Raw genomic sequence first — 134,395 nt, 5'->3', positions numbered from 1 at the left:
CTATGATGTTGGAGGTTTTGCAGATTCCTCGGCTCTTCCGTCTCACCCTGTCTGAGTGTTGATCGAGCATGCCGCCTTCATGTGAACAACCAGAACTAATTTTTTTCATCTATCATTCAGCAAAGATTACAATCCCAGCCTGCAGTTTAATCTTAGAATTCTTCTGATGAGCAAACTTTGCCGGAAAAGTAGTCTTGCACCGTTTGGAGTAGCACCACAGAAAGCACATCAAAACATGTCTGAGTTTGGGATTGGTGTGCTGTGACTTTTCTCAGCGTTCCGGCAAAGGAATATCTGAGAAAACTGCAAAAAACTGGGAATGTTTTCCCATGTGTTCTGGAAGACAGTCGCTCAAAAAACACAGAAATTCATCCCCGAACGAGTCCATCGTGTCTCGCCATACTTTGTCGTAGAGTCATTAAAATATCAAAATGTTGAATTTTTTGTCCTATCCAGATGTGAACACATCATTTCAATATTTTCTACAAATTTTAAACTGTGAGCTTTAAAGTGTGGTGAGAATTTCATCCGTTTTTGGAGTTTATGGTGGGTGTGTAATGGAGAGGCTAGAGTGGGAGAGGATCTCGAATTTTACCCCCAAAAATTCTCTCTCTTCTCCCTAAGGCCACATTTTTGGCTCAATTTTAACAAATTATACCTAAAAAATTTAGGTGTTTTCCTTGTGATTCTTAATAGGCTTTCATTTTGTATCTGTCTGAAACGGTTCTCTCTCCAGGTGCGTTTGTTTGAGGAGAGCGAAGAATTTTCTCCCATCTGCTCCAATACATTTTGGAGAGAGATTTTCTCGCTCAGGCTCAAAACTGGACAGTTTTACAAACTCGCTGTGGCTACATGGATGATCCTACAGACAGGAAAATTACAGGATAATTCCATGAAAGGCTTCTGACGCTTACAGTAAAAAAAAAATTTAAAAAAAGTTACATTTCAACTCTCGGTTCTCAAGAAACATTTCTTCAACCATAGAAACTGGATGAAAAACTGCTGATTCACTGTCATGGCTGCTGGGTGCAGCTGGTCTCCATGGCAACACACACACCTGCTGACTGTCATGGCTGATCTCAGCTCGGACCTCACAGTGAACATGGAGGAGTTACTCAAACACACACACACAATGCTGTCGGCAGTAAAATTTCCTCTGGAATCTTGTAGTTTATTCTTTAATTTATCTGTCTGTGGATAAAGTTTTTTTTCTGATTCATTCAGCTGATAGCTGATAGCCCCCCCCCCCCTCTCAGCCAATCACCTGTACTTACTGTACAGTTGCATTCAGGTAAGCCTGAAAGGGTAGGAAACTGCAGAACATCGTCCAAAATTAACAACGTTAAAGTAACAGCAGAGACGTGAAGAGTTCTGTATGGCTGTGCCCACATGCTTGTTATTCTCCAGTTATGTACGTATTACAAGTCAACCACATTAAGCAGGATAACATGTTACTTATCTTCCAATATGATTGACAGCTGGCCAGGGGACAGTTATGGTTGCCTAGCAACAGCACACGTGAGGTTCCATTTTTTTCTCTTGGCGATGACATCACAGTTGGTCACATGATCACATCAAAGCTGTCCAAGATGAAAGGAAGAGAGGTCGCCTCTGCAACTCGGCTGCTGGCTTCTCAGTCCTCACTCAGACTCGGTTTGGACTGCCACGAGAGACGAGACTGACACAGCCACACAGCGTCAACACGACTCAAGTGAAATATTGTATTGACGACATGACGAGCACAGTGAATCCAGAGATGAGCGCTACTTCCCCCTCTGTTCAGGAGCTGCAGGAAGCATTACGGCACTATCGTAAATTTAGCATGGAGGAGTCCATGCGGTGCTGTGAACTCGACCATCGCTTCACCAGTTTGGAGGAGGAGATGGCGAAACTCAAGGAGGAGAAGGACCTGCTGACCAACCGGGTCAACAGTTTGGAAGACGAGAAGGAGATTCTGACCAACCGGGTCAACACTTTACAGAAGGAGAAGGAGGTACTGACCGGCCGTGTCAGCACAATGAAGCAGGTCAAGGAAGCGTTGCGTTATTATCATAACGTTGCCATGGAGGAGTCTCGGCGGGGCAATCAACTCCATAATTGTATCAGCAGTTTAGAGAAGGAGAAGGAGGTCCTGACCAATCAGGTAAGTACTTTCCAGAAGGAGAAGGAGGTCCTGACCAATCAGGTAAGTACTTTCCAGAAGGAGAAGGAGGTGCTGACCAGTCAGGTCAACACTTTACAGTCCAGACAAAACCAACTGGACTCTGACCTCCAGGGAAAGGTCCAACTTCTGAATGAGATGCTGGAGGAGGTCCAGACCTTGAAGAACAGTGTCCAGGAGCCCAAGGAGGACTCTGGAGCTGCTGGCCGCTCCTTCAGGGAGCTGATGGAGCAGTTTCACAAACTGGCCGATGCTCTGAACCTCAAAAGCACCGAGTGCGCAGACCTCCAGGTGCAGCTCGGTGAGAAGAACAAGGAGGTGGAAACCATGAAGGCCTGTCTGGAGAAGGCCAAGGCAGACATGGAGAAGAAGAACGCTGTCTGTCACAAGCACCAGAGCACAATCTCCCGTCTCAGGTGGGAAATCACAGACCGGGAAAGAAATGGGATCAAATCCATCCAGTGGTTGGAACAATGCTGGCAAGACCGAGAATACAACGTGGCTTCACAGATGTCAGCGGTATTAAAATGTGCTGAAGACTCCACCGAAGAGTGGAAAGACTACTGGGAAATGCGAGAGAATGAGGTGGCCGCAAAAATCTCAGCTCTGAAGCAAGAGCACATGAACGAGCTGAGACGTCTCGAAAACAGCAGAAAAAGAGCCGAACGCAGCTGCCGGGTAGAGAAGTTACAGCTGATAGATCTGGGCCTGAACGGTATGGCTAAGCTGCAGGCCGAGATGGACGCTACGGAGGCTGACTGGAAAAAGAAATATGAGACTCTACAACAGCAGCTCCAAGATGAGACGGAGGCGAAGGAGGAGCTGATGAAACGATCTCAGGAGGCAGACGACGCCTGGATCGCCAAGGAGAAAGCCTGGACAGAGAGCGAGGCCAGAACCAGACTGGACACGCAGGTTCTCATCGACCAGGTCATCAAGCTGCACAACCTGGCCGCCATGAGCGACCGGGAAAAGGCCAAGGCGAAAAAGGCGAAGGAGAAAGAGCAGAAAAAAAAGGCCGCCAAGGCTCGTGAGGAAGAGACAAGAGAGAGAGGGCTCGACTCTCAGGGCGAACTGGCAGCTGGAATCACTGGACTGACCAGACGACCCAACCCATCTCAAGCTCACCTTTTTCTTCTAGATATTCTCCAGGTATTCTCGTTCTCCCTTTAAAAATAAGAAGTACAAGTCAAAGAAAGAGTGAAGGAAGACCAGGGCGACAGGACAGCAGAGAGCCCCAGAGTGCCAGCGTTCCACAGGAATCAGGGACGCCTCGAACATCGGCACAGTGGTTTCCATCGAAAGCTCAAAAAAAGTAGCTGCTGTGACAGCAAAAGGCTCACATGCTGTGTGTGCGCGCATGAGAAAAAGGCATCATGTTAAAACAATGAAGAAAGAGAAAAAAGAAACCCAGCTGCACTGGTAAAAATGGATTTCATCTCAATAAAAAGAAATTTAACTAACTCCAATGTTCTTCTGACAGCAAACAATTCCAGTTAAAGTTCCGCATCAACCCGAGCGGCGTTACACTGCTTTATGAGCGCATTAAAACGATCCAGTGGTGTGAAAAGCGCCTCCCTCCTTTGCCATGGTGATTCGTCACACCGGGGCTCCGTCGATGCCGTCTTCTTGCAGTTGTGGCGCCCGAGTTGAAAAAAACTAACTCAGATCAGCTGTTCTGTTTCATCTGTCAAATAAGCTTCCAGTAATAAAAGTGATAATGAAACTCAAAATGGATCTGTGCTCATATATTAGAGACGATATATCAAATCACCGTGTTTCCCAGACCTTCAGTCACACTGGCTGGATCTGTTTACACAGCAGAAACCGATTTTTCAGTGTGTTGGATCCTTTTGTTCCCCATATGACCACCAGATGTCACTGCAGATGTGAATAAACAAAAATCATTACTTTTCTGTTGATGGCCAACAAGTTTAGAGCGATGTCGATGTAAAAATCAACACTTGTACTTTACTCTGGTCTGACTGTCTGTGTGACTGGATCCCCGCGGCTGCTGGAGGTTCCTCTGCCGGAGTTTTGTGTTTTAGGGAGATTTTAGAGGCCCAGAGGAGATGAAATCCAAAGATTCAGGCCATTTTGATTTAGTTGCAGCATTTCTCGCTCACTGAGTCACCTTTTTTTTAGCTGCACATTATTTGTAATTTTAAAATCTCATTTAAAATGGGATTTTCTGTTTGCTGAACTTAGATTAGTTGATATATTTGACTTAAGAGGCTGGAAATTAAACCAAAAGTAGTTTGACGTCCTCGAAGTGAAAGAAACGAAAGACCTTTCAGTAAAAACAATCTCAAAATGTGCTTTTCATGACTTCATTTGAAATTGAAAGTACTTTAAGTAGATCTGTTCAGTGAACGTTTAACCTTTATTGCTCATTTACACATTCAGAATTTATGTTTCTTATTTTTTTATTCAATTTTGAGGGAAAGTTCCATCATTTCCAGAAGCTTGGCTTCTCGCTTTCCCTCACAGAAGTCTGGTTTTCATCACATCTCCTTCTCCATTGTTTCATATCAGCTTCCTAGTTTCCTTCCCTTTATTAAAAACTCAGATATATCTTTCTTCCCTTCATAATGATACAATCTCATCTCAGCCGGCAGAAAAAATAAAACAGCAAAGCCGTTTAACCGAATCAGAAAGCGTCAAACACAAAACAGACTCATAAAAAAGCTTCATCGCAGCGTTTAGTCCTTCACGTAGGAGCAGCAATGACACCTGGGAGGAAACGAAACACTTGATAAACAGATCGCTTCCACTTCTAATTCAGTTTCAGGACCGACCAGCTCGTCGTCTCGTGACGTCTGTCCTCCTTTCAAGAAGGAGAAACGAGAGAATGAAGGGAAAGTCGGTCGTCCTCGATGCTGTAAACCTCATGTTTTAACTCATCGTCTGCCTGTTTGAAGTCCGTCCGTCTTTTACTGTATTTCCAAAGATAATCCAGACCTTTTCCAGCAGTTTGGCAGCTCATCTCAGTGAATTATATCAGGATAAACATAAACCATCTGTCACCACTAGGTGTCACTGTATGACGGCAGAACGCCGCTGTGGGAAAGCCCTCAAAAGCTCAGGATCAAAAGCTCAGGATTACTTGGCACACGGCGGCGGTTTGGCGGTTAGTTTCTGCCCTCCGGACCTTCTTTCTTCTCACCCTGGGTTTTCCTGAGAGCGTCGCAGTGGAGGCTCAGAGCAGCGCTGAGGAGGAAAGGTCAATGGCACAATGAGGAAATCGATGCAGTGAATCATTAAACTTGTGCCAGCACACACACACACACACACACACACACACACACAGGCCCGGTGTGAGCCGAGCACTGCAGCACAATACCCAGTAAACTCCATTAGAAGCTGGTTCTATATGGACTCACTCAGAAATTCTATATGAGGATGTTTCGATGCAGCGGCTGCACAGATTTTCCCCCGAGAGGCCGAGCAGAGAGCGAGAGCAGCGTTTTCAGAGAGCGTGGAGACGTGGAGACGTGATGGTGCTCGCTCTGCTCCACCCTCCTCCACCCTGCTCCCGGTTCCTCCTGATGGAGCTGCTGACATGATCACACTCCGCCTCCGGGACGGGGCGGCGCTTTTTCAGCGGTGGAGAGTTTTTCCTCCTCCATCTGACAGAAGTATGTTTTCATCACAACCATTTTCTTTAATATATTATATATTAATATTTAATTCATACAATCTGTATGTATTCAATAAATTATCTATTATTTCTCTCACTGCGCTCAAAGCTGCTCCTCATTCTAACAGCCTCTGAAGCCTGCAGAATGCACTTCCAGTCTTCCTCCACCGGGCGGCGCTGTTGTCCCTGAGTTGCTCACAGTCTCTTTCACCTCATTTACCTCTGCCTCAGAGCCGGCGAGGCGTTCATCGACTGCAGGAAAACCCGGCGCCCCCCCCGGATGCAGCTGTGCGGCACAGCTGGATCTCCATCCTCCACATCAGAGAGGACCAGCAGGAAATCACCACCTGAACCCGAGGAGGGGTAATTACCTGAGCGGGGGCCCAGCGGGGGGCAGGAAGGCAGAGATTTACCGACGGAGCAGGAAGATTTTTTAAAGAAATTCACTTCGGGGCACATTCAGACTTATTTCCTTCGACTGAGTTCTGTCTTTCTGTCCCGGCCAATCACAGAGCTCCGATCTGCTCAGCTTGTAAAAAAAAAAGGAAAGGAAATAAGTCTTCCCCCAGTGGAAGTGAATCCAGGTTGTTTTCGGCGACTGTTTGCAGGATAATGAAGCTCAGCGCAGTTCAATGAGTCATGGTCCCCAAAGTGGGTCTTTTCGAAAATGCGTCTCCATGGAAACGGGGAACTGCAACTTTTTAAAAACAGTGAAGTTTTCATTAGAAAAACCAACCAGCAGCTCCCTCTGGTGGCCCGACACGCGAACTGCACCTTATTCTTCCTTTCTCGTGTTTCCATGGAAACGTTTTCACGTCTGAACGGCCAAAACTTTTCTGAAACGAAAACTTAAAAATCTCTTCAAATTTGGAAAAGTTCCGTCTGCTTCAGGTCTCCGTTTTCTCTTGAAGCTGCTGGAGGTTCAGCTGAGCGTCGTTTCCTCCTCGGCTGTTTTTCCCTCTGGGACGAAGACAGCGGTTCTCTCCATCCTCATCCTCCGTCTCCGCCCTGTTTTCGGGCTTCAGCCTCACTTTGAACCTGCTGAGGAGCTTCTGCTGAGGTTCTCTCTGCGGCGCTGTGGAGTTTCAGTGCGGACGTCTGAGCTGGACTGTGAACCAAACCTGTCGAGAAGGACCTTTACTTTTTGGAGGCACTGACTGTTTATATGAGACAAAACATAGAAGATTTGAATACTATAACTTCAACACGTCAACCAGGACGTAAATAACGTCATTCCTGAGGCGTCCGAGACGCTGCTCAGTGTGTGAGGTGTGAAGAACACACAGATGAGCCGGGTTGAATCAACATGTTCAGAACTGTTTAAACATGTGGAGAAGCAGAATATGTGGAAGCAGTGAAGAGGAAAATGAAAAGTCCAGCCTGCGTCACAGTCCGTCTCTCTCAACACGTTTTTACTTCTGAAGTTTGTTAAACACCAGAAATGTGAAACTTTGACGCCAGTTTGACGTCTTTCTGCCAAATAGCATCGGCTTCAAGCCTCAACACTGAATCTTTCTAACAAAGAAAACACGTCTGAACACTGGACATTTTTTAAAAGTAGTGCTTTTAGTGGTTTCATCTTTCTATTTTTTTGTTCATTTTAATTTTTTTTGCTGTTTTTCATTATTTTGAGTCTTTCTCTCATTTTACTTATTTTTGTCTCATTGCCTTCTTAAGTGATTTATTCTATCGAGCCTTTTAAAGCAATTTTATCCATTTTAAATGTTTTGACCCTTGAATTTGACCTTTTAAGGTCATTTTTCTTTTAGTGTTTTTTTTTCTATTTGAAGTGTGAATTTTTGGATTTTTGTTCTTTTAGCCACTTTGACATCTTTATATATTTTTTGTGTTTTTCATTTTTTGGTATTGATTTGAGACACTTTAGAGCGTCTTGTTTTTACTGCTTTGTCCATTTCAGCTGTTTTATATCAGTTAATTTCTTGCGTTTTCATTTTTGAGCCAGTTTATCTGCTCTACTTGTATTTTTTAAATCTTTCTAAAAACAGTCATGCAAACTGCAAATCAAACCTTTTTTAACAGAGAAAAGAAGAAAAACGTCAAATCTTCCACAGTTTTCTGGAATCACGTCCTGACTTCCTGTTGTGTACTTCGTGCTGCTCACCAGCAGGGGGCGGACTGATCCAGGGCTTCTCTGCTGGGGTCAAACCAAAGCGGCTCAGAGAAGAAGGGAGTGAATCCATCCGAGTCTGCTGCTGATGAGAACACATCCTGACTTCAATCTGAAGAATCAAGGGTCAGTCTGATCAGTGTGATGGAGCGCTTGTGTTCCTGACGTTTCCATGGAAACGCCAAACGACTCAAACAGGACGGATGTGAGAGCCGCTCCGGACGCTTCCGTACTGCGAGCCAGAGGTCAGAGGTCACAACGCAGCTGTAGCTTAGCAGGCGACCTGCTTCACTCTCAGATTAATTCTGCTCCGTGTGTGTGTGTTTAAGTGTGTGTGTGTGTCCAGTCATCACGGTGACAGAGCTGTTGCCATGGCGATAATCTCCCTCATCTCTTTTGGAGGAGAGCGGGAAAGAGACGGACTGAGGGGCAAACTTATCAATAAAAACAGGAAATAAATCTCATCATCTGTGTTAAACAAGACAAACGAGCTACATTTACATTCAGAATTAATTTAGGAACAGGAGAAAGAAAAAGGTCCTTTCAAAATAAGAGTAAATCTTGGTTGAATTTCAGATTTTTGAAATTTTTTTTTGTTGTGTGTCAATAAGTTTAACACTATGGAAATGTTTACATCATTGTGCCGTAGCAGTGTTTCAAAAAGTTGCTGCCTCCTGGTTTCCATGGCAACGGAGTGTTCTCCTGAACTCCCGCCCTGGTCAGATGCCAACCGCCGTTTTCCTGTTTTCACCCAAAACGCCGTCGTCTGAACATTTATGGCTATGTCACGGTAGGCGCCGTCTACATGACAACGGTAAACGTCGGCCGCCCTGATCTCCTCTTACGTAACGGACATGGATCAGCGATGGAAGGGTCCGAACGACAGATGGACACACGTGTTTAAAAAACAGAAGAAGAAGAAGAGAAGCTCTCAGGATGAGCCGCTGAGCTCTGTGTGTGTGTGTGTGCGTGCGTGCGTGCGTGCGTGCGTGCGTCCGTCCGTCCGTCCAGAACTGGAGGAGTTCCTCAAAGCTCGCTTCATAAAGTCCCTTTAAAAAAAACAAAAGAAAAACGTCTCAGTTCTATGGAAGGCAGGCAGATCTTTATTAAAACCCGCTCCAGGCTGACGGCTGTGATCTTCTCTTCTCTCAAATCTAAATTTAAATTCTCGACGATTTAAACGGTTGAAATGAAGAATCCTGCTGTGATCTTCATGCAGGTCCGTTACACCAACAGCACCACCGGGACTCCCGCGGAGCCCGATTCCGCAGCTCCGTTTCTCCTCGCTCCCCTGCCAGCGCCGGTGTAAAAATAACCCGACGATCAGCGACACCTCACAGAACAAGGCCGAGCTTTTATCTTCACGTCTTCTGTCGCTTCGCCTCGTCCTCTTCAAGACTCCGTGAGCGAAAAACTGCCAAAACCACTTCCAATGGTTCAAAAAAAAAAAAGATAAACTGTCCAAAAAAAGAAAAAGTAGTGTTTCCTGTTCGGCACTGGGTCACAGTTTAGCCTTAAAGATACTACAGAAAGCTTACATTCAGTGTTGAAAATGCGGATTAGAAAACATGAGCTTTAAAATTCAGATTTTATTATTCAGAATTATACAATTAAAGTGTTTAGTTATTGTCTATATGGAAATAATTCTAACCTTAGGTTCACATGGAGAAAGAACACGTTTATACACCTTTGTTCGAGCCTCCTGAAGAGCTGGGTTCTGATTGGACGGGACAGACATGACGTCATTACGTCTGTCGGAAGTAAACAAATCAAGTCCTTCACGTTTCGCACAGCAGTTTGTTTTGGTTTTGTTTTGTTTTAGAGTGCACACTTAAAGCTATAGTGCGTAACTTTAAAATGTCTATGAATGTCCGTTTTAGCCAAGCCACTACTAGTGGAGATGATAAAGTGCAGATTAAGCCGATCGGCTCTTCTAACATGTCGTGGGATTTTTCAATATATATAATTCTTGCTTTGCATGTCGACCGGCGACATTCCCGCGCTGGCGCAGGAAATTACGCATTTTACGTCACAACAAGAAGGGAGGGGGAGGACGCGCGGAGGGTGTCATAGCAACAGGCAGAGCGCAGGCAGAACGAGGAAGCGGCATGGTGGATAATCCAAAGAAACGGCCGAGAAAAAGTCCTGAAGTGGATCCTACCACCAAAAAAAAAAAAAGCCTGGACAGTTGGGAGAAGGAAAGTGACCGACGGAGAAGGCAAACCTGTCAGGTGCCTAGCAGGCACCTTGTCTCCCGTTTGTAATAAGCTATTTGCGTTTCTGTGGCAAAAAAAAGAAAACAATAATTACCTCTTCGGAAGAGTCCATCTTTTTTTTCACCAGCTGTCCTTATTCACACAGAATAATAGATAGATAGAGATAGATAGATAGATAAAACTTTATTAATCTCCCAAAGGGAGAAATTCAGGTGTCCAGCAGCACACAAAAATCATTTGCATGCAAATAAATAAACAATAAAATAAAATACCGTATATAATACAGAATAAAAACTGTTTCCAATGATGATTCGCGCTGTGGAAACGCTTATCACCGTGGCAGTGGTTGGGGGGGAGGGGACACCGGGGTGTAGTCATGTGGAAGCGCCGGCTTTATTGTTGTAAGAACACAGAATTCCGCTAGAGGGTGATCGAAGTTACGCACTATAGCTTTAAAGTCTTTGTGGAAGGCAACGGCGCCCTCAAGCGGTCGCTCGGTCCAACAGTCTGGGCCCATACGGCAGGGCTAAACCATAGGTGTACGTCACCCTGGGTTGCGACAGTGCTCCGCAGCGGCAGACAAAGAGCCAATAGGAAGTGGGAGAGGAATGCAAAAATCCAGGGAGGAGTGCCAAATCAGGGGAGAAGAGGAGGCCCGTTCGGAAATCAAGGCGGTGCTCTGAACCAGGAGCAGCAGGAGGAAAACAAACCTCGCACTCAGCTGTAAGTCAATAAAGCGTTTCACGCAAGAATAGAGAGCGAGGAAATACAAGGCAGCCCACACATACGAGACCGGAGACCACGAAGCTCGCGAACGGCTGCAAGGTCACCAAGCCTGAGCTAGGAATCTGTGACCAGCTCTTTTAGCGTTAAAAAGAAATGTTGGTGTCTCCGGAATCAGCTGCATGGAGTGTGGACGCCAGAGGAGAGGAGACGCACAGGTGAGGCGAGTTACCCTAATCACACCTCCGCCGCAGCGAGATAGGTTACTAGGTGGGCGCGCTGGAGACAAGTGCGTGCATACCACTACATTCTGCCCCCCCAGCCTGGATCGTCGACCCGATGATCGACGAATTCCAATTGGATTAGACCTATTTGGTGTTCAATACTGAACGAGGCAAGTTGTGAGGATTAGGATGGCAGCCAGCAGTGGAGCGTTCCGACCTTCTCACAGTTGTACTGATCGATTCGACCGGTAATTCTGCAACTGACTCCTCCAACTCCCGCACAAGTGCAGGAGTCGATTGCGAAGGCTCAAAACCACTGGGTGCAACAGGTATGCGCCCTACAGCAGATGGCTGCTCAGACGCCATGTACCACAAGTCGTCATCGCTAGAAGAACCACTATGTGAGTGATGACCGTGAACCTCAGATATATTGTTATTTGGGGCAACATCCAAGGGATTCACCCCAAACCATGCCTTAGTCAATGAACGGTGAACTCTTTTTACCCTTGTCTGGTCCCCAACGGGCGCAGTGGTGTACACCGCTCCACCATCCCTTGGTGCTTGCAGGACAATGTGTTGAACGGAAGACCAGAGGTCCTGGGTTTTGCACTGACCCCTCACACTGGTGTTGCGCACCAAAACAATTTGTCCTTCCCTCAAGAGGTCACCATGCACAGACCAATCATGTTGAGCCTTTCGGTGCTCTGCCGACAATCTCAAACGTTCCCTTGCCTCCTCAAACACAAGACGCAGTCGGGTTTGATGTTCCAGGATCCACTCGTGGGGATCACCATCAAGAGGATCCTCAGCTCGCCCCAATAAAAAGTCAACTGGTAGTCTAGGTTCTCGACCAAACATCAAATAGAACGGAGACTCTCCAGTTGATTGATGGGGTGTGGTGTTATAGGCGTACAAGAGCTGAGGCAGACAAGTGCACCAATCTCGCTTCCTGGACACTGGTAATGCCCTCAGTAAGTTGTGGAGCGTTCGATTGAATCGCTCACACTGCCCATTCCCAGCCGGGTGGTAAGGTGTGGTACGTGATTTTGAGATTCCATAAAGACGGCAAAGTTGCTGCATCACCTGACTTTCAAAGCAACGTCCCTGATCTGAATGAATTCGAATTGGAACACCAAATTTGGAGATCCAGTCAGACACCAGAACTGCGGCAACAGTCACCGCTTGTTGGTCGCGGATTGGGATGGCTAAGGTGTATTTACTGAACACGTCAGTAATAACAAGCACATTCTCAAACCCACGTTGAGATTGTTCAAGAAGGGTAAAGTCAAGTGCGATGATTTCATTTGGCCTGGAAGCCAAAATATAACCCATGGAAGCTCGAGCAGGGGGCTGCGAGTCCTTCGCGATCTGACAACGCTCACATCGCCTGCACCACTGACTCACTGCCTTTGACATCCCCGGCCAGTAACAACGTGACCGCAGTAGTGCTAAGGTCCTCTCAGTCCCTTGATGACCATGCTCTTGGTGGACTTGAGTCAACACCTCATCAACCATCGATGCTGGCAAGAGCAACTGGAGCACATCTTCGCCACCATCCGGGCGACGAATCTTACGGTAAAGCAAACGATTTTTCTCAACCAAGCGATTCCATTGCCGGCACAAAACCAAAGCAGAAGGAGAGAGAGCGTTCCTGTCATCTGCACTGGACACTTTACCGCCGCGCACGTTCCGGATGTTGTTTGGGCTGTTCACCGGTATTGCGGTATATGAAAAATTCATGTAACGAAAATAAAGACCGGTATTTGGTACAAACCGGTATACCGCACAGGCCTATTTTAATGTTTCTTTAATGGTGCCAGAGCATTTGAGCCGTGTCAAATCGATCTAGATAAATGTGGACTAGATATGTCAGTGTGCTGAGTCTACAGTGATTTGAGGGCATCTAGTGGTGATGCTGTGGACTGATTGTCTCCTTCCATTTGGGTTTCTGAATGCATTCAAATGAGAATGTGGCCGTGTGGATTGACACCATTTTGATAAAACAGCTAATCAAGTCTTAACTAAAATTTAAACTAATAAAGTTTAAACTAAAATTGACTGCAGTCATGCTAGTTTTGAAATTGATCCCGCTAGCTAAATTTCAAGGTTTAGCTTTCTTAATGACGACAGCAGCTCAGATGGTAGAGCGGATCGTCTCCACCACCCAGTATGGTGAGAATGAATAATGCAATGTAAAGTGTCTTTGAGTGTCCTGAAAAGCGCTATATAAAACCAATGCATTATTATTATTATCATAATGAAGCTGACAGTCACTGTACCAAAAGCGGTGCTGTCTGTGTGAGATGAGGTTACTTTTCTTTTTGATATGCTGATTTATGATTGGCTCAGATTGTATGAAAAAGCATGAATGGCCGTACGAAGGTTGTCCAGAAGGCGGTAAACGCAGCGTGCCAGAATCAAACCGTTCCATAAAACACCACAGAAGAAGTCATGACCCAGATTATCCACCCATGGTGGAATTTTATTTGAATAATTAAATAAATATAATGGTAATAATAAACATTTTCAGCCTACTAACAATAAAAGGTAAGAAGGCTTCGTGTTGTGTTTTGTTGTTCTGCTCATTCACCGAGTTGAAACTGAGCTGAGGCAGTTTTTTGTGCATTGGCTAGCTTTGTTTTACTCCTTCAGTTGCTTTGTGTTGAAATTGTTTGATTTGAGAGGAAAATGGCTGCTTCGTCAACGGATGCACTATACGCTTTGTATGGGTTGCCGTGGTAACAGCATGTTCTGCGACATTACTCCAGCTTTGGTCAGGTTCATTCTTCTATATCGGAAATGACTTCTTTGTGATGAATAGAGTTGAGTCTTTGTTTATGTGCTGCTGAGATGTAGCCGATATGTTTGACTTGCTGATTTCAACATGAAGTTCAACGTTGTTGGGAGTTAGTAATGCTTGCGAAAGGGTCGGCCCAGCTCGAAGGTTCTTTTTTATTCAAAGCATAACGCACTTAAACATAAAATAAGTCTGTCGACACATTTTGTAGTAGCCATACCAAAGTAAATTCAATTACTATAGTCATCGTCCCAAGCACTTCTCAAAAGTCATTTTGTAGCTCCTCTTTGTTGTATTTTATCTTAATTTGGGAACACCTGTGGCATTGCTACTTAGTTGTTGAGGAAATAAACTGTCACTGTTCAACTTGACGTCTGCTGTCTCCTCGTCAGTCCAGAGAGTCTCCTTCCTGAACAGGTTCAGGTTTTTCGTTGGTGTCCAGCACGTCCATTTCAGTTTGGTATATCAGAATCAGCTTTCAGATGTCAGTTTTGTCGAGTGATGGTGCAGTGATGAGTGCGCTTGCCTCACAGCAATGTTGTCCCGGGTTCGAATCCCTTTCTGCGTGGAGTTTTCATGTTCTCCGTGTGTGTGTGTTCGTTCCTCCACCATCCAGACACTTGCATGTAGCGCCCATTACAACACTTTCACTTCTGGACAGCGTTCCAGAGAAAACCCAACATGAGCGAGCATCACGCCTGTGAGACAAGAAACTCCCTTCAAAATGATGAAATTATACGATTTTACATTTTTTTCAGAAGGTTAACAAATGGAACATTTAAAAATGAGTTCTCGTGTCTCCAGACAGCTGCTGGATCGGATTTCCCTTCGATCCGGTTCTCCAGTCATAAACATCTCAGAGAATTAACTCTTCCACTCATCGTCCTCCGTGTGCAGATGTTGCTGTTGAGTTTGATTTGTGTTTTGCTGAGACGTCCTGACAGATGATACATCGAAAACCTCGCCATTTTTCTGCTTCCAGCTTCAGTCCTGAAGCGCCTGCGTCCGTCTGATTGGTCTGATCTGCAGACCTGAGAGCAGCTCTGCTCAGAACCCCGTCCAGCCCGGACCGGAGAGGATTCAGTCTGTGAGGCGGCGTCTGAGCAGGAGCGACGAGGCCGAGCTCAGCAGGAGGAGATGAGGAACAAAGAGGCGTTACTGGCAGACGGGTGGAGAGAACACATCGGCTCCAAATGTACAAATCTAAATGGAGGTTTAGTTTGTCGTTTAGCGTTGGGGCTTAATTTTAGTTCTTCAGTTCCAGACGTTTCCCAGAGTGCCAGATTCCTGTTTAATGTCCTTTATCGCTTCAGAAAGGTTTCCTATTTACATGTCTACATTTTCAAGACTTTATCTGTTTCCATGGAAACAACAGAAATGCTAAAAACGAAGAAGTTTCATTTGCTTCTCTGTGAAAATCAGGTCTGCTGTAAAACATCAGCTGACCTGCGTTCCACACACACACTTCCTGGAAGAAACACACCCGTCTCATCAGATCTGAGGATCTGTTTTGAAAAAAATAACCATTTGGGGAAATAAGATTTTGCATTCATATTTACAGATTTACAAATGAATACATAAATGACTGATGAGCTTAATGAAAAACTAATATAATAATATAGTATAATTCTAATATTTCTGGATGTCTATGAATCTAAAGCCCAGAAAGCCTCATTGGGAAATTCTAGAAAGTTTAATGTCGACCAATAAGAATTCAACAGGCTGTTTCAAACTGCGCTGGGAGAAAGAAGAACATATAACACCGTATTTTTTGAGCTATAAGTCCACTTCAGATCCTTTAATTTTCTTAAAAATCAACCTTACAGTCCGCTGCGGCTGATGTCTGAACCAGGAGTCTGGCGGTGCTGTGTGTTCCGCAGCCCCCAGATGGCGCTAGTGTAGCCATTGGGATGCAAGCTGCTGATAAGATTCACAGGGTGGAGATCATGACTTTGACTGCAGTGAATTGTGGGGAAAAAAATGGGATTTCCACCAAGGCTAACCTGGGCATTGCTTTGTCTGATTGCAGTGATATTTTATCCTCAGTGTTGTGTTCATGTTTGGAAAAAGCAGAAAAAAGTTTTCCTCCCTTAATCCAAAGACGTGTGTCGAGTTCATGAGGGAGTCTTTGTCGGTTTGTCCAGTGTGGGTTGATTCTGTTGGTTCCAGCTACAACTAATCAATGGATTTTAAGAGAAGAAGAAAAATGAAGGCTGCATCTGCCATAAAGGAAACTCCCCAGCATGGACATTTATTGATCTGTTCTGCGTAATAGTTGGAAAACCCAGCCATGGCCACTAGGAGGCGCTTGATGATAAAACGTAGCCCATGGTCGTAATTTGATTCATGAATCGTGTTTTTTTAGGTGAGGACAGTCTCAAGATTCCAGCTCTTCAAACACTCTGCGTTTCAGTGTTTCTCCACCAGAGGGCGCCCGGCTGTTCTTCAACAACTTCTACAGTCATCTTTATTTGTTACTGACGCCCCTGGTGGCTCCTGGCAGTACTGCAGTCTGTGGTTCTGGTTCTCCGTCGGCTTCCAGCAGGCGGGCAGGAACACCAACATGATGAAAGTTCAGTATAGCGCCGTGCAAATTCACCATGAAGCATCGGTTCGCCTCTCCTGTGGCTTTTGATCATCCAAGCACCGTTTTTCTAGATTATAAATCCAACATTTTCACATGCAGCATGAATGAGTGTGTATCTGGGACCGCTAGATGTCGCTGTATGACGGCAGGAAGCTGCTGCAGAACCACAGGAAAGCCTCCATGACTGCTGGATTCCACTGACAGAGAAAGAGAACGTCTTCGAGGTTCTAGAAGGTTCTGGAACAAACCTGGACAATCGGCATCACCGTTACATCTGGACCCTGAATGTCATTTCCTCTTCACTCACCTGATTGTTTTAGGTTCCTCATGAATAAAGACGGATTGGATTCTTTAACTTAAAGGGATACTTCAACATTTTGGCAAATTGGCCCATTTAGCTCAATTCCTTAGTCATTTCGAACAGCATACTTACTGTTTTTGTAAAGGCGAGCTGTTGTTTATTCAGAGGTGAGTCAGGGAAGGTTTTCAGGACGGACACAATGGAAGTGAATGGTATTTTTGCTTCCCCCTCGTCAAACTCATCAAATACAAAATCCAACAACCCCAAAACACTTTGGGTGACACGTTATAATCCGCACATTCACTACGCTGTGGAACACCAACAAATAATATTGTAGCGTTACGACACTGAAGCAAATACTGGGAACTACTTTTTCTTTTGAAATCACTACGCCCAGACGCCATGTTTAGTAAGTAGTTCCGTCTTAGCAATCTTCACATAAACAACTCAATCTGGTAATTTTACATTAGTATTTCACAGCGTAGTGAATGTGCGGATTATAACGTGTCCACCAAAGTGTTTTGGGGTTGTTGGATTGTGCATTAGATGAGTTTAATGAGGAGGAACAAAAAAATACCGTTCACATCCATTGTGTCCGTCCCGAAAACTTTCCCCGACTCACCTCTGGATAAACAACAGCTCGCCCTCACAAAAACAGTAAGTATGCTGTTCGAAATGACTAAGGAATTGCGCTAAACGGGCCAATTTGCCAAAATGTTGAAGTATCCCTTTAAAGTATTGTCCACAAAATAAGACTTGAGTTTAATAGTTAAACTTGAAGTTTTGGATGTGAAGAGAGGAAGACGCTTCTTTGAAATATTGGTTTGGACTGTCATTCATTCACCGTCATGGTCACGACTGCAAGAGAACAAACCAGGTCAGGGGGTCTCTACTGGCATTAGGTTCTCCTGTGTTTGACCGGCCGTCCTCATCCTCACTGCAGTCAGGCAAACTTCAATTGGCTTGTTTTAGATGAAAGACGCCGCCGAGACGAAAGACGAGACTGAAGCGAGCGCCGACAGTCGACTTCCTTCAGTAACGAGATGAAGAACTGAACGAAGGCTTGGAGAAGCTCTGATATGATTCTGAGTTCTGATTCAAGAGTTCGCTGGACGACAGTTTGAGAATGAAGACGTCGCTAGACGGAGCCTCGGGCTGACCTGGGGTCATGTTGACCTTGACGCTAACCTTTAACCCGAACGGTGTTCCATCACGGCGTTGCTCCAGTGTCCGTGTCTCGTTCAGCCGGATTGACGCTGAGCTACACGGCTTCGTCACAGCATTTCCATGTTCGTCTGGAGGGATTAGCACAGCTTTACTGCTCTTCATGATTTGGTGAGAAATCTCCCACCCAGCAGGCAGCGCGGCGTCCGGCGGCGGCGGCTGCGGCCTGCGGTGGATTGTGTGGAAACGCAGCCAGTGGAGCGTGAGAACTGCTCAGGCGGCAGATGTTCCAGAGATGTGACCTGCTCTCTATAGGCTCACTCATGACCCTCCTGGGGCGGTTCAGGAGACGTCCGCCTGCCTTCCTGCTCGTGTCGGTGTGTTTGGTCAGAATGAAGCCGGCGGAGTCGCAGTCCCGATGCTTTGTCTCCTTCATGTCTTCATTTTGCTGGTTTTTTGGTGTTTTCGTTCTGTTTGGTCGCTTCGAGGTTCTTGGGAACCAGATTCTCTGTCAGCTCAACAAAACTTCAATGGGAAAGGAAACAGTAATGTTTTTCGATATTGTTCCTCAGTGTCTTTAGACAGTTTTCTTGGCTTTGGAAATGAAGCAGATTTTTGAAAACGCTTCGACTCAAACGAGACCTTCTGGAATCGTTCGGGGTCAGAAACGCTGCTTCTGCACGTGTGTGTGTGTGTGTGAAGACCGTAGTGGAGTGTTCTGCACGTGCTCAGTATCAGGACAGTGAGCTTTCATGACTGGAAAGCAACTCGTGGTCCAACATGCCGACGGCGTCGTTTTCAGAACGTTGTCGCATAAACGAGACGCTGAAACGATGTTTTCTCCCGAAATGTCATCGAAATGGAGCCTCGCAGGGGAAGTCAGACTGAACACTGACCACATTACTGCAGTGGCACAACACACACACACACACACACACACACACAAGCTAGAGTACGGGCAGATCATTCATCTTCTTCATTTGTGGAGCTGCTGGTCGTCCTGTTTGGACGGAGGAGAGAAACCCTGGAAATTCAGAATGAAATGAAGCGTTGAGAGTGAAAAGGCTTGAAAGTTGCCCCCCCCCCCCCCCCCCCCCCACACACACACACACACACACACACACACACACACACATACCCTAACCCCCAGGGGGGTTTCAGCAGATTGGTGCATCAGCAGCGCAGGTTCACTCCGGGAATCATCCCAGCGGTGACGGTGGAGCAGGTGACGGCGACGGACAAAAGGACAGGAGAGGATGGGCGAAAGTGGGGGGAGGTGGAGGCGGCGGTGGTGGTGTGCGAGTGTGTGTGTGTGTGTAAAGGGTGAGGGGGGTGGATTTGTTTGCTATACCGCCTAATCCAGGCAGCGCAGCATCACACACCAACACCATCTGTCACCGCTCGCAGTCCGCCGGGCTGACGGACGGCTTCCTCCAGCGTCCAGGAGGCGTCCCGCAGCCCGTGTGTGTGTTTGTGTATGTGTGTGTGTGTGTGTGTGTGTGCAGAGGGTGGGGGTCCGGTGCTTCTGAGCCGGGGTGGAGCAGGGAGAAGAGCGTCTGTGATTTACCCAGCAGCAGTGGCGGTGGAGGAGGAGGCGGCGGCGGCTCTCCGATGCTCGGCGCTCAGTGAGGAGGAGCAGGGAGGATGAGGATGATGATGCTGCGGCGGCGACACACCGCCGAATCCGCCGCCTGCGCCTTCTGACTGCAGGGGGAGGGAAAAAAGAAAAAAACACCCAGACGGGACGACTGGGATGCTGAGGAGAGGCTGGAGGCTGCAGCATCCACCCGCCGGGATCCAGACCAGCTGCGGGGACGCCGTGGGACCGCCTCCCGGTAAGACCCCGTCCCCCGTCCCCCGTCCGGCTGCACCTGTCTGCAGACCGATCCGGCGCCGGGGAGGGCTTCCAGCAGCAACAATTGTTCTCCGTCACCGCTGAGGCAGATCCATCTTCTCTGAACCCAGACCGGCTCCAGAAGCAGGTTTTAAACGAGATAAACTGAAACGTTGTGGCCTGTGAGCAAAGCTGCTGCTGCTCAAGGTGACATTCATCCCCGCAACTTCTCCGCTTCCCATCATCAGGTCTCCTCATTCATCCGCAGTAGTTTTCACGGTGGTGATTATTCCAGAACTTTCATTTAAAAAGTTTGCGATGGGCGCTGGAAGATGTTTATTCGTTCCAGGTTTGATGTAAGATGTTGATTTCAATGAGATGAGCTTCAGTCCTTCCTCAGATAATCGCAAATTCCTCAAATATGCAATAAATAACAGAAGAAATTGGAGAAAAAACTAACAGGCTTCCAAGGAAATTAAAATGTGTTTCTGTGAGGAATTAATTAAGGCATGTGATTAAAACTTGGACAATAATCAATAATTTCAGGCTATTTAGGTTTAAATTTAAACTTCAGACAAAAAAAAAAGGAAGAAAATTCTAATATTTCTCTGCAAGGGTATTTATTTCATTGCAATGACTCATTTTATTTGATGAAAAAAAATGTTTAAACCAGGAGGAAAGTTTTTTGCTTTGTGCGTGTTTCCATCTTCCCTGATTGAGAAATGCGATCTGTTTCATCCAGTGAGGGATCGTCTCACATTTCACACATCATGGTCTTTTTTTATCAGCCACTGCAGATTTAATGGAGCTGAAGAAATGTTTGGAACTTTGTGGCAAAACGGGCAGAGAATAAATGTTAACCGCATCGTTTTCACTCGACAGATCCTCATTAGCTCTGGCCGTCTGAACTCATCCTCCTGCATCCGCGGATGCAAGGAAAGCATCTCGGTCTCCATGGTAACCGGCGTGAAGCTGCAGGACGACAAGGCGCAGCCCTCAAGAACACTTAAAATGCACTGTTAAAATACACTCTGAGGATAATGTAGCTGTTCTGTAATGTGTTGAAATACTGCAGAACCAGACTGGGAAGAGGAGACTTTCTGCAGAGCCAGATTGAGGCGTATCTTTACTTCTCCAAGGCTCTGACTTAGTATTGATAGAATAAGAATCTATACTTATTGATACTTCTCTGTGGGTCAGATCTCAGTTAGTCACATTCATTATCAGAGATATCAATACTTCTGTATTGATCAGTCCATCACTACATGAAGTTGAGTATAATTAAATAATGCCTCCATGTCATGTTTAGGATTATGAATCTATTTTATTGTAAAACAGTGTTTTTATTTCCGCAGTGGCCAGTTCTGGAGCACTGCTTCGACCCAGCCTGGAGAAGTATTCTGATCCGCCTCGGAGGACAGTTTAGACCCGCCTCGGAGCTCTTCTTTCCCCGGTCCGGAGAACACTTTTGACCCGCCTCAGAGGACTGTTTTGGCCGCGCTCGGCCGCCGTAGCGATGGGAGACAACATGTCGAAGCGGCTGAAGCTCATTTCCTCAGACGCGGAGATGGAGGAGCGCTCTTTCCCGAACCCCTACCCGGACTGGGACCAGGGCGTCCTGTCAGCCGCCTCCGGAGCAGACGCGGACTACCAGGAGCCGTTTGACGCCGACGGGAAGGTGAGAGGCTTTAATCTAAAGACGAGTTATAACTCAATAAACACCTGCTAACGGAGCTAGCTGCAGCCGGAGCTGCGTTTGGAACTGTGGGACAAAACAGCTTCGCGAGCATCTCTGCTCAAATTAGTAGATTGTGTTTCGTGATAGAAGAAATCAAACTGCTTTTTTGAGTTATATTTGATCTTTGAATATGTTTTAAAATATACCAGAGCTGCTTTTTGCTGTTTCTTTACAAGGGATTTAGCGGCAGTGTGTGAAAATCCGAGCAAAAGACCAGAACGTGAAGGCAGCACTGTCAAGCTAGCAAACTGTAAAATCCTAAAATCTGCTTTCAATTCAGATCTTTGTTCCTAATATGACATAGTTTCTTCCCACCTGGTGTATAAACGTGCAGAAAATATACAGCTGGACTTGAATAGCAGGGAATCTGCAGGTTGCAGCACATTGAAAGACTGCAGCAATGTTTACAACATGTACACAAACACACGTGGGCGAGATTGTTTACATACAATAAGGCTGCTCAGTATATTCCAGATACCTCTTTATTCCATTATATTTCATATGAGACGTTTCTATCCTTTGTGCATTCATTCTCTGCAAAATTGGAATATTTACACTAAAACAGAAATGTTTGAAGTGTTTGTTTTTGACATGTTTCAGTTCATATTCTGCAGACGTTTTGAAGCTAAGGTCGCTCTGACTGTGATCACACCCTGACACGCTGTGAGTCTGGCAGCTTTCCTCTGGATCCCACTGTCTCTGGACACAGTGGCGTCCATTCTGCAGTCTGTCACTGCGCCTCTGTTCTCACACTGCAGGTCTGCCGGCTCACTCTGACCTTTGACCTCTGTGTCTGCGCCACACCGTGGGGATTGTGTATCAGAGGATGAGGAGAGAGTGTGAAGATTTAGAGAGAGGATTGTGTTTCCTGATGGTCTCCGACCCAGAACTGTGTGATATACGGAACATTTATTGGTGTATCGACATTTGTAATAAAGATGCTGCTAAAGAGTGGATTAAAGAAATACATCCAGTTCACATTCGGTCCAAGAAGAGAAATTTCACTGTTATTTACAATTATAAATCCCCAAAGATTCCATAAATCACCATTAACTTCAAATCGGGTTGAGATGATCACAGATTGAGACCATACAGCACAAATTAAACATTATGGCGTTCATAAAATCAGATTTTTAACAGATTTGTATAAGAGTTAAGATTAAAAAAACTTGGTAAGATTTTGTTTTTTTCACCGTGTTGACTTGCAGTGTGTTTCTAAACCGGACGGCGTTGGGTGATATGAACTTCTCCCTGAGTGGCAGCCGTTCACCGCCGCTGGTTGGTTTAAATTCATGTCACTCATATTATTCTCTATCCTGATTGGTGGATGGGCTCCTGAAGCCCGCCTCCCCTCAGTGAGTTTTCCGGCACTTCGTGCTGTTTTGCTCTTTCAGTGCAAATTATGTACAGAGAATGAAGCACATGCATCGTTAGTTTAATATCCTGTAGTTTTAGACTTTATTTTACTTTTTCTTCTCAGTTTGACTGGTGTGGGTTGGAGGGCGGGGGGCGGAGCCAAGCGTCACTTGAGCCGTGCTGCGCTCATTTTACCCGACATGCAGGTTACTGCCGAGTGTGAACGGCTCAGATCGGGTTCAGGAGCCGTCCGGCTGAGCTCCACACCGCAGGCTGCACGAATGAACTCTGGAGGATTAATTAACTCCGGATCAGAGGCGCGGCCTGACCTCCGGTAAAGGCTAAACGGGGCCCCGGGGCCCCGCGGCGCAGAGACCTCATTAGCATACCGGAGCTGCTGCCTCTCGTCTCCTCCCTCCTCAGATCAGCGCCTCGTTCCAGAGGAAGGTCCAGAGCAAGATCAAGGACCTGCTGCAGCAGATGGAGGAGGGGCTGAAGACCGCCGACCCCCACGACTTCTCCACCTACACCGGCTGGACAGGTCTGACTCCGCCCCCCTGGGTGACCCTGACCTGCTGACCGCCACCCACAACTCCTCCTCCTCCTCCTCCCCCCGCCAGGCATCGCCCTCCTGTACCTCCAGCTGCACCGCGTCACCCAGGAGCCGTCCCACCTGCAGAGGGCGCTGGACCACGTCAAGAGAGCCATGAGGGTCCTGAACGGCCGCAAGGTCTCCTTCCTGTGCGGCGACGCCGGGCCGCTGGCCGTGGGCGCCGTGGTGCACCACCGGCTCAACAACGCCGCCGACCGCCAGGACTGTCTGGCCAGGTAGGGTGTGTGTGTGTGTGTGTGTGTCATGTTGTACCTATCAGGACACGTTTATTCCATGTTTCTGTTTTATTTTGGTTCCTTCATAGAATCATCGATCACAGAATCCTGAAAATGACCCAGTGTGTTTCTGTGTGTGTATGGTGTGTGTGTGTGTGTGTGGTGTGTGTGTATGGTGTGTGTGTGTGTGTCAGGCTGCTGCAGCTGCAGCGCCCCGTCCTCAGCTCAGACGCCGACATGCCGGACGAGCTGCTGTACGGCCGCTCCGGCTTCCTGTTCGCTCTGCTCTACGTCAACAAGGAGGTCGGCGGCGACGCCGTGGAGGAGGACACCGTCACCAAGGTAACACACACACACACACACACACACATAGAACCTATCAATGGAGAAACCACTCAGACATGTTTGGAACCTGCAGACTCCTCGTAGCGGAGCAAAGCTCCCGCAGCTGGGATTGAACCGGGGTCTTCTGGCTGTGCGGGGGCCGTGCTCTACACTGCACCTTCACCCTCCACCGCTCCTCCTTTTTTAGTGATGAATTTTAAATCACTCGGCCGGTCAGACACCTTCAGCTGATTCTTTATTCGACCTTTAATCCTCTGAATGTCGTCTTTCCCGCCGTTCTCACTCTGACCTTTGACCTTTGAGAGAGCAGAGAGGTGAGACTCTGCTCGCAAAGCATCTCTACAGTACAGCAAACGCTTCTTGTTCTGACCATCTGTTCAACACTGAGCAGGGACAACAGTACAACACACACACACACACACACACACACACACACACACACACACACACACACACACACACACACACACACACACACACCTAGCTAGTGGATAATAATAATCCCTCAGTGTTCACAGTGCAGAACCTGCAGGACCAGATGTCTCCTCTGGTGTAGTTCCAGGTTCCCTCTCTCTCTCGCTCTCTCTCACTCTCGCTCTCACTCTCTCTCTCACACACACACACACACACACACACACACACACACACACACACACACACACACACACACACCCACCCCTCTCTCTCTGATGTCCTGACCACAGTCCTCGGCCTCGATACGGATCTGATTTGTCAGATTTGAGTTCCCAGATGGGAGAATTCCTTGAAAGCGTTGTAGCTGGGATGTCAGTCGGCCACCGGTTGCTGTTGATCTCCTCGTGCACGTGCACGTGCACATGTACAGTCGCAGCATTTCAGAAAAGCTGCGTTTACAGTAGTTCTGAGCAGTGTTGCCATGGAAACAGGTGGATGCTTGACGTGTTGGTGTTGGTATCAGTCAGTGTTGGTCTTTTGTTATCGCATCGGTCCGATCAGTAGAACTTGTTTAATATTAACATCCGATGTTTATCACCAACGTCAGTATCCGTCTATATTTTCATGTCGGTGCAGATCGACTCGTAACACGCAGAAAGTTACACAGACGACAAAACACTGTTAAATGATCAATAACCGTTTGGAAAAATCAATAGCCGTGTTCACGTCATTTCTTCCTCTTCCTCCTCCTCGTTTCATGTCTTAGCTAAATGTACTATCTATATATATTAGCTTATAGTATATTTAGGGGTGATAAAGTTGCCTGAAAGCTTCAGATAATAACACGAACCCACTAAATGTTCCCTTTAATGCAGTTATCTGCATACATAGTAGTAACATCTGGTGCAGTGTTGCTCCTGCTCGTTAGCTCTTTATTGCTGCTGCCGGTGGTTCACAGGGCAGCTTCAGGGATTTTGCGTACAAATCAAAGAAATGTGACAATAAAACTAGTGAACATATCAGAACTTAACGGCTGAAACCGTCACTCGACACGCAGCCTGTGTTGATGGTTGAGGATGGAATAAATGTTTAGTCTGATAACTACTGGAATGGCTTTGATTTAATTCCATTATTTGAATGGAGACTAGGGATGCTCGATTATTTACTCGATTATGTCTTCGAATTCGCAACAGCATTTATTGAAGATGTATAAAAAAAACAGTCTACTGTTAAATATATAATATCTTGTAGTGTAGTAGTAAAAAATAAAGTGTTGTCCTGCACTTACTCTTTTGAAAACAAGAAATAAATAAAATGCAATTAAAAATAGAAGCTTTAATAGAGTCGTCCAGAATAAATAGTTGGATAAATTGGTCCAAAATAAAATGTATGGTGCAGTGTGGCGTCTTGGTTTTATTCTGACTTGACTACTGATGTGTTTGAGTCAAACAGCTGCTCGTTTTACATTGAGTTCTTTTTTAAAACCACGTGTTCTTAATAACATGAAATGATTCGAAGGAAGATACTCGGTGTGTGTCGGAGCGCCGTGTCTCTCAATCAGAGGGTTTCAGGTTCGATTCCAGCCTCGTGTGTGTTTCATGGTGAGGAGTGTGTGTGTCGCTGCTGCAGCTCTTTGTGTCTGGCGGTCCCTGTGGATGGATATTCGGCTCTGAAATCAGCCAATCAGCTGCCCCGAGTGGTTGCTATGGCGTTTTCCCACCACCGGAGGAGGGAGGGAGGAGGGAGGAGGGAGCGGTTCCCTCAGATGACACTGAGGCGGAGTGTTGAAGTGAGGAATCACTCTGAGCTTCTGGGACATTAAACCTGATTAACAGACTCCCTGATGAAGGAGTGTGGATGTAAAGGTCATCACGGCGGCGCTTTGACGGGGCAGCGGCGTTTTGAAATGTGATAGCGGCGCTTCACGGCGGCGTTGCGATGTGTGACGGCGCCACTTTAGAACCAGCTCGTCTCCGGTTGATGGAGAAAACCTGAACAGCTACAGGACAGATGTAAACTCCTGGACCCGGCAGCCTTCGCGCTGTTAGACAGGACGACGTTAATACTCCGACTAGACCGCATAACTGACATTTACCACTATTGCTCTGATCCTGGACCAGCTTTATTGATCGGACCGATACTGATAAGGTCCAAATTGGCCGATATCAGTGCTGATCTTCCGTCCTTCCCCGGAGTGAACCGGTTTCCCTCCAGAGGACGTTTCCTCCAAACCACTCCTGATCGTCCTGATTTCACCCAGCGGGATGTGGTTCGTTCCTCCAGTGTGTTTCTGTTCAGTTCAGAATGAGTCATTATGCAGACGATGAAGTGAAATCTGTCCCAACTCGATCTGTTTCATCTTCATGTGGAGGATTGACGGATTTGAGCCTCTGCACGGCTTCACACTTCCCCCCCGCGCCGCCTCCCACCCCAAAACTTCAAACTCCCCCCGGATTGAGTGAGTTCTCCATCAGGGCAGCAGCCGCAGGCGGAGCTCTGATCAGATTCAGCCTCTTTAATCTCCTTCATCCTGCTGGCTTCACTTCACTGGCAGCGTTTAATTCATGGATTCCTCTGAGGCGTCTCTGCAGATTGATTTAGAGGGTGGAGGAGTGGAGGAGTGGAGGGTGGTGGGTGGACGCCCAGTGCTGAAATTCATTGGCGTGATCATTTGTAGATGACAGGTTTTTCTATAATTCTGATTATCTTTAGTCTGGAGGAGAGGAGGAGGTGGAGAGGAGGAGGTCATCTGAGGCAGCAGTGGTGTGAATGAAGAATGAGAGAATGTGAAAGTACTGTCAGGAGGGAGACGCTGCTCCTCCTGCTGCTGCAGAACCATCTTCCTCGTCCTCTCCGTCGCCTTCCTGTCCTGCTGACTCAGACTCTGGAGGCCTCTGCAGTCCAGATTCTGACTGTTTGAGGCAAAAGAGAGGAAGAAACACTAAACATCCTCAGAAATCAGCTGAAATGAATCGGTGACGAGGAAGAACGAGGAAGAACGCCGCGTCGTTCAACATCTGAAAACTAGAAGACGATTCTGTTTGTCTCAGATTCTGACTGAAGGAAAATGATCTTCAATAAAAATGTCACGTTCTGCTTGTAGATGTGGATCCAGAACCCTGAAACATGTATAAATCTCTCTTCAGAGCACAGGAACTGTGTAAAATCGGTTCTTCAGCTTCTTCCCAGTCTGAAGCAACTTGTTTCAGACTTTAAGGGAAATCTGTTTTGCCTCCATGTTTGTCTCCGCCCGTCAGGTGGTGTCGGCCATCGTGGAGTCGGGGAAGAACCTGTCGGCGGAGCAGAAGAAGACGGAGCGCTGCCCCCTGCTGTTCGAGTGGCACAGGAAGCAGTACCTGGGCGCCGCCCACGGCCTGGCGGGGATCTACTACATGCTGATGCAGGTAGAGCTCCGTCACCACAGCTCCACCCGCCCTGCAGAGCGCCGCCCTGCTGGGCCTTCATGGCTCTGAGACCACACCACACCCTGAAGCTCCACCCATCCTGGACGCTAACGTCCAGACTTCCTCCTCTGACATCAGACTCTCGAGCGTCTTCCTCCTCTCCAGGGTTGCTGTGTTTCTGTTAATGTGGCAGAGAACGCTCCCTCAGTGTTTGTCTTCCTGCTCACTCATCCTCTCATTAACATGCAGACTCTGGTTCTCGCTGCTGATCAATAATTCATCCAGACATCTGTCCGGTTCCGCCCGGCTGCTGAGTCCATCTCAGGCGGGTCCTGCTCCTAAACGAACGGCCCCCCAGAGAGCAGTGAAGGTTAAGAGTCTGCCGGGTTTCTCTGAAGCGTCTGGCTGAGAAGCCGGGCTGGGTTTGGGTCAGAAACGGTGAAAATGAGACGGGACGAGACGGGACGGGACGGGACGGGACGGGACGGGACGGGACGGGACGGGACGGGACGGGACGGGACGGGACGGGACGAGACGGGACGGGACGAGACGGGACGAGACGGGACGAGACGGGACGAGACGGGACGAGACGGGTTTCCAGCAGCTCGGCTCGTCTCCTCACTGACTCAGTGACGAAGTGAGACGCTGTTCCTGTGAAGTCGTCTTTGTCCTTCGTCTCCTGGTGGAGGAGTGAGAGCTGACAGGAAGCAGAACGTTTTATCGGGGAGCTGTTTCTCTTCCCATGCTGCCATCCTGGTCTCTAACCCAGACTCTCTGCCCCCCCCCCCCCTCCAGCCCGGAGCCCGGCTGCCCCCCGACCTGCTGTCCGAGCTGCTGCGGCCCTGCATCGACTACGTTCGCCACAAGAGGTTCCGCTCGGGGAACTTCCCGTCGTCCCTGAGCAACGAGAGCGACCGGCTGGTGCACTGGTGCCACGGAGCGCCGGGCGTCGTGCACACGCTGCTGCTGGCCCACAAGGTGAGGCTGCCGGGGGCCCCGGGGGGCCCCGGGGGGCCCACAGGGGCCGCAGGGTCGAACCGCACTAGCAACACTGACACCTGGTGGCTGAGCCGCACACTGCAGGGAGAGAGCCTGCTTCTGCTCATTACTCTCCTTAATGAACACCACACACACACACACACACACACACAACACACGCACACGCTGCAGCACTCCACCGCAGGCGGTTTGCGTCCTGCTCCATTAGGAGTCCAGCTGGCAGCAGACGCGCCGCCGTCCCAGCCTCCTCGTTCCTCTCACTGATGCAGCAGATCAAGACTTTCAAACACACTTCGAACAAAACGCCACGGAGCAGAGGAAGTGAGGACAGCGAGCCTCCAGCTCCAGCCTGACTGACGTTTACACATCGTCCCGATCCAGGGTCATTTGTTAAGGAGTAAAATACTGGTGTCAGTCAGCTGTTAGCTTGTTAGCTTAGCCACAGGTGTCAGTCAGCTGTTAGCTTGCCAGCTTAGCTACTGTTGTCAATCGGCTATTAGCTTGTTAGCTTAGCCACTGACATCAGTCAGCTGCTAGCTTGATAGCTTAGCCAGCAGTGTCAGTCAGCTGTTATCTTTCTATGAATCCATCTCTCGCGTTCCTGAATCTCCACAATCAGGCTTGGTCAGATGTTTCATTCCAGAACGACTCTGGACGCGTCCTGGAATATCTAAATGTTTTGAAGTGGCCCGTACGGACCTGTCTTGTCCTGTACCTGGAACACATGTTTAAAATGAGAATATGGAGCTGTGTATCGTTGCTTCATATTGAATTCAAAGTAACACAGTTGCTCTTTTCATACATGGAAATAAGTTTAATGTAAAATTTAATCCCACCAGACTGGTTCAGTGGTCACATGACGGAGACCAGGTTAATGGAGCAGCTCCGTTCATCAGTTATTCACCACTGATCATTTAGCCAGACGCCGCCGAGCAGCTTCAGCTTCAGGAGCAGCTTTGAATCCCGCTTCAACGCCTCGTTAGGAGACAGACCACGAACGGCAGTCTTACTGTAGCCTCACCACCTTTTTTAAATTGAAATTTGGCAAAAACTTTTTTATTTTTCAATTTTCACCTAAGAACAATAGCCTTACCACTTTTTAAATTGATTTCTTAAAGTTTTTTTTCTGACATTTTCACTAAATGTCAAACGTGTGTACTATAACCTTACCACTTTTTTTAATTGAAATTAAAAATAATTTTCACCTAAGCACAAATGGTGTTACTGTAACCTCACCACCTATTTAAAATTGAAATTCTGAAAGCAAAGTTTTTCAATTCAATTTTCACTAAAAGACGGATAACGGTCTTACTGCAGCCTTACCCCGACCCCCTTTTTTAATTGAAATAAAAAAAAAAAATTCAATTTCCACTTAACCATAAACCATAAATAATCTTACTATGGCCTTACGACTTTTTTTTTTTATATATAAAAATCTCAATTTTTTTTTCTTACAATTTTGACTAAGTGGACAACAACAGTATCAGTGTAGCCTTAAAACTTTTTAAAATTGAAATTCAGGAACATTTTTTTTCCCCCAATATTCACTAAACAAACGACGGCCTTACACCTATTTAAAATTGAAATTCTGAAAAAAAATTTTTTTTTCTCATTTTCATGAAATGACAAACTGAATTATTGTATTTTACCGTTTTTTTTTAAATTAAAATTCTTAAGAAAATAATTTTCACTAAATGATGAATTATGACTTTTATTCATTGAAATTCTTAAAAAAAATTTATTTTTTGCAATTTTCACCACAGCTCGAATAACGGTCTTACCTTGCCGTGTATTTAAAGTTGAAGTTCTGAAAAAAAAACATATTTTTGCAATTTTCACTAAACAACAACTAACAGTCTAAGTATAGCCTCACCACTGTTTTTTTAATTGAAATTCTTAAAAAAAATTTTTTCCCAGTTTTCATGAAATGAAAAACGACTCTACCACCTGTTTAAATTGAAATTCTGAATTTGTTTTTATATTTTTACGAACTGACTAACGACGGTCTTACCATAACCTTACCACCTTATTTAGTTACCACACCTTACCACTTTTTCTTCATTGAAATTCTCAATTCTTAAAAAAAAAAAAAAAAAAAAAAAATTCCAGTTTTCACTAAACAACGAATGATGGCCTTAGCACCTGTTGACAATTAAAATTCTCAATTTTTTTTTTTATTTTCACGAAACGACGCACGAAGGTCTTATTATAGCCTTACCACTTTTAATTGAAATTGAAATAATTTTTTTTCAGTTTTCACTAACGATGAACGATAGTCTTAATATAGTCTTATCACCTATTTACAATTTATACACTTATAAATGTATTTAAAAATGCCCCCCCCCCCCCCCAATTTTTACCAAACAAACAACTTTCTTCCTGCAGCCTCACCAGCCGCCTCACCAGCCTCCTCCTGTCTCTGCAGGTCTTTAAGGAGGAGAAGTACCTGAAGGAGGCGGCGGACTGCGGGGAGGTCATCTGGCAGCGGGGGGCTCCCTCCGGAAAGGCTACGGCATCTGCCACGGCACCGCCGGCAACGGCTACGCCTTCCTCAGCCTCTACAAGGCCACCCAGGACAGGAAGTACCTGTACCGCGCCTGCAAGGTGAGACCGGCCGGCCGGACGGCGCCGCCTCAGAACCCCCTCTCAAACCACCGGCGCTTCTTTAACAGCCGGACCTGAAGTTCTTCACTATTTTAAGTTCTGCTCGTCCCTGCAGTTTGCCGAGTGGTGTCTGGACTACGGGAAGCACGGCTGCAGGATCCCGGACAGACCCTACTCTCTGTTCGAAGGTACCGACGATCCTCTCCTCCTGCGGCGCTCTCTCTCTTTTCTTCTGTACTCGCTCGCTCGCTCACTCGTCTGCTTTGGGAACGTGATGTTCGTTCCTTTTTTCAGTCACTGCTTTCATATCAAGATTAGCTGTGTTTTAGCTGCTAGCATTAGCATTAGCCTGCTAGTAGCAATTTGTCTTGACAGTTACTATATAACTAAACTCCTGTTTAATTTTTAAACACCTCATGGATTTTAGACTGACTCGATGTGTGTGTGTTTCCTCTCAGGCATGGCCGGCACCATCTACTACCTGTCAGAGTTGGCCGATCCTCAAGCTTCCTGTTTCCCTGCGTTTGAACTCTGACCTGCCGAGGAGGAGGAGCCTTGACCTTTGCCCTCAGGCTGGATCAGTGATCGGATCGAACTGGACACAGAAACTGAACGAATTGGTTCTGAACCACGTCGGAGCGCCACACACTCCGAGCCTTTCCTCCCGCTGTGTGTGTGAAGTGTGTGTGTGTGTGTGTGTGTGTGTGTGTGTGGTGTGTGTGTGGTGTGTGTGTGTGTGTGGTGTGTGTGTGTGTGTGGGTGTGTGTGTGTGTGTGTGTGTGTGTGTGTGTGTGTGTGTGTGTGTGTGTGTGTGTGTCGCGTCCTGCATGCTGTGGTTGGTTCCTCCTGCTTGTGTTTTTCCCGCCGTCTCCTCACCGCTCGGCTCCGATCCCTCGTTTCCACGGCGACGGTTTCACGCTGTTGTCTCTGAGGCCGAACAGACGGGAGAACCTGCGGAACGTTGTTCACACGCGGAGAACCCGACGACCTTTGAACTGTGGAGCTGTGACTTTTGTTTTTGATCGTTGAATCTTTTCTCGGCTGGACTGTCGCCATGGAAACGGAGCCGAGACCTCTGATGGGGAGGAGAGCGATTAATTCACCGAAGCTGTGAGTTAAAAAGATCCCATGAAATGTGGAATAAACAGCTGATGACCATCATGCACCACTTTTATAAGCCCCGCCTCCGTCTACGCCTCCACTTCAAATCCATTTTTCTTTTGTTTTGTTTACATCAAAGCTTTTGGAAATGAATCTGCTTGAATATAAAAGTGCTGAATGTTTAAGAAGACGCCTCAAGTCACGTCCAGCGTCGTGTTTCTTTCATAATTATTTGACTGGAAGTTAAAAAAAAAAAAAGAAGCTGAAGGAAAAAATTTGTGTCAAGAGTGAAATATTCACAGCGCTGTGCAGCAGGGGGCGACAGAGAGCCGGGATCGAACCGCTCACCCTGCTGAAGGGAGGCCAGAGTGGATTGACTCTCAACGGTTTCTCACAGGGTCGCCTCGGTCCTTTAAATAACACACACTGGCGTGTGTTCGTCCTTTCATTATTCATTCATTATTCACACACACTCATCCACAGTGTCCACGCTTCTGTTTCCAAAACTGTTGACCTGTTGTTAAGCCCCAGCCCACTCACAGCAGGCCTGCTGATAAGCCCCGCCCACTCACAGGCAGCAGTCATTGTGTTTCAGTCAGCAAGGCTGAGGAGGAGGTGTGGCTTCAGAGGAAGGTGTGGAGCGTGTGTGTGTGTGTGTGTGTCTGTGTCTGTGTCTGTGTGTGTGTTCTGTGTGTGTGTGTGTGTGTGTGTGTGTGTTCTGCTGCTGGTTAAAAACAGTCTCCGCTCGTGGCAGCGGAACATCTGCAAACACCGAGTCTTTAAAACCAGCTGGAAAATCCTGCAGGAGGAGGAAACGTCCGTCCAGCACCGCCCGGGGTCCCGGGGTCGCCAGGAGGGAGCCGAGCGTGTGGTGTGTGTGTGTGTGTGTGTGTGTGTGTCCGGCTCCCGTCCTGCAGCTCCTCACTTCTTGTCTCCGTTCTGGAAGATCTGCTCGTAGGGCGGACGGCGGGTGGTTGCAGTAGGACGGCGGTGGAGGGTATGAGGTCATCATCAAGTGGGCGGAGCCGGGCTGCGCCGGGTACGCCAGCGGGACGCCCGGCGGGTCGACGCCGCCGCCGTTCATCCCGAAGCCGGCATGCTGCCCGGCTGCTGGGACACTGCGGAGACCCGGGTCAAGAGTTAGAGATGTGGTACAAGCCCCGCCCCCTCCCCCGGCCCTGGCCCCGCCCCGGGTACCTGGCGTGGTGACCGGGGGCGGGGTGAACGACACGTTGAACGCCGGCTCGTCTCTCAGCGGCGACGGATACATCCTCCTCCGGATGAAGAAGCCGGCGCCGCAGCAGAACAGGACGCCCATCATGAGGAGAACCCTGCACACACACACACACACACACACACACACACACACCACACACGAGTGGAATAAACGTCTCTGAACCTGACCTGCCAGGCTGGACTGATTCCTACTGAATTTACTGCAAACTGAACTGGATTTTGTGATTTTAGTTAATTAATCTATTCAGCTCCAGTTTTCATTCTGGATTATTTTGACATTATTTTGACCATTATTTGCGGGTTTAGCTTCATTTAGCTGTGATATTCGTCAAACCGTTTGAGCTCAGGGCTTCTGGTTCCAGCTGTGGCGAGTCCGTCCAGCTGTTTCTGGTGGTTTTGAGCTGAGTGTGTGAAGCGGCCGTCCGGTTTGGACTCACCAGAAGTACCAGAGTCTCTGGATGGACAGAGCTCTCACGCAGCAGCGGGTCCCACAGCAGTCCTCGTAAGAGCGACATCTGCAGGACAGATGGGACGCCGAACAGCGTGAGTCCAGACCAGGACAGACCAGGATCCCAGAGCAGCTTCTCCACCGTGTGACCCGCGGGTCCACACTGGACTCAGGATCTTCTCCCAGCAACAAAACTTCTCTTCACAAACTGTCCAAATGCTGATCAAAAAGATTTAACGCTCATAGAGGCCGTTCCCTGTGACGTGTTTTTATATTTTTCAATTTAGAAACAGCCGTTCCTCGTTTAGTGAAAATTGTGAAAAAATTAAAGATTTCAAATTAAAAGGAGGGAAGGTCATCAATGCGTGAAAAATGTAAACAATTTTTTTTTTTTTTTTTTATAATTTTCATTTTTAATTAAGAAGGTAAGGAAGGCTATAGCAAGACATCAATGAGTGAAAAATAATTTTTTTATATATAATTTTCATATTATGAAGGAGGTAAGGCTATAGTAAGACCATTGATGTGTAAAAAATGAAAAAAAAATTAGTTTTTTGCTAATTTTCAATTTACTGAGTTAAGGCTGTCATAAGGACCACGAATGAGTGAAAAATGAAAACTTTTTTTTTTAATTTCACTTATCATTAGGTAAGGCTATAGTAAGACCATCGATGTGTGAAAAATGAAGGGAAAAAAATTCACAATTCTCACTTTTTTATTGAGGTAAGGCAATAATAAGACCATCAATGAGTGAAAAATTATATATATATATATATATATATATATATATATATATATATATATATATATATATATATATATATATATATATATAATTTTCATATTAGAAGGAGGCAAGGCCATAGTAAGACCATCAATGAGTAAAAAAGAAAAAAAATGTTTTTATACTTCTCACTTGATAAAGAAGGGAAGGCTATAGGAAGACCATCAATGTGTGAAAAATGAAAAACATTTTTTTTTGACAATTTTCACTTTTTTAATAAGGGTAAGGCTACAAAGACATCAGTGAGTGAAAAATGAAAAAAAAAAACAAAAAAAACAATTTTTGATCATTTTCATTTCCACGAAGGAAAAATGAAAAAAATTTTTTGTTTGATTATTTTCGTTTTATGAAGGAGGTAAGGCTATACTAAGACCATCAATGAATGAAAACTTAAAAAACAAAATTTTTGATATTTTTCACTTTTTAAGTAGGTAAGGCTGTAAAAAGGCCATAAATGAGTGAAAAAGAAAACATTTTTTAGATATAATTTTCACTTTATTAATGAGGTAAGACCATCGGTGAGTGAAAAATGAAAAAAAAAAAAGATAATTTTCACTTTACTAAGGAGTTAAGACAATTGTTGAATGAAAATGAAAAAAGATGAATAATTTTCACTTTATTAAGAGGGTAAGGCTAAAGAGGTAAGACCATCAATGAGTGAAAATGATTTTTTTTTTTGATAATTTCCACATTATTAAGGAAGTAAGGCTGTAATAAGACAATGAATGAGTGAAAAAAGAAAGCAATTTTTTATAATCTTAACTTTATTAAACTTTATTATCGATGCGTGAAAAATGAAAAATTTTTTTGGATAATTTTCACTTTTATGAAGGAGGTAAGGCTATAGTAAGACCATTAATGAGTGAAAAATGATTATTTTTTTTATAATTTTCACTTCATTAAGGAGGTAAGGCTATAGTAAGACCATCGATGCGTGAAAAAAAAAAACATTTTTGGGATATTTTCCACATTATTAAGGAGGTAAGGCTATAGCAAGACCATCAATGAGTGAAAAATGATTTTTTTTTTTTTTTTTTTTAGAATTTTCACTTCATTAGGAGGTAAGGCTATAGTAAGACCATCAATGCGTGAAAAATGACAAAAAACATTTTTGGAGATAATTTTCACTTTACTAAGGAGGTAAGACCATTGATGAATGAAAATTGAAAAAAAAATCGCTAATTTTCACTTCGTTAAAGAAGTAAGGCTATAGTAAGACCATCGATGAGTGAAAAATGAATTACCTTTTTTTGGATAATTGTCACTTTATTAATGAGGTAAGGCTGTTGTAAACCCATAGATGAGTGAAAACTGAAGAAAAAAAACATTTTTGATAATTTTCACTTTTTTAAGGAGGTAAGGCTGTAATAAGACCATGAATGAGTGAAAAAGAAAACAATTTTTTTTTATATTATTTTCACTTTATTAATGAAGTTACGCTACAGTGAGATCATTGATGTGTGAAAAATGAAAAATATTTTTTTTTGACAATTTTCACTTTTTTAAATAGGTAAGGCTTTTTTTCATTTTTCACTCACGATGGTCTTACTATAGCTTACCTTCTTAATAATGTGAAAATATCAAAAAAAATTTTTTTTTAATTTTTCGCTCATCGATGGTCTTACTATAGCCTTACCTTCCTAAAAAAGCGAAAATGTCAAAAAAAATTTTTTCATTTTTTATACATCGATGGTCTTACTATAGCATTACCTCATTAATGAAGTGAAAATTATATTAAAAAATATTTTTTGTTTTCACTCATTCATGGTCTTATGGCCTTACCTCCTTAAAAAAGTGAAAATTATCAAAATTTATCAAAAAATGTTTTTCATTTTTCATTCATCAGTGGCCTTTCCTCCTTCATAAAATGAACAAATTATCAACAATTTTTATATAGCCTTACCTCCTTAAAAAGTGAAAACTATCAGACTTTTTTCACTCATTGATGGTCTGAATACAGCCTTACTTACTTACTTACTTGGCCTTTAAACCCCTAGAGGGGCATAGGTCATCCACAACAGTCCCCCATCGTCCACGGTCCTGGGCCATTCGCTCCAACTCCCTCCAGGGAGTTCATTTTTGAAGGAGGTAAGGCTATATTCCCTCCAGGAATATAGCCTTACCTCCTTCAAAAAATGATAATTATCAGCAAAAAAAAAAATTTGTTTCATTTTTCACTCACCGATGGTCTTACTATAGCCTTGCCTTACCTCATTATAAAGTGAAAATTATATTGAAAAAAAAGTTTTCTTTTTTCACTCATTCATGGTCTTATTACAGCCTTACCTCCTTAAAAGGTGAAAATTATTAAAAACACTTTCTTTCATTTTTCACGCAAAAGTGACAATTGTGAATTTTTTGTTCATTTTTCACTCTCTGATGGTCTTACTATAGCCTAACCTCCATTAGAAAGTTAAAATTGTGAATATTCTTTTTAATTTTTACTCACCGATCGTTTCCACACCCGCGCATCCCAGGCGCATTCCAAACACAACAGATCGACGATCATTTTCAATAAACTGGTTTCTTCAACACTGCCCGCCTGGAATGCGCGGGTGGGAAACGAGCGCTCCCGCCAATGTGGAAGTGAACTAACCCCGCCCACCAGTCACGGTGTAGTCGGACAAAACAAGCGCCCCTCGCCACCGGCCGCCACTGTTAAGGAGGTAATCCTATAGTAAGACCAACAGTGAAGAAAAATGAAAAAAAAAAATTCATATTTTTCACTTTATTAAGTAGTAAGGCAATAGTCAGACCATCGGTGAATAAAAAATGAAATAAAAAGTTTCGAAAAATGTTCACTTTATTAAGGCAGTAAGGCTATATAGTAAGACCACTGACGAGTGAAAATGAAATAAAATTATATGGTTTCACTTTATCAGTAGATCGGACTATAGTAAGATCATCGGTGAGTGAATGAGAAAAAGTTTCGAATAATTTTCACTTTATTAGGGAGGTAAGGCTATAGTAAGACCATGACGACGAGTGAAAATGAAACTAATTTTTTTTAAGAAGTTTCACTTTATTGGATGATGTTTTAGCCAATGAATGGCGTGATGCGAGTCTACTATGGTCCTCCAACATGTCCATCACGCTGGAGAAATGCTTGCGTAACGCCGTGCGGCTCGTGGAGCAGCAGAGCAGGTAGGACGGTCTGGCACATGCGCGTTTTCAAAAAGCGAGTAACAGACGTTTGGCTTCGACTTTTTCGAGAAAATTGTCCATTATACCTTTAAGGAGGTAAGGCTATAGTGTCGATGACTGAAAATTGGACAAAAAACAAAAATTTTCACTTAAAAACGTTTTTTCAAGGATCTCAATTGAAAAAATGTCGTAAGGCTATAGGAAGAATGTTGTTTGTCTTATAGTGAAAATTAAATGAAAAAAATTAAAATTAAAGAACATTTTCAGTGAAAAAAAGTTCAATAATACCAATTCTGAAATGTTGGTTAGGCTGTATGGAAGCAAATATGCAGCATAAATCAAATAAAAATGCTTTGAGAAGAAGTTTTTTTTTTTTTTTTTTTCAAAGTTACGGCTGTATTTTGTGACTGATAATAAAAAAAGAAAAATCAATCATCCAAACTGATCTTTCATTTTCATCTTTTCAATGCACATTTAGTATCACAACTAAACCAGCTCACAGAAACGCTCCATATTTGCCTCAGTCCATTAATAAATTGCATTTATTAACAGAAAATGTTTTGGTCTGATTTTCACTGACCCTCAGTGCTTCAGCAGCTTCAGCAGCTTCATGTTTTCAGAGAGAACGTGGTCTGAACTGGGTGGAACCTGCAGCGGCTCCCAGCAGAACGGCGTTCTCTCAGCTCAGAACAGACTCCCATCTCTGTTCTGCCGCCGCTCTCGGCCCGGAGCCCCCGAACGGTGACGGAACCGGAGCTGAGAGCGTGGGAGAACCTTGTTGACGGAGTGAGGAACGTGGCGGGTTGCCCCGGGGGCTGCTGGGAAACGGAGCTGAGTCACGCTCGGTCCTTTCCCTGCATGTTAACGAGCCGCCGAGGTCCGGCGCCGACCCGGCTCCTTGGTATTCCTCTCAGCGCCCGAGAACCCAAACAGCTCGGAGAATCCCACCCAGAGGCGAAAGGGGGGGGGTTAAACATGAGGCCCGCGGGCCAGGAGCCACCCAGCAGGGGGAAAAGACCGACAGGAACATAAACACATAAAACCAGGAACTAAACAGTGCAACGACAGCTAGCTACCTTTTGCTAGCGGTTAGCATGACTGACTCGGGACAAGGATGAACGACTGAACTGATGGAGCTGAAGACGTTCGGTGGACGAGTCGATCCAGGCTGTTTCCATGGAGACGGAGGGTTTTCTGAAAAGTTCCACCTCAGGAGCTGTTTATAAAAAGTGGAGTTTTCATCGACTCCGAGCAAAGCCATCGTGTCTGAAACGATTCTGCCGTTTCCAGATCAGAGTTTAACTAAATGGGTTTTCCAACAATCGACCGATTCTGATTTGAGAAACTTAAATCTTCAGTCTAAAGACTCAGGATTAGAAGTTTTCAATCACAGATTTTGTTCCATTCTACCTGAAAATGAACTCCTTCTAACATTTTCTCCACTGTTACCTGGGACGTGAAGCCAAACCGTAAAGTTCAGGCTGAGAGGAGTCAGATCAGGAGTAAAATATGTGGAAGATGCTGAAATGTTGAGACTCACATGAAGTAGATGGGATATCCGCCCTCGAAGTACCAGCAGTACTTTTTGGCCTCGACACACTGAAAGAGGAGAAAGACCGTCAGTTATTGATGAAGCAGAAAAAACAAACAAAAAAACAGATGAAGACGTCAAGCAACCTCCATCTGTCCTCCAGTCACCTTCTGAAGGTCAGAGGTCAGAGGTCTGAGGAGAAACACAGGAAGTCAAAGAACCATTTTCAAAAAGTTGCAATTTCATTGGTGGGAGTTTTAAACCCAAAACACAACGAAAGTTTTATGTTTCACCGTCAAAATGTTGCCGTGGCAACAGGAAGCCGACGCCGTTATTCAGAACCACCTAGAACCGGAGGAACCGTGACGGTTCTGATGAGTCACTGTTCCTGCAGAACCTGGTGGAGCTGCCATGACAGCCTGGATCCAACCGGATTCAACCCGACAGGAAGCTGAGGCCGCGGTTCTCCGAGAACCGCCAGAACCACCAGAACCGGACTCTCGAGGACTGGAGGAACCATGACGGTCTGACGAGTCTCTGTTTCTACAGAACCTGGTTCAGCCGCCATGACAGTCTGGATCCAGCCGGATTCAATCCAAACGTCTGAAAACAGGGGGTACGACAGCGGCACAGATCCACTGATCCAGTCTTCATCCTCCACATGAGCTGATCCACAATCAGGAGCAAACCAGTCGGTCCAGCGTGTAAAGAAACAACTTGGATTGTGATTATAGCGAATCTAAAATCACCAAGTCCGGAGAATCTGGACCAGGACCAGGACCAGGAGAATCTGGACCAGAACCAGGACCAGTAGAATCTGGACTGAGACCGGAATCAGGAGAATCTAGAACAGGACCAAGTCCAGTCAAGTAATCTTTTTTTTTCCTTAACCGGAAATAACTGAGTTGAGCTGAGAATCATGGAGATTCATGACATCATTCAACATGGCCGCCCTCGTGAATCTGGGATGAGCGGCTGTTCACCTGGTTGTCTTTGGTTATTTTAACTGAGATTTAGACACTAGTCGTCCAGGTATCTTATTTTGAAGAGTCACTGCAGCTTGGAGCTCATCCCGGGAGCATTTTATTTTCTTAAAACAAGCTGACGAGTCTGAACTCTGAACTCTGAGTCCTCCCTCTCAATCCAGTCGCCACTCGCCGCCGCATCTCGCCATTTCCTGGCCTGTACAGCTAATGACGTTTCCTCTGGCATGATAGACCAGAGACAGGGGGCTGAGGAAGTGGTCTCTGAGGGGCTCGCCACACTCTGAAGGGCTCGCCATAATCTGAAGGGCTCGCCATAATCTGAAGGGCTCGCCATGCGAAGAAACAGAAACTATCTGCAGGAAATATCACACAATTGACGGTTTCTTCCTTTGTTGTGATTCATGGGGCTTTATTTGGACCTAATTGTCGTCCCGTCCCTCGCAGTCTGGCCCCCGTCCAGCTCTGTTCTTTGTGTTTCTCTAATTAGAGGCGGCTGAAAGAGCTGACGGCGGAGGACCGAGTCCCTCGGAGCTCCCCCGGGACCAAAACCACCGTTACGCAACCGCCGCCTGTTCTCCAGCTCTGACAGCGGCTCTGACAGCGTTTGGCTGGAGGACGGCGGGATGGAAGGACGGGGAGGGGATGAGCGAGCCGAGCGGTTCGGGGGGGGGGGGGGTCGGGGGGGTTCTGAAGTCACGGGATGAAAGGTTTCTCGCTTCACTGTCTCTCAGCTTCACAAACGCAAATCGTGAAGCGACTTTCTGAAAATCCAGAATGTGAAGCGCTTCCACCTCGTCTTCACCCTTCAGCCCCCCCCCCCCCTTCCCCTCCCCCTCCCCCTCCCCCCCCCCTTCCCCTCCCCCTCCCCCCCTCCCGTCCCGTGATCTCTGCCGATGCCGCCGCCATTAGTGAGCAGCAACAGGCCAGCGGGCGTCGTCTGATCGCCGGGAAGCGTTTGGTTTGAGGTGGAAACAGCAGGACGGGGGAAGAAACAGCAAAACAGGAGCGTCGAGGGTGAAGAGAATCTGATCCACGTCTCACCACCAGAGACAAGTTTGAAAAACTGACTGAAAATCACTCCAGGACGGCACGAGGCCATCAACTGGCGCTAGCTAACCACGTTCAGGCTAGTTTGATGTTTCAGTCACAGTTTTCTGAGTCGTTTGACTCGAAGCGACCAAATTATACATATTATGAAAATCCCAATATGGAATCATTTATTATTTATTTATTTTTATTTGATAGGGACAATTGCAGACAGACATAGTTACAAAACAATGTTTGCAGCTGATGTGGTGCAGAAGAGTTTATAGCCAGAGCTAATTCACAGCTCCCGTCCCTAGTTGGGCTTTTCTACACAAAATAAAACTAATCGTATAATCAATCCACCCTCAGACAGGCAGATCTAAAAGATGCTAAAGATGCTTAAAAACTCACGATTACACAAAACATACACCCCCTCCACACACAAGCCTACTATATACAACTCGAAAAACATTAATGCACTCACACTCGTTTTCTCATTCACTCACAGTGCTATTACAGATGACACTCTTGTTGACTTTTAAGCCAAGACTTAAGCCTAGAGGTGAAAACTTGAAACTCAGATATGGTCTTCAGCTCGGTCGGCAAAGAATTAACAACTTTACACTTTTAAAAGAGAAAGCGGATTGTCCAAATGAAGTATTGCAGCGTGGGACCCGACAGTTGTGATTGAGAGATCCTCTGGTGACCCTCTGGCTGTTTTGTCTCTGAATAAATGAACTCAGTGGCTCAGGTGCTAGACTGTTAATACATTTCAATATTAACTTGAGAAAGCACAAATCTGCAAAGCTTTCAAAGCTTAACAATTTATACTTCTCAAGGATTGCAGTGATGGGTACAGATTGGCTTTTTGTCCATGATTTTTATAGTTTGATTGATGAACCTATACGTTTAGTGGCTGAGGGAGTGTCCTGGGCCCAGGCCGTCATGCAGTATATGTGTGAGAATATCATAGCATGCATGTACAGGAGGGCGGCCTGGTTTGGGATGTAAGATCCAATTAATTTAAAACAATTTAGATTGCTTTGAACTGTTTTTGAGACTTTCTCAATGTGTTTATCGAATTAAGTTGGGGTCTGGGACCAACCCAAGATATTTAAATTCTGTTACAGTGGTAATCCTCTTATTTCTAAGTTTTCTAAGTTTCTAAGTGTACATGAGATGTACACTGAAAAAAAATACTATAAATGCAGAATGTTAGCATTAGCAGCTTTAGTACTCACACCGCAAATGTGCACTCTTTACAAATTTGGCACAGTTCAAAAGATAAAAAAGGGACATTTTATAGTTTTTTCCACATTAAAAATGGTAGAATGTTAAACTTTTACCTTGATTTGTGAATTTAAATATTTTCTGGTCTTATAAAAAGGTATTTAACTTTAACTAAAGCTGTTTCTAGATTACTTCACTGGTGCGACCCACTCCGTCAGGCTTGAAAACATGAATCGCAGCTCAGATCCTCCAAACCTGAAAACAGAAGTAAAAAGTGTGGAACGGTCCCAGACGAAGGTTTCTCTAGCTGCTGCTGCTTCAGGGAGCAGCAGACGTTATCGTGCATCATGGGATGAGTCTAATTATAGGCTGAGAGGCCACGTCCTGGCAGAGCAGGAAATGGGCATATTATTAACCAGATGACTGCTGGGTAACGGAGGGCTACGGCGGACCGAGGAGGTCAAATCAAGGTCACAGCTGCTCTGCGTGTGAGGAAGGAGGAACCGGAGGAGACGAGGGAGGAACCACAGGTTGTAACGTAACCAAGTCACTTTCACTGGATGAGAGTGACTCTGGGTAGAGAACTGGGTAAATCTGAACTGGGAACAGCGGTACGATCTGTATTCCAGACCATAGCTGGCTCTAGAGACCCCTCTGGCTTTACAGACCAAAACCTTAGGGGACCATGACCAGAAAAAACCAAGACAAGACCAAATTTCAAGGGGTAGCGACTGAGTCAAGACCCAGACCAAGACAACAATAAGACTTTGAGGGGCAAAGACCAAGACCAGACCATCCCAAGTTTATTTTCATATTGTTTTTACTTTATCTATTTATGCCTTGACATGGCAGCTGCTCTCAATCCATCATGCTCAGTATGATGACGAATAAAGCATTCAATTCAATTCAATTCATTCAATTCAATTCAATTCAATTCAAAGACCAAGACTGAAGGTGCTGATACTGAGTCAAAACCAAGATCAAGACAAGACCAAGACTTTAAGGTGAAGACCAAGACCAGAGCATTCCAAGACCAAAACAAGGCCAAGAGCTGCAGGAGTCCAGACCATAAAGTCCTTGGAAACGGTGTGCAGTGGAAGCGGTCTGCAGGCCTCTGCTCGGTGTACATGTTTGTTCCTGACAGTGGTCATGAACACCAGCGTTGAGCAGAGGACCAATCAGAAACCAGCGGAGGGACTCAGGATCTGAAGCACTTCACAGGCTGATGAAACATTTAAAAAGCATCCAGCACAGCGGAGAGACGGCGGAGAGGAGGGAAAAGGCCACCCGGGCTAAGAATAGCTCAAAGCCACAGCACAAATAACATCGATTGACCAAAAAGTGGACGAGGTAAAAGCCGGAGCGGCTGACCGGGAACGATTCAGAGCCACGAGCACAACGCTCAGTCCGGGCAGATCAGGAAAACACACATTTAATTCCAGTCAGAACAGAAAATCAGGATTTCTCTGTATTACAGATCACTTAGACTCTCTGATACGACTCAAAGCATTATGCCTCCATCAGCAGGGGGGTGTGCCATGTGGCCATGCGGCCATGCTAGACGGGGAAGGATTAGAACGTATTGACGATCTGACAAAGCAGATAAATCATAGACGATCGCCTGTAGAGGTTCGTTCTACATGGTGCAGCTCTGTGCAATAGAAGGCAGTTAGAATCAGAATCAGAATCAGATTCAGATTAAGGGTAGATTAAGTTTACAATGAGTGAGTTTTTCTCGTATTGTCGACACAGAAGAACACAAGACAAGACAAAGTGACGACAGGCTGAGGAAAGATGTGCCGGTCAAACCACAGGACGACAGAAACAGTAAATCAATCAAACAGATCGATCAATGCATCAGTTATGTTGCAGGTTCTCACATTCAATCAATCACAGCGAGTCACGAGTGTGTCTGTCTTGGTTGTGTAGCGTCGAACAGAGATATTTAAAAGAATACTCCGAAGATCTTGGACCCACGCCCTATCCCGATCATTTACAGAGTGAGATAAGCTCATAAATACCTTTCTTGTGTCCGTTCGTCCAGCCGCAGGTTCCCAGCTGTTAGCATCGTAGTTAGCTTAGCTCAGCTACGGAAGGTGAATGGGAGACAGAGCCGGACTAACGAAAGTGGACAAAATCCTCCTTCCAGTGGTCCAGGGGACGGCGTATTAGCACATGAAGTAAATCCGAATGGTTATAAAGCATTTTAAAAGACGTGTTTTCCTTTTAATCCATTAAAATAACGTTTTGATACACAGACCTGCGCATGCGCAGTGCTCCGCGGAAGGATATACCGGAGCACAGCGGTAGAAGCATAGACTCAGCCGCTGTGCGCCGGTATATCCTTCCGCGGAGCACTATGCTTGTGCGGATCTGTGTGTATCAACATATATATATATATATATTAAGGCTGTGACTTTAACGCGTTAGTTACGATTATTAATTACAGAAATTTTAACGCGATAAAAAAATTATCGCAAATTGTCGCGGAACGTTTGTCACCGGACGAGTTTCACCGGACATATTCGCTGTGACACAACGGAACAGCTCCCGACTTGGTGAGTTTCTCCTTAAATCTGGCGACTTTCCAAAGCCTCCTGGCGACTTTTTTGTCAAAAGCGACTAGCAACAAATTTAGCGACTTTTCTGGTGCTGGAGACGTGACAGGACGTCTCGTTCTGCAGCTGCTGTCCTTAATGAGCTGCGGGAGCTGCGTGAGCCCCTCCCCCGTCCCAAAGCACTCACAGGCGGCCAGTCTCACACAGCGCTCCCTGCTGCAGTCAGAGCAGAGAGCACCCACACCACTCTTCCACACTTCAAATGAATCGCGTGTGCACAAATACGCCACTGCTCACTTGCTGACAAACCAAGAATAAACAGAAGAAAATTCATTTGCAGTTCTAAACATATTTAGGGTTTTTTTTAACTCACATTTTGCTTCTCCCATGACGTTATTCCTCTCTCTACAGCGTCCATTACAATTACATGCAAATTGCAAATTAGGTAACGAACCTCATCTAGCGACTTCTGGCGACTTTTAGGACAGCCAATAGTGACTTTCCTTACTGGGGAGTTGGCAACACTGCTCCTGACGACAGCGCACTACTTGGTCTCATGCACAGAAATTTAGATTTAAAAAGCCAGCGGATGGCAGCGTGGATAAAACCAAAGCTGTATGCACATTGTGCAGCAAAGATTTGCATACCCATCGCAGCACATCGAGCCTGCTATATCATCTGAATGCTAAGCATGTCGCAGCGACCAACACGCAAGCCTGGCATACAGCTAGAATTGAAGAGGACGTCACCGACTATTTCAAGGACCCTCGCCCAGCCCAACAAAAGTTGCACTAATCAGTGTGTATTGGTTTATTGTCTTGGTTAAATTCCTCCTTCCTTGCTGAAAAAATGAACAGTGTTTGTTGCTTAAGCTCATGTATCACTATATTGATTCACTATACCAAAATCCATTTGAAAAAGAAAGGTTCTCACTGATCTCGGGTCAAATATCGATATGCGATTAATTGAGATTAATTAATTACAAAGGCCTAATTAATTAGATTAATTTTTTTAATCGAGTCCCACCCCTAATATATATATATATTTCTCAGCTTTAATTTACATCTGAACCAAAAGCAACACGTCCAGAATGATCCACACCTTTCTCAATAATATCCAGTGGAAAATCAGAAATAAAGACGGTGGTTCCTGAAGCTTCCTGAAGCTTCATCACTATAAAGTAAGCAGACTCTTCCTATAATCACCCAGCAGCTTGTTTCATGTCTCCCTGATATTTTCCACCATTTATTATCAGCAATGAGCTCAGCTCTTCTGTTTCCAACACGTCCTCCATAAGTCCTCATAGTGTGTCCCTCTAAAGAGACACCTGTCTCCAGGGGACACTACTGCTTGGATTTCAGGGTTTCCCCTCATTAGAGGCTTTACTGAACAAGCATTTACATGATTAATGTAATAAGAGCCACTGGAGGGACTGAGAATCATCAGAGTCGGGTTTTCAGATCTAACAGCACCGCCGTTCATCCCGGAGAACCCGGATCCCTGGATTCTCAGGTGACTGTGCGATCCGAGTTCCAGCCGAGCGGGAACGTCGTAATCATCCCCGTGAATTTTCAAAAACACGCCGACTCAGCAGCAGCCCGATTCCAGCTGTCTCTCTCTCTCTAGAACCGACCCGGTGGTAATTATGGCCGACGTCAGCGCTAAATAACACGCTGGGCTCCGGGCCGTCATTAAGACGAGCCTCGCCCACAATAACAGCTGGTTTGTCCAAAACGCCGCCGCTCCTGCTGCTTTTCACTCAAAGGGAAAATGTCTGACTTCCTGTCTCCGGAGGGTCTACTTCCTGTCTCTGAACAAAGCTCAGTTACTAGAGTTACTAGAGTTTTATTTTGAAAACATAAAAATAAGAATTATAAGAAAAGCTTCTGTGTTTCTGTTGAAACGATGGAACCGTTTAATGAGCTGAAACAATTTCAAAATATTGAGCAGTTTAAAAAAGGTATTAAGAGATTATATTTAAAAATAAAACTATACAAAGTCAAATATTGTGTTCTTTTTCCTTATTACCTGTTCAGCTATGTATTTACTTCTTTGTTTATTCGTCTTCTTTAATTAATTTGTTTCATTAAAATTATTTAATTGGTTGTTTGTCATGCTGTGATTATGACTGCTAATCATTAAATAATTTGTAAGCAGGTATTTAAGCTGATAATCAGATGGGACGAGATCAGTTTCCACTTCCTCCTCCATGGTTTGAACATAAAAAACGACTAATTCATTTTTGTTCTCTCATTGTTGGTTTGTTGTTAGATGTTTTGTGTTCATGTCTTTAGCTTATAATCTGGTTCAATGTTAAATGTTGTTCAAGTTCAAACAAATACACAACAATATCTAAATTAAGGCTGTGACTTTAACGCGTTAGTTACGATTAATTAATTACAGAAATTTTAACGCGATAAAAAAATTATCGCAAATTGTCGCGGAACGTTTGTCACCGGACGAGTTTCACCCGGACATATTTCGCTGTGACACAACAACGGAACAGCTCCCGACTTGGTGAGTTTCTCCTTAAATCTGGCGACTTTCCAAAGCCTCCTGGCGACTTTTTTGTCAAAAGCGACTAGCAACAAATTTAGCGACTTTTTCTGGTGCTCTGGAGACGTGACAGGACGCTCGTTATGCAGCTGCTGTCCTTAATGAGCTGCGGGAGCTGCGTGAGCCCCTCCCCCGTCCCAAAGCACACAGGCGGCCAGTCACACAGCGCTCCCTGCTGCAGTCAGAGCAGAGAGCAGACCCACACCACTTCCACACTTCAAATGAATCGCGTGTGCACAAATACGCCACTGCTCACTTGCTGACAAACCAAGAAAAACAGAAGAAAATTCATTTGCAGTTCTAAACATATTTAGGGTTTTTTTAACTCACATTTTGCTTCTCCCATGACGTTATTCCTCTCTCCTACAGCGTCCATTACAATTACATGCAAATTGCAAATTAGGTAACGAACCTCATCTAGCGACTTCTGGCGACTTTTAGGACAGCCAATAGTGACTTTCCTTACTGGGGAGTTGGCAACACTGCTCCTGACGACAGCGCACTACTTGGTCTCATGCACAGAAAATTAGATTTAAAAAGCCAGGATGGCAGCGTGGATAAAACCAAAGCTGTATGCACATTGTGCAGCAAAGAATTGCATACCATCGCAGCACATCGAGCCTGCTATATCATCTGAATGCTAAGCATGTCGCAGCAGCGACCAACACGCAAGCCTGGCATACAGCTAGAATTGAAGAGGACGTCACTCCGACTATTTCAAGGACCCTCGCCCAGCCCAACAAAAGTTGCACTAATCAGTGTGTATTGGTTTTTTGTCTTGGTTAAATTCCTCCTTCCTTGCTGAAAAAATGAACAGTGTTTTGTTGCTTAAGCTCATGTATCACTATATTGATTCACTATACCAAAATCCATTTGAAAAAGAAAGGTTCTCACTGATCTCGGGTCAAATATCGATATGCGATTAATTGAGATTAATTAATTAAAAGGCCCTAATTAATTAGATTAATTTTTTAATCGAGTCCCACCCCTAATCTAAATAAATAAAATTAAATAAAAAAAGGCTTGAAATGCTGAGTTTCTAACGGCAGCAAAGCTGATTCACTTATTGGAAAAATAAAATGAGCTTAAATTATCTCATCTTTCGCTGTTTTGTCCCTTCAGATCATTAGAGAGGAGTTGATTTTCTTGAGAGTCGCAGCACACTGCAAAAACCTAAATCTTACCAAGCTTTTAAACTCGGTTTCAGTGAAAATGTCGTTTTTTTTATTTGATTTAAGATAAATCCATTTAAAAATTATATTTCAGCAAGACAGAAAGTCTTGTTTCAAGAGAACTTCTTTTAAATCAGGACAGGTTTCACTTGTTCCATTGGCAGATTTTTTTTAACTGAAATGAAAATGTGTTACTTTAAAATAAGTAAAAGAAAAATCTGTCTTGTCTGTCAAAACTGTCTTGATTTAAGAGAAGGAGTCTTTTATCTTGCTGAAATCTAGTTTTCAGTTGGATTTATCTTCAGTCAGAAAAATTAGACATTTTCAGTCAAAACAAGTTTAAAAAACTTGGTAAGATTTAGATGTTTTGCAGTTATTCTTAGTAATAACCCTGATCCATTAGTTTCTGTCTTTTTATTGGCCGAGGTGTTTGTTCAGTGTAATGACATTTATATCACTACCCGTGTTCAGCATCAATGAAAATACATCAAAAATGTTCATTAAGCACTTTAAAAGTGTTTGTTAGAAGGTTTGAATCACATTTTCTGATGCAGTTTAAACAAAGAAATTTCTGCTATTTTTTTCTCTGCATAGGCTGAAAATGACATTCGTCCTGAAGTTGACGACTTAGCGGAGAAGACAAAGCTTCACCTCGTCAGAATGTGCTGCAGGTCCACAGCTTCTCCACAAAAAAAACGTGAGAAATCCGACATGTTGAGCTAAATTTAGAGCAAACGGCAAAAAAGGAGAAAAGCTCCTCAGAGTCGGAGCAACATGAATAATTAGAATTTAAATTATCACCCAAAATCAAACAGGAGGAAAAAACATTTCTGCAGTTTAATCAGTTCTGAGCTGAAGGATTTCACAGATGACGGTTAAAAGGTGCAAACTCCGAACAAACACAGCGAGCTCGCCTCGAACCGGGGTTCTTCTGCCGAGAGGCCAGCGTGCAAACCACTGCCCCTGAACCTGAATGGAACAACGTCTGCCACTGGCTGCACCTCCCGGGCGACGCGTCACTTCGCTCTGTAACTCGATTCAAGAGAAGAAAAACCTCAGAGTGCAGCTGGAGACAAACGTCTGGAGAGAAATGAACCTGTGCAGGAAAACCTCCAAGACCCAAACCCCCAGAAACCCCTGACCGCCCCAGTACCGCCAGAACCACCCAGAACCCCTGGACGCCCAGTACCGCCAGAACACCCAGAAACCCTGGACGCCCCAGTACCGCCAGAACACCCAGAACCCCTGGACGCCCCAGTACCGCCAGAACACCCAGAACCCCTGGACGCCCCAGTACCGCCAAGAACACCCAGAACCCCTGGACGCCCCAGTACCGCCAGAACACCCAGAACCCCTGGACGCCCCAGTACCGCCAGAACACCCAGAACCACCAGAACCACTAGAACCCCCAGAATCCAGACACATTCATGCTTTATTCCTTCTGGTCTCTTGCGATCAAGTCCTCCAGCTCCTTTACGCTCCGTTTAAACAAAAAGTTATCGGGTGAAAATGGAAAACTTTCAGAGAGTTAACCCTCATCAGAAATGACGCCGTCTCCATGGAAACCAAGAAAAACGTAAAAAGCAGATCTTCTGCTCAGTGGACGGATACAAGCAACAATCACGGCCTTGAAACGTTTCTGAAACCAAAATACAAACCCGGGACACGTAGATGGAGTCCCGGGACGTCTGAACTGTGGTGGAACCCGATGACCGATCTCCCATCAAACCAGACACTTTGGACTTCCTGAAACCGGAAGATTCCACAGCAGTGAATCGAATTTGTTCTGGATGTTTGGAAAGTGTCTCCATGCAGCAGAAAGCCACGATTTTAATTTGTCGGCGTCACGTCGTCCAGTTTTACTAAAACAATCAATTCAAAGGCTTCATGTTTTATGGAATTTCATTAATTTCTCCCTCTGGGAACAACTTCCTGTCTGCCTCAGACCCGCCGGAGAGCCGGCCTCTTCAGGCTCTGCTTCCAGGGGTTTCTATGGAGGTCCTGCTGGGTCCTGCTGGGTCCTGGGGTCCTGGGGGTCTGTGGTCTGATCGATCCAGGACGCTGCTCAGTTATTCTCGTCTGCCGGCGTCAGATTCTCGACGCTCGTCTCAACGACAAAACCTTGAAGTCTTTCTGCATCGATTCCTCCTGGAGAGTTCAGGCGCCGAGCCAGAAGCTGCAGTGATGATTGGCTGCTCCGCTTCCAGATCCCGCCTCAGGCTGCCGGATTAAACCTTCATCCGCTGTACGGGCGCGGCGGCGGCGCTACAGTCCAGGTGGCTCTAACGGCCCACATGGCTGGAGACTGCTGCTGCCGTCACGCCGCTGCAGCGAGCAGAAGACAAGACTTCAAACGCCTCCCGTCTGTCCGCCGCCTCAAAGCGGCGAGCTGGAAACGCCTCCTGTCTGTCGCCCTACGGGAGCCGCTGGCGACCTTCAGCCTGCGGAGCCGCAGGACGGACGACGGTCCAGAACACTCCACCTCAACCCGGCAAGGTCAGGACACCCTGCGTCCAACGCAACCAGGAACACAGTCAAGGTCAGATCCTCCCGGTCCACGGTGCGGTCCAGATCCTCCTAATCTCGTTCTAGATCCTCCTGGTCCTGGGATCTGGCTCTGCCATCTGACCTCTGACCTCTGACCTCCACGGAGCTTTCTAACCGTGGAGTCGGTTTCAAAAAGCTGAAACAGTCATTTCACTGTCAGAGACATAATAAAAGAGATGCCGATTCATGGGCTCGGCGGGGGTCCAGTCGGGGCCTGGGGCCCCCGGTCTCTCAGGACTATTATGGGATGGTATCACAGAGTGTGGCTCCACACGGCGGGCGGGAGCCGCTGCTGTGGAGGTGAAGGTCGCTTCACTGGCAGCCTGATGGGTGAATGTTTGGTCAGGAAGGTTTGAGACGTTTTACTGGAAAAAGCAACAAACGTTGAATTTCCAGCAGCATCTTTCCTTTTAATTTGGCCCAGGAAGCAACATCAACAACATCGTCCACCTCATCAAATCCACATCAGGTCTGAGGCCCCCCCATGACCCCCCCACCCTAAGAGGCCAAGCATCGCCTCTATAATTCATAAGGAGCAGCGGAACACGAGGCACAAATGAGGAGCGATGAAGGAAGTAGCTGCTGCTGCTTTACGTCAGAATCTGAAGCGAGACGCTCCGGAGCCGATCGATGCCGACCTGAAGGATCCTCAGCTTCAAACTACACTCAGTGTTTATGTCTCTCTGCAGGACAAACAAAAGAAACATGAAAAAACTGATGAGAAATGTGTGTTTAAAAGGTTTTGGAGCGACAGTGGCGGGTCCGTGGGGGTTTCAGGGTGGTCTGGGACGAGGACGTTGGAGACAATTTAAAAATGAGTTTCAGAGGAAGAACATCCCAGAACCTTCACAGATCTAATCAAGCTCCACTAAGGCGCCGCAGCAGGTTTATTATCCTTAGACAGAGTCTGATGCATCTGATCCAAGAGTCTGTTTACAGGTGAAACATAAAACCCCGTCATGTTCCGGTTCTCCATTCACACAACAACGCTCGTTTTCAGAGGCACTGACAATGCAACCGTTTGAAAACGAGCGAAAAACCGACACTAATAACTCCAACGTGGTCGACTGGCCGTAACAATGTCCTGTGTTCTCTACATGGAACACGCACATCATTTCCACAGCAGGAAACTTTTCTGAAACGATGCGTTTTCTCCTAACCGCTGTGTAAATGAGGCCTAAATGTGCTAAAATATTAATTATTACATCAGACGAGGACTTCCCCATTTCCGACATGAAGGAACCGTCTGAACGGTGACGGAGTCCAGATCCGAGGCCCCATGTGGTCCCTGTTGTCCCTGAGGTCCTGGTCCGGAGTCCCGCATGAAGCCACAGTGAGACAAAGAGCTGCTGAGACAAGTGTCCTGCAGGCCCAGGGACCCACTGAGGGTCTGCACAGAGACAAAGGATGCCAACCACCACAGGTACTGACTGTACCTGCATCATCAACACAAGACGCCCTGCTGCTGTAGCCGTGATTAAACCGCATCACTTCTTCTTCTTCTATTTCAATCCCTGCAGATTTCCCTCTTTTTCCTTACGCAGCAAATGTGAAGCAGCGTCAACCCACACTGAAGTCTTCACTTCACACACAAAGAGACTCAATAAAGGATTCAATACAGGCCGAATAGAAGAGCACGAGTGGTATTCCTCGAACAGATTGAGAGTTGTCCTCTGAGATAAAGGTCAAATTACAAATCGGAGAGAAAATGTAAAAATTCACTGTATTTTGAATGGAGTACGGTGTGAAGCGCTGTGGACACAATGCATCCAGGATGAGCCCCCCCCCCCACCCCCAACAGAGACCCCTCTCTCTCTCTCACACACACACACACACACACACACACACACACACAACACACACACCACACACGGTGCTCACCTCCAGCAGGAGCCACAATGTCAGCGCCGCCGCACCGGCCCGTGCTCGCCTCATGTCTCCGCCGCAGGAGAGGGGAGCCCGGCTCCGCTCCGCAGAGGACACGGGGGAGGGAGGGGGCGATCCGGGCTTCACTGCACCGCCTTCATCCCCCGCTTCCTGCCCGGAGACCCGCACTGAAGACCCGCCGAGAGGCTCGGAGAGCGGCGCTGGGCTGGCACGACGAACCGGAGGAGAACCGGAGGAGAACCGGAGGAGAGCAGGCGGACCTCAGGCCGGAGATTAACGGAACGGAGAGAGTCTGCATCAGGCGGTGATGCTGCCTAATCCCCGCCCCTACACACACACACACACACACACACACACACACACACACACACACACACACAGTCTTGTATTTCTATCCTTGTGGGGACCGTCCATTGACTCCCATTCAATGTCTAGCCCCTAACCCTGACCCTTACCCTAAAGCTTACCCCTGAGCCTAACCCTAAGAAATGTTTTTGCACTTTTACTTTTTCAGTAACAACAACATGGTCACGAAAACACTGTTTCCCCTCATCAGGACCAGAAAAATGTCCCCACAAGGCACATCGTTCCAGGTGTTCCTATCCTTGTGGGGACATTTGGTCCCCACAAGGATAGAAAAACGAGTACACACACATGCACACAGTGTATACTTTATGTACACTTTACACTCACACTATTACATACACTACATAAACACTGCACAAGGACACAGTCATACACGCAAAACATACAGACAGTGAAACACACACACACCACACACACACACACACACACCCCACACACACACCACACACACACACACACTCCAGATGAATTTGTTCTCAATCAAGTGAAGTAAATCTGCTAAAATCCACCTCAGAGTGAAACTCCTTCCTAGTCGATCAGGTTCATGTGGCCTTTTTTGTGTATTCATAGTTTGGATTCCTATAAACAGGCCAGTGATTTCTTGCCTGCCCTTACATGTTTCGGCTGCTAAGCTGCAGCCTTCCTCACGTGACACTTCTGAGGAAGGCTGCAGCTTGGCAGCCGAAACATGTAAAGGTAGGCAAGAAATCACTGGCCTGTTTATAAGAATCCAACTATGTAAACTCCTTCCTGCTGAAGTGTGTTGTCTGGAGTGTGTGTGTGAGACTCCTGCTGTGACGACTTCTCTCAGAGGACAGAACGTCTTCTTCACTGGAAAAAACACTAAAACACAGCGAAATTGGAATCAAACTGTGGATGCTGTGTTTTACCGCGGGAAAAATCAAGATGCAATTTCACTTCTTTTCAATTAAAGCTCGGATTATTTCATTGTCTTTGTTGGAACGTTGTGTTTCTCCCCATCCCCTCCTGGAGGGAGACGCTGTGTTTGTTACTTCCTGCTCTGCTGCTGGTTTTCACTGAGCCGTGCTGCTTCGGCTCTCTGTCCTCAGACGACCTTCCACTGTGAGCGCAGCCTCTCCTGCTGATGGTTACAGCATCCTGGAAACAGGCGTACCGCAGGGCCGTGTGCTCGGCCCACTAACAGAACAGAACCAACAGGAAGCATCCTGGAAACAGGCGTACCGCAGGGCCGTGTCCTCGGCCCACTAACAGAACAGAACCAACAGGAAGCATCCTGGAAACAGGCGTACCGCAGGGCCGTGTGCTCGGCCCACTAACAGAACAGAACCAACAGGAAGCATCCTGGAAACAGGCGTACCGCAGGGCCGTGTCCTCGGCCCACTAACAGAACAGAACCAACAGGAAGCATCCCTCTTTGATCGGTTGATGGCTGCTCAGAGTTCTGATCAATCCTGTTATTTTTTCTTGCTTCTTCAGTGAAGCTTCTGTTCAAATACATGTTGGTTCCTCTTGGCTCCATTTACTGATACCTGATTAGTTTTAACACGGTTGGATGTAGTTTTGCGTGGATGGATGGATTGTTGGATGGAGGGATTATTGATGGATTAATTTGATGGTCGGATTAATTTAATGGGTGGATGGATGATCGAAGGATGGATTGATTTAATGGATAGAGGGATGATGGATGGATATTGGATGGATGACTGAATAATGGGATGATGGATGGATGGTGGATGATGGATGGATGGATGGAATAATTTAATAGATGGGTTGATGGCAGGATGGTAGATGGATTAATTTAATGGATGGCTGGACGGATTTATTTAATAGATGGATTGATGGATGGGTTAATTTAATAGACAAATTGATGAATGTATGGATGGATGGATGATGGATGATTTAATGAATGGAAGAATGGATGGATAGACGATGAATGGATTCATTTATGGATGGATTGATAGATGGCTGAATGGATGGATGGATGGATCAATTTAATGGATGGATGGTTTGTGGATATATGATGGATGGATAGATGGATGATGGATGGATGGATGGATGGATGGATGATGTATTAATTTAATGGATGTAGGGATGATGGGTGGGTGAGTCAGTAGATGTATGGTGGATGGATGGATGTTGGATGATGAATGGATGGATGGATGGATAGTGGATGGATGGTGTTGAGACCAGCCCTCCTGTCTGTCCCACATGTTGGTCCCAGTCTGTCTTCAGTTAACCTGTTTAATTTGGCTGCAGAAGTTTCTGCTGAAAGTCAAAACCCTGCCCACACCGTGAGCCTGTCTCCATTCTAATCTGGTTCCTCTGATCGGATTGAGCTAATCTGGTTTCTAATCAGGTACTTTTTCCTTTAAATAATGGAACACAGTAGTCTGTTTTCCCAAAACATAATTTAGAAGCGGCTACCAGACAAGACACGGAGGGAAAGATTCAGCTCACGACACACACAACCATCAGTCACAACATTAAGACCACCTCTCTGAGCTTCTGTAAACCTCTTCAGGCCATCTTTCAATTGCATGGTTGCACATTCGATTCCCTCTCTCTCTTTTGCATTTGTTGAAGTGTCCTTGAACAACCCAGAAGGCTTCCAGGGGAGGATCACGACCTTTCATGGTAGTTCACCACTGATGTGTGTGTGTGTGCGTGTGTGAGACAATTTAAAGCAGGTTTTGAAGAAACAACAACAACAACAACAACAACAAAAGCTCTTCATCAGTGTTTTCCCTGAGAGCCAGATGAAATGAACGCTTTTCTGAGTCAGTGCTGCCCTCTGGTGGACATTTCTGGTCAGACCTTCATCCTTCACACGGAACAGCAGATTAGACTCAGCTTTTCAACATTTGCTTTTGCCCTTAATGATTCAAAGCAGACTTGAAAAAGAGACTCGGATGGAAAACCTCAGAAAATTTGAGTTTTATAAAAATCTTTCAAAGAAAAGTTGATGTGAATGTTGTGGTTGTTTCTGCTCACAGACAGATCTCACTGATTCTTCCTCCACCTGATGTGTGACGGCTGGCTACTGGACGACAGACATTCAGGCTGAAGCAGCAGACTCAGCAAAGCTTCTGCTTTTACTGTGGAAATGCTGAGCTCGAACAGGAAATTAAATAAGAGGGAAAGAACATTGTGTGCAGGAAAACAAAGAAAACCAATGAAAAGGCTTTCCGGGTGTGTGTGGGATGGCTCATGTTTCTTTTTGGGTAAATGAGAACCAAAGAAGCCAAAGAACCATTTAAAATCCTATTTTTCCAGCTGAATTTTGGATTTCGCCGGTCTGTGATCAGTTCAAGAAAGAAGAGAGAAATGAAACCGATCAGTCACAGTTTTTGTTCCAGATCTTTCCATTTCAGATTCAAACACTAACGGACTGTAACAAATATGTCATGGATCAGTAAAAGGTGGATGAATGAGGAGCAGTAAAGTCGAGCTGGATTTACTGTTTTACTAAAAAAAAAAAAAAAACACTCTTAAGTAAAATGTGTTGTTTGACTCCTCCAATATTAAACAGGATCAATAAAACTTGATTCAATAATCTGTCTTTAATAAACACATTTCCTTCTAACATACCTGTCAAGCAGTGTTGGGCAAGTTACTTTTAAAAAGTCACAACTAGTTATAGTTACTTCTATCAAAAAAGTAACTGATTTACAATATTCTAAAAGTAATACGAGGCAAGTAACTATTGCATTGAGCTCTACAGCTGTAGCTCATCCTCTGTGTCTCCCCTCAATTATGGCGTCCCCCAGGGTTCAATACTAGTGCCTGTCCTGTTCGCTCTGTACATGCTCCCTTTGGGTTCTATCTTTAAAAAGCATAAAGTCGGCTTTCACTGTTTTGCAGACGACATCCAGGTCTATTTATCTGTTCCTGCCAGTGGCCGTCAGTCTGCAGTAAAAACACTGCAGGACTCTCAGCGATGTTCAGACATGGATGAGTGCACATTTTCTGAACCTAAATAAGGATAAAACTGAGATTTTAGTGTTTGGTCCAAATAACCCCCTGCAAGGACATGACAGTGTTATTGGTCCTCTGTCCTCCCTCTGCCGTCCGTTTGGTCGACCCATTGTTTAAATTTGACAAACATTAGTTCTGTCATCAAGGCTTCTTCCATTTGAGGACTCTGGCCAAAATCAGATCTTATCTTCCTCTGGCTGATTTTGAAAGAGTGAGCCATGCTTTTATAACTTCTCGTTTGGACTATTGTAATGCTTTGTATGTTGGGCTGGACCAGGGCTGGACCAGGGCTGGACCAGGGCTGGACCAGGACTGGACCAGGGCTGGACCAGGGCTGGACCAGGGCTGGACCAGGGCTGGACCAGGGCTGGACCAGGGCTGGACCAGGGCGCCCTGCAGCGCCTGCAGAGCGTACAAAATGCTGCAGCCCATCTCCTGACTAGAACAAAGTAGCAGGAGCACATCAGCCCTGTGCTGTGCACTTTACATTGGCTGCCTGTCTGCTTTCAAGTGGAATTTAAAGTCTTGTTGATCACTTCTAAGTGTTTGCACTCCTTGCAAACATACCTGCCCGATATGTTGCAGCCCGACTCGCCGACCAGAGACCTGAGGTCAGCTGACCAGCTGCAGTTGGTTGTCCCTAAAGCCAGGCTCAAAACCAAGCGTGACAGAGCCTTCTCGGCAGCTGCCCCCGCCTCTGGAACACCAATCCGGTTGCTTCTCTCTGCTGTCATTCAGAACTTTCCTGACTGAGAAGTTGCAACAATGTATCGGTTTTAAATGATGTCATCATCTAATTTGACCTAGATATGCAAATGAGCAGCTATGCAGATTAGATGATGTCATTCAGAACGTTCCTGTGGGAGGAGTTGGCAACAATGGTTTAAAAGTGGTTTATTGGTTTAAAAGCAACTCTGTTTTCTTTTTTCTTTTCTTTTTTACAAAACACAATCAAGTGCATCATATTTTATTTAATTATCAAGCACTTAAGGTAAATGTGATCATTATTAATATAGTGACACATCATCAGCAGGGTAAAACCAACCTGTCTCAGGACGATCCCTGTTAGTGGGAGAACAGTCCACCTCATGGTGAAATCTGCTTCTCAGTGACAGGAAGAGCACGTCTCTGCGAACACCTGGCCGCCACCAGCCGGTTCTCCCTGTGGGAACTTTCCTGACTCCTCCTGTTAAAAAACCAGACAGTGAGAATGATGGTGAGGCTCCGCCTTTCACCTGGATTCATACTGAAGATCCAGCTGAATGGCGCTGTTGCCTTCTGCTCTACGTGAGGATTCTGTCCTCCCTGAACTCACCTCTGGACACCAGCATCACCGTTTGACAGGAGAACCCGACACCTGCCGCTGACAACAATCAAATGTCTACACCCACTGACTGCAGCTACAGTACAGTCACACACATCTAATAAACTGGTCATGTTGAATTCCAGTGCATCTGGGAAAATGTGTTGAGCAAGACTTTAAAAATGGTCGATTAAACACATTTTGACGACAGAACATCAGCAGACAATGTTCCAGTCGATCAAATACTGATGACCTGAAAACATCATGAAATAAATGCATGTTCTACATGATATAAATAGTGTAAAGTTAGTTTCCTACAGGATATCGCGAGTAGTCATTCTTTCTGTTCAGTATTACTCCTGAAACTCAGTCAATAAGATGATAAACAAAGATTTAACTGATGAATTCAGGAGTCAGATACTTCATATCACTCACTGTCGCCCCCTACAGTCACAGATTTTGGAGGAACACTGGAGAAGCCAGAAGACATTTTTCTTCTTCTTGGTTTGAAATGTAGAGCGAAGGGGAGCAAACCCAGATGCTAATGCTAAGCTAACTGAGCCAATGAATTCAAACGGTGGAAAAAGGCTTCAGTGATTCATCCTTCAGAAACACCTCGTATCACTGGCTCATCTTCTTCTCATTTATATATCTGCAAATAACTTAAATGGCCAGAAAACACCACCACACACACTCTGCTGCACACACACTCTGCTGCATGCTGCCATTTCAAACAAAGAACTTCCAGGTTTTCTGGTGTCACATAGAAAAATAACTCCTTGATATTTAAAAGACAAATTCATAAATAATTTAGATTTCAGTGAGTTTTTATCTTATTTAAAAATTCCCGAATACAATTTTTCCTTATTTCTGGAGTTTTTGAAGGTGATTAAATTCTGCATTCCAAACAGAAACACACTAAAGAGTTAATCTGGAAAATGGGAGATTAAATCTGTCAGGTGGTCAAATCCATGACTCCTTCAGTAAGAATGACCACAAACTAAAATCTCTTTATCAAATTAGTATTTTTTTGGAGAAAAGTTACATTAAAGGAGAGTGTCTTTACGGTTTTCAAAGATTCAGAAGAAAATCTGAACACAAAATTGATTGAAATTAACCTGATATGAATGAGAAGAACAATGTTGTAATTTTTAACATTCTTAAAGTAGATTTTTTTAATCAAAAATAAACAGGTAAGTTTTTAAAAATTAAAGGTAGTAAGATTTATTTTTCAATTCTTACCTTTTAAGTACAGATGCTCTGATAATTGAGAGTCCAGAAAACTGCTGAGCCTGAAGAGAGAAGTCAGATTGTAACGGAGATAAACTGTTAAAAAATGAAGCTCGGAGCGACTTGAAGCAGGTTTCACTTCTTTATTTACAACACAGAACATTCATGAACAGAGTTCTGAGGAGGAAACGAGCTGAATGTGGCAGCGAGACAACGAATCAGGCTCAGATGAGGCTCAGTAATCTGGAATATCTTCCCAGCTCCCACCACTGGGTGGCGCCACTCTGGGGAGATTCAGTCATGGACTCCTCACATCACTGCTTCACAGAGGAGACGGTTCACAGCTGAAGGGAAGGAGGATCAGCTGGAGGGATGCAGAACGGCTCACTTCACTTCCTTCTGATTGGTCAAAGCTAGATCTGCAGCACCAGGTGGTTGTAGTTTGACACCAGCATCCTCTGTTGCTGCTGAGTCCAAGATCCCCGAAACTCGGTTACTTTTAGTACCTGAAAATGTGAATTTTCCCAGAAGAATTTTCTTTTCCACCTGAATTTATTTGTTTTCATCATTTCTTACAGAAAAAAAAAAAAATATATATATATATATATGGGAAACTTCTTTAAAATACTTTTCTTGTTAAAATAAAGCGAGAATCTACAGCGGCCACCAAACGGATCAGAAATCCACCAAATAAAAAAACAACCATAACAGGTTAAATTTAAAACAGAGAGAAAAGAATGAAAAGCTGAAATGTTTTCAGTTCAGGAAACATCTGGATCTTTCTGTCTGTGAGGGTTTGGATCTGAGGGACCAGAGAAGGATCGACGCCGGATCGATCGTTCAAAGAAAAACAAACAGAACGCAGAGCGAGCCGGAGATGATTAGTAATCAATGCAGGAAATCCCCCCGCGATCCGCCGAGCACATGGACTGTGAACACGCTTCAAGAGAAAATGCTTCGTTTCTGAGATGTTTCACGTGTTGTTACTTTTTTTTCTTCAAACGTTGCATTTCCCTCCGCTTCCATGGAGACGGAGTAACAAAAGTTCCTTCTTGGGTGGCTCCGAGCCCCGTCGTCATGTGAGCGGACACCCGGAACGCAAGCGAAGTTTAGCGTTTTGACTTGAACACGTGGGGCGAAAGGAGAAAGACTAGAGCGCGAGACGTGACGCCTCCAGCAGGGGGCGACGCGGCGAGGAGCGACGCCTCCAGCAGGGGGCGACGCGGCGCAGCACTTCCTTCACAAACAGGGCAGAAAGAATCGACTCAGAGCTAAAAATACAAAAAAAATCTGCAGAATGAGCTTTAACTCGCACACTAAACTCAACCAGAGCAGAGCGGGGTGTGTGTGTGTGTGTGTGTGTGTGTGTGTGTGTGTGTGTGTGTGTGTGTGTGTGTGTGTGTGAATGATCTATCTGCTCATAAATAAAGGATCCGGAGAGTTCCACAGAGTGTGAATCAACACTAAGAGCTTGTTACGGAGGAGTTTATTCTTCTTATTGTGACACTAGCTGTGTGTGTGTGTGTGTGTGTGTGTGTGTGTGTGTGGTGTGTGTGTGTGTGTGTGTGTGTGTGTGTGTGTGTGTGTGTGTGTCAGTAGATGAACTCTCCGGGGACCTCCTGCAGGGAGCTGAACGGCTCCTCGAACTTGAAGCGTTTGGAGACGGCCTTCTGCTCGGCCGCCAGCGCCTCCTTCTCGGAGGAGGAGCGGCACTGACCCAGAGCGTAGGTCGCCATGACGATCAGCTCCTCCGTCACCAGGCTCCCCGCCCCGCCCTGCTCCTCGTCCTCCTGCTCCGGAGTGCCGGTGCTGCTGGGAGATTCGGGGCTGCTGCTGCTGGACGCCTCCTCCTCCTCCTCCTCCTCCTCCTCCTCCTCCTGCTCTTCCTCCTGCTCCTCCTGCAGGGACGGCTGAAGCCAGGCGTGTTGCAGACACTGCTCCGCTGTGGCACGCTCGCTACACACACACACACACACACACACGCACACGCACACATTATACAGTGTAAAAACTTTTTGCATTAATTAAAATGTATTCATCAAATTAAAAAACTACAGTTAAAGAACATTTCATGAATGTACTGAGTGATTTAATCCATTTAGCCACGTTAGCCATGTTAGCAATCTGTATCATTTTCTTGTTTTGCTATTGCTAGCAGTTTTATCCTTACTAACTACAATTTAAACACTGAACTATTTCTTTACAGCCATTTTAAAGAGCAGGTTCAGCAGTTTTTGCTGTTTTAGGTGCTTCAGGAGTTTCAGCCATCATAACGGTTTGAGCCGTTTTAGCCGTTGGAGCGTTTTAATCTGTTCTAGCTGACTTCAGAGTTTCAGCCGCTATTCTCATTTTTACCGTTCAGAGAGCTTTAGCCATCACAGACATTTGAGCGGTTTTGCCACATGTCTTTATAGCCATTTAGTTTTTCCTCATGTAGCCTTTTTTGAAGAGTTTTAGCTATTTTAGCAGTTTAATCTTTATCTGTTGTTTTATAGCAGCTTTGACCATTTTAGCAGTTTTAGCCATTGAAGAACTTTTAGCTGAACGCACCTTGTCAGCTATTTTAGGACGTTCACCATTCCTTTTAGTAGTTAATGACACACCAGGAAGTGTCGTAAAGCTCGTGAGCTTCGTTTTGTTCATTCATTTGTCCTCCTGGAAGCTTCAAGACAGGATTTCAGAGCGCTGTGGGGGCCGTCAACCATCTTTTACATACAGTCAGTGGTTGAAGTGTGTGTGCAGTGTGTGGACTGACTGTGGCTGTTTGCGCAGCAGCGTCTGGATGAAGGCGACGGCGGCGCGGTCCAGCTCCTCCTCGCCGTAGCTCACGTTGAGCTGCGAGATGTTCAGGAAGGTCTCCTGCTTGTCGTCGCCCAGGAAGGGTGAGACGCCGGTCAGCATGACGTAGGCCAACACGCCGATGCTCCTGCAGCGCCACAGGGCACAGGTTAGCTTAGCTTAGCTTAGCTGAGAGGCTCCTGGTCTGAAACCAGTCATTATTCACACTGCACACAGTTCAGCGCTGCTGCCAGCAGGGGGCAGCAGAGCATCCTGAGAAACTGGAGCCTGAATGGAGACAGATGAAGGAAATGCAGGACAATCTGAGGTTGACGGTTCGATTCTCAGCTCCTGCGGTGTGTGAATGAGCGGATGAGATTGAGGGAGTGAAGCGCTTTAAGGCCGCCGAGCTGAAGAAAGTCCGTCGGCCGTTTAAAGACGAGCAGATCGACCAGATCGAGACGTTTCTCACCACATGTCGGTCGCCGTGCTGATGGGCTCGTAGTTCAGGATCTCTGGAGCTGCGGGGCAGAGCGCAAAGGCCGAGGGTTAGCGCTCTGCGGCGGGAGGGCGGAGGAGGGGGCGGAGCCGAGACTCACCCACGTACTCCGGGGTCCCCATGATCTCCCGGAGCTCCTGGTGGCTGCTCACCATCCTGGACAGGCCGAAGTCCACGATCTTGATGTCGCCCAGCGGCGAGCTGCTGGTCAGCAGGATGTTCTGAGGCTGGAGGGACAAAACCAGGAGGTTCTGGTTCAGGAGGACGGACGACTGACGGACCAGCGACCCTGCGATCGGCTGAACTTCCAGCTGGACTGTAGCGTTCTGACCTTGAGGTCCAGGTGGACCACGTTGTGGCGGTGCAGGAAGGTGACCCCCTCCAGGATCTGCCTCATGAGCCTCTTCACGTCCTCCTCGGTGAAGGCCTCGTCGTCCCGCTCCGACACACACTGGTTGAAGATCTCTCCTCCGGCGGCGCTGAGAGGACAGAAACACCAGACCCGTCAGACCCGTCAGACCCGTCAGACCCGGGAGACCCGGGAGACCCGGGAGACCCGTCAGACCCGTCAGACCCGTCAGACCCGTCAGACCCGTCAGACCCGGTTCTGTTTAGACTGGAGGAAGCCAGAGCAGCAAACTGCACCGGGTTCCCGGTCCAAAACCCAAACTGCACCGGCTCTCAGGACCGGGTTCCCGGTTCGCGGAGGGAAAAAAAACTGTCGAGCAGAAATAGCAGAGCTCTGCCAAATATAGTGAACTAATTAGGATCCTGGCCTGAATGAGGCCGTCTGTGGCGTTCTGACCGACGTCTCTCTCTTCACGTCAGGAAACAGGGTCGCGACTGTGCGGCTCGGCCGCGGGAAGGACTCCGGCCGCCGCCCGGCTTCGGCTTCATTTCCTCTGACCTGAGATCAGCCGTGAGGAGGGGCGGCGGCGGGAGACAGAGGCCAGTCAGGAATAGACCGGGAGTCCCTCAGGGGGCCCTGAAGTAGGCTTTATCTCACAGGAGGAGGAGGAGGAGGAAGAGGAGGAAGAAGAGGCTCAATTTCACTTCTCAAGGTGAGAAGGAAGCTGCTCAGACTCCACTGAGGAGAATGAGAAGTAGGGAGACAGCGCAGAGGCCAAAGTGATTCCCACAGGACTCAAACTCCCAGATATTGGGCGCTGTGTGATGCTCCCGCTTCAGTTTAACAGCTTCTCTACTGCACCATCAGCTCAGTCAGGTGGAGTTTCCTCACACGCCTCCTGAGAAGAGCCGATCGATCACCGATCGGGTCGATCTGTCTCTGCTGATCCCGTCAGGAGGGTGATTATCAATACCAGCTGTACCAGACCTGTGGGCTCAATGTCTGCCTTTATGAGGTTGATAATGAAGGTTATTGAATATTATTTTCACCGGAGAGCAGAGTCCTCAGATGGAAGGATCGAGGTCTAGCTGGAGGTCGCACCCTTTAAAAACAGGTAAATAAACAGAAGTGAATGAAAAACAAACCCGGTTCCCTGAAGTAAGGCTGAGACCTTCAGTCTCACACAGAGCGTTACTGACTGGGCGTCAACAGGAGGATATGAGCCAGGAAAACGGCTCTAAAGCCTCCCATTTTATCAGAATAATATTTAGGTCATGGTGGAAAACGATTGGCCGCATTGCACAAACACACACACACACCTGGCCACACCGCTGCTTCCTGCACGTGCACCAACAGTTGGAATGAATATCCATTCCTCAGAGGATCAGACACAAACTAATCTGGTGGAAACACACAGAAAACAACCACTAAGCACTTCCTAATGTGCCGGTCGTGCTGCCGGGTCGGTCCAAACTTGACACCATGATGGATTAGATTCAGATCAGATCAATTCGACCGTGAAACTAAACCTGATACGGCCAATTTACCTCAGATGACTGCTGGTGCTGAGAGTTAGCAGTGTGTGAAAAGACAGAGGGAAGCCGCCCAAAAGCTGCTTCAGGCCGATGGAGGGAAACTTCCTCAGGTGAAGCAGTTTGAGTCTCCAGGAACCTTTTCATGAGTGACGCAGGCAGGAACCTCAAGTTGGGCTAAAATGTGCAGCATTAAGATTGAGGAGTCAGGATTTGGTTCCCTGCTGGTTTTATTTTGAAAGAGGTTCGGGACGATCCCGCTGGTTCTAGAGGGAACGTTGGAGCTTCGGTAAGTGGGTCACCTCAGCCAGAAGACACAAAGCCTCCATTAGAGTGACTCCAAACCGGAGCGTGCCGCCCTGCAGCCCGGCCGCCGCTTTGAAGCCGAGCGAGGGGTCGCTTCAGCCGCTGATTGGCGAGATGCTAATGCAATTAATGGAACCGGTGCCAGAGCGGCGCTGTGGGAAAGGATCGATCGGGCTTTGATCAGCGGAGGTCACGCTCCAGCTCGGATGACATGTTTTCAACACGCTAGCTGACCTATATAATCCACTTGGTAAACATCAACACAGCAACAGGCTGGACGTGAGCGCCCAGCGGTCCTGGACCGGCAGGAGCAGGAAGCCGTCGTCTCCGTGGAAACGGTGCGGATCGCCGTGCGTGACAGTGACAGACGGACCGATGGGGTCGAGTGAGGGGCTGGCGGTTTGTCCCTCACTCATCATGTATTCATGTGTGGCTGGACTTTCCCACATCCTGGTGCCGAGAATGGATCCGCATTAGTCCACATGTCTGCGGCCTGACATCAGCGCTTCAGCTGAGCGACGGAGCGGCGGGCAGGAAACTGAGCCCAGGCCAAACGTGACCCCGAGGATCGGTTTAGAACTGTGTGTCACACAGTGGAGGGTCAAACCCAGTTTTAACTGAATGAGTGATTTCAGGTGAATTCGGGGAATTTTGAGGGTCTGTTTACGCAGCAACAGTCATCAGAGCGGCTGAAAACGACACTGACAGAGTAAACAGGTCAAAAAGACACTTTCTGGAAACACTCGGGCTCTGTTTCAGTGTGAATGGGTGAAAACGACACTTTATGGAAACACTCGGACTCTGTCGTCATATAAACAGGTGAAAACGTCACTTTTTGAAAAGCTTTGGGCTCTGTGATTGTGTAAAATGTCACTTTCTGGAACCACTCTGGCTCTGTCATTGTATGAATAGGCAAAAACGACACTTTCAGTCAGGCTCCATCGTAATGAAAACGGTTGAAAATGCAGTGTTTCTCCCTCATAAACATGTCTCATAAACATGAAACTTTACTGGATCGAAAAGGCAAAAACGAAGCATTTCCACTGGAGACGTCGTGGCAGAAACGGGGCCTCGGTGGCTCTCTAAAGCTAAAGGAACATTCCTCAACAGACTCACTTTACAGTCGACGATTCTCCTTTCATGGACAGAACATGTTGTTTTCCTCAAAACCACAAAAGAATCTTACAGATTGAGAGCAGCTTAGCTTCGCTTTGAAGGGTAGAAATGTTCCCAGAGTCGGCTGCAGTTTGATCCCGGCTTCATGAATTAGAAATGGACGACACCTCTACTGAAAAATTCAAGAGCACAGAGTCGATACCGCGGGTCTGAAGGGAACGTCTCTTTATAGGAGCTGGATGTTTGGTGTCAGTGATTTTCTCCAGTGTTTGGATTAGATGGTGGACCGGGACCAGGACTCTAGAGTACTGAACAGTTCTCTAGAGAACTGTGAAGAAAAGAGATCAAACTTCCAGTGGCCGTCGGGCTCTGGAACTCCTTCCTGTAAGTAGAGTTTTGCTCTTGTACATATTAATGCTGGAAACTACTAAATAAGTTATGTGTGAATTTGTCTCATAGGCGCTAGCGTTAGCATACGCGCTAGTTCAGGCAGTACGTGTTGAAGCTAGCCACAGTGGCAGTTCTGTCTAGATTAGTTTATCCATATTCATCTGTATATCCAGCCAGTTCTAACAGGACTCCGTGTGTGATTGGGATATTTAGATGAATAACAAGAATTTTCATCTTTTCCAGGAGCAAGGCTGCTCGTTTTCCTGGCTCTGAAAAGAGTTTGGCTGACTGTTTAATCGATGTTAACACTGTGGCAGTAAAACACAGACAGAGCAGTACAAATTCAGTTCTATAACATCAGAATCGTCTGAGAAATGCATGAACAGAAGGATGAAATCACTAAAATCAGGTAGAAAATCAGCAGGAAATGTCATGAAATGTTTACCAGAATAACCTGTCTACTGTACATCTGAAACTTCAGAAGCGGCGTTCGCCTCATGTTAAACTTTAAACGCGTTTTACGGCTCCGGTTTCATTGGATTTGGTGAAAATCGGGCTGAGTGTGGTGAAAGCTGCGTTTGAGTTCCAGTTCCACGGCGTTCGGAGTGTTTCCAGCTCAGCGGGACTCGGTTCGATAAGAGGACGTGTCCAGTTCGAGTGTGAATATTAATTGACGGGCGGACCCGGCCTCTCTGCTCCCCGCGGCCCAGCAGCGGCGGCGGCGGCGGCCATGCTTCCACCGGTCACGTGCGGCTCGGCTGACATAATGAACTCCGGGCTGGAGCTCGGCCAGCTGGAGGCCGCGTCCATTCTACACCGCCCCCCCTCCTGCCCCCCTCCGCCCATCGCACCATGAATATCTCTCTGTGGAGGGATATCTGCCCCTCCACCCTCCTGCCCTCCTCCGCCACCGTTTGCCCCACTGCCCGAAATATCCGTCAGCTGCCGGACGGATGAAAGACGGAAGAAGAAGCCAAGACTGTCGACCTCGCCGGAGAGAATGGACGCATTCTGCTCTATTTCCCTGCAACATTAAAAACAGAGGGAGGTATAAAAGGGCCTGGAGGGGTGGGGGTGGTGGGGGTGGTGGGGGAGGGGGGGTGGATGGAATGAATGGATCTCACATGAGCTTTTCTTCCCTCTGGCGCTCGTTCATTAGCGCTGATTGAAGATATTAAGAGGAAGACTCTTCCCTTCAAATTCTCCCTGCGCTCTCGGTGGACCATCCTCATCCTCACTCTGGGATTATATGCTGCATAGACAACGACCGGATTGGGATTAGGGGCTGGGGGGGGGCAGAGCATTAATGAGATCTCCTTATCAGGACAGATTGCATTGTGTGGCAGGTGCTGCCGACGGTGCCGAATCCCGGAAAACACAGTGACGAGGGCACACACACACACACACACACACACACACACACACACACACACACACACACACACACACACACACACACACACACACACACACACACACACACACACACACACACAGAAATATGGCCGCACAGTGATGGGGTGAACAGGCGATCGTCTTCAGTATTGAGATAACAGTATGATCAAAAAGAAGGTTTTATAAACACACGTTTGACACGTTTCAGTGGATAAGATGAAACTGGAAAGAAAAAAATATATATATTCTTTTTTTTTTTTTTTTATTAAAGAAATGGTTTTAATCTCCAGGCTACAAAGGAGTAAATCTGTGTAAACTGACAAAAACAAACAAAATAGCAGAAACTACTCCAGAAAAATAACAGAAAATAACAGCAAAAAGTTCTTAACTCACTATAACCAGCTGGAAAAGGTCAAAGTTAAGAGGCTAAAATTGTGAACATAGCTAAAACCATGATGATAAATTAGACAGAATATATAAAATGGTTGAAATAACAAAAGAAAACGTCTAAAAACGGCTGCAAAAAACAAAGAAGTGTCATAAAACTGGAGTTAAACATGAAACGTCATGAACGCAGCCTGTTACTCATTTCAGATAATCATCATGTTTCTTGTCTCCAGACACATTTAATCTGAGATCAAAACCACGAAAATGCCTGTTTGGACAGAAACCTCAAACTAAACGATGATGTTAATTAAACTAAAAGCGCTCTTCCTCTGTCTCATGAAGCCTCCGGCTCCTTCCATCAATGGAAATGTTTCGGCTCTCCCATTACTGGCATGTTTCTTTATTTTTGCATTAGTTTTTGTCTTGTGCTCTAGAAACACAAAGATCAGTTTTTACGCAACGCAAAAAGAAAAAAAAAAACACACACTCAGGATTCCTGTTAAAAGAGACGAACCAGACCGAGTCACGTTTTTCTCCTGTTCCAAACGAGGAAGTGAGAACAGAACACTAAACCACAAATCCATCAGTGACAGATGATCCACAATGTGTCAATACAATCTGAGTGTGTGTGTGTGTGTGTGTGTGTGTGTGTGTGTGTGGGAATCAGGTCAAACATGGCTCACTCATGACCAGCGGAGTGAGCTCATCGACAACTGGTGCAGCTACTGTAGTCAACACCATCCATCACGTGTGTGTGTGTGTGTGTGTGTGTGTGTGTGTGTGTGTGTGTGTGTGTGTGTGCGTGCGTGTGTGCATTGTGGTGAAAATGAGCAGTGCCCCAGTTGGTCTTTATTCAGTATTACTGATGGATTTAACAGATCTCACTGCTGTCAGTGTGTCGGCTTCGCCTCTCGGCCAAAAGCCACATCGGACACAGGAAACCCAATCCGAGTGTGTGTGTGTGTGTGTGTGTGTGTGTGTGTGTGTGTGTGTGTGTGTGTGTGTTCATCAGAAAACAAGCGGGGCACATTGCTGGCATAGCCCCTGCTAGCTGGAGCATTAAGGCCGGGCCTGGAGCTGCGGCTCTTCGCCCCCCTTCACGTTTCACCTTGGGGAATGTCACGGCGTTTGCCACCGTTATTCACAAGCGGACGCTAATTGGATCAGTTTTCCAGCTCGGCGCTGGGATCAGCTGGTCCCGAACGGCGAGGGAGGAAGCAAGTCATCGCTTCCAAACAATAAAAACAAACCGTCTTCTCCGAAGAATACAAGTGTGAACGCTGCTCCTGTTTTAACGGTGTTCATAAAGAAACTGGACTGTAGGGACGAACCGTTCGTTACAGTGTCTTTAGAACAAAGGAGTTTCGACTGATCTACTCACAACTCCAGGACCAGCACCATCTCGGACGCCATCTCGTAGACCCGGTGCAGGTTGACCACCCGGGCGCTGGCCGTGGCCAGCTCCAGCACGGCGATCTCGTGGATGATCTCCGTCCGGCAGTCCTGCCCTTTCCGCCGCTTCCTCATGAACTTGGCGGCGAACTCGTGGCCCGTCAGCTTCTCCACGCACTTCCTGACCACGGCGAACTTCCCCCTGGAGGACGAGAGCAGCGAGAACGGTGTGAGGAACTTTTCCAGACCTGCCTTCAGACTCTCCGGGGCTGCTGGTTCTGGAGCAGCTCTCCTTCATTCTGAACTGACCCAGTTTCCCGGGTCTCATGTGGAGCGGGCGTGCGCTCACGTGCACGTCGCCCCGGGGAGATGGCGTGAAGTGCGCCTGCTGATGGAGATGACAGGCCGGCGTCCGACCGTCGATGCTCCAATAATCAGCGGCGGCCTGACCAGGGCTGATCTCCATCTGAACTCCATCCTGCTGTTCAGGAAGCGAGTGTGGCCGTGAAGGCCGATCCATCAGCGCTATTGGTTACATTTCACATAGAGCTCTGGCGTTCTGACCATGAGCGGCACGGCGGGAGTCTGATGGACGATGAACACACACTCTTTAAATAACTGGGACAGACGCTGAGCGCCAACAATACAACACTGCAATGATATATTCTGACGAGGATCTGAAATGAGAGCAGGATGCAGATTCACCCTCTGCTCTCATCACATGAACAGATTAAGAACACACATTTTTAGGAGGGTTTTTTTGGTCCTATTTTTAGTGCATGATGATGATTTCTTTTTTTTTTGCAAAAGTAAAAAAACAAACAAAAAAAAAAACAGTAAGCATTACTGGCTTTGGGCTGATTTCCAACACACTGACTGGTTTGGGTCAGTCTAACTGGGTTCTGGATGTTTATGACACGATTTGATATTTCTGGCTGTTCTGACCTGGTTTGAGCCGGTTCCTGCCCTGGTTTGTCTTTGTTCTGAACTGGTTCCCGACTTGTTTTTTGTCTGGGTTCAAGCTGGTTTCCATCTGGTTCAGGCTGGTCTCTGACTGGTTCAGGCTGGTAGGAGCTGGTTTCTAACTGGTTGGAACTGGTTTTCATCGGGCTTTGGATGCATTTCTGGCTTCTACTTGTACTAAGCTGATTTCTACCTGGTTCAAACTGGTTACTGACTGGTTTCTGATGGGATTCTTATTGGTTTTGCTGGTTTCTGACTGGTTCAGGCTGGTCTCTAACTGGTTTGAGCTGGTTTCTGACTGGCTCAGGCTGGTTTGGCTGATGGTTTTTGACTGGTTCAGCCTGGTTTCTGACTGGCTCAGGCTGGTTTGAGCTGGTTTCTGACTGGTTCAGGCTAGTTTGGCTGGTTTGAGCTGGTTTCTGACTGGTTCAGGCTGGTTTGGCTGATGGTTTATGACTGGTTCAGGCTGGTTTCTGACTGGCTCAGGCTGGTTTGAGCTGGTTTCTGACTGGCTCAGGCTGGTTCGAGCTGGTTTCTGACTGGCTTGATTGATTTCTATCTGGGTCAAGTTGTTTTCATGTTTTCATCAGACCTTGAATGCGTTTCTGGCTGATTTTCTTTTTTGACCAGAGTTGTGCTTTGCGGTACTTTGAGTTTGTTTTTTGTTAAATCTTTGATAATGTTGATTTATCCCTGAATTTAGCTCTTTCTACCCATATCTGTGGCTTGTTTTGACCCGGATTCAGGTTTGGGTTGGTTTCAGGTGTATTTAGACTCGGAATTTGTTTATGGCTAAGTTTCATCACATTTTGAGTCTGAGCAGTTTTCAAATGATTTTGATGGTTTATTTATAATTTTGTGGTGTTTTTTGGTGGTTGGGTCGTCAAGTGGTCTGCCCTCCATTAGGCCTGGACTCAGGGCTGGTTTGGTTTCTGATGGTCATTTGAGCAGAGTCTGGGTGTGAGCAGGTTTATGTTGATCTGGATTTCCACTGGTTTAGCATTTAAATTTATTTAAATATGTCAGAAATGATCCAGGATGTCTGGCATGATGTAAAGGCCATCTCTCTTTCACCACAAACCTATAATTTCTCAGTTTTTCCTTCTGGTCTCTACTGTTGCTGAACTGAGTGAAAAGTCGCAGCTGATCTGACACGAGGATCTCAGGATGCGATTCTCATCAGGCTGAACGAGCTGTTCAACGACCACAGACCGAGAGGGGAGGATTTTCGTCCCGCAGAGGGAACCTCAGTGGTGGTTTGTGTTCTGAGCGGATCGGACCCGTACGGCCAGGTTTCTGATCAAACCTCAGGTTCTGAGCCACATCAGAGGACACAAAGACCGAGCCTGTGTGGAGACGAGGAAGCCTGGCGAGCCTGCTGGGGATGAAACGGGGACGGGGACGCGTCGTTCTCAGCAGGCTCCATGTGAGAGTCATGAGGCCGCCGCCGCCGTGAGCCACAGACGCACAGAGCGTCTGTTTAGAAGGTCAACAAGGTTTTTTATAACTGAACTTCATTATGAAAAACAATCTGAGTTCTGATGAGTTCTCCTGATATCAACTACTACTACTACTACTTCATTATTTAAAAAAATCAATAGAGTTACAAAGTAAAATTAAAAAAAATTTCCACCCATACGAATCAATACATCCGCTAAAAACTAAAGTCCAAGATCTGCCATGTTTTCAGGAGATTCTTGTGCACTGGAGTTAGAGAAAAGAAAAGAAGAACAATGGGATCGTAGCATTTACAGCCTCATAACTCAGAAATAGCAACAACTCTGGATTTTCATTAGATTTAGACCAAAGGGGCAGAACTGTGAAACACACTTCCTGTAGAATCTGCTTTAAAACCCCAGATAGAGACATCTGAACGAGCCATCCGGAGTGGGTCAATGGGGAACAGCTGTCACTTTTATCGGAAACCTGCACTTCATCCTCTCTCTCTGAGCTGATCCAGTCTGAAGTCGCCCAGAGGCCAGATGGACGATCCGGACGGCTTTGGGCCAAATATCCGACACCTTTAGCATCGATATTAGAGCCACAACTTCAACCACAGAACAGTATTTACACATTTCTGTGTTTATTTTAACTCAAACAAAGGTAGATGTGATAAAACAGTGAAGAGCTGATTCACTGGTTTGCCTGGCGTGAAAATATTGTCTTCAAAAGGTTTCAGCGTGCTGAACGTCTGCTGCAGCTTCAGTCTTTCTCCTGCTCCGGTTCCTTCTGTCCAACACATTGAGTCTCAGGCATTTCCTCTACATCCTGTCAGCTCCTCAGTTCTTCGATTCGTGGCCACGTTACGGTTTCCTTCGCAGGTGTTTTGCAGGACGCAGCGAGCGGTGGCGTTCAGCGAAGACTCAGACTGAACTCAAACTACTTAACATTTTTAATAATTGTTTCTCTCATGTTCTCAATGAGGGGAGACTGTTAATCTCAGTCCACTTGTCCATTTCATTCAGGGATTATCCGCTCACAATCAGACTTCCTCCTCCTCCCCGTTCAGAATCCCTCCATTCACACGTCCAAAATTGAAAAACTTTGAGATACAGTCCATCTTTGTCCTCAGCTGAGCCGCTCTGCTCTGGGTGGAGGACGTTCTGCGCCTCGGGTCAACAAGCCTGTTTGTGCAGAAGAACGACGGCGGAGACGTCCTCCGCATGACGGAGCGTAACGCCAGGAAACACAGCGGGTTACCATGGCGACCAGAGGTGGTTAAAGACAGAAGCCTGTTCTGTCTTTCTCATATTTTCAGTCTATTTTGGGTGACATAGTTTGTCTGCATTCTATATTTTAAAGTTGGGGTGGTATAGATCTACACCGCCAGCGGGCCAATGTTTCAATTCAGCTGTGCCTTTTATATACAGCAGAATCAACAATAATGAACAATGAATTTGACTTTGAATCTTTAATTCGCCCTCTGAAGGACGTAGTTCTTGATCCAAACGCCGCGGTCAGAAAGAGAAAGTCCAGCTTGTCTGCGGACGTCAGCCGAACGCTGAACGTGTCCCGGCGTCTCGTCAGGATCCGGAGCCAAACGTCAAAAAGTGTGATGATCGGCAACATTCGGAGTCCCTGAACCTCCGAGGCTCGGCGTCCTGCACAGAAACGCCTGAGTGGCGAGTTTCTCGGTATCCGACAGAAAGATGCACCGCAGCGATAATGCAGTGACGCCGTACCATCGGGTCACGCTGGTCAAATTGATTTCTCCTCTCAACATTTCTGTCCTAATTAATTTGCTGCACCGAGACGAGAGCATGCAGAGGCAGGTCACCCGAGTTCAGAGGAACCAAACAGACGTTAAAGAAGGAACCCGGAGCCTCAGAGCGACGGCGGAGGCAGCCGGGAGCCTCGCGGAGCCCTGGAAACCCCGGCGGCCCTGTTTGGTTTGGGAGTCTGGGCTTCAGAGAGCCGCCGGGCCGCCGCCAGCCCCCTCTGAAGCCCCGTCAGCACATTTCCAGAGCCAGCGGCCTCGTTCACAGGCTCCGCCCTCTAACGGCCCAGCGGCTTTGTGCGATGAGAGCCGGCTGGCGGGCGAGGCCCGCACGGCCCCGTGGGACAGGAACAACGGCTCCTCGCCGCCGTTCGTACCGGTAGACTCAGCCAGGAGGACGCCCTGCTGGGGGGGGGGGGGGGGGGGTTCTCTGATTCACTGATCCCTCCGAGTGTCAGGCTCAGTAAAAACACAACGCTTTTGTATCTGTGGTGCGGAAAAGTTTTGGGTTTAAAAGGCAACATGATTAAAACAATGTTGTTTTTCATGTTGGGCCACTAGTGGGCGCTGCTGTTAGTCAGAAAACCGGACGCTAGGACAGATGACGTTGTTCCTGGTGACTCCACTATAATGGACTGAATGCGGAAGATGGTGTCAGCTTGAGTTTTTCTTCTTCTGTTTCGTGTTTTAAACATTTTTATCCTGTTTTTAATGGATTCTATAGTTTTTTTTGTGGATTTTCGAGCACCTTTACTGGCTTTTGGAGCGTTTCAGTGGATTTTATAGTACCTTCAGAGGATTTTATAGCGTTTGTAGTGGATTTCACAGAACTTTAAGTCGTTAAAATTGTTAAAAAAGAGCATTAGATTAGACTGCGAGGAAGTTATGTGAATGTGTTCCAGGGTTTTGTTTTGGTTGCGGAGTGGAGAGATCAAAGTCAGCTTCCTAAAACGATCAGCCGGTTGTGCTTCCTGGTCTGAACGGTTATCGGCTGGAAGCTACCTGGAGTGCTTTCAGTAGATTTTATGCAAGATAAAAAGATCATCTGACACTTTTAAAATTTGCTGTAATTGTTAGAATGAAACTAAAGATATCTTTCTATCTATCACTAGAATCTGGACTGGGAGTCGTAACACTCTGGAGGCCGCCTTCGTTACTACCGTCCATCTACTGAGCGTGTGCAGTAGAACTGTTTACTACGGTTGTCAGGTACATTGTGCTGTAACTGTGTTTCCAGAAAGTATTGTTTTCAAAAATTTCCACTGTGGAAGCTCTCGTTTTCATTCCCTCCAAGCAGCACTGTCATGTCAGTGGATCAAGCTAACGTTTAGCACTTGGAATAACTGTGAGGCCTGTTCAGAACTGAAGTGAAGCCGCTCTGGAAAGGACGGGTTTGAGGAGCTGCAGCAGGTCTCAGAAGAACAAACGTGGCCTGGTTACGATGAGCATGTTTACCGAGTGAAGACTTCAACGCGTCGCAGCACAGACACGAGGGCCTGAAATAATCCTGTAAATATTGACACGCTGCAGACGTTTTCCTGCCCGGAGAAGACGACACAGCTCATAGCCACCTGACATCTCACAAAAACCAAAATATACCAACAGTTTAGACATTTTTCAAAGTCCATTCATGGTCCTAGACACTGACCTACAGTGGTTACATGCTGGAGAATGCCTAAGATCAATGAACAGACCTAAGTAATTATCCCAAAGCCAGGCGCCACGGACCAAACCGGTGTAAGGAAGTGCAGTGACACAGTGGAAATGACAGCATTTGGGACAAACATGACCCAGTTAGGGTGGAGGAAGTGTTTACAGAGCTAAAACTTGAACGGGTTTGAACTGGACACACTACTTCTGACACCAAGCTCAATATTTACCCTGAAAATCGTCACAAAAAAAAACAAAGTCTTCAACAGGTTTTACCCGTTCAAAGAAGTGTTTCAGCATTATCTCCTCCTTTAACCTTCCTCCTGATGACCTGAAGCTAAATTGAAAGCAAACTGCCATTTGAAATACCCTCGAATGTCAGTTTGCATTAAAGAAATTCTAACAATTCAAACAATAGTTTTCCAGACTCAATGCAATAATCACTGCGGGCTGGACGGGGAGCGTTTTGAGAACAGAAATGACCAATGCTCAGACCTGTCCTTGAACATCTCATGAGAATCACTGATGATCTCTCCTTCAGTCTATGAAGCGATGCAGACGTTGGGGGTTCTTCATCCTCACCTTGAATGACCTCTGGACAGCAGCAGTGACTTCCTGAAAGCTAACGTACCGTAATAAAAACACTGTTCCTACAGACGGTCTTCTCTCCGCAGCAGGTTGTTTCTGTACGGCGAGCCCCTGGTTGAGGCGGCGTGCCGTCTCGCGGCAGGGCTCGGTGCCAGACCGTCAGCCAGCGCTGGACGCTCTTAAGGGAATAAAGATCTTCACTGGCTCCAGGCCAAACGCCGACATGTCGGAACCACCCGGTCGATCCTCAGTGGAGGAGCCCTGAACACAGAGGCTGGGTGACCTCCGACCCGGTGGAGGAGGGAGAATTGATCAGATTGTAGCCTTCCAGTCACTCGGCCTGGTTCACGAACTGGGAAAACACCCAGAAGGCTTTTTTCAGGATTAATCACTGGCAGCGGCCGCGCGAGGTGCTTCCACTGCATTTGGTTAACTTGAGATTAATTATCTTTCCAACAACCAAAACCAGAAACTTTAAGACAATGAGCTTTCAGCAGGTGGGCTACAGCTGCCTCAGATCCCCTGATCCCGGACACTTAATCCCCATCAGGCTTTGGCTCGGCTCCATTATAACAATCTGTGGAAGCAGGTAAACCCAGAAAACACGAGGGGTAGCCATGGCAACGGGGGCGACTGATCGCTCCGATCGCTTCCTCTGAATGTTCGATCACTACGGGACCATCGGGGCTAATGAGCGAGGGTCCATGTCCGGCGCTGGCTTTGGGTCTTAACCAGATGGAATTCACCACTGAGAGTAAAGGAGCTTGGCCCTGGGCCATCTGGGACTCCCACCGCTCAGAGACCACGGAGGGTATTACCTTAAACCCCCCCGTCAGCAGCTTCCCCCGATACCGGCACGTGAAGAGCGGCCGCCGCTGCTGGGTTTGGAGTCATGTTTTCTCTCATCTGATAGGCCGACAGCTTCATCAACAGCTCATTCTGAACAGCTGTGGACCTTTCAGGACCGAGGGGTCAGTGAACGAGCACAGCGGCCGGTTAAAGCGAGGCAAGAGGGTCGTTTCCAGCACCTGCAGGACGGTGACCGGTTTGAACCTGGTGTTCACATTTTCAGAGTAACTCCTGAGGAATGCTGGGATGCCAAACGGTCCCGGAGGCGTCTCCGTCCGGGACGGTCCGGCCGATCGCGCTCCGCTCTGCGCAGAAGGGCACTTCGTGGTCAGCTGGGAATTCCACCCGCAACCCCCTGCTTTTCGTTTTCATCTGGAGGTGCAGGAATCACAGTCACAACAGGAGCGTGGAGCCGCGGACGTTCAGACAAAGGCCGCTTTAGCAGCGCTAATCTGGAAGGGGGGGGCGTGAATGGAATTCCTGAACCCGGTTCAGGAGGCTCAACCGGAAAGCTGGACGAGAGTCAGGAGCTGAGTAAACAGCAGCACTGCGGCTAAAGGCCTTCATGTGCCGGTTCCTCGACGTCAGGCAGCGGAACGACGACCCCACCGGGAACACGGAACACAACGGAACCAGCTGGGATCGGCTCAGACGTGGACCGGATCCAGCGCTCGATCCGGCCCACCATGGGTTGAAACATCCGAGAACCGAAGAGCTGCTCCGTTTCTTCAAATCGTGGTCTTTTATTTTGACCAAGCATCAACCGAGCTCTGGTCTTTGAGCTTTGGGGGTCGAATTTCAAAATAACAGTGTTCTTTCTCTTCTGGGACACAGTTTAGCCAGCAGCTGGCTGAAGCTGAAGCCTGAAGTTGTTCATTTCTTGATTGTCTTCTGACTTCTGTCCAGCTGTTTCCAGCTGTGATGGCAGCCCAGTTCACACAACAAATCAAGAGAAAATGGAAAACTTCAGTCGTATTTTCGCCGTCCATTCATGGCTGCTCGGAGTCACTAACAATGAAACGTTTTGAAAACGTTCCATCTCCGTCTGAAGGTGGTGGAAACGTAAGGAAATAGTTCTTCTACAGATGGAGCAGCAAACCAGCTTCACCGTTTGTTGTGTGGTTTCATGACAGAAACATCCAACAGCGCCAACATGTGGCCCGGCATGCTAACTACACTGTTCTCAGGTTTTCTGCTGCTTCTGTGTAAAACGGAGCCTTGATGTTGAAAAAAATGACGTAAAGCTCGATGTGGCGCAGTCGGCCTCGTCTGATCGGACATATGGAGCAAGAAAGGAAACATCACTGACTGTAGAATGGATCTGTTTATGGGATCACTGTCAGAGTGCCGACAGGACACAATTTAAGAGTGTGGATTCAAAAAAGTGACTTTTCCCTTTAAAAATGTGTCGATTATTACAATGAACCACACAGACATGTTAGAATTTAAACATTTAAATAGATTCAGACTTGAGAGAGTGATCATAAATGTTGGTGATGAATAACAGTGGCTACGCTGTAACTCTGTGTGTGTGTGTGTGTGTGTGTGTGTGTGTGTGTGTGTGTGTGTGTGTGTGTTTGTCCTTGCGATGCATGACCTGACATTGTGACTGAGCTTAGCCGCCTCAGAACAACTTGAAAGGTTTCATTAATCTGCAGCCCCTCTCTGATCTTACAGCATCGATCAGCTGACCGAGTGTGTACCCACACACATACACACACACACAAGAGCAAAAACATGTATACACAGCTAGACTAATTGTTGCTTCTTTGCAAGTCACATCATGATGAAAATATAACCTCAAAATGCTGAATTAACGTGGTATAAAACATAATTCGCCTCCACAACACACCAAAAGCTCCACAATAATAATGTGGGTCACATCTCTTCTTTTTCTCCGATAAAAGTGACAGTTATTCACCATAAATCTGAAAAAATAAATGGATTTCTAGACTCATCACTACAGTAGTCAGAGCTTTTTACTTGAATCGTCTTGTTGTCAACGTGCATGATGCACATACTGCAAAAAACTACAAAATGAAAATCTCATTCACACAATGCAAGTTCAAAGTTTGAGTATTTTCAAGGGAAATGTGACAAATGGTGTCAATTCTTTGCAGTGGAAGGTTGTGGGTTAGATCCCCGCTCTGCACACAGACTGAACTCTGGAAAACATTTCAAAAAATAATTTTTCTATTTTTGGGGAATATTAATGAACAGAAATGAGACATGAAATGCAAGAATAAGTGAAGTTGTTCAGTTTAAATTCAGGTGTGAAGCACCGGGACGGCTCGCCTTACCTGCCGAGCTCCCTGCCGGGGATGATGGTGTAGTGGTCGGTGAACGGTTCGGTCCGGATCGGGGTCTGGATTTCGGACAGCAGTCCTCCGGGTCCCCGGGCTGACCGGGTCTGGCCGGGATCCGCCGCCGGGCTGCGCTGGAAGCGGGTCCGGCTCCGCGGCTCCCCGCTGCGGGGACACTCGGGGATCATGGTGGTCAGAAACTTTGAGAAAAAACTGCTAAAATACCTCCAGGGAGGCAGAGAGCATCCGAGTGGCGGCTGAGGTCTCACGGTCCCGGGCTAAACGCTGGAACGAGAGGGAAGCATCGCGGGGGGGCTGCTCATGTTGGGGGGGATCAGCCGGGGCTCCTCTGCCTGTCTCCCCGGGCTCCCCTCCCTCTTTCCCGGAGCTCCGCTCCCTGTCAGCCGGACCCCTGCCTCCTGAGTCCGGGCGCTCTGCACCCGGTCAGCCGGACACTTCCCTCCCTCTGCCCGGTGCTTCGCTGCCTGTCCGCCAATGCTCTACTCCCGGAGGTCCGCTGCTTTGTCCCGGCTCTCGGCTGCTCTGTCCCGGTCCTCCTCCGCTTCTCTCCCGGCTCTCCTCCGTCTCTGAGTCCTTCCTCTCTCGGCTCCCTTCCGCCTGTCTGCCGGCTGCTCGCGGGCTCACAGCAGCGGACCTCGGCTTTGTGTTACCATGGCGACGCCGCATGATTGACAGGCCTGCCAGCCAATGGGCGGGCTTAGCAGTGAAGTTGACCCCCCCCTCTGGCATTCAAACGGGTTTTAACAGTGAGCTGGTAACAGGGAGTTTTTTAATTTATTTTAATTGGTTTACGGCGAATTCAGTAATTCAGAATTATATCCATGAGCTTCGTGTTTACATGGAAAAAATAAATGATTAATTCCTCTTATGCCAGGGTCTGTGAAGCGTTCTGATTGGACAGGGGGCGGCCGTGACGTAAGTCTCCCGGAAGTAAACAACGTTTTTATTTTTCTTTCTCGATTAGCTTTTATGCTTCAACTTTGAAAATGTCCACACGTTGTTCTACTCCCGTCCACCCGCTCTTTTCATTATATCAACTTCTTCTAAAGCTCCAGTTAAATAAATCGTCTCTGAATGAGTCAAAGCGCGGGTTGCGCTTGAAATATTGCGTCATTATTGCGGAGCATGCGCAGAACGACTGGAGCAAAGTCGGATCTAATTTACATTTTACTTCCGCTTCCAGCCGATCTATTCGGATTCAAACTCAATTCCGAACAAAGTTTTCAGGCGTTTACATGGTCATTTTAGAGCGGAGTTAGGCTTACAATAAACACACGCATTGAATATGAAAGCATTATTATTAACCCATTAAAACTTTAAAACTTTTGTTGCCTCTTAAATTGTGACTTTACAAAAACAGCAGTAATACTCACCATATTAATGATTTAAATATTGGAGTCAATCTTAAAGGGATCATTAAAGGTGCTGTAGGCAGGATTCCGCATCTCCGCCATCTTGCTTAGGGTTACCTAAGCAAGATGGCGATTTGACCCATCTAAGATGGCGATTTGAAACCCAACACAGCCAATCCTGTCTTGTTTTCTCTGACATCACGCCCTTACGCAAGTTAAGCCCCTCCCACAAGAACGTGTGACGAACGCCCCTCGACCAATCACGGTTAGAGCCTCATGGGCTTTTCTGATTTGTCAAAGATACCTGGAGCTGTCGAGATTCCTTTTCAGCTCAGAACAGAGACAGATGGAAACACTGCACCCTTGCGGTAGTGCAATTATGCTACACTCCTAAAGGATTATCAATGGATACTCTAACATTTAATCCAAAGAAAACACAGAAAAATTAGCACTGACTAGCAAAATCCTGCCTACAGCACCTTTAAATTAAAGGATTAGACTTTAATAGGTGAAATTCCTCACTGAATTTCTGACTTCTTGTTACCACATTGAACTTCAGGACCTATTTCCCTGAAATGGGTCTCAGAATTTACAGAATTGACAGTATACTGAATGCATAGCATTTGTGGTAAAAGCACAAAAAAAAATCCTAAAAATCCCACAAAAGAATCACTAATGTGAAGCTTTTAAGAATGTGTTCTGTCACTGCCGTCAATTTACCAGGAAGAAATGTGGCAGCTGCCAGTTATGATCAGCAAATGTTTGAGGCTCAGTGTTTTGATCAATGACAAGAATATATTGACAGGCGGAAGAGACTGGAGATGGATCTAAGCTTGTGGTTGAAAGCAGTGTGCGTGTGTGTGTGTGTGCGTGTGTGTGTGTGTGTGTGTTTCTCCAACAGACATTCGGCGAGGCGGCATCGTTACAAAATGATCTGTTTTTATTGAGATCCACAGACAGCAGGATGATGAGATGGAGCGACTGCACAGCCTGAGTGTTCAGAAACCCGTTCTCAGTCAGATCAGAGCTGTACATTTACAGTAGAGACACACACACACACACACACATCACACACACGCACACACACACGCGCGCGCGCACGCACTCACTCACACATAAATAAAAAAGGCATGCTCCAATGTGACCTCCGACATGTTTCACACTGAATCAGTCACCTTCTCTTTCTGCTCACGCCTCATTGTCCTTTATTCTCCAACGGCTTATTTAAAGATTTTTCGTTTAAATTAACATACTTATATTTGAAGCTGAAGCAGTGTTCTGTGTCATTCTCTCCCCATAATAAATAACATCTACATCATATATTCAACAAACCGGCCCCTCCCTTTCAATAATCCCTCTGTGTTACATACAAAACTCTTATTTCTACACATTGTGACAAACTGAAGAAGAAGCAGCGTCAGCGTGGGACGCTGGCTGGAAACATGCGAGGTGGACAACAGTGGCGTGACGGAGGAGAGGCGGTGAGATGAGGGGGGGCGAGCCAGATGTGGCGCCGGCCAACGTATCAAAACACAAAAGGCTTCCGATGTGAAGGCAAACTCCGCGAGCGACGAGCTTCGTTAAAAAAAAACAGAAAACAGCCAACGGAACATTCCAGGAGCGGCGGGATTCCGCCGCCGAGATTCAGGACACCGTAGAAATCACCTTAGAAAAGATCGTAGAAAAACAGAAGAGCCATGTGGAGGGAGCGCAACGAAAATCACAGCATTGTCCTGGAGGGAGTGGAGGCGACGGCGATGATCTGACCTCAGCGGAGACGTTTCAGACTCCATTTAAACCAAATCCTCAGTGACCGAACCAACCGCGTTGTCAAAGTGAGCCTAGTGAGGCTGGAAACCCAGAATCCAACCAGTGAACCAACCTCGTGCCGGACTGAAAATTAACCTCGTTCACCCTGCGGGTCTTGATGCTCGTTAAAAATCCATTTTCAAGTAGCTTCAACAGAAGAGACACAATTTAGAAAAAAATGACGTCAGTCTCGTGTCAACGACTCCGGCGGTGAATCCAGGCGACTTGGCCGTTCAGACGACGGTTGTTTCGGAAGACATCAGATACTTCTCCCATTTGGAATTTTCACATCGTCACAGATCAGATCTGATATTGATTACTTGTGAGCAGGAAATCAGAACTGGGTCCAGGTCTCCAGAGAGCTAACAGGAAGCTAATGACAAGCTAACCACTGCAAACGAAACATGGCCTTGCAGCAACAGGAGTTGGTTCAGTCCTCCTGAAGGCTCCGTTTACACCACAACACTTTCAAATCAATACACTTCAGTTTCATTCTGGGGGCAACCATTCCTCCTCCATCACCGTTTCTCCATGTAAACGGCGAAAACTAAACTTTTCAGAAATGCTGTGCATCACAGCTGTGGCTAATAATTCTTCTGCTCAGTGGACGAACAAGAAGAGCAAAATCTGGATCAGATTGTCACGACTCCCAGTCCAGATTCCCCTGGTCCTGGTTCCAGTCCAGACTCTCCTGGACTTGGTAGTTTTAGAGTTGACAGCCTCTGTAATAACAATCCAACAGGGTGCTCCGTCCATATGAGAGTCTGTTTTCTCCCATTGTTAGTTTATAGTGTATTGTTCTCGTTACATCGTTTTTAGTGTTTCTATCATTTAAATGCAAAACTTTTCTGAAATGAAAATGCAAAAATGTTGCGTTTTCACTTGAAATGTTGTCGTGTAAACGGGGCCTGAAGGTCACCAAACCGGGGGGAACACACCGAGTTTTCTCAAACCGCCAGTGGAGAACATGAGGAAAACCATCCGACCAAGCGGCAAACTGTGATACAATCATGAACTTAAACAAGAATCTTCTTCATGGGTCACTTGTTCAAAGAAAAGTGCTCGGCATGACAAAAACAATCCATATGGTGTCCATTTTTCAAGATGGCTGTCATATGGGCCTGTGTGTTCTTGCTATGCTCAAAGGCCATGCGGTCTTTCTCCCTTTGCCATGGAACCGTGATACCACATCACATCCGGAAAACACACAGAAGAACACCATCCTATTGGTTTTTTATGCTCCCAAAGAAGATGCAAGGTCGTGGAGATGGCGGCCATCTTGAAAAATGGCCACCATATTGGTTTTTTCCATCATGACCAGAATTTTTCCCTGAAGGAGAGACCGGTCATGGACATTCTTGCCAAAAGTCATGCTTGTATCACCCTTTAAGCGGCTCCGCTGCCGTTTGTCCCCAGTAAAGATGGATAAGCTTGAAGAAAATGATTTGAAACCAAGGAGACGACTTTTTACCAGAGAGTACCGAGACGGGTCTGAGCCGAGGACCGTCCTGGGGCCAGGTGGCAGTCCTCCGGCCACAGGCTGGGAACCCTGCAGCCCCACGGCGGGCGGTGGACCAGGGTGGCGTAAAGGTCTGGACTTTTGCATATATTACACCAGTCAGTCCGCGGGCCGCCTGGTCCTGGTCCTGGTTCTGGTTGGGTCCACCCCGGGGCCCACGTGGCTACTTTACTTTGCACCAGTCAAGGCGTTTGGGACCGTCAGGAGGTCAACAGTGGAAGACTTGAACAGGAGCCCGATGGGCTCCTGTTCAAACAGCAGGACCGCAGAACCTGCAGACTGAAGCACCGGCCAGAAGAGCCACATAGGGAGGACGTCCTTCAGGGAACCACCGGCGCTCGGTTCGATTCCCAGGAGCCCTTGTGTTGGAGCGGATGGCTACTTTTCTTCAGGAGTGTTGACATCGATGTTGGATTCTGCTGGAACCGTCCACTCAGAGGGACATTAAAAAAACACTCCACGTCCGGAGGTTCGGTCCGAAGAGCCAAAAGAGTCCATCAGATACTTCGGCTGGAGAACGCTGCGATCAGGAAGTGTGTTTAGAACTGAAGGAGCTCAAAATAAATCACAGATATGGAAAACACAAGATCTGTGTCCCGGCTCGTCATGAGGGTTTGTGACTGTCTGTTTAAACAACTCCACTGGTTTTAAAGCTAGTTCTCATCTCCTGAACAGAAACTGGAGAGATGGTGGATGAAGTGGTCTTCACAGTGACATGCACACTGCGGTCTTCAGCTCCTCAGGGATCGGCACTGGGTCCCTTCGGCTTCTCTTCAGGTTAAATACTCTCAGGACTCGTTCAGGCCGAAGCTTCCAGAGAACCGCAGCCGTTCTGTGAAGGAGTCCGCATTCGAGAGACAAACTTCAGCTCCTGTTTCAGTTCAGTCTGTCTGACAGAAACACCGCCTGAGGAAACGTGTGCTCAACCTTCTCACTGGCCTGCTCAAAGTTTCTGGTAAAGCTTCTATGATTGTACTGTTCTGATTTCACAGGATTTATGGTTCAGTCTGATGGTTGATGGACTCCAGCCAGAGACTGAGCGCTGAGCTGGCGTTGATAACGTCCTGTTTCACTCTGTTCTCCCATGATGCATTTAGTTTCATGCTGTTGTGATCCTGAACCCTGTCTAGAGACGCATACGCTGGGTATGCATAGACCGAATATAGAAAGATGTTCTTTTAAAAAGCTCGAGTAGCGTTCCCTCCGATGACTGATATAAAAAAAATCCTGGCACATCCACGCCGCACGCCGAGGGGTCCGGCCCGGCCGGTGGTCCAGAGGACGGGGGGCGGGGGAGGGGTCACTCCAGGCCGAAGGTGCTGGTCTCCTCCACGGCGATCAGCAGCTTCTCGTACAGCATGGTGTAGGACGGGTACGGAGGGAGGTCCAGGCGGTTGAAGCAGGTGTGGGCCCTGAGGAAGAGCCGAGTCATCAAACCTTCACGACACCGAGCCGGTGAAGCCCCGCCCCCTGCCCTGAGACCCCGCCCACGGCCTCACCTCGGCAGCGAGCTGACTTTGCCCCACTTCTCGATGCAGAAGCGCCGGAGGCCGTTGGAGCCGCGCAGCGCGGCGAAGCCCTCGTACGGGACGCTGCTGGTCCCCGTCACGAACTGCAGCAGCCGCAGGCGCTGCTCGTTGTTGAAGCGCTCCACCGCCGCCCAGAACCAGCGCATCACCACGTGGCCGTCGTGGTAGCCTGCAGGAGAGAGGAGCGTTTCCTCCACGGTCACTGGCTGCCACTGCCCAGCGGCTCATTTCAAACATCACTTTATTACAATAACTGTCCCTTATATCACTGGTTCTATGATTTGAGGCCCTCTAGTGGTCACCACTGGTACTGCAAGAGGACTGTGAGGGAAATGATGACTCCATAGAAATGTTTCAATATTCAATAATCGAGTCAAATTCCATTCAAATTGAATTGAGCTTGAATCACAAAAAATCCCCTAAAATAGTTGAACAATGTTTAAAAGAATGAACGTCTTGAAAATGGTAAAAATATCAAAAATAAAATAAATTAAATAAAAAAAATTTAAACGGATTAAGCACTTAATAGAGCCAGAAAAAAAAAAATAATTTAAATTGTTCATATTAAAGCTTGTGTCTTATTTGTTAAAATTGCTAAAAACAGCAAAAACAAAGAAGTCTTATCTATAAAATCTACATGGCTGAATTGTTTCAAACAAATTTTAAAAACTGAAAAAAATAAATAAAAATTCTAAAACTTTTTAAAATATTTAGAATGTCTCCATGAGCCAAAATAGCTAAAAACAGCAAAAAAAAAAAAAAAAAAAAAAAGCTAAATAGGACAAAAACTTTGAACTTTTAAGTGCTGAAAGGAAGTCAAGTGGTTCAAAATAAACCAGAGAAAAATAAATACGGTTAAATATGGTCCAATGGATAAAGTTAGTAGAACTTCACAATGTGCATGGTTCAAAGTTAGATTACAGACGGCCAGAGTGAACCTTTCAGATGGCCTGTGGGCCTTATGTTTGAACCCCCTGATGGAAGACCATGATTTCAACGAGCTGATACAGAGTGTGTGTAGAGACACACACACACACACACACACACACACACACACACACACCTCCTCGGTACTCGGTGTGGCTCCTCCAGTCTCCGAGGTCGATCTCCACCGTCCCGGCGATCACCAGCTCCAGCTCCCGGGCATCGAACACGGACACCAACCTGGAGTCCACCACCTGGTGTGTACACACACACACACAAACACACACGCAGGCACACACATAATGGAAACACAGAAATGGAAAAAAAATCATTTTTACTGCAAGCAGCGAGGTTCCACTCCCTTCCCCAGGGTGACGGAGGCGATACGGACCTCGTAGAAGCCCCGGACCAGCGCCTCGGTCTGCTGCACCACCCCCCGCTCCACCCTCCACTTGGCCATGCGCTCGATGTAGTCCTTCTTGTTCTTCTCCGTCACCTGCAGGTTGGAGCCTCCGGACTTCAGCTCTCGCTCCGTCACCTGGAGACACGGAGACACGAGGGACACTCAGGGGACGGTGGAGGCAAAGCTCTCCGTCGGGTGTCTGCAAACCGGCGCCGACCTGTCCGAAGACCTCCTCGTTGACGGAGAAGGTCAGGTCCAGGATGTCCGTGATGTCGTTGTCCTTCATCCACTGCAGAGACTGATGGAACTCCTCGTCCAGGTACTCCAGGTCTGAGAGGTCGGTGGCCCTGAGGGGGGAGCCACAGAGCGCTAAGAGCACGCTAACAGCAGGCTAACAGGAAGCTAATAGCATGAAACTCCTCGTCCTGGTACCCCTGGTCAAACAGGTCAGAGGGCTTGAGGGGAGAACCACAGCGCGCTAACAAGCTAAGACTGGACACAACACAGCTGGCAGAATGCTAACACCCGGCTAACAGCATGCTAGCACTAATTGGACAAGCTTCCAGTGGGTCTGTATTGATCCCGTGTCAAATTACAGCCAGTGAAATCGCTAAAGAAAACCATTTTAAACACTTTAATTCCAGGCAATTTCACCAAGTAAATACCAAATAACTAAATAAAAAGATCTGAGGTAATAAATAATGAATCGTTTGTGGTGAAGTTGTTGAGTTAGTACTGACAGGCGGAGCAGAGCTTTGTAGAACGGTCTGGTGAAGAAGGCGTCCAGCAGGTTACTGATGGATCAGAGCCAGACCCAGGATCCGCCCGCTGAACCGGAACCTACACACACACACACACACACACACATCAGCATCAGAAACATGAGAGCTGGTCCCGCCGGTTCCTCCCAGGTTACCATTCCAGATGGTTCTCCACGAAGGCCGACATGGGGCTGATCTGGACCGTGTAGGTGTCGTTGGCCGAGTACTCGAAGAGGCCGTAGTACGGGTTGAAGAGCTCCTGAGACAAGAGGAAGAAGAACTCTCTGGAGGGGCCGCTGTAGTCCAACCTGAGGAGACACGGAGACGCTTTACTCTCAGCTGCCATGTTAGGTAGACGTGTGTCAGCAGAACTCATGAACTGACGTATCAGTAGGACCGCAGAGTGACCGCCTGCCCCCGCTCTGTCCAGGACTCAGTGTTTAATGGCTTCTCCACCATCCAGGAAGTTGAGAGTGTGTGCTGCCCACTGATGGTCAAACTAACAGTCAGTCTCTTTCTCAGACATAGTGGGACATGTGGTCACCCTTGCAGCTGCCATCTTGGATGGGTTCCCACTTCGACTCTAGTACACTGACTTATTGACTTCTATGTAGGAACGAAGACCTTTGATCAATCGTGTGTGTGTGTGTGTGTGTGTTTGTCTGTGTGTGTCTCACCACTCCTCCCCCAGGAAGGTGACGTAGAGTTTGTTCCTCTGCAGTTCTTTGCGCGAGTACGCCATCACCCTGGTTGAAGGTTCCCTCCAGCAGATGTTCTCTCCGGATCAACAACCTGCAAAAAACCTGCAGATCAGCAACAGAGGACCCCGATCCTTCAGCTGATCCCACCCGAACCTGTCCCCGATCCCACCCTGATCTTCCTCCTGACCCCCGAGCTTCAGTTCATTTCATGACTTTCTTACTTGATCTTTCCGGGACCCTGGCCGTAGCCTTTGGCCTCTAACTTCCTGTAGAAGTTCCTCAGTTTGGCCTCGAAGTCTCTGCGGTACGGCGCTGGAGCCCGGGCCCTCTGCAGACCTGGTCAACAGGAGACAATCATTTAAAGAACGAATACGTCATTGATCCCCTGAGGAAGTTCCTAGATAAAAAAAAAAACACGATGAACAGAAGCTACCTGGAGAGTTCTGCGGAGACGAGACGGGCGAGCAGCGGGGGGAGAAGCTGAATCCGGGGTGGATGGGGTGCGGCGGGACGTAGGACATGATCTCCTCTTCAAACAGGCTGAAAGACAGAACGCGGCCGGCGTTAAAGCTGCGGCTCTCTCCGGACGCGTCGGGCCGACACGGAGCTCGGCGGCGGTCTTCACCTCAGCAGGATGACCAGGTCGGCGTCGCACGACAGCTTCTCCACACCCTGAGTGCCTTCGGTCCGGATGTAGTGGATCTTCTCCTGAAGGGAACAGGAAGAAGGACGCTGGTGACGAGCTCAAAGCACGGCGGTATTTCTGAGCCAGATCATCCATATAGCCACAGTTTATAAAACTTTTGGATTTGAGCGAGAAATCTCTCTCCAAAATGTATCTGGAGTGGACGGGAGAAAATCCTGCACTCTCCTCAAACAAACGCATCTGGAGAGAGAACCGTCTGAGACGGAGACAAAATGAAGCATTGTGAGAATCAAAGGAAAAAAAAACTACCGTTTTGAAGGTTTGATTTGATAAGACTGAGCCAGAAATGTGGCTGTGGGGACAAGAGAAATACTTTTTTTATTAAATCAAGAGTCTCTCCCACTTCAGCCGTCTCCAATACACACCCATTATAACTCCAAAATGGCCTGAAATTCTCTCCACACTTTAAAGCTCACAGTTTAAAATAGTAGAAGATACTGAAATGAGGTTTTCACATCTTAACAGAGGACACAAATTTCAACGTTTTGATATTTTAATGGCGTCTCTACATCAAAGTATGGTGAGGCACGATGGACTTGTTCAGGGATGAATTTTTGTGTTTTTTGGCGACTCATCTGGAATATGCGGGAAAAAATTCCCAGTTTTTGGCAATTTTCTTGCTGGAACACAGAGAAAAGTCATAACACACGATTCCCAATTCAGGAATGGCGCCGCCAGACCTGAGGGCGTGGTTCCTGCTCAGGCTGGGCTGCCGCTCCTGCAGCATGTCGAAGATGTTGGGCTGCCGGAGGAACGCCACGATCTTGTCGTTGTAAGCTGGCGAGGAGAAGGGACAGTTTCAGGGGGCGCTCTGCGGGTGGTGGGAGGGCGGTGAGGGTGGAGGTCGCCTACACGGAGCGCTCAGGTGCTGGGGGTCGCCGTGATGCTGGCTCCGGATGGCGGCCACCAGGCTGTTCCCCGGACGGGCCATCAGGGAGGCCCCTCGACTCCTGGAGACGTCGGAGGCCTGGAGGACACACACCGGCACGTTTCACAGATCGCTTCAGCTCGTTTGGTTTTACAGCGAGAGGAGGCTGACGTCAAGCTACGCTAAGCTATAAAGCTAGCTAAGCAAAAGAGAAGCTATTTTAGGTTTATTTTTTCAGATGTTTCCAGATGTTAGGTTTATTTTTTCCAGACAGGGCTGAACCCATCTGTTCTGCCATATAAGTAAGTTACTCAGACACCCGTTCCTTTATAGCAGCCATAGGCAAGAGGAGGCTGGTGTCAAATTACAAGGTCTACACCTGAATTCTGAATTTTAGTGTCTTTATCACTTCCTAAACTTTTAATCAACAGAAAAAAGCTACTTTTCTGGTGTTGCTAAACCTGTTAGCATTAAAAAGGTAATTATTTTGTTCTTGACTGTGAACTTTTTGCGAAGCCAAGCTAACCAGTGACAGTCTATTGTAGTGAATTTTAACCATAAAACATCTCCAGCTGTGTGAACCCCGTGCAGGAGTCCGTGTACAGTCCCAACACTCCCCGTGCAGGAGTGTGCGTACCTCTCCGGCGCTGTAGCTGCGCAGGCGCTGCAGGTGCTGCGGTGGGCCAGGTGACCCGGCAGCCGGCCGTTCTGCAGGGGGATCCGGGGGTCGAGAAGGTCGTGGCTCGACTGTGTGATCCACGAAGAAAGACTTGGGGAGAGGACAGAAACGCAGGAATCAGACGGGCGACGGCGACCTCCCGACCTCGCCGGGGACGCCGCCCTGCGGCCCACCTTGCCCTGGGGGTCGGTCTTGATCTCCCAGCCCCGCGGCAGCTCCAGGTGGGTGTCGGCGAACTTGTTGAGGAAGACCACCAGGTCCCGGTTGTGCTGGTAGCGCTCAAAGTTCCTGGCGTCGCGGCGAACCTTCAGGATCATGTGCTTCACACAGCTGCTGCTGGTGAACATCCGGTAGGCCGCCTGGAGAGAGAGAGGGAGAGAGAGAGAGAGAGAGAGAGAGGGAGAGAGGTGTAGAAGTGTGTCACAGACATGTTTATTAGTTCACCGTGTGTGTGGTGTGGTGTGTGTGTGTGTGTGTTACTCACATAGTTTGCTGTGCAGCACAGTGAAAAACTCGGGGTGTGTGATGAACTTGACGGCAGGCGACTGGAGGAGGTGGCTGATCTTCTGATGATTGACAGGGGAGGCGGGGCCTGCTGAGAGAGAGACACACACACACACACACACACACACACACACACACACACACACACACACCCCACACACACAATGATGAATTAATAAGCATGCTATGTACATAAATATGATGGTAACCTCCTGCGCTCAAAGTGTCTGGGTGGATCACTACTGTGTGTGTGTGTGTGTGTGTGTGTGTGTGTGTGTGTGTGTGTGTGTGTGTGTGGTGTGTGTGTGTGTGTTGGTGTCTGTCTACCTGCGGGGGGGGAGTCCGACTCGCCCTCCGTGCTGCTGCTGCGCTCTAACCTGGGACCTCCACCCTCCTCCTCTGTGGCCATGGTCCTCTGGATGTTCTGGTACCTGCAAGGAGGAGGAGGAGGAAGAGGAGGAGGAGGAGGAGGGGGAGCACACATGATGAAGATGACGATGAAGATAATGCTTCAACAGATCCACTGAGAGATTTTCATGAGGAGAGTGGTGAGTTCCCTCTGCAACCACCAGGTGTCAGTATAACCCCACAGATGGGGTCAAATCCACTCCCCTCACCCAAACAGCAGGAAGATCCCCGTCTTTACAGTGCCTGTGTGTGTGTGTGTGTGTGTGTGTTGTGTGTGTGGGTGTGGTGTGTGTGTGAGACCTCTGACCTGCGGTTGAGCTGCTCCATCTGCTGGGTGGAGGCCCGATCGGGGGATGCCGTGGCTGCACTTGCCGCCGTGGCTCGGCCGCTGCCAGGTGGTGGTCCGGTTGACGTGGTCCACGTAGAAGACCCGGCCCGTGGCTGTCCACCCGGGCCTCCCAGTCTGAGGAGAGCAGGACAGCAGGGGCTTCTTCATCATCATCACCCTCAGAACAGGCAGGGTCTCGGCCGCCCGCCAGGATCTCTACTGATCTCGGACCGCAGGTTGAGAAACAACCACAGAACAGTTCGTAGGCAGGAGAAGACAAAACAACACCGGCCCCGAAAAAAAAAAAGAAAAAAAGTAAAGCCCTGAAACTATGCTAATGCTAACGCTCACGGGGTTAAACTGGTTCAGTTTATTTCTACTTCCTTCCTGAGCTGATGAAGCAGAAAATACTGAATCTGGAGAGAGAGGAGGGAGGAAGGAAGGAAGGAATTAAGAGCGAAAAAACGAAGAACGAAAAAACAGAAAGGAAGGAGGGAGGAAGGAATTAAAGAAGGAAGGAATGAGAGAACGAGGGAGGAAAGAAATAAAGACCCAACAGGAGACTTGGGGGGGGGGGAAATAGATTGTATAACAGAAATCTTGACTGAGTGAGCAGAAGAAGCAGCAGGAGCAGAAGGCAGAACCACTTCCTGTTCCACAGAGGAGACTCGCCTGTCCTCCTGGACTGAAACCTGTTGAGGAGGTTTTAAACTCGCTGTTTCAGATCTTTTTTTTAACTCAATCAGCTGAACGTACAGATGCTGAAGAGCTTTCTAACTCCAACACTCTGCTCCGTCACTCTGACCTCCACATCTCCAGTCGAGGAGGAAACTCCAACTAAACACTTTCATGGAAATATATCTGAGCTGCTCGAATGAACGTCAGAAACTGTTTTTATTCATCTGCTTCACTGAACCAGTCGAGGAGAAAACCTCCGTCTGAACAGGAAGCAGAGTGAATGATATGAATGAATTGAACACCGTCAGCTGCTCATCCAGCTCAGAGTTAACCTACAACTAAAAGATCTTCCCTCGGTAACTGAATCCCAGACACATCGTTACTTTGAAAGAATCTGGTAGGTCACAGAAAAAATGCTCGTCATTCATTCATCCGTCGTCTTTGGGCTAAAGGTCCAAATGTCACCTTCATTCAAAAACTGTCACTCTTTCTAAAACACTCACACATTTACAAATCATGATCAAGAAGGAGTCACTGTTTAAATGTCCCTGTTCCTCTTCAGTGAGATCTGAGGCGTTACGATGTGTTGCGGTTTAGCTGCTAGCTGCTGCGCCGTTCGATAGCTTATCGCAGCTCCATGATCGGCGGCTCTCGTTCTCATTGGCTGCTCGTTCTGTCTGTCAGAGAAACTCTGCTAAAACAGCTACAACAGCTAATTCAATGACCACACCAAAAATAGTTTAAACGAATAATTAGCTCTTTAAATTAGCTTTTAAATGGATTAATTAGCTAACAAAGCTAAATAAGACAACAGAATGTCGGTAACTGTAGTCTTTTAATCTCATCAATGTCTAAATAAAGTGAAACTTGATAAAGAGAGTTATATTTCTTCACAAACTGAAATTATTTGAAAGAAAGTTGCTAAAAAATATCGGACTAGCATGGACGTTAGCCTCTTGGATGGATGGCGGTGATGTCGGCCGACGCTAACACTCGCTAACGTCACCGAATGGTGCTGCAGATAATTCGACCAAACCACAAAAAATAGTTTTAATGACTGAATTAGCTCCAGCAGCTACAAAACGCTAAAATGGAATAAATTAGCCAACAAAGCTAAATAAGACCAAAGACTGTCGGAAACTGCAGTGTTTTAATCTCACAAGTATTGAAATAAAGTGAAAATTGATACAGAGAGTTCAAAAGAAAGTTACTAAAAACCAAATCTCAGACAAGCATGGACTAACGTTAGCCTCTGAGATGGACGGTGGTGAAGTTAGCCAACGCTAGCGCTCCCTAATGTCACCGAACGGTGCTGCAGATAGAAGGATTATTCCTCATTTACATGATTATTTCAAATGAAAACATCGAGCGGAACCCCGATGAAGTTTTCCCTTTTGAAGATGTCGTCGCATAAAGAGGAGCTAAACAAGTAGGGATTTGGGTGGAAGGGGGGGGTGGGCCGTGAAGTGATGAGTGCAAACACAGTGGATGATGATGATGATGATGATGATGATGATGATGATGATGATCAAAGAAATAACATGGGGAGGCATGCACACCACACACACCACACACAGGATGAGGGGCAGGATGGGACTCCAGAGTAAGACTGCGAGCTGTCGGTTCTTACTTGGAGGTAAGGCTTGGTCAGAGGCGGCAGGAAAATGGTTTAGGTCATGGCTGGGTCGCAGGACTGGAAGATGGCCGACAGGAGGGGAGGAGTCTGAGCCTACGGGACACCAGAGAGACAGGACGGGATACGTTACCATGGAGACGGGGGGGTGGGGGGGTGGGGGGTGGGGGTCCCGGACCAGACGCCACACTCAGGACACGGATCTGCGATCTTTTACCGCTAGCTAACATCGCTAACGTTAGCCTCTCTTTCAGCACAGCTGATCTTAATCTACACTGACATTTTGTAATTTGACACCAGCTGCGAACACAACAATCTGAAGGATGGGAGTGTGTGAGGATCGGCTGGAGTCGAACCAACAAGGAGGAAATCCACACGAAGCTATCACATCACCGAAGGAGCGTCTCCTTCCACCGCCGGCACAAGAGCAGGTTTCTGAATGTCCTCGACTGGGGTCGACGCGCGAAAAGCAGATGGGATTATGGGAAAGAAGACGTGTTTGGCGTCCTTACCGGCGACTGACAGAACACAACGGGCGGGGAGATTCAGACGGAGGCCGTGTGAAGCGGAGGTTTTCGTGGAGGAGAAAGAGCGCGAGCACCTTCACATCGTCTGCGTACGAGTTTGTAATCACTGCCGGGATTTCAACATGAGCAGCTTCACACCTTCCAAACTGAGGCGCTTCAAGAAGTGACAGGATGTAAGTAGGTAGCTTGAATATTAGGGATGGCACCGATGAAGACACTACCAGGAGAATTCCTACTCAGATGAAGATCCGTCAAAGAACCACGTGACGCCATGTGTCAACAGCGTCGCTAGCAGGTAGAGCACAAGCGAAGTCCGACAAGAGAAGGACAGACTGTAAATCACTTCTGACAAAATGTGAAGAGGAGGAGGAGGAAGATGGCACACACAACAACACAGACTTTGGACCAGATGAGTTAGAACGATGAGACTTGCAACATGCTACAAGCTGAATCGACATTTTCTATCTACAGACAGGGAGAGCGTCAGTCCGCACTGTGCCTGAGAGAACACACGGATCCGAGGAACTTCCTGGTTGCGGCTCATAAAGCTGGCAGCTCTTGATTGCGTGTCGGCCAGCCGATATGTCTCCCTGTATTATAGTCGGGCTCTAATTTAAGCAGCCCTGGGAGGAGCGAGGTAAAAGCCCCGGTTGAGGCTGAACGAAAGGCTAGCATCATTAGCAGGGAGATTTATCTGTGTGGGCCGCCGTCAGCAGGAGATTCAGGGGACGCAGGACGCTGACGACGGCTGGAGCTTCGATTCTTTCTCAGTCAGTCTGATCTTTGAACCAACCTGCTTCACTGTTCTCAGTGTTTGTCCTCATGTGTCGTCTGGTCTGCTGGCGAAGCTTTGATGTTGGAGGTGCGTTTTACTAGACGGGTGAATCCTCAACATCACCCTGTCAAATCTCATCTTGTGGCTCTATAATCAATATGAGTGATCAATAACAGTCTATTGATGGAAGTTCACATTTCTGGCTTCTTAATTTGTGTGTTTTTTTTTTTTTTTTTCTTTTTTACTAGTTTCACCTGAGGTTCATTTAAAGTTATAAATACACTAAACTGAAGAGCAATTAGGCTGAGGTGAGGTTTGGTTAAATCTGACTCTTCACCTAAGGTTAATTTTCTTAGAGTCAGCTGTTGAGATAAAGACGAGTAGATTAACATGGCTTAGCCTAGCTTAGCATAGTGTTTCATGTTTATCATAAGAGTTTGGATTGGTAGAGTTTAGAATAGCATATTTTAGCATAGCTTAGCGTATCTTAGCCTAGCTTAGCATACTGTGTAGTGTTTATGATAAGAATCTGGCTTAGTGTAGTTTAGAGTAGCGTATTTTAACCTAGCTTAGTGTTACTTGTAGTATTTATCAATAAGAGTCTGCAGCTTAGGAACCTTAGCGTATCTTAGCCTAGCTTAGCATGGCTTAGTCTAGCTTGCAGTATTCACTGATAAGTCAGTCAATATAAAATTAGAATGTAGAAGAAAACTGAAGTCGTTTTTCCAGGATTTGATTCCAGAAGTGAAGAGAGGAAGAGGTGTGATTGCATTTCAGAGGGGAATTTCATCTTGTGTCTGCCTCTGTGTCTGTCTGTGTGTGTGTGTGTGTGTGTGTGTGTGGTGTGTGTGTGTGTGTGTGTGTGTGTGTGTGTGTGTGTGTGTGTGTGTGCCCTACTTTTCCATCACAGTCCATTAAAATCATTTAAGCGGAGCCAGACCGTCTCATAATTTCAGTGGAAGTGAATGAAAGAGAGCAGAAATCAGCAGGTTATAGAAGTTTGGTTGAAAGAGGTGAAGCAGAAGCAGGGGTCAGGTGGTGTGTGTGTGTGTGTGTGTGTGTGTGTGTGTGTGTTCTTGTATTTCTATCCTTGTCGGGGCCACAATGTCCCCACAAGGATAAGCAAAACGTGGAACGACGGGCCTTGTGGGGACCTTTTCCGGTCCTAAGTAGGAGAAACAGTGTTTTCTTGACCATGTTGTTGTTACTGAAAAAAGTAAAAGTGCAAAAACATTTCTTTAGGGTTAGGCTTTGTTGTGGTGTGGGTTAGGGTTAGGGTAAGGGTCAGGGTTAGGGGCTAGACATGAATGGGAGTCAATGGACGGTCCCCACAAGGATAGAAATACAAGACTGTGTGTGTGTTGTGTGTGTGGTGTGTGTGTGTGTGTGTGACCGGCGCTCTGCTCTCACCGATGCTGCTCCGGTCGCTGGGCCCGGCCACCGCCGGCTCCGCCCGCTCCCCGCCTCTCCGGGCCTCCTTCCACCGGCCCGTCCTCCTGTCTCCGCCCCCCGCCCTCCGGGCCCTCGCCGTCCGGCGGCCCGTCGAAGGCGCTCTCCTCGTCCTCGTCCTCGTCCTGGGAGGAGAGACGGTGCTGCCGGAGAGCCGGTTGCTGTCCACCGAGGACAGGCGGGTGTGGCTGCAGAAGCGGCTCCGCCCCTCGTAGCCCGAGTTGCTGTAGCAGGAGGTGCTGTAGCAGGAAGTGCTGTAGCAGGAGGTACTGTAGCAGGACGTGTCGCAGAACTCGCACTCGTTGTCGCCGGGGCCGCGGTGGCCGCCGCCGCCGCCCGCTCGCCGGCCCACGCCGCTGTTGCTGGAGTCGCCCTCCTCGCTCTCCAGGCAGGAGGGCGAGATCCTCCTGATGGCCGCCTGTCCTCCGCCGCCGCCTCCTCCTCCGCCGTCGCCCTCCAGGAGCTGGTTCAGCTCCGACAGGCGCTCGATGGAGAGGCTGCGGGGCAGAGAGCGCCGGCAGCAGGGCCCGGGGCACTCTGGGACCTGGGGGGGCAATCAGATCATGTGAGGAACGAGTGGAGAAGCGCTGGACTCCACCCACCAGCTCCTCCGTCACACACCTGAGAGGGCGACTGCGTGTCCTCCTCCTCGTCCTCGTCCTCGTCCAGGCCCTCCTTGGAGGTCTTGCCGGTGGGCGAGGAGCCGGTGCGGCCGCCCTCGCCGCCCGGCTCGTCGTCCTGGCTGGGCGGGCGCGCTGCTGGGCGGAGGGCAGGCTGTGCAGCAGGTGGTGGATGCGGATGTAGTGGGCGCGGCGTCTCCGGCTCGCCGCAGGCCGAGGCGATCACCGTCTCCAGCTCCGACACCGGCAGCGAGCAGGGCCGCGCCTTGCGCCGCGACGGGCCGTGGGAGGCGTAGCTGGAGAAGAGGGCGTGGCAGGAGCAGGGGGCGTCGCCTCTCTCTCCCGCCGGGGACTCCTGGGGGGCGGGGTCCGGGGGGCCTCCGGGGGGGGGGCCTCCTCTGACGGAGCCTCCTCGGCGTCGGGTCCTGGGAGCTTCAGGCTCCTCTTTACCTCCTTCTGGAACCTCCTGCTCAGACTCCACTGCCTCCACCTCCTCGCTCTGCTCCACCTCCTCAACTCCACACTCCTCCTGCTGCTCCTGCGACCCCCCGCCTCCCCCGCCTCCCCCGCCTCCTCCGCCTCCTCCGCCTCCTCCGCCTCCTCCTCCACCTCCTCCTGATCCTCAGCAGGTGGAGGCTCCTCCCTCACGGTGCTCTCCTCTTCCACAGTTCCTTGCTCCTCCTCCTCCTCCTCCTCCTCCCCAGCAGGGGGTCCCTCCTCCGGCGCCGCCTCCGGCTGCTCGTCGGCGTCGGGGTCTCCCGGAGCGTCCAGGGGCAGGTCGGGCATGTCGGGGCCCACGCTGAGCGTGTCGTCGTGGCGGGCGTCGTCGTCTCCTCCGTCGGGACGGGCCGACTCCATGACGAGGGACACCTCCTCATCGTCTGCAACAAAAACACGATGCTCGCCGTCAGAGCGCCGTCACGGCCGCGGACGGACCAGCTGACCGGCGGCGGTGTCTCACCGGGGTGGATGGAGGACGTCAGCTCGAAGCGGAACTGCAGCTGGCCGCAGACGTGGTCGGTGGGCAGCCGGCGGCCCAGAGTGTAGCTCACAACCCGATCGCTGCGGACGAGAGGACAGGAAGTCTGAGCGGCAGGCGATGGAGGACAACCACCGGATTCCAGAAGACGTCTGGTTACCCGATGGCGTGTTTCTCCAGCAGCCGCACCGGCACCGACAGCTTCCCCAGGAACCGCTTGATGATCGGACGACTCTTGGCGAACTTGTCCTTCACCTCGATCTCCAGGACGTCGGTCGGCAGCGACACGAAGTTGAACCTCTGCAGAGGAGATGAAGGTGAGATCAACACTCGAACTGCAGCCGCCGCCGCCGCTGCTGCTGCTGCAGTACAAAGCCTTCACTAAAGCGTGTGAAGAAACCAGTTTGTTTTAAGAACCTTCTTTCCCTTCTCGCCAGCAGCTGCTCTCTTTCACCGGAGCTTCGGCTGCAAGTGGTTTGAAAACACCGTCTTCTGCCATCAATCGGACGCGTCTGTGGCTCTCAGTTTGTGTTTCCTCTGCCTCCTCTCTCGCTCACAGCAGGGGTCTGATGCTCATCCAGGATTCTCAACACTCCGAATCCCCGCTAAGCTTCTTCTGAGGGAAACACTGAGAGCGGCTTCCAGCTCTTTCAGGCATCCCTCCGTCTCTGCTTTAATGAATACTGGAACAAATCTATTAGCCGTTCTCATCTGGCAGCATCCAGAGCAGCGCTCACGGCGCAGATGCAGCTTTCATTCAGTGCTCAGCCCAGATTTTACATCCGAAGCCACAGACGACTGATTTACCTTATTTTCTGGATTATAAATCTCACCTGAGCACAAAACAGCATGAAGGAAAGACAGACACTCTACTTCCTGATTCCTGCTGTGGAGATTTGTCTGTGGCTGCGTCCAGAAAGCTGAGATCCTGCTGATGGATCTCAGCTTCCCAACACCACCCACACCGCTTCCAGGGGGTTTTCTGGTTCACTTAGGATATTAAAGCAACGGAACAAGGAATGATGGACGCTCTCCCGGAGGGATGATTCACGTCTCGCTCACATGTAACCTTAATCTAACGGCTTCGTCTCCACGTAAATCAGGTCGACACGTTTTTCATTCAATCAAACTGCGCAGATTTTTAATCTTCAATATTAATCCATTCATTTTCTGCATTTGTGAAGGACCAAAAGAGCAGAGGAACTGTTACTGTGAGAAAGCTCCTCTACATTTTATTGCTAGATGAAACTTATAATAATGAAATACGGTAATTTGGTTTGAAATCCAAAATAAAAAACATAACATCAAGACTGTTGAATAAACAGGATGACAGTCTCATTTTAATAACTTCAGGGCCCGGTTCAGGGGCCGGACAGGTAAAGTTACACTGTAATAACCATAAACAGCAGTTTCCCTTCGTTTTCCTGAGAAACGTTCACTGTAATCATTTTAGAGCAAAAACCTCATCAGTCGATTCTGACGAGGCCTTCTGTAACCAGAACACTGGAACATCAATGAACCAGAAATAGAAAGAGAGGAGTTGTTTCCTCGCCAGCCAGCTCCGCCCACAGGCCGTATGTTTGACTCCTCTTCCTTTATCGTCTTCTCGCTCTGATAACACTGTGAGAGCCGAGGGATGGCGAGAAAACCCACTGACAGGTGTTTTTTTTTTTTTAACACCCCCTCTGTAACGCCTCTGTGGTGATTCTGGACTCAACACTACGTCTCTGCTGTGGCAAAAATATTCATTTATTATTTATCAGAGATTTTATTACAACAAACCGAAATCCAATAAACAGAAAAAGAAAATTCTAATCAGTGTTGAATCTTTTGCTCCATGAGAACAAACACTGGTCGGTGTTTTGCTTTCTGTTTTTTTCATGGGTTCGGTTAGGATGGAAAACTAAGACGCGATGAAGGTTAGTTTTTCTCCTCTGACCTTGAGACCGAGCTGTCAAGGACCCTGACCGAGTCTCCATCCTCAGTCCAGAGAAAGAAAGAAAAGGAAGGAGCAGGAGAGGAGAGCATGGGGAGGAAGTGGAAGAAGAGGGGGTGAGTGGAGGAAGAGGAGGGGGGGAGGAAGAGAGGAGGAGAGGGGAGGAGGGGAGGAGGAAGAGGGGAAAGTGGTGTTTCGGAGCGATAAAGGATGAAAGCAGTGAATAATTCAGAAGATGAGTCGGGAGGGAACAGAAGAAGAGACGAACACAAAGAGGAAGGTTCAGGAAGCACAGAAATGTACAGAATAAGAAGAGAAGACAAGGCAGGAGGAGCTGAGGACCACCGGAACCCGGACAAGGACCATCTAGAACCACTGGAAGACCACCAAGGACCACCAAGGATCACAGGAAGATGACAAAGGACCAGCAAGAACCCCTTAGAACCACCTACCAGCAAAGAACACCAGCATACTACATAGGACCCCTGAAAGACCATCAAAGGACCACAGAGGACTACTGGAAGACCACATAGGACTTTTGGGATACCACCAAGGACCACAGAATAACACCAAGGGACCACCAGAAGACCACTGGGGACCCCTTAAGACCAAAGGAACCAAAGAAGACCATCAGAAGACCACAGAGAAGAATCCTTTCTTTGGTTCTTCAGGCTTCATTGGACTCTTTGATCCAGAATTCACCACCAGGCTGCAGAATCTTCAAAGTCTCAAATAAACTTTCAAAATAAAAGCATCATTTATTTTTATTGTGAGCAACTCAAGATATTGCCTGGCTTGTTCTCGAGTCCTTCATTTCATCGCCACCACAATAAGGAACTTTCTAGAATCTAAACCTTCGAAAACAGCCTGCTTGACTTTCAGGGTTCCTGAAGTTCTGACTGGTTTAGATTCACGACGCAGGGTCACTGACGTACCAGCCGAGGAAGAGAAGAAGAAGAAAGAGCTGCTCCACTGAAGGGACGTCCCACAGATCCGTTCCTGTCCTGGTTCTGCGATCTCAGAGTATTTTTATCCTCTTATGTAATTATTGTGGACCGTCTCTCTGCAGTATGGAGGCTGGGCTGAGAGTCGGTCCATTAGAGTCACTCACTGAGAGGAAAGACGAGCTTCACTGCAGAGAACTGCATTAAACCAGCCTCTCAGAGGACGGAGGGGAAATACAGACCGAAGAACAGGAGCAGGAGCAGAGTCCCGCTTCCAGAGACTTCATGTTCCAAAATGTCCAATTCCATAACCTGATCCAGTCAGGAGTATCCTAGAGCACTCTGAGGGGGATTTCTCAGTCCAAAACACCAAAGTTTGAATCTGAACATCATTTTGAGAAAGACATGAGAGTCTTTGACTCATTAAAAGTAATTAGCAACGGTTAGCCACACCCTCCACAAACTGCTCTTAACCAAATACAATGAGAGCTAAAGTCCTCTTGTTCTAGTTGTGGATGAGTTGAATCACATGTTCTCATAAGGGAGTTCCTCAGGACCTGGTCTAGGTCCCACATTACTGTAGGGGTGCCGTCAAGATCACCTCACCAAGACCCAGTCAAGACCAAGACCAGAACATCCCAAGACTTTGAAGGGTTATATCAAGACCAAGATAAGAGCAAGACTTAGTCAAAACCAAGACCAGAGCACCCCAAGACCCAGACAAGACCTAGGCCAGAACATCCCAAGACCACGACCAGAAGATCCCAAGACTGTAAGGGGCTGAGATCCAGTCAAGACCAAGACAAGCATACCAAGACCAAGATAAGCCCAAGATCTAGTCAAGACCAGGATGAGAGCATCCCAAGACTAAAACAAGATCAAGAATTTGAGTGACGACACCCAGTCAAAACCAAGACCAGAGCACCCCAAGGCCCAGAGAAGATCTACAACAGAACACCCCAAGACCAAGACTTTGAGAGGCTGAGACCCAGTCAAGACCAAGATAACAGTATACCAACACCAAGATAAGACTAAAACTTAGTCAAGAACAGGACCAGAGCATCCCCAGACCAAGACTTTCCACTGATAATGCGGTCCAGGTCTTTCTGCTGCCGGTCCCTCCTAAGCTCCCAGTTCATTCTACGTAAACTTCCTGTCCAGGACTCGCTCCTCGGTCACAGTGGCTCCCAGACTTCCTGTATCTGGATCCGTTTGAGGCTCTTTTCACCACTTTATCCGCGATACCCAGAGTTCCACCCTGGATCCATCTGTTGACTGACCTTCCTGCCCCCCAATCCCCCCGCCACCTGCTGTGCTCGCCATATCGCCATGGAAACTCCCCAAACCCCTGAAACTGTCCAGTTTTAATCCCAATCTACTGCACAGAGATACTGAAGCAACCAATGTTACAAATCCCGCTGTGTTATAAAGGTGTAATAACTGAAAGAAGAGATTTTTCATGACTGGGCTGTTTTTAAAAACGCTTTGGTCGGACGGTAAAAACCATGAGACGACAGGAAAGTTTCCCCGCTGCAGACGACCAGACGTCTCGGAGCTTCGAGCCAAAGCGAAGTTTCCTCAAGCCGGACGGTTTCTCCTCTAACTCCTCAGCAGAAGCAGAGCCAGAGAGGAAAACCACTAACTGGACATTAAATTGATCCGCATCAGTTTACGGGAAGAGGAATGACGCAGCGTTTCTCCAAGGAAAACTAACACGGCACCGGATCAATAACCTGTCAATGATCCTGATTTATTCTCATCGATATTCTGTATTTGGTATTTGAAGCAGGGATGAACCCAAATGAACCTTTTCACTGATACGACATTAATATTGTGGTTGAGGCTGATATTTACAGATTCTGTGAGGATTTGGGATCCAGAGAACCATCAAAATCTGAATATGGATCAAAATTAGTTTCTGTTTAAGATTCAAACGTTCGCAGATCTACCAATTTCACAAGCAGAAAAGAGGGGATTGATAAACGAGAGGAAGAAGGAAGTGGAGAAGAGAATAAACCCAGATAATAAACTGTTTGGAAAAAGTCCACTTGCAGAAACACTGTAGTTTCCGATCGGTAAAACCTAAACATTAATAATCAATGTATTGATGTTGATCAGCTGAGTGAACGGCTTCCAGACGAGCGAGAACAGACGACGACATTTATCTCAGTTTTCTCTTTTTGTGTTGATTTTGTGATAATTTTTGTCTAGAGTTTAAACCACAATAAAAGCCATGAAGACTTTTTATTTGATCCGATTTGACATTAAGACACTTTTTCCACGAAGCCTCAGTTTTAGACTAATACAGTTTGTGTCTGAAAAGTGAGAAAAGTGTGTTAAATTTACCAGAACAAACTCAAATTTTCCAGTAATTTAAAGTCAATCACAGCTGTTCGTCTTTGAAATTGACCTTTCTGAGTTGAAATAAATAGATTTATCAAAGATATTCATGTTTGAACAGCAGAGAAATTTTGACTGCAGAGACAATTAAAGGAATACTTCAACATTTTGGCAAATTGGCCCATTTAGCGCAATTCCTTAGTCATTTCGAACAGCATACTTACTTTTTTGTGAGGGCGAGCTTTTGTTTATCCAGAGGTAGTCGGGGAAGGTTTTCGGGACGGACACAATGGAAGTGGATGGTATTTTTGGTTCCCCTCGTCAAACTCATCAGATACACATCCAACAACCCCAAAACACTTTGGTGGACACGTTATAATCCGCACATTCACTACGCTGTGGAACACCAACAAATGATATTGTAGCGTTACGACACTGAAGCAAATACTGGGAACTACTTTTTCTTTTGAAAACGCCATGTTTAGTAAGTAGTTCCGTCTTAGCAATCTTCGCATAAACAACTAAATCTGGTAATTTTAATATTTCACAGCGTAGTGAATGTGAGGATTATAACGTGTCTTTTTATGTGTCTATAATTGCGCTAAATGGGCCAATTTGCCAAAATGTTGAAGTATCCCTTTAAGTTTCATTTTGTGGTTTTGAAGATGAGTTAAAGATCTCAATTGTTTCTATTGATTAAAGCTCTTTAACTAAAGTATAATGCAAATTAGGTACTAATGTCTGACATTTTTAGAAGCTAGATCCAGTTAATTAGACTCTGATCAGACTGTTTGATCATGAAACTGTGACAGTTTGAGTCTTTCACAGCCTGAATGAGCCGAACGTTCAGAGCCTCTTTCTCTTTCCCCGTCCGTCAGGCTGAAACATTCCCCCCAGACGTCATCGATCCGACAGGAAGCCTCCAGAAATGTCGTGTTTTCCAAGAAAAACAAGGCTTTAATGAGAAGGTCGATGCTCTGATCAGGTTTGTTTCAGAGAGGAAAGCAGATTTTCATGGATCGTATTGATCTTCTTCTTCCTCTTCTTCCTCTGCTGCTGAAACCAAAGAGGCTCCTGTCGTCTCATTTCTCCACACAGGAGCTTTTCCCCAACATTCACAATATTTAGGATCATTAAAGGTTCATTGAAGATTGATTTATTAATATTTCTTTAAATTAAAGATGTTTTCTCTGTGCCGTCGTTCACCCCCCACCACCAGGCGGAGCCAGAGAGCTGAACGTTAACAGCAGCAAACAGGCAGCCAATGTGACGGAGGAGTAAAGGGTTAAGACTGAAATTTGTAGTTTAAATGTTTAAAACAGGGAGGAACTGAGCTAAACAGAGAGAAATATTTAACTAAAGAATTTGAAATGTAAGAATTTGGGATAAAAACCTGTCTTTATGAATCCTGGTGGAAACGAAACTTGCAAGTATAAAATTTATTTCAATTCAAGTCAACTTTATGGTGAAATCATGCAAAACATCATTTTTCAGCAGTGAAACTAAATCATAAAACATGAAATTTGGAAGCAATTCCTCTAAATAACAATAGCAGGGCTCTTTCTCCTGTCTAAATTAAACCATTACATAGTGCTTGTTGTCTTGATTTGAGATAAAATCGAAAAACTAAGGTTTTTTTTATAAATCCGGAATTAACCGTTACATACAGACTTAGAGCAAACCAAACATTTTTTATATTTATCCCATTTTTGGGGGTTTCAGAAAAAAGGATGTTCAATATTTGCTTTATAGCTGAGTTAATTGTGGAAATTAACTAATTTAAACACTTTGTAAATTAATTAAATCCAGATAATGGATCTTTCAAGATTAGATTTTTATACTATATTTATGCAGCTTCTTAACACAGCTTTTTAAATCAGCGTGTTTGGACAGCATGTAAGGACAGTGTGTGTGTGTGTGTGTGTGTGTGTGTGTGTGTGTGTGTGTGTGTGTGTGTGTGTGTGCGTGCGTCCCACCTCGGCGCTCCACTGCGGGCTGACGGTGTTTCCTGCCACCCCGGAGTTTCTCTCTGGCCGTGGTGCGGCAGCGAGGGGAAGATGCTGTGCTTCCCCGGCTGGATGGAGAGCTTCAGGTACGGTCCGGGTTGAAGAACATGCCCTTCTTCAGCCCCACGGCCTGCAGGTCTAAAGGGGGGAACCCGGAACCCGGGAGGTCACAACACTCTCTCAGAAAATTCTCAGCAGCTTCCAGGAATCAAACACTGGATTCAAGGTTCGAGTGAGAAAAACATTTTAAATTGACTTTTTAATTTAATGCACAACAATGCGATAGATCACTTGATTTCTGGGATGAATCACATTTTAATTCTTTAGCTCTGCAGCCTAACTTCATCTTGAGGATCCCAGAACGGTGAAATTGAGCCGTAAAACCTTTAAAACTTCACTTTAAACTTTTGCTTTGTTGTGTCGCAGAGTACATTTTTTTTTAAATCCATATCTTTTTACAACAGTTTCACAATGTCAACATAAAGCCAATTTTAAACGATACAAAACACAGTGAGTCTCTAAAACACTCCTGCAGCTGCTGCATGTTGGCGTGGTTTTGGCGCTAATGCTAGTTTGCTCACAGTAGCTAGCTTCGACTGCAGCGTCGCAGATGTTTGGGCGGTTTTTTTCCTTTTTTTAATTTCCTTGGTGGACCAGTTTTGGCCCACGGGCTTTATGTTTGACACCCCTGCTTTGACATGTTGCTCACACTGCTGAGCAGAACTTCAATCAGACATGAGAATCGTCTCCATCGGGTGACGTTTCCTGACTGAAGAGGTCAGTAAAGGTCAGTGAAGGTCAGTGAAGGTCAGTGAAGGTCAGACGTTTTTTTTTTTCTTTCTGATTTGTCATGCTGCTGCAGGTAAACGGCGTCGGCATGACGACCAGAAGGACGGGGGACGGGTCATGTGAGGACGGCCGGGCTTCAGGAGGAGGAGAGAGAAAACCCAGGTGGTTGTGTGTGTGTGTGTGTGTGTGTGTGTGTGTTCTCGTATTTCTATCCTTGTCGGGGCCAAATGTCCCCACAAGGATAGCAAAACGTGGAACGACGTGCCTTGTGGGGACTTTTTTTCCGGTCCTAAGTAGGAGAAACAGTGTTTTCTTGACCATGTTGTTGTTACTGAAAAAAGTAAAAGTGCAAAAACATTTCTTTAGGGTTAGGCTTTGTTGTGGTGTGGGTTAGGGTTAGGGTAAGGGTCAGGGTTAGGGGCTAGACATGAATGGGAGTCAATGGACGGTCCCCCAAGGATAGAAATACAAGACTGTGTGTGTGTGTGTTGTGTGTGTGTGTGTGTGTGTGTGTGTGAGGCCTACCTGACAGGGAGAAGTTAATGAGCCTCCTGTTCCCCAGACTGTGGTTGACTTCAGGACTCACCACCGGCTTCAGGACCTACATGCACACGCACACGCACACGCGCACACGCACGCACGCACGCACGCACGCACGCACACACACACACACACACCCACACCACACACACAGGTTGAATGAAGATCTGTTCGGACGGGACAAGGACGCTGAATCGCCATGGAAGCAGCGGCGTTGCAGGTGAGGAAACCATAAACGACACACACACACACACACACACACACACACACACATCATAAAACACGTGTGTGTTGAAGAATCGTCCTCCTCTGACGCTCCACTCCGGCCGAGGCCCTGATCAATACTCTGTCTTCATTATCCTGACATTGATCCTGCAGCCAGGAAGGTGAGGAGCGGCGGTGTGTGTTGTGTAAATACTGCTGCGGTGTGTGTATGCATGTGTGTGTGTGTGTGGGGGGGGGGGGGTTCCGCTCCACCATGCAGGGGAAATGTTTTGCTCAGCTCATCTTACAGGAGCCGCCATCAACCAGGAAGTCAGCTGGAAAACAGACGGAAAGGGGGCGGAGCTTCTCTCTCACATCAATTATTCACAGCAGAAAAGCTTCACTTTCACCAATTCTGCATTTTTAACAGCGAAAACCAGCAAACCAACACCGAAATCCAGCCTGAAGCAAAGTTTATCTCACTGGAGATCAGCGAACGGAGCGGAAAAACAAAGCTCGGGTCTCAGAGTTCTGGTGAACGGCGGCAGCGAGTCGAACCGCGACGGCCCGATCACGAACACCTGGCGGCACCGGGGAGGATCCCAGACGCTCAGACGCTCCAGCTCCGGAACACTGACATGAAGAAGAAGCCTCGACGTCGTTGATTAAAATCCGTTATCCAGTCACCTTCACATCACGCCGTTTTATTTTGAAAGTGTGTAAATGTACTTTTGAGCTGATCGAAGCCTCACTTCCTGCCACGCATCACTAAACCGGCAGGCCGACTCACATTTCTGCCGTGTTTTATCGATAAACGTTCTCAGCCACTGTGGGTCCCTGAGCATGACCCCTGACCCCTGTCAGCTCCCCAGAGTGCTGTTCACACTGCTGTTACTTCCTGGTTTGGAGCATTTGACGACATGGTGTCCGTTGGTGTTGGAGTTGTTTCCTGCTCTTTTATTCTGACACACAGAAATGCAGGTATTGTAGTTTTTCCCGTCAGACAGTCGGAGCCTGCGGCGTTTCCTCTAAACACTCGGGACGCCGACTCAACGGCGGGAGGAAGTGAAGCGGCGGCGAGATGGAGGGACGAGGGATGACAGATGTTTGGACCAATTCTCTCTAATGAGATGCTAATCTGCAGCGGCGAGCGGCGGCACGGCTCTCCTCGCCGATTCTAATCTCCCGATGAACCCGGCCAGAGTCTTCATCTGTCCGGCTCGCTTTACGTAATCTACTGCCGAGACGGAGACGGACTCTGAGAACACACCGTGTCCAATTCATGAGTCCTGGAAGAGCGGCAGGAGCCTGAAATGATGGAAAAGGAAGGAAGCCCGTCTATCCCCCGCTCTGATTCCAGGTCAGGTTTCGGCGTCTGAGGGAGCTCTCGGTGGGTTTTGAGACCCGGAGCGTCCGGCGATCTCCAGAGTGTCATAGGTCCCAGTCCAGATTCTGCTGGTCCTGGTCCCAGTCCAGATCCTCTCAGTAGTTTTAAAGTTGATAGTCACTATAATAACAATCCAACTTGGTGTTCTGTCCATACGAATGTCCGTTTTCTCCATTGTTAGTCAGTTAACAGCACCAACTAGTGGACAACATGAAAACCACATCTTTTCCAGCGTTTCCATGGAAACCATTTTCAAAACACGAAACTTTCAGGGAACTACAATGTTAAAACGATGCATTTCACTTGAAACGTTGTGAAAAACGAGCCCAAAAACCAGATTCTGCTGTCGACCAGAACAAAACCTGACAGAATCTAGATTATAACCACTTTATTACACTGAACAAACTAAGAAAACACACCTAGAACCAGAACGGAATAATAAGAAAACCAGAAAACCAGAAGAAGACGTAAGAAAACCCTAAAACCAGCCCACAATTCAATCAAATTCATTCCAAAACAATTTCAAACAACAAAAAGTCGAATGTAGCAACTTTAAAGCAGTTCATGATGGGTTTGACGGTGAAAGACCACCTCAGACTGAAGCCTCAGCCAGAGGCGAGTCTGTTCAGAAGCAGAGCAGCAACACGAAACCGGCGATACTTTCAGGTAAAACGTCTCAGCTCTGAACCGGAGAGTCAAACTGACATCCTACATTCACAGGATCACATTTCAGAAGCTGCGACCGGCTGAATCTGTCCTCCGGTCCGAGAAAACGAGAGGAAATCCTGATAGTTACGTTGAGCCAGGCGCTCGCCTGGCCTGGCTCCTCTGGGGCGCCGGGGAGGCAGCAGTCCCAGCTGGAGACACATGCCGTCCATCACGCCCGCCGGCCGGCCGTCATCCTCGCTCGTCCTCGTCCTGAATGACGCTACCTGCTCGGGGTCGGTCGTGCTCTCAGCACCCCTCCACCGCCTCTGTCTTCCTTCCTAAGCCGGTTATTTTATTCCTCTGTCCTCAGGAAGCCGGTACAGATCAAGTTCTGGTTCCATCAGCATTTCCAGGCTCCCACAGCAGCAGAATGGGAAGCAGCCATGGAAATCCAATCGCCGGGCTGGACGGCGTCCTGACAGCAGGACGACTGACGGACGGCTGCCGGACGTCCTCCTCAAGCCCGGGTTCTCCACTCACTTCCACATGATGCGTATGAATACAGCGACGGCCGTTATTGATTAATGGAAGGAGACGGGACTCACACAGCAGCGGCTCCGTTTACAAGACTACCTTTAGCGTCATTTTTTAGTTGTCGTTTCAGAAAAGGTTCACGTTTACACAGCAGCGTTTACCCGATTACACTTTTTGGTAGCGATACTTTCCCGATCAGATACTTATATTGCTATTGCGAATACACCACCACCATCAGTCAGCTGTTAGCTTAGATACCAGATGTTAGCTTAGCCACCAGTGTCAGTCAGCCGTTAGCTTAGATACCAGATGTTAGCTTAGCCACCAATGTCAGTCAGCTATTAGCTTAGACATTAGATGTTAGCTTAGCCACCAGTATCAGTCAGCTGTTAGCTTACAGATGTTAGCTTAGCCACCAGTGTCAGTCAGCTGTTAGCTTAGCCACAGGTGAACTAGCCCACCGGGTTTCATTCGCACTCGAACATCACTTGGCAGAACGCCAGCTCACCTCCAGATTAAAACATGGTTACTATTCGTCGGTTTCCAGCAGGTGGAAAACGACGCTCAACAGAAAGCTGCTAACACAAGATCGATCGAAGAGGTGATCAGATTCATTTGCCAATAACTAATCAATCAAAACGGCCATTTTCGGCCCCGACCTGATGTCCACTGATCCCATCAGGACGTCCCTGAAAACACTCTGAAAACAATGTAGTTCTCCTGTTGGGCCACTAGAGGGGGCTGTATTAATGGAAGTGAAGCTCCTCTAATGTAGCGCTGTGCTAACTGCTGCAGCGTTGCTAACGTGGGAGGGGCTTACATCCCGATGAGTTCGACGGACATGACGACAGAACGAAGCGGGACTCACCGGGACGGGGCCCTTCTTGATGGTGACGCTGGGCGTGGTGGCCCTCAGGGCCCCGGTGACTCCGTGGTAGTACCTGAAGCAGACCTGGGTCTCGGCTGTGGAGCAGAAACATCCAACGATCAGCTGACAGGTGAATATGATCACATGAAATCTGGGAGACCAGAGCACAGACAGGTTGGGGGACATCGGCAGGTTAAGATCATGGAAAAACTCCCCCTGTCGCGGCCTGACGGCGTGAACGGGAACACCAGCAGGAAGAACAAAACGTGGTCTATTCACAAAGCTTCGGCCATATTTATATGACCGAGTCCTCAGTTCCTTCAGCTGTGACCAAAAATCACAGGAAACACCTTCTTTAACTAAAATCAAACAGTGAAAAAGGTGCTTCCTAGTCTTTACGGAGACGTTGAGATTCACTCACCGTCACTGAAGTTGGCGCTGGAGTCGATTTTCCAGACGATCTGTCCCTTGTGAGACCCGTTGATGCCTCGGTTCTTATAGTCCAGGAAGTTCTCCGACAGCGGCTCATCTGGAAGAGACGGGAACCCGGTCAGTTCTGGTCTGAAGCGCCGAGAGCCGGCGACGGCCGAGGTCTTACCGATGAGGTACATCCCGATCCAGTCGCCGGCGTCCACCTCCTCCTTGATGTCCCACGTGATGACCAGGTCCTCGGACTGGCCCACGGTGTAGTGGGAGGAGCTGATGGCGAGGGTGCGGGCGTCCGGGGAAACCAGGTCGGTGTCGCTGGTGGAGCGCGACAGGCCCAGCATGAAGGCCTCCTGGTTCAGCCCGTTGACGGCGAAGGACTCGGGGCCGTAGCTGTGGCGGTTGGCGTCCTTGCAGCGCTGCCGGGTCTGGCCGTTACGGGTCGGGGAGGCCATCGCCGCCAGGCCCAGGAACCGATTCTGGTACAAGTTCTGCAACGGAACGGGAGAAGTGGGCAGATTATAGAGGAACCAGAAGGCAGGAGTGGGTCTGCAGCTTTTATTGTGACGGGCTGAAACTGGAGCTTCCTTCATGCATGTTGAGTCTCCAGCTGGAAGCAGAGCAGCAGAGCGTCTGCTCGTCCGTCTCAGTCGTCCAGCAGACGCAGAACAAGCTGTCAGAGCAGCGTGAAGCCGGTCGGTCAGCTGTCTGTGGTCATGTGCCAAAGGGAAACATGGAGTCCCACTGTGGTCGTTTGACACCCATCAACCCCTTTAAGAAGCTTCCTCCACGCAGGAAGAGACGCTCGGCCAAAACCTTCCACCGCGGCGTCGTGGTCACTTCCCCGGCTTCACGCTGCTAAGGGAATCAAACAGGCTCCTGCAGAAATACTGTAGCTCACCTGCATCAGGTGTGTTCAGAGTCAGCGTCACTGTTCTGCATCACACCGAGGTAAATCTGAGGAATTTTCTGAACTACAGTTGTTCGAAAATGTGCTGATTTATTTTTAATAGTTTCTTAATCAGTCAAACCTGAAACTCTTCAGAATTCAGCTCCATTCCTTTCCAGAACAAGAGACGGGATAAATTAACCTGACTGCTGGACTGGGACCAGATCTGGTAGCTACGAGGGATTTAGTCAATTTCTTCATGTTTTGAAGTGAAAATGGAAAATTTTGCAGCCTTTTGGGTGTAAGTTTACAAAACAGTGGTGCTGAAGCTGCTCAACATGCAGCTTTTGGAAAACGTCTCGACAGGTGGATCTTTTTGAAAATGATCTGACTCAGTCTAGGAGGAAATGAGGAAGACGTAACTCTTTTGAAGTGCATCTACTGCACGTGCACGCCGCAGAAAATACTTCTGTAAATGAAAGAGGAGATGGACTATAACAAAGTATTCCTCCAGAGTGTGGTGGCAGTTGACAAATGAGGTGGAAGCTTCTTGAAATAACCAAGGCTACTTTGTGAACTCTGCATCTTTTAATGACCGTTAAACGTTTTTACTTTGTAACTGCATCTGAAGTACAAACGGCTTAGAAGCACTGACACTTCCTCCCTTTTCAAAGCAAAAGCACTTTAAAATATGCACTTCCTGCATCACATTCCTATGAACTGAAAGAAGTGATCGACCTCTCACTGTATAAACGTATGAATTTTAGTATTTAAATCAATTCACAACAAAATAAACCAATCGAATGTCCATATTCTCTCATTGTCAGTGTTTAGAGTGGAATCAGATCTCAATATTCACATTCATCTGTGGGTTTTAACAAGTAAAACGCCTCCTGATACAAAAGCAACCAACAGCCCCCCTAGTGGCCCGGCATGCCAACTGCATCGTCTTCAAACGTTTCAGATCTCAGTCTATTTCAAGACAAGATGTCAAATAAAAAAATATCTAATGTTATCACGTGAGCGTCAGACGTGTTTATTTTCCACTCTTGCAGTGTGAGAGAAAGTGTGAATTCACTGATTCCCAGAGGAAACTGTGGCCAGTCGGTGGGTTTCACTGCATGTGTCCACCGGCGGCGCGCTGGAGGGCTGGAGAGGAAGCAGCTCGTCCTCAGGTGACCCTGCTGAAGATTACAGGCTTCAGACAAACAGCCGACTTGATTTAATCCTCCGGACCCAGTCGGGACCGTTTCAGCAGCTCGGCAGCTTTTTGAAAGCTCGGTTTGAGGCGATGATCCCAACCAGGGAGACCTCAGGAAGGGAAATGTCCCACACGCAGCAGAGGACCCTGAATGCATCCTGAACCCCGTCCGAGGTCAGAGGTCACGGTTGTTATCACTGTGGATTAAACCTTCCAGGAGTTCAGTCAAATGATTGAAAAACAAATAAACTGAAAACATCAGGATGGAGAGATTAACGGGTGGAAAGTGAAAAGTCACAAACACAACAGTCAAACTGAACAATCATCCAGACGCTACATGAGAAACAAACATGACGTGCACAACATGACGTGCACACAAACACACATGCAGCGGACGATTCTGGGTAATGTTTTTATTGAACCATTTAAAAGAAATAATGTCGGCAGACTTTATAGATTCTGTGTCGTAGAAACTGAGTGGATTCATTTTCATTCACTTCTCCTTCAGATTAGGATTTAATTCATCAAGAAATCCTGTCAGTCTTTATATTACTTTAAGAGAAACCTGTAAAACCAGCATGCATCTCGACATGTTGACATTCACTCTGTAGGCTTTATTATTATGGGATATATTTCACTTAATATTCAACATCTTGGGATCAGTAGATAATCAATATTTGAAAATAGAGTTTATTTCCACATATTTTTGATTAACTCATGTAATTAAAGTGTCAATATCATCAATATTTTTCTCACCGACTGAATGTGTTCTTGAGCTGTTTGGTAAGTGGTTCGCACTAGCCTTCACAATAAAAGAGTTCCCGGTTTTATCTTCCTTTGTGTGCTGTTTGCATGTTCTACCTGTGCGTGTGTGCGTTTGTTTATTGGTTGCGATTACATCGAGTAGTATCAATACCAGTATCGGTGCATCCTGAGTGATTAGAAAACGAAAGCGGTAATTTGATTTCAGAGGACGTTTAACTGACCCTAAACTGCACTTTCAAATTAAAATTCCCATCAAAATACGCAGAATTCAGTTACTGACTGTGAGTTTTTCCAGACTCCATCATTACCGGCAGAGTCCGAATGTGAAAGGAGGGGGCGGGGGGGTTTGGCTCGGATCAGAGGACGCTCCAGTTGGGAAGCGGCTCCGGGGCACGGCTCAGCCGGGCCTGACGGATCGGCCTGACTGCACGGTCTGAGCGCCGCTAACCCAGCGCCACGTGACGGGGGCGCCGGTGGAGATCCGCCCCAAAACTCCCTAATGCCACGCACGGCGAGACCGAGGTGGAGGGAGGCAGGCACATGGGAGTGTTGGTGGGGGTGTGTGTGGGTGTGTGGGGGGGGGGGGGGGGGGGGGGCCACTGACCTTGAAACTACAGAGCTGCATCAGCATAATGACCAGTCAACCCAAAGCAGACCAAAACCTGAGGGGAGTGGGAGGAGAAGGGCGGCGTGTTACAAACAAAAAACACACACAGAGCAGTGAATGCGGCTGGTGGAACATCATCGTCATCATCATCATCATCATCAAAATCCTCTTCATCGTGTCTTCATACTTCGTCTCGGACACGATGAATAATTGAGGAAGGAGGACAGATGGATAAACAGAAGAAACAGAGAGACAAAGACACAGTGACCTCCACACACACACACACACACACACACCACACACACACACACACAACTGAAAACAAGTTCCAAAAACATGTCATCGGGTTTCGTGGTCACGTGTTCCGTGGAGACGCAACAGAAAAGACGAGTCTGTGAAGGAAGAAGACGTCAGCCCGATCCGGCCGCTGCCATCGTCTGATTAAAACTCTTTAGAAACAACTTCCAGATTAATGTTTATTATCAACTAATGAATTAATAATTAGTATTCATTAATTTCATCCCCCTTTCAAGAGAAAATGCAACCGTTTTATGCATTTAGATGGCAACATTTTGAAAATGATTTGCAGGGAAATGCTGAAAACGATGTCGTTTTCCAGTGCGGCCACAAGGGGGAGCTGTTTCTGTGTAACAAGACCAGCTGAGTATGAACGAGTGAACAGCACGTTGTAAACACTGAAGCTTTTATAAACTGTTTCTTAGACATGTTGGTCTGAAGTGGATCTGTCTGAAACATCTCCACATATGCAGAAGATGATGGTTTACGGTGGAATACGTTTACGTAATCGGAGAAAACTTAACTCTTGTGAAACTGTTGAAGTAAATTCAACTTAACTTTTTTGCTGTTTCTGTCCTGCGACCATTTCAGAAATGTTTCATATCAATTAATCATGGTTTTACTGATGGATCAAAGGTGATAGACAAACATCATACGATTGAAACTTCAGGAGTAATGAGAAACATCTCCACATACGCAGATGATGGTGGGGTCTACGGTAGAAAATCTTCATGCAATCGGAGAAAACTCAACTTTTCTAAAACTGTTGAAGTAAACAGTTCCTCACACTGTTGATGCTGCTTGTTGTTTTTAAATTCTACTTAACTTTTTTCGTCAGATTGGCTCTGCGACTATCCAGAAGTGTTTCACGTTCTGGAACGGTGAATCAATCGACCGATGGTGGTTTTACTGATGGATGGAAGGTGACAGAAATATCATACGATTGAAACTTTATGAAACAAGGATAATCCGACATGAAAGATGGGAGAAGCAGCTCCGGGCCTGAATCCCGCCTCCGTCTTTTGGGAAAACCTCAAACAATTAGCCGAGCGGCTCAAGGAGGCGGGAGGACCGATGTCTTGGCGAACGCACGCTAACGAGTGGGGTGCGGGACTCTCGCACCTCGTCACGTTCAAATCCCGAGATCCTCATTAGCTCCGCGTGACCGTGGCGGCGGGCGGTGTGGTTAGCCCCGCTAACGCAGGCGCTCGGCGTCTCCAGGGAAATGCCCCCTCTTGTCCTTCCTCACTGTTCTGACCGGCGTAATTAAGGCTTAGTTGCATTCGAGATGACATGATTATCGTTTCAGCGACGTGGAAAACTGGGCAGTGCAATCCAGAACGGCAATGAACCGGCCCAAACCGGAATCAAGACCAGCTGTGAGACTGATGTGGATGAAAAGGGTCTTAATGGGACAAAAAACAACTATTGTTGTGCTTCCTACATGATTTGTTGGCGAGAGCAGATTTCTGCAGTCGTCCTTCAGCGATCCGGTCCCTCCTCTGTAGCAGTGTCCTATTCCAGCCAACCCTGGTGCATGCTGGGAGTCGCAGAAGAGGCTGGAGCAGAGATTTAAGGCTGAACTTATTCTGTATGGGTCACTTTTCATCAAAGGCAGAGTTTAAGGGGCTTGTTAGCTGGACGTATAGCTGGAGGGGGGTGGGGGGCACGTCGTTCGGCCGTGAGGCAGGAGGGGTGGCGTACTGACCGCCGGCCGCCAGAGCCGTGACGTCCCACAGCGGGAAACATCCGTCACCTTCAGTCACCGGCATGACAAACGCATGCTAATGTACAGGTCTGTGCCAAACTCCTTCCGGAAACTGTTGTTCATCTCCCTCTCTCTGCTCCCCCGGCCATTCTTTCTCCCTTTCTGTCCCCTCACCCCAACCGGTACAGCAGAAAGCCGCCACCTCTGAACCTGCTTCTGTAGGTTTCTTCCTTTTAAAAGGGGTTTTTTCCTTTCCACAGTCGCTTTTGCTTCTCCAAGTGGACCTGTTGGGTTTTCTCTGTAAAAGCAGCCTGGAAATGTCTCTGTTGTATTTGGCGCTATATAAATAAAGCTGAATTGAACTGAATCTTCAGCAATTGAAACCTAAAAGTAACACTGAAATACAACCCAGAAAAGTAAAAACTGTTCTTGTGTTTTAGACTTGTTACCTAAAAACTGAAATATAATAACCTTTTACTATAACTTAACATGTCTTCAGACAGTTTCTTTGTCTTAAGACCTATTAGTTTCCATGTAAACAGCCCAGATCAGGGCTCTAAAACTCACCGCTCCAGTTGCTCTGTAATTTCTCCCTGAAGCTTTCAGGAAATTACCACATTTTCAATGTGTTACACTGGTTACAGCCAATGAGAGCTGAATAAAAGAAAAGTTCTGAACAGTGAAAGTGGTGAAGAGCTAAAAATGGTTCAAATGGATGAAAGAGTCAAAAAAAAAATAAAACATGTAATATTTATTTATAATGTTAAAGATGTTTTGTGGTTCAAAGCCAATTCATTTGATGGAAATCTAAGTTTTTGGTCATGAAGGTTTCAGATATCTGAAGTCTTTCCACTTCCTGGATATTTCATGGCGTGAAGCGGTCGTCCACGCCGTCCAGCGTCTTGATGAGAGCAGCTGGCAGCAGGAGGCCGTCCGGCTCTGACGCACTCTGGGAATCAATACAAACCCTATAAACAGCCCTGATGAGCGCCGCAGCTCCTCGCCGCTCCATCTGAGAGCTCTCTGCAACCCGACCCTCTGCCTCTGTCTTCTCCTGCAGATTCACGGCTGCGCTCCACGTAAACACGCGTTAGCCGACCGGCCGTTATCTCTCCTCGCAGCTCCGCTCTGGATTCGGCGCGCCGGAGCTTTGAAGTTTCAAACAAACCGCAGAAAAATGAGCTGCAGGGTGAAAATCTGCGTCTGCTGCTCTTCCTTTCATTCACAGCATCCTAAAAATGACGGTTTCACCATTTTATGATCGAAACAACTTTTCTTTTTGTTGATGCAGAAAATTGAAAAACTCATCCCTAAAATAAAGGTCTAATCCAGTGTCACAATGAAAATAATCCAATTAAAACCCATACGGTGATTTGGAGAATAAATAATGTACCAACAAATGAGTTAAAGGGAGGAGGATGCTCTAAATCTGGATGTTAGAGGAGGAGGATGCTCTAATCTGGATTTCAGAGGAGGAAGATGCTCTGTAATCTGGATGTTAGAGGGAGGAAGATTCTGTAATCCCACCACTGACCTCTTCCCACTGGGGTTTTAAGGTGTGAAGGTTGGAAGGTTCCTTCCTCTCTGAATGAATGACTCTCACTGTTTGATTTGTGTTTTACTGACTGAATTGTAAAACGTCTGATGTGATCTGATCAAACTGCAGCACAGACTGAGTCTACAGCCGTTTTTCCTCAAAGGCACTCCGGTAGCCTCTCAAAAAGGTTTCATTCCTGACCTCTGATTTTCCAGAAAGACTGAAGCTGGCCCGTTCTGGACGCTTTAAAACGTGTGACACGTTTAGGGGCAACATCAAAATGTAGGATAAATCAGTATTGGGTGTGATCAGACGTTTCAGCTTTGTTTACATCAGACTGAATCAGTCGCAGTGATTCGGTCTCCTGAAGGTCTGACAGTGAAGACGAGTCGCTAATCGGTGAAAAGAGGCTGAGTCACTCGAAGACGAATCTGCGCTCATCTTCAGTCATCAAGTCAGACGTAGGGAGTTCACGAGGCGACACTTCCTTCATCTAAATCCCAGTGTCAGAGCGCGGATCTGCTGCCAGGACTGGCTTCACCTCTGGGACCCAGCCAGCCACTGCGGAGACTCTCCCTGCTACAGCAGCTCTCCGGTCCAACAGCACCACCAGAGCGCTGCAGAAAACCAATTCCACTCCCGGCCACTGGGCGGCAGTAATGAGTCACTGCAACGTGCTTTTACAGGTAACGAGGAAAAAAATAGTCAAAAGGATGAACAAAGGTTGAGAAAAATGGTGACAGAGATTGAAATTCCCAATAATTGCCATTAAATTTGAAAAAAATAAACAAGGGGAGAAAATGGAGAGTTACGTACTTTTATCCTTGATACCAAACTCATCCAATACTGATACTTTGACCAAATAATCAGCAGATATGTTTCCTTAAAATCCATTTGGACAGTGTTTTCACACATTAAATTCAGGACAACACAACAAGCCAATGGAAATACACTATGACAGCTGTCACTTTCCCCTCCCAGAAAATTATTCAAAAAATGGCATCCTGCACCTTTAACTGGTAACAAACCACACATGGAGAAATTGAAATATTTATGAGCGTGATAAAAATATCTGGAGAGGAAATGTGTGGCATTCAGGAACAGAAAACCACCGAAAGACGTCTGCATAGGAAGTAAACAGGAGCTGCAAACACCTGGATCAGGACAGTTCACCTGAAATCAGGGTTTCCAGATGAACACTGGAGGAAGGAACTCAGTGATGAAGCCAGTTATGAAGACAGCAGAGCAAAGCAGGTGATTTACAGACAAAAACAAGAGGAGAATAAACATGTGGGGCGAGAGTTTAAGAGGATTTGGAGGATGGACACACACACACACACACACACACACACACTTACACGCACGCACACACACTGAGAGAGAAAGAGGGGGGATCCTCTCCGCACAGCAACCCCAAAAACCAGGGGAAAGTAGGGCGTTGGGGGGGCCTGGCATCTCCAGAGTGGAACTCCTCACACCAAACCTCACTGACAAAATCCGCTACTTTAACACTGCGCCGTTTACTGGAAAATATCAAGAATTTAAATGAACCAACACGACTTGCTTATTAAAAGTCGAGTCTCATCTTCAATTCGGCATACTTTAAACGCCTCGATACGATTACATTTTAGAAAAAAAAATTAGGAAAATGGTGAGTTTTCCGGGATGCTGTCACGAGCTGGCGGCGGTAGAAAATGAGGCTGATGGAGGACGAGGTTTGGTGGGGAGGAGGACCACATCACAGAGGCCGGTTTATTCAGGCACTGCCGCGGGTCTGAGAGCTCCGGACCGGGAGGAGGAACCTGCGCTCCCCTCCCGGTGCTGACACGGCCCGGAGCATCGCGACAGGAGGGGAGGGGGAAGGGGGGGCGCATACCGCGGGTTATCCGGGGCGCAGGGCCGCCGCCGGAGGCTGACATCCACCGACACAATGGAGGAGCGCTCACCTGGGAAAGAAGCACCGGCCGCCGGATCATCCTCCACGCAGAGAGGGGCTCCTCCGGTTAACGTCCGCTGGGCTCCATGTCCACGGTGGAGACGGGGAAACACACACAGTCAGGCCGGAGGAGGCACGTCAGGCTCGGTCACATCCTCTCCTCTTTCTCCTCTTCTGGGGACCAGCGTGAAGCTCGAGACGGGAGCAGCGACCACTTCCGGTTACAGGCCCGCGAGAGCGGAACATTACTTTTATTATTTTGATTTAATTAACTAGGCTTAGAATATAAAAACAGCAACAATAATAATCATTCCTGTTCTTTCCCTCCCCTCAATCTTTGACTTCCTTTTTTCTTTTTCGTAAACCCAACCACAGCAGCAGAAAGTCTCCTGAATCTAGTGCGAGTTTCTTCCTGTTAAAGAGGAGTTAGTTTTTCCATTTCTATCATTGCTCGTGTAGAATTATTGTTTTTATCTATGCAAAAGTGTCTTGAAATGACTGGTGTTGTTTTTGGTGCTACAGTAACACAATTTTAAATTAACTGAATAAACAGTGTACTTTTTAAAAATAATTACTGCAAGTCGTTTAGTTTTTTCATTAATAAATATTGACACGTTTAATATTATTAATGAATCAGTCATTTGTTCATTCATGCAGTAAATTCTAAAATGTTAATTTGTTAGTCGACAAATAAAATCAGTGGTTTGAAAATGTTTTACTTTATTTATTTTAATGCATCTAATTTTTTTTTTCTAATATTGAGTCATTCCAGTCGGATTCGGCCTGCGGTCGGACCTAAATGTTTGACTCCACAGAAACTTACAAAACCGCAGTCAGAATCCTTCAAAGAGTTTTACTTTGAAGGGTTGACTTCCGGTACATCCTCTCTAAATGTAACTGTTCTGACGTAGCTGGGTACCAGAGTCTATCAGCCAATCAGAGCGCAGTCTCTCCTCTGCCCCCCTCCCCCCACCCCTTCCACCTACCAAGGCTCACGTCAACAAGGCGCGTGCGATAAGCGCGTGCACGCGCTGACGTCAGCGCTCGCTTTCCTGCATCCCGTCCTTCAAGGTGATGCTGCGCGACGCGCACGGCGCGCGCCCGTTTCCCCGCTTTCAGTCACATTTCATTCACTTCTTGTTTTTGCTTATTGAGGAAATAAACAGTCTGTTTACTGATTTTATTCCTTAAAGCTAAAATAAGTTTTTTAAAAAAGTGTGATCTGAAGAATTGCACAGTTTTAATGAGCCTCAAATGTCGATTTAATCAAAGACAAGGTAAATGAAGGAGAAGAGTTCTTTCATAAAATCATAATTCCTCACAGAGTTCAGCAGATGTGCCGCAGCTGGACTTTAAAATACTTTTCAATGAAACTTACGTGCAAAAAGTCAATTTCCCATCGTTTGCTTTCCTGCTAGAGAAGACTTTAGTTTGAGGAACAATTTGTAAAAAAATGACAGATCAATGTGCAACAAAGGGATCATCTGTCAAAAACAAAAAAAACATCTTTAAAGCGACACTAAGGAACTTTTCAACCTTAATAAAACATTTTATTATCTTTTGTGATGATACATCGACTTACAACTAGTTGAATGACCCCTCTGTCATGGGCTGAGGGCGTCAGCATTGCTTTCACTTGGACTGAGCAGCTGTGAGGAGGGTGGTAGGAACCCTGCTCACTAAAAAACTCCAAATGTGCGGACTGCTTTACGGCATGCATCACATCATGATATAACATTTAGCCACCATTAGATTCATTACCTCGTTGTTATCCGTCATTCACACAGCCTCTGGAAACAACTGTAGGCGAGTTCAGTCCGACAGCATGCCACCGGGAGCAGCATTTTACGACGCCACGCGCTGGTCCTCATGGGAACTGTAGCATTCGTTCAGGCAAACACTACCGCTTTTGTCCACTGGCGCCGCCAAATCAACGAAAACTGAAAGTTCCTTAGTGTCGCTTTAAAGTAAGAAAGCCTCTGCAGGATGGTTTTAGAATTCTAAGCTTTGTATTAAGAATTTTATTGCTCAAAATAAATGAAAAAAAAAAAAAGAAAAATCTAAATTAGTGTTGAAATGTATACAACAGCCAATAGCTGAGTTTGTAGAGTTTCAACACTTTCAGGGCTGTATGTTCTCCTGTCACTTTCAGAAAGACAGACACAGCTGATAATAATCCATGGTGACCAACATTATGGTCCTTTCAGCAGCTTTCCAATAAAAGAAAATTAAAAAAAAAATACTTTGCCCCAAAAATAAATGATGAGACTGAAGTCATACTGTAAAAATACACCAACAGGAACTGATTTAGTTTGGAAAAAAAGATTTGTTTGTAGTTTTCTAATTGAAAGGAAGTACAATGGATGTTATGTTGAACGAATTCATTAATTTATTCTGGCTGTACATAAAAAAAAAACATTGATTTTATTGTGTTGAAATTGTCCACATCCTGACATTGTTGGTTGCAAACGGTGGAGATTCTTTTTTGTGTCGTAAACAAAAGAAAAGAAAAACTGATCCAGAAATTTAAAGTTCTCTAAAGTCTGTTAACATTCACCAACCAATCAGAGCAGGACTCTGGACTCGTGAGCTCCACAACCCAAAAATGTCATGTTTCATTAAAACCTCTTATTTTTTTAGTTATTTTTTTTTTAAAGAACTCTTGTCTTGAGGCTAAAATGACTTAAAAAAGGGTAGAAGAGACTAAATAGGTTGAAATCGCAACAAGGTTGAAAAGCTAAAAATGTTTTAAAAGAAATAAATCAATACAAACCAAAGAGTTAAAATAGCTACGACAACTAGAATGTTTATGCCTTAAATAGCAGGGGGAAAAAACCTAAAACACATATCCTGAAATGAAAGAAATGGCCAAAACAGTTAAAAATGGTAAAATGGTTAAGAGTGAATGATTTGAGACGATAAGTAAAATGGAAACGTAGTGAACACAGCGGAAACTCCTTAAAAATGGCATTAAAAATGAAACAAAAAGATTAAACTCCTAAATGATCCCTCAAAAATCATGTCTACTGTTGCAAACAATATCTGACACGCTGTTTCACTTTAAAGGTGAAATTCAGCAGATAAGAACAGATTTTATGAGGCAGAAAGAATCAATTCAGGACGTTTCCTGTGAAGGAGCTGTGATGTTGTTGTTCTGCTGCCATCTGCTGGAAACTGGGTGTATTACACCATGTGGGGGGCGGGGGGGGATATGTACTATATTAAAAATGTATTAAATATTAAAAACTATATTAAAAAATGCGATTGACAATAAATATGTAAATAACTACATAATACATAAGTGAATAATACATAAACAAATATATGAATAAGTGAAAAAATGTATTAAATGTATTTGTCAAAGATGTAAGTGACAAATAACAGTATCTGTAATCAATTAAATATCTCTTGTTAAAGTTCATTTTCCTCCTCCATAAAAGAAACCAAAAAGCTATCAGCTTAATGATTATTCTTATATATTATGTATTCCAGTTGTAATAATTTAATTTAAAGTTTAATGTGATAAGTTGTCATTCTCTGCAGATGTTGTTTCTTTCCCTCATCCAGTGGGGAGCTCCTACCTGCTATATTATTTCCCAGTTTCCAGCTCGATACGACATAAAAGATCGGACATGATGAACACAAAAACATCAAAGTTAAGACGACTTCTCTCAGCCTGGCCTTTGTTCTGATGGTTTTCTCTCTGCTCTCCTTCATGAGGCCGAAGCCTCCTTTTTTTCCTCCAAATGGAACCGGCTTTTCTGGTTAACTCAGTCTCAAGTGTTCATGTTGTTCACATTATTCATCATGACTGTAAACAAAGCAGAGAAAAGCAAAACAGACTAACTCCAGCAGCAGGGTCTCAGTCTATAGTCAGGGTGTTAAACCTAATGCTAACGCTGCTCAGGCTAATGCTAACATAGCTAACAAAGACACATTTCCCAGGTCAGGAGATCAGAATTAGAATAGGATGAATTAGGATGAAGCTCATGCTGATGGTAATAGAGACATTTCCTGTGTCGGATCTGAGTTAGACTAATAAGGTTGGTGCTAATTAGGGATGTCCGGAAATCGGCCCCGATTACGGACTCCCTCGGGATCGGAAGTTTCCTCCCGATTTGGACCTCGGTTGGATACATATGTTAATTTTTTCTTCAATTTCCTTTTTAAAACCCATTGAAGCCGGGACGCGTTTACGGTAGTGGCGTTGTTGCACAATTCTATCATTAAACCCGGAAGCGCTGTTGCACAGTTCTACCGTTGACGCCGGGTCTTTTTTTCTTCTTCTTTGCGCTGATCAGCTGTTTCTTGGGCATCGAAATGCATCAAACTCGCGCATATGCAGAACTGATCCTGTTGGTTCCCGGGTCCAGGTCGTGTTGCTGCAACTGCCTCCTAACTCTGTCTTGAAGGTTTCTGGCCGCTGCTGCACACTGAAGCATGCTGCAGCGGTAATGTGCGCCCGGCTTTAATGGGTTAAATGAGATGTATTTAGGTTTTCCGTGCTACAGAAAGATGTAATTATAGAGATGTGTTGTTTTTTTGACGTTAAGAAAATAAAAAGAGAACTTTTCATAACTTTTTTTAGTTTTTTTTTTTTTTATTTTTATAGATAATGTACATATTTTACTATATTAGAAAAGAATCGGGAATTGAAATGGCAGATACTCAAAATGATAGGACTCGGACTCGGTGGCAACAAAACCTGATCGGGACATCCCTAGTGCTAATGCTAAAGCTAAAGGTGCCAACATTACTCTATGAGGCCTTTCTTTAAGATTTGAGTTCTTCTTCTGTTCTTTAAAAAGACTACAGTTTTTCAGTCAGACCCTAAATATCTCCAGTAAAGACCAATCCAGACCCAGCAGAGCGTATCCTGCCGCCCGTCACCCGCGTCCTGCTGCCAAATGCATTGTGGGAGTAACGCTGTGGTGAAGTGGGATAATCAACTGAGAGCGCCTGCTTTTCCCTCCTCCACCTGCTCCTCCCTGAGCCCTTCAGCTGCCACTTGATCACCACGTTTGGAATTAATGAAACACTTTTTGGCATTAAGCTCGGCCGGAGCTGGAAGCCACACGCTCCTCCCCCTCCTCCTCCTCCTCCTCCTCCTCCTCCTCCCTCTTTTAAACAACCGGTTCTCTTCACAGTTGATGATTTATTTGTTGAAAATGAACTCAGAAAATGTGGTATGTTTGCCGAGTATAGAAAATTAAAAAAAAAACGGAGCATTTATGCCCTTTCTGACAGTTGCAATTAGCAGAATCCCGGTGTCACGGCGGCGAGGGAGGCAGTGGAGGAATTTGGGCTTTAATTATGGCGGGAGCATTAATTTGAGTGTAGCAGCAGCAGCAGCCAAATCCCAGCCTGTTTTACCTTGAAACTGACGCCGTGGTCGGTGTGTTTGGCTCTGGGCTGCTGATGCAGAGCGCCGCCGAGGGTAATTAAAATGCAATATCTCCTCCTTATTAGAGAGCCGGGTCTCCGGGGCTCTGCGGGGCCGCCGGGGCCCGCTGGGGGACGGCGGTAAACCTAAACCTGACAGGAGATAAGCCCTAAGTACAAAACTTAAGATTCAGTTAGGGGAAGTTCGAAATGTGCACTTTAAAGAGAATAATAAGTTTAGCAAAGTGGTTCCCAGCCTGAGGTCTGCGCCCCTTTAGGGGTCATGGAGGTCACATGATCGGCCCGAGGCTTTAATCTGATCTGAAAGCAGATTCAATAATTGTAAGATCCCCATTCTGTTTACACGACAGTGCTTCAAGTGGAAACGAGTCTTTTGTGCATTTTCATTTTGTTTCCATGAAGAGAGGCAGAACGTTGTCATAAAGATGTGTTTCCCTCCGTTCCCACGAAGATGGGAGTCAAACCACAAAAAAATGTACATTTTCCTCCATTTCCATGGATACAGAATGGAACGTGTATGAAAAAGTTGCATTCCTTCATTTCAATGGAGAAGGGTGAAAATGTCAAAACGTTGCACTTTCCTGTGTTTTCATTAAGATGGAGGAAGAACGTTGACACAAAGTCTGTTTTCCTCCATTTCCATGATACAGAGTTCGGATGTTGACAAAAAAAGTTTAATTTTCCTCCGTTTCCATGGAGATGGCGTCAAGGGCGTCAAGAAGTTGAACTTGTCCTCCATTTCCATGAAGACGAGTTGAATGTTGTCAAGTTGTTTTTCCTGTTTCCATGGATACAAAGTTGGGAATGTCAAAAAGTTGAATGTCCCTCCGTTTCCATGGAGATGGAGTCACAGAGTTAAAAAAAAGTTGTGTTTTCCTTCGTTTAAAAAGAGATGGAGTGAAACGTCAACCAAGCTGCATTATCGTCCCGGTTCCTCAGAAAAACGGCGAAAATATTCAACTTAACGTTGTCAAAAAAGTCGCATTTTCCTCCATTCTATGGGGACACAGTCAAAATGTAAAAAGCTGTTTTTTTCTCTGTTTCCACAGAGACGGAGTGGGAATGTTGTCAAAAAGTTGGTGTTCTTTTCGAACTTTCCACAGAGATGTAGTAAAAATATTTGTCAGAAACTTAAGATTTGCCCGTTTCCATGGAGACGGATTTGACGCGTTTTCGTTTCAAAAAGTTGCTTAAAGCTTTCAGAGTTTCAAAGCGCCGTTATGTAATCAGACACCCAAAACGCTATGAAAACGTTTTCCAGTTTGGTGTGAAATTGTGTAACCTGGAAAATTTTCAATTTTTTTAAAGGATGCTCGTTTAGTGTGTTGGCGAGAACGGGCGTTTGTCTTCACTGCGAAGATCTGGACGTTTCAACTGACGATATTTAAAGACAGTCGATTATTAAAATGAAGTCTTTTACTTCATATGCAGCAAATTAAATAATTTTTAAGGATTGTATCTGGGACGCATCAGAATGTTGTATGAGTGAGATAATTTATCCTATTTTTACCAGTTTGGGTTGGATGTGCAGATCAGCCATAACATTAAAACCACCTGCAGGACATGGTCCTCCTTTCTGAGACGTCGGTGTTGACGGGTTCGAACCAGGACTCCTTTAGTCCTCTGAGAGCGCCCTGTAGCCGTGGAATTCTACATGAGTTTACACCCTCACAGCACGGCTTCAAGGCTAACATGCTAATGAGTGTTAAGTCTGCTTTTCATAAGAAATCTTAAGATTTTTATAAGTTTCTTGGTCATTTGGCCAGATCGGTGCCTCTTGTGGGCCTGTTGGGCCCACAGGCCTTATATTTGACACCCAAGGTTTAGAGCCTTTTGTGTCTTGTTCCTGCTTTGTTTCATTTCTATTATTTTTTTTTTGATCCATCTAATTTTCTTCCACTGCAGAAGTACATCGTCTGTATGGTAACATGCATATAAATAATCAACCATTCTAAAGCATCAATAGAGCCACACAATCCTGGAGAGTCTTATCATCAAGACTGATGCTCGAAAACCCTCAGAAGATAACGAGAGAATGAGAGAGAGCGAGAGAGAGAGAGAGAGAGAGAGAGAGAGAGAGAGAGTGAGAGAGCGAGCAGCCACTTGTTCTCTGTGTAGGAGTAGCAGGGATGAAATCCTCTGCAGTGCTGCTGTTCCCTCAGGTTGCACTAGAGGGCAGTGTGGTGCTTCGGCAGCCTGCAGGATGAAGCTGCTTCTCTTTTTTTTTTTTCCCTCCACCTCTTTTTGAAGTATCAGGCTCTCTGGAACAACATGTGCATCCACCATCTCCCTCAGCACTGCACGGCTGTGTATTTACATCAGAAGGAGGTGTGTGTGTGTGTGTGTGAGTGTGTGTGTGTGACTACCTGCAGTATTGGTTTGGTAGTGGTGAAGGATTTTGGTTCCAGGCGGCTTTCCTCCGTCGGCTCACATCCAGTTTTCTCATACGGCTTCTTGTTTTCAAGTGAAAACTGAAAACGTTGGCAGTGTTCTGGAGCTCCGTTCACACGGCAACGCTGCTCGGAGTCACTGGAAACACCATGAAGCCTAAAACACACTCCACATGCAAGAGATCCATCACCCAACACTTCATCATATTCAGCATGTAGCATCGCTGGTGTGTGAGCCTGAAGCTCTTTAGCATGTAGCATGTAGCATCAGTATCGTGAGAGTTCTGAAACACTTCAGCGCGACATCATGCTAACTCTGCTCTAGCATCATGTGATACTCACCAGGTTGTGTCCGGGGAGATTATTCCGAGTTCCAGGACTCCATCAGTATCTGGCTGGATGTCAGTATTGGTATCAGTGAATCCCCAAGTTAGAACTGTCGGTCTTCTTTTCACTTCACTTCACCTTCTCATCTCAGTCCTGTTTCCACCACAAGGTTCCACTAATAACTTCATTATTTCTCTGTAATTCTCCCGACTAACCTCACAGCCACTTCAGCTGCTGTAAATATTATGATGGTTACGGTTGTTTCTACGAACAGAGTCACCACATCTGAACCATTTCAACAAGAATTCAGACACAAACTTAAAGCTGAAGAAGGAAAGAGTGTTCAGGAGCTTTCAGTGTTTCGCTGGCTGGGCTCAGTTAGCATGTTTGGCTTACTGGATTTTCATCACAGCTGATTTGTTGAGTTTCTAAAGAATCAAACAGGGAAAGTCAGAAAGCAGAAGTTAATAAACGTCCATTATAAATCCTCAACATTAAAACAACACTTATTCAACCAGTTCAACACTGATCAGAAAACACTAATTTCACAGTATTCATCCCAGAAATTAGAAAAAGCTGCTTTAAATGTTTCTCCTTCAGTGGAGCCTCATTCAGAAGAACCAGTCCAGTGCTGAAGTCTGTTTCACACTGAGGGCAAGCTGTAGCTGAAAGCCAGAGATACACACCTCCCAATGGGAAACCAACTTCAAGACAGCATCTTCACAGTCTAACGCGCAGCGTTGTCTTCATTTAAATGTTAAATCATCCTGTCTGTCCAAATCTGGCACGTGGTGAAGACTCCTCCGAGGGATAACAGGAAGTCTTAAAGTTTGAAGACACATCTGGGACATTTACATCACCGGGCTGAAGAGAATTTGACAAGTGTTACATTTCTCTGGAAGGTCTCCAGACTCCACGGGGTCGAGGAGGGCAGAGAAGACCCCGAGGATGGTCTCTCAGCACGACACGCTGCCAAGGCGGCGGTGTGGATGCCTGAGACGGCCACCGTGGAGGACTTCCAGAGAAACACCAGGCAGTGAGAGACTCTGAATGGCCCGAACGCCACCGCTGTGGGCTCACTCCTAACGGCCGCATTGAGGAATTTAAGGTCGTCTTAACCTTAGTAGACACTTCAGCAGAGCTCCGGGCGTCCAGACAGACAGGAAGTCTGCATACCGCTGAGGACGGAGGCAGCCGGGCGGGGCGGAGCTCCGTCAGACTTACTGCTGAAGCCTGAAGGAAACAAAGATCGATGCAGGAGACGCTGAAAGAAAGAAGCGCTCTTCAGCAGTGGAGCTCGCAACTCTCCAAGCAATCGATCCAACAGAAGGTATGCATCGGGCATCGTGTTGTCTCTACGCCTCAGTGACGCTACGTATTTTAGCTTTGAGCATGCTAGCTGACTGTAGCAGCGAGCTACGAGCTAGCTTCCTACACGGTTATCGAAGGGGTAGAACCAAAATGAGATTCTTTTGCTCTGCCACCGAACAAAAGCAAGAAAACTCAATCAGCAGAGACGTTCGGGGCAGCAGATTTAGCCCGATGTCTCTCATTAGCTTAACTCAGAGCCATGCTACATGCTACATGTCGAGCTTCGGGGCTCACACACAGCTATGCCACATGCTAAACTTGATTTTAGTATGAATGATTCGCTCATTGTTCATTTCAGAGCCGCGCTGTGCTGAGCTGTTCAGCGTTGAACCGTCTTTGTCTCGTGCGTCTGAGCGTTGAACCGAGCGCGGCGCCGTCTTCGACGGGGAAGCCAGTCGACTCATCCGACGGCGTGTGGAGCGAAGATACCACTCAGCGGAGGAGCTTCCGGTCGGTTTAGCAGTCGGCAGCGAAATAAACAGGCGAGCTGTGAAACGTGCCGTTTGAAACGCGGCTCAGATTCAATTAAGATCTCAGCGCACGTCGGCCCGTCCTTCAGACGGCGAGATTAGCCGTACACATGTAAAGACGGCAGTGTGACGACCCAGTTTGCAGACTGAGTCGCCGAGGCTCCACTTCAGTGACATATCAGCCGTTTGGAAGCTGCTGATACTGAAGCTGAACCTGTTTCTAAGATACGACTGGAAGCGTCACAAGTGGACTAAATGGGATTAAAGCACCGCTAACTGACTCAAACCAGAACCATGAGGCTGCTGAGTTCGGTTCTACCTATGGTTGCTTTAGGTTCCTTGTTGGAGCTTAATGACAACTAATCACCTGTAACAGTCAAATCTCTTGCGAAATGGCAGAAAACTGAGTAAAGTCACACTTATTTCACTTTTTTCTCCAATAAAACTTCTCAAAATATGCTCTATCCTCTCTTGAAGAACTCCTACGTGCCATTGAGCAGCTGAATTATGACCGGTCCCAGTTCTAGGTTGGTGTCGGGTTAACGACCCAAAGAAATCAATTAAAAACTACAAAATGTGGAATTGTGGATGTCAGCAGTGAAAAAGGGTTGAAAATCTGTAATTCACATTCGAGCAGGTCCATAACTTCACCCTGCCCGGCGCCACTGGGCAACTTTATGTGTTTTTTTGACAAAATCGCTGGATTCAAACCCTCCGTGTAGCGGTCAAATGTAGAAAAGATCCGTGGAAGGATCCCTTCTGAAAACCAATCTGAGATAAAGACGGTTGCAGAGACACATTTAATAAGAACTTCAATTTGAATAATCCTTTATGTGCTTTGTATAACGTCTCATTTCCATAATTCTCTTCATCTTGGTCCATGCAGATTGCACGTTTTGTCCCTTCAGTCCGTTCGCTGGTGGAGAAGTTCTACCTCTTTAATTAGTTCCAGATACTGTCGGGTTATCCTCCCTGATTAAAAATAATCAGACCAGACGAAGACAGCGATGTAACCAGATTATTCATGGACTCCTTCTGGGGCCCAGGAGTCCCCGTTTCATTATATGACGGAGAATATCATGGATCGTTAGAGGTTTCAACTTATTCTTCATATCGTAGCAGGATGTAAAGGACTTACAAAAGATCAACCATTTGATCAATACACTGGAACACACTGGATCGTTCAGGCTCCGACTTCAATTGATTATGAAAAGAAAGTGTTTGGTATAAAGTATAGAACTTTCTATTGTGTTATTAAATTGAAATGATCGACTTTTATTTTCCCAGTGGAGCAGATCACCAGTCCTTTCACTGAGGACCGGTTTGCACAACAAGCGTTTTCAAGATACATCCGAATTATTGGGCGAAAATGGAGGAAAATGCAAGTTCTTGAAAATGGTTCAATTCTGTCTCCATGAAAACAGGGGAATAAAAGTGCAACTTTTAGAAAATATCTCCTTGGAAACAGCAAGAAAGGCAACTTTCTGAAAATGGTTGGACTCTGTGGAGTTGGGAAAAAAATTCAAGATTTTGAAAACGAAACTTTAGAAAATTCTCCACCTTCATGGAAATGGGAGAAAAAGCAACTTTTTGAAAATGCTTCGTATTTGTAGAAAGAGGAGGAAATGCAACTTTCTGAAAAGGGCTCGTCTCCGTGGAAATGGAAAAAAAATGCAACTTTTAGAAAATATGTCTTTGGAAACAGGTGGAAAGGCAACTTTCTGAAAATGGTAGGACTTTGCGGAAATGGGAAAAAATGCAAGTTTTTGAAAATACTTTATGTATATTCATAAAGGAGGAAACATCTTTTTAAAAAGATTATCCTTCATGGACACAGAAGAAAAAATAACTTTCTGAAAACTGTTTGACTTTGTCTTCATGGTAATGGGGGGGAAAAAATCTCAAGTTTTGGAAAACGCAACTTTAGAAAATGCTCCACCTTCATGGAAACAGGAGAAAATGCCACTGCTTGAAAATGTTCTGCCTCTTGGAAATACGTTTTGAAAACTTCATATTCAAAAAGTTGTGTAAGCGTGAAGCTAACGCTCTGCGTATGATCCGTCCGTCCACCCCGTCTCCTCCTTAAAACACGATTCTAAGCTTTTCATTGAATTCTGGAATGTTTTCACAACCATCAGACGTTAGAATCCACGGCGTTTGCATTTTTAAAACCTGTTGTTTTTGTGACATTCCAGCTTGACGTTTTCATTTGTAATTTTCAGCCAGGCTTTCTCCTGCCTGCGGATATGAACAACTGGCTCAACCTTTACCGCCGCCTCAGTTTTTGTGTCTTAAAATCAATTTACAGCGAGCTGAAACTTGCACGGCAGCCCCATCGCGCACCGAAACACACATTCCTCCGCCGTTTTAATGGATCTCAGCGCGATCTGTGAACAATTCCAGGTGGTGCGTTCAGATAGAGCGGCGTCTCCATTCAGCTGTCACTGAGCATTACCTTCACCGGGCGTGATATCCGGAAGCTGAGAGCAGTTATCGCGCTTAAAAATGCAACTCTGAATGAACTTGTTAGACGAGACACTATAAAGCGATTGCGAGTCGATGTAGCCGAGTGTTGGTTCTCTCCTGTGGGCTCGCTCAGGCCGGCTTTTACAGCCTCTCCCGCTCGCCGCTTTATGACTTTTTCAGGGCCAATTTAAATGATTCCATATTTACGCAGGTCTCTTCCTGTAGGATTTCCTCCAGAAGCGACTTTAACTTCGGCTGAAATGCAGCTGCTGCTCCAGTTCAGTCAGATCTGTCCCAGCAATTTCCAACCAGACTTGGATTAGATAATGTAAATATTCGCCAGGGCCAAAAGTCCCAGATTGCATAACCTCAACAAGAGAGACTGAATATGTGATGAAAGCTTTTCTCTGCTCCGTGTGACACAGTGAAAGGTTAAGAGGCTGCCGTCTCCTCTGGGTGGAACACGCTTTAAAAACCGACTTCCTGTTAGCAGGATTTGGAACATTTAATAATCAAGAGTTTTTCTCTGGTAACCCAGTCATTGGTGTAATAAGTGGTGTAGATGAAGGTGTAGTGAATGTTCTAGACAGATGGTGCAGTAAACGTTGCCTTCATTGTGGAAGTGAGCCACAGTGGAACCCGGTTCTTCATTTCAGCCGTTAGTTTCGATCCAGTGTTTACAGAGAGCTCCAGTCCGTCCCGCTCCGCCGGATATTTCTCCGATCTGCCTGAGAACCCGGCCGGTTCCCGACGCTCAGCGCTGTTTTGTGTTTTCATCCACAGACCGGTGTGGGGGCGGCCGAACACGTGTGTTCCTCTCAGCGGGGGGGGGTGGAGGAGAACACACGGCGTCTGACCGGCGCGCTCGCCCTGAAACAGAGACACCACCGCGGGCGGGACGGTGTGCGCACGGCGTGGAACAGGAACCCGGGGTTCCACCCGCCGGCGGGGTTCCACTCGGAGCCGACTCACCTCGGCCTCACGCAGGCAGCTC

General features: G+C 46.7%; 4 protein-coding genes across 4 annotated transcripts; 1 reads left to right on the top strand and 3 right to left on the bottom strand.

Annotated features, from left to right (window-relative positions):
* The first annotated feature begins 21,251 nt into the window (after positions 1 to 21,251).
* Positions 21,252 to 32,134, top strand: lancl2 (LanC lantibiotic synthetase component C-like 2 (bacterial)). Its single transcript, XM_030099890.1, is given in 10 exon segments — positions 21,252 to 21,453; positions 23,293 to 23,410; positions 23,490 to 23,697; positions 23,892 to 24,039; positions 27,714 to 27,860; positions 28,656 to 28,838; positions 31,285 to 31,353; positions 31,356 to 31,463; positions 31,579 to 31,651; positions 31,922 to 32,134. Coding segments are annotated over 10 exon segments (1,293 nt in total). The 5' UTR covers positions 21,252 to 21,291; the 3' UTR covers positions 31,999 to 32,134.
* Positions 32,135 to 32,335: 201 nt separating this feature from the next.
* vopp1b (VOPP1 WW domain binding protein b) lies at positions 32,336 to 54,002 on the bottom strand. The gene is given in 7 exon segments (XM_030100021.1): positions 32,336 to 32,414; positions 33,490 to 33,527; positions 33,529 to 33,671; positions 33,762 to 33,895; positions 34,238 to 34,315; positions 39,717 to 39,775; positions 53,664 to 54,002. Coding segments are annotated over 7 exon segments (585 nt in total). The 5' UTR covers positions 53,718 to 54,002.
* A 6,711-nt stretch (positions 54,003 to 60,713) lies between these two features.
* stk17a (serine/threonine kinase 17a) lies at positions 60,714 to 80,835 on the bottom strand. The gene is made up of 7 exons (XM_030099713.1): positions 80,237 to 80,835; positions 70,659 to 70,871; positions 64,134 to 64,281; positions 63,903 to 64,029; positions 63,776 to 63,824; positions 63,281 to 63,451; positions 60,714 to 62,481 (listed from the first exon to the last, which is right to left on the bottom strand). Exons 1-7 carry the CDS (start codon positions 80,425 to 80,427, stop codon positions 62,118 to 62,120), a joined length of 1,263 nt encoding a protein of 420 aa, XP_029955573.1. The 5' UTR covers positions 80,428 to 80,835; the 3' UTR covers positions 60,714 to 62,117.
* A 5,401-nt stretch (positions 80,836 to 86,236) lies between these two features.
* Positions 86,237 to 121,145, bottom strand: LOC115394464 (E3 ubiquitin-protein ligase HECW1). The gene is given in 42 exon segments (XM_030099782.1): positions 86,237 to 86,352; positions 86,440 to 86,638; positions 87,533 to 87,647; positions 87,785 to 87,931; positions 88,014 to 88,143; positions 88,537 to 88,589; positions 88,591 to 88,636; positions 88,713 to 88,865; positions 89,235 to 89,302; positions 89,304 to 89,349; positions 89,480 to 89,594; positions 89,692 to 89,798; positions 89,884 to 89,966; positions 90,644 to 90,741; positions 90,817 to 90,931; positions 91,470 to 91,510; positions 91,513 to 91,583; positions 91,585 to 91,601; positions 91,685 to 91,874; positions 92,001 to 92,103; positions 92,343 to 92,446; positions 92,731 to 92,765; positions 92,767 to 92,859; positions 92,861 to 92,886; positions 95,060 to 95,158; positions 97,775 to 97,875; positions 97,877 to 97,949; positions 97,952 to 98,357; positions 98,435 to 98,560; positions 98,563 to 98,620; positions 98,622 to 98,799; positions 98,802 to 99,314; positions 99,395 to 99,495; positions 99,573 to 99,712; positions 106,609 to 106,664; positions 106,667 to 106,732; positions 106,735 to 106,776; positions 107,953 to 108,028; positions 111,609 to 111,703; positions 112,030 to 112,137; positions 112,207 to 112,525; positions 120,985 to 121,145. Coding segments are annotated over 42 exon segments (4,854 nt in total). The 5' UTR covers positions 121,015 to 121,145; the 3' UTR covers positions 86,237 to 86,240.
* Between the last annotated feature and the right edge of the window lie 13,250 nt (positions 121,146 to 134,395).

The sequence above is a fragment of the Salarias fasciatus genome, chromosome 9, assembly GCF_902148845.1.
Source record: "Salarias fasciatus chromosome 9, fSalaFa1.1, whole genome shotgun sequence".
NCBI classification, from domain to species: domain Eukaryota; kingdom Metazoa; phylum Chordata; class Actinopteri; order Blenniiformes; family Blenniidae; genus Salarias; species Salarias fasciatus.
This window is presented reverse-complemented; position numbering and strand designations above follow the sequence as displayed.

Bases quoted from the DNA above. Each gene is read 5' to 3' on its own strand.
- stk17a (XM_030099713.1), bottom strand. From the start codon at position 80,427: ATGATCCCCGAGTGTCCCCGCAGCGGGGAGCCGCGGAGCCGGACCCGC. The intron at 70,872-80,236 runs GTAAGGCGAGCC...CTCGTCCTCCAG, and splicing joins CCCGGCAGGGAGCTCGGCAG to GGGGAAGTTCGCCGTGGTCA. The intron at 63,825-63,902 runs GTGAGTCTCGGC...TCTGCCCCGCAG, and splicing joins GGGGACCCCGGAGTACGTGG to CTCCAGAGATCCTGAACTAC.